The 117,546-nt window shown below is 33.9% G+C and overlaps 7 protein-coding genes and 1 non-coding gene across 9 annotated transcripts; 4 read left to right on the top strand and 4 right to left on the bottom strand.

Moving 5' to 3' along the window:
* Window positions 1-13,792: 13,792 nt before the first annotated feature.
* On the bottom strand, window positions 13,793-13,863 carry Trnag-gcc (transfer RNA glycine (anticodon GCC)). The gene has a single exon. It is a non-coding gene; the product is annotated as a tRNA-Gly (tRNA).
* A 69-nt stretch (window positions 13,864-13,932) lies between these two features.
* LOC128184956 (uncharacterized) lies at window positions 13,933-24,179 on the top strand. Its single transcript, XM_052854607.1, has 6 exons — window positions 13,933-14,139; window positions 14,472-14,769; window positions 15,652-15,831; window positions 18,246-18,400; window positions 21,384-21,607; window positions 23,148-24,179. The coding sequence occupies exons 2-6, from the start codon at window positions 14,480-14,482 to the stop codon at window positions 23,523-23,525; spliced, it is 1,227 nt and encodes a 408-aa protein (XP_052710567.1). The 5' UTR covers window positions 13,933-14,139; window positions 14,472-14,479; the 3' UTR covers window positions 23,526-24,179.
* A 4,036-nt stretch (window positions 24,180-28,215) lies between these two features.
* On the top strand, window positions 28,216-33,908 carry LOC128186358 (uncharacterized). Its single transcript, XM_052856159.1, has 3 exons — window positions 28,216-28,472; window positions 32,804-33,052; window positions 33,772-33,908. The coding sequence occupies exons 1-3, from the start codon at window positions 28,430-28,432 to the stop codon at window positions 33,867-33,869; spliced, it is 390 nt and encodes a 129-aa protein (XP_052712119.1). The 5' UTR covers window positions 28,216-28,429; the 3' UTR covers window positions 33,870-33,908.
* Window positions 33,909-33,961: 53 nt separating this feature from the next.
* LOC128186357 (fructose-2,6-bisphosphatase TIGAR-like) lies at window positions 33,962-38,529 on the bottom strand. Of its 2 annotated transcripts, none has more exons than XM_052856158.1 (6): window positions 38,419-38,529; window positions 38,106-38,143; window positions 37,479-37,672; window positions 37,180-37,293; window positions 34,878-34,960; window positions 33,962-34,701 (listed from the first exon to the last, which is right to left on the bottom strand). In XM_052856158.1, exons 1-6 carry the CDS (start codon window positions 38,448-38,450, stop codon window positions 34,104-34,106), a joined length of 1,059 nt encoding a protein of 352 aa, XP_052712118.1. In that variant the 5' UTR covers window positions 38,451-38,529; the 3' UTR covers window positions 33,962-34,103. The 2 variants fall into 2 exon arrangements, with proteins under 2 accessions (XP_052712118.1, XP_052712117.1); XM_052856157.1 differs by having other exon boundaries at window positions 33,965-34,716.
* Window positions 38,530-39,385: 856 nt separating this feature from the next.
* On the top strand, window positions 39,386-41,486 carry LOC128185909 (uncharacterized). The gene is made up of 2 exons (XM_052855618.1): window positions 39,386-40,353; window positions 40,891-41,486. The coding sequence occupies exons 1-2, from the start codon at window positions 39,572-39,574 to the stop codon at window positions 41,345-41,347; spliced, it is 1,239 nt and encodes a 412-aa protein (XP_052711578.1). The 5' UTR covers window positions 39,386-39,571; the 3' UTR covers window positions 41,348-41,486.
* Window positions 41,487-44,211: 2,725 nt separating this feature from the next.
* Window positions 44,212-54,550, bottom strand: LOC128184566 (calponin homology domain-containing protein DDB_G0272472-like). The gene is made up of 13 exons (XM_052854104.1): window positions 52,196-54,550; window positions 50,405-50,592; window positions 49,716-49,978; window positions 49,128-49,326; window positions 48,673-48,813; window positions 48,148-48,330; window positions 47,557-47,833; window positions 47,238-47,370; window positions 46,476-47,016; window positions 45,841-46,098; window positions 45,331-45,439; window positions 44,776-45,021; window positions 44,212-44,624 (listed from the first exon to the last, which is right to left on the bottom strand). The coding sequence occupies exons 1-13, from the start codon at window positions 54,339-54,341 to the stop codon at window positions 44,602-44,604; spliced, it is 4,707 nt and encodes a 1,568-aa protein (XP_052710064.1). The 5' UTR covers window positions 54,342-54,550; the 3' UTR covers window positions 44,212-44,601.
* A 5,230-nt stretch (window positions 54,551-59,780) lies between these two features.
* Window positions 59,781-61,577, top strand: LOC128184986 (uncharacterized). Its single transcript, XM_052854651.1, has 2 exons — window positions 59,781-59,874; window positions 60,354-61,577. Exon 2 carries the CDS (start codon window positions 60,354-60,356, stop codon window positions 61,365-61,367), a length of 1,014 nt encoding a protein of 337 aa, XP_052710611.1. The 5' UTR covers window positions 59,781-59,874; the 3' UTR covers window positions 61,368-61,577.
* Window positions 61,578-98,400: 36,823 nt separating this feature from the next.
* On the bottom strand, window positions 98,401-101,044 carry LOC128186084 (neuropeptide CCHamide-2 receptor-like). Its single transcript, XM_052855811.1, has 2 exons — window positions 100,837-101,044; window positions 98,401-100,265 (listed from the first exon to the last, which is right to left on the bottom strand). Exon 2 carries the CDS (start codon window positions 99,827-99,829, stop codon window positions 98,729-98,731), a length of 1,101 nt encoding a protein of 366 aa, XP_052711771.1. The 5' UTR covers window positions 99,830-100,265; window positions 100,837-101,044; the 3' UTR covers window positions 98,401-98,728.
* Between the last annotated feature and the right edge of the window lie 16,502 nt (window positions 101,045-117,546).

The following is a 117,546-nucleotide window of genomic DNA, read 5'->3' as shown; positions in this document are numbered from 1 at the left end:
CCACGCAAGTAAATTAATTGAACTCCTTAAAAAGGCCAGAAAAACGTCGGATATTTCGGACTAACTTAAATTACGTACCTGGCTTTTCGGCCTAAATACTACTATGATTTTATTAATTTTCAAAATTATCAAATGACTAATGATTGTAAAACCTTGGACGTTTTTATAAAGGTATTTGATTAAGCTTTCCACTCTGCCATCACATCGGAGATTTAAGTGTTTCATTTTCAAAAAAGACCTTGGAAATTGAAATTATATGATGCAACTCGTTTTTAAATTGAATAATGTATGTATGTTATAATGTTTGCGTTTCGTCCAAGGAAATCACAACAAAAAGAAATACAGAAACGAAACACTATAAAAAAAATATTATTTGGCATTTGTGCAATATATATTTAAATTACTTTTTTTATTACATTAACAAATTCTTATTCAAAATTCAACAAATATAGATACTATCATTACAAATGACATTTTTAAATATGAATAAACCCCCTCTCTCGATTATGTATGTACCTGTAATTGGTAAATGAAGAAATTGAAAATTGTAATTGTAGAATTAATGCAATTCTAACATGTACAGTAGGAAATTGTAAAAAGAAAATATTCAAAGTGTTCAATATTAATAATTGTTTATCCTTGCTACATCATTAAAAAAGAGTATAAATTGACAACATTCTCCCAAAAGAATATTGACACGAACGAGTGGCTCGATTGATAACTGTTGTCCGCTTTAGGTCATATACATTGTCCAGTCATATTGACATTACGGACAAAGCTTGGCTGATGCAAGTCCAGTACAGGGTTTCATCATACAACCCGCGCACTATAAGTAAACTCTTATGTCTTTGTCCGTACACACACTGTGAGTAAATCCATATGCGCTAAAATTACATCATAGGTAAACACAAATCGCCGTCGGCTAGGTAAGACAAGCCCTGATTGGCCGATTGTACGTTGGACTTTGGACTCTGCTATATGGCGGGAGCGTGATCGCGATGTTTTGCGGCAAAATAACGCACGTGGTAGCAGATGACCCGAGACGTGGTTTACGGTTCAGAGGGGAAAATTTGTACAAAACAAGAAGTAATGCCGACAAGGCTTGCACTTCGTGAATGTGCTGAAAGAGTCGGTAGATGTGTGCAGTGTTATTAATGCAGTAACCGGTGGATATAGCATAATTCGGAGTATACTCTTGTAAGTATTAACTAACTCTCGCTGTTACACCTTTTCTTATACCTGACTACTAGCTGTATTGTCATGAACATGTATTGAAAATTGGTTTTGGGTCTAATTGTAAACATGACATGTGGTGAAAAAACCTTTAAATAAGACCAGCCTACAATTATAAATATACAGATACTAAAAAGCGAACTGATTATAACTGTAATTTAACTATTATTGCAATTATTGTCGATTCATTAACTAGTCAACAAATATTTATATGAAATGTTAACTGATAGGATTTTTCAGTTATGGGGAGAATAATATATGTATATTGTTTATGGTACCCCCACCCCACCCTTTTTAATTCACCCCATATACTCTTTTCAATAGTTAATAGCATGTTTCTGTAATATTCTTGGATTTTTAATATTGTTAATAACTATAACGAATCTTTAAAGAAAGATGAAATTAAAATATGAATGAATTGTGATGGGTTAGGGTATATTTGAACAAACTCAATCCCGACCCCCCCTAATTTTTTTTTCAAGTCGATATTATGTGATTTCATACACGCACGTGTGTCATGATTGGTGTTAAAAAAAAGTAGGTCGGTTTAATGAATATTCATATTCTGCATGTATTTTACTTACCTGTATCACGCGTGTTTACACTGATCAGCTGTTTGGGACGTGAACGAGATTTTCCCGACATTATATTGTAAAAATGCCTAATCCTGGATTACTAACATTACATAACTAATTCTCTTTTACTCTAGTATATAATCTGATAGTCTTAAGATAAAAATGGAAGCTCTTAGATTATATTTAGACGATATGGTTTCATTACATATGACCTTGATCGATCATGCTACTTGCTCTATAAATAAATGTTCAAAGGGGGGGGGGGGAGGGGGGGTGACGTTTTTAAACAATTTAGCTAAATCTATTTAAATAAAATTTATAAATTATATGATTTCATTTACAAAGAATTCTCAATGCCTTTTTCAAAATTACAACTTTTTAAATCGAATATATGCACGGCAACCCGGGTAAAGGTAATTGGGAAACGTGTCTGACCTGCACATGCAATTTGCGCACCTGGATTTTGATCAGGTCAGCATGTTCGCTCTGAATGACGGGTCAAACTTCTAGCTAACTAACGCATTGGGTCTCTTGTCTCTGTAGGAGGAAGGCGGTGACGGATCTTATAGTGCCATGATGCAAGCCACGACCAAGCGGTACGAGGAGTCCCGAGAGTCCGGGGGAGAAGTGAAGGGGGTGGTGCTGATTCTGATCTGCTACTTCTATGGCATCCTCCTATTCCTGTTCTTTGGGACTGTAACGAAACTTGGACAGTTCGTCTTTAATAAAGGTAAGTTATGGTTTAGATGATCGTATCATCATAAATGTGATTTATCCTATAACAAACTCATTTTTAATATATGAGTAAGCGATATTTCGGAATCAATGGAAATTTTAATCTTAACAGTTGAAATGCGTGCGTGTGCGTGTGGGGGGTACATTTTTGTGTATCTTAAAGTCACAAATTAATTTGTCTAGTCTTATAGAAATGGAATATTATTTACATGACAAGTTATTTGTTAAGAAAATATATTACCCATAAATTAATGTCTTATAGTATGTAAATAAATTTTATGAAATTTCTTTTCAGTGAAAGAACAAATAAAGAAGATGCAGTTCTGGGACGTGAAGGAGGAATGTAGTAAATATGACATAAACCACAACGTCCGTCATACGACGAAACACGTATTTATTGGGCAGCGGTGAAATGTGACGTCATCAGTATAAAAAATCTCATGTGCCAAACACAATCAAAAATAGGGCTTCATTTTTAAAATTGGGGTCAAATGTGCAATAGTTCATTTTCCATTATCCCCAGAGCCGAGTCAAACTCGAGAGTCGTTAAAGAATGAATTTGTTACGAAGAAAAGCTTGGAAAAGTTGAATCTCAGTATTAATCTTCCCGCCATCAAGTGAAGGTCGCCTCTTATCGGTGACGTCATTGGTTGACCACAGAGAAGAAAGAATTCATGTTCACCCTCCATAATCCTGTGAGACCCCATTCGAAAAAGAAAGAGAGACTTCTTTTCATTCTGGTTGTGATATTCAGAAACTGACCATGTAGCGTTGTATCGGACGACAGCGAACTATGACGTGATGGAACTTAATAGCATGACGTAATGGAACTAAGCAGTGCTCCTTATTCCGTGATACAATCACCACTGACTGTCCATTGTCTGTAGATTTTATACCATGTTGTTTTTGTTATACTTCGTTATTAAACTTTTTACATATTAATATACTTCTTTTTTTTTATTTATGGTGTATGAAGATTTTTTGATTAACGGATGGTATGCTACATGTAAACGGAATATTTTTCTTAATAAAGCGATTCGCGAAAGAAATGGAAAATCGAAAAAGAGATATTCAAATTCTTTTTCCCTTTCAGTTACATATGACATTACTACGACAAGCATACTGAATATGGTTCTCAAAAAATTGTATAAGACGATCGATCTAAAATATATTGGATTTATTTATAAATTACAAAGATATTTATTTCAAAGAAAGGAGAAATATTGATATGATTTTTATTATTTGGTATACTCAGTGTTATTTCGTCTTATTTAAGAATGGCAAGGAGGATTCTTGTATAGAATTTTCCGGCGACTTACAAAGTGGAACACTTATTATATAATACTTTGTCTGTGGCATATTCTCGTTTGATACTAAAAACTGGTAGTGGCAACACAACTTGGGAAAATTCTCATTCTACCTGTCCTTAAGTTGTTCCCAAAAAGTTATAATGTTAAGATCTGTTATATAACGTTCTTGTTTCTTTATTAGAATTAGTGTCAAAACTAATTATGAATCAAAATCTATTGCATTTAGACTTTGATAAGTCTGAAAGATAAAACAGTCGATTTGTAAAATGACTGAACAACAAGAATTGTGTAAATAAAACCTTGGCATTAATAGCTAAACAAAGTTCAGTTACATTAGGTATAATGACAACAACCTCACTTAGATCGAGGCTAAATTTGATGTTTTGTACTTTAGCCTATAGTTGTCTGAAAAAAATCCCTGACATTGCAATATAGAAAATGCTTAGTCGGACATAAAGTTTTAACAGTAAACAGGCCTATGGTTGACAATGAAAATTTGACAACATTTTGTCATGTTTGATATACAATACAAAATTTCAAGACATGAAAGACATGCAAGAAAATATCACGGTCTTTATCTAACCTCTATCATTAAAAATTCACTTTTATGAAACATGTAGAATCAAAGGCGTTGGGAGGGGTGCACGATACTCTACCATATAGACGTATGTAGGGTTTTTTGACATTGAGTAATGATCTAACATTAAACATATACGCATTATAAAGAATCAAGGTCGAGAAGAAAGAATCAAAGTGAAGGCCGACTATTTTGAGTGATAACATTTATCAGATAGAGTAATTATGCTGGATCAAGGCCGACAGCGCAAAATAGAAAAAAACTAAGGACGGTCGGCAAAATCTTAAACAAGTACAAGTATACAACGCAAGGTTCTATTTAATGGGGATCAAACTTGAGTGATAATTTGTACTTTATATGTATTAGTGATAAATAGGTGGTGTACAAGATTTGTACATTGTGTAATATTTGTCCCCCAATAACTTCTCAAAATAAAGCCAGAGTCAGAAGTTGTGTGCATATACATACAATTACACAAATACTTTTTATAAGAGAGAGAGAGAGAGAGAGAGAGAGAGATTGAGATTTAGTCTTGTTATTGTTTACGTATGTGGTTTATTGGTATAAGTTTTCAAATAAATGTTGCTTTCTCCTTTTAATGATATACTTTATGAAAACATTAAATTAGTTTACCTTGTTTGATTAATTTTGACAAATGCTTACCATTACAAACATTAAATAAAGGGGGGAAAATGAAATTTAAAATTTTAAGCTCAAATCATGTCTAAGCCTCTTTCAAATCGATTGACAATAATCTACAAAACATCGATATCTCGAACAGAATGGGAGGCCGGTGGGGGGGGGGGGGGGGTGCAGATCGACTCGGTGAGACGGTAGAAGTTCACTAATCTATTTATACATACGTAATGTGAAGGACATTTACACTAGGAGTTTATCTTTATCAGACCCAAGGACAGCAAAACAAAATCGGTTCGGAATACATAATGAGAATAAGCAAGCAGAGCAGTGTGATTTATATAAAAAGATCATGAATTATATAATAATGAGCAGTTTATATATTCCACGCAGTCAACTTAATTGGTTTACCGAAGCTAATACCGTATATCTTTTGGTCCATTTCTTGCAAGCACAAGGTTAAAGCAATTGCATGGTACATGACAACACATTGTCAAATACATGTTGATGCTGCAAGTTTTTCATATCATATTAAAAATGTAATGATAATTTTAGATAACTGCCCCCTTTATTTATCAGCTCAATCTCGAATTACACCTGCAGGGAAAGTAAAAAAAAATGTTTCACATTGAATAAATAATAGCAAAAAGACAAAAACTGCACGCAGTTTCATTAACGGTGATGAACTTTATAATATGTATTGGCACACACGGACTATAAAACGCAAGTTATGCAATTGAGAATATTAAGAGCGCTTTCGAACACGTTCTGAACCTAATATATGCATGTATTTCCTTATCTTGATGTTGTATGAGGCATAGAACATTGGTCATACTATTTGCATCCCATCATATAAACATGCTCTGCAAAAAATATATTTTTGAATTATAAATTTAAAAAAAAGTTATGGACCGTACATGTACATTTAGGTCATTTTTATATATGTTATATTAATTTTAATACGTTATCCTCACGCAATCTTTTACTTTACTTTTTTGTGGAAGATAGCTACACGTATAGATGTATAATTTGAAAGCTGCTTCCCAACCGGATGAAGGAAGTCACTAAGGAATGACAATGATTGTGAACAAGATGTACTCTGTACAGATTCAACAGGTGTGTAGATGGCGTTATCTGTCGCAGACGCGTGGGACTATGGGTAAAGTCCAATCCACTTCCTGTTTAAACAACAGTGTCAGAATCCGGCGCATCGGACCATGCGACGTCTGTACTTTGTAATATCCGATATTAACTTGATCATAACGCAAATTATAAAATGACTAAATTTAACAAGTCTCACACGTGTAGTATGATATATAGCTTTAAATTTCTTCTCTTTTTTTATAGTCGTTGAATCATATAATAAACATCGGTTGATTTGTTGTGTGCTGATTATAACATTTGTTTAGTGTCTTGGTTCAGACAGATTGATATACATGTATTTTTTAATCATCGTCATTAAAACAGTTTAATTTTCGTAAACCACACCAAAGGACAATGTAGAAAGACACCCATTCTATATTCATTTATTAATATAGAATGAATAAATGAATATAGAATGGGTGTCTTTCTACATTCATTTATTAATTTAAATCTATCGATGCAATAAAAACTTTCATCTTTAAAAAGACAAACCAAACGTTGATTTTAAATGTTTTGAATTTTATCATATACATGTACAGGGTAACTGAACCATTTTAAGTCAGACTGTAATACAACAAATGTCAGACAATATATAAATAAACGTTATATATACACATACTATGTGTCACATAGATAAAATGAATCTTATCGATTGTTTTTGAAGAGCAAATTAAATTCCGAGCACAATACCACCCCCCCCCCCCCCCCACCACAAAAATCAAATAAGTTTTTGCTTTGGGCACTAGTTACTAAATGTATGATTATCTTACGGCGATGTCAATGCAAAGTTGATATTTCCAAAGTAATCGATTGTGTTTTTCTAATATAATTAATTGTATATATTGATTTTAATTCAAAGCTGCTTTTCAAAGAATGCATATTTATATACAATGTATAAGTTCCTTGTTATATAACCAGGATTTTACTTTGGGAAACACAGACAGACACTTGTTTCTGTAACATAATTTCACCTTATAGTACTTTACTATAAGATGGTCTTTAATTACAAAAACAAGTGCCCGATGTTGATGATGAAAAACAACACCAGGTGACGATTAGTAAATTGCTGTTTATAATGTCTTGAGTAACTGTGCTAGTTTATGTACACATGAAACTTGAAAAATCAAAGTACTGAGGTTGGACTTTGGACTTCATGACCATGTTTGTCTCACTGAAGTTAAGTAGATTACTAGTATTATTTTGCTTGAATTTTTATGCGGTAAGTTTACTTAAATTTCCATATTCCAGGTATTTTAAAAAATGACGCAATTGTGTGATAGCGAGAAAAATTTCTAGCCAAAAAAAAAAAAAAAAAAGGGAAAGGACAATTCTCTAAAATATCTTTTTAAAAAATGAAAAAAATGTCTTCTTTTGAATATATATAAATAATGATACTTTGATATTGGAATTAGTTTCAGCAAACATCGGTTTTTCATAACTTGAAATGTAATAGTCCAAAGTCCAAGACATGAAATGCGAGGAGTTTCCAGTTACACGTAATAGTTATATGTAGGTCTAGATTCCAACTTCTGTGAGCTACTAGTATACTAGTATATAAGAATGCACTTATAAAGCATATACCTTCATTTTCTACATATATTTATAGAATATTTTAGTTTCATATTTCTATAAATAAATCCAAATCCTTCTTTGCAGCACAGCTACATTATGTAACATAATCGACTTGAATAAAAATACCATTTGAAATTAGATAACATCATTATCCTATACAGACCTTTACCTATAGACTAATACAGCGAGGGCATCGGTGTCTCAGTCAGTGGTCAGAGGTCTCTCGTACGATCGGTGCCAAAGTCTTAAAACACTGTACATGTACATGTGTGTACTACAATGTACATGTACTACACTGTACACACGCACAGGGCAAGGTGGGTTAGAGCCTTGAACATGCACCAAACATGACTTCACAACTTGTACACTATGAAGTGTTTAAAATAGCACCTCTTTAAATTTATTCAATTTCCCTTTCAAGTGGCAAAAATTGTAACCTTTTATCAAAATTATAATTAATTTTGAGTTTAAATTTTAAAAAAGCATTCTATTTAAAAAAAGAATTATAAATGGATGAAACAGTAGACACTGACAATATACGTCTTCTCTGTACATTTTACAAATACATGTATATACTGTATATAGTACAAAATTATTATTCATTTATTTTTGTAAAGTTGTACTCAACACCACTCATGTGACACCTGAGGAGTGGAGGGGGAGGGCTCAACGGACAGGATGATTAATAAAAAAGTGTTGTAAAGTAAATTTACAATACTATCTGGGTAAGACCCCATGCATCTTAGTACGTAACGCTGTTTTCCTGTTATATCCCTGTCATATCGCACTTTTAAACCACAAACTTAAAAAGATTATTGGTCAAGCCAACAAGGTTCATAAAGGTGTGTTTATATGTCAGGTGGACTTGGTACAGAATTTATTAAATACCCACTCTACCCACCCACCTCCCTCCCCACCCTTAGAAATATTTATAAAAGACAATTATATCGAATACTTTCTATGAAACAATTATTGTAATCTTCGCTATTCTTTTTCTACATGCATAATTATACTTACGAAGTCGTGTATTTTTTTGGGGGGGGGGGTGAGTATATAAAGTATTCTGCATATATAATTCACATCTTACAATTGCATTAAATTAATGTAATTAAAATGCGAATATCAATGCGAAAGTTCGATTCTAATTTAATCACTCTATATCTATATCCTATTCATTGATAGGAACCAAACTATTTCATAAAAATGCATGAAAAAAAAATGACTGCGAGATCTCGATCAAATTTGTCAGTGATGACCTTGGCATTGATCTTTAACCGGAGCAGCCGACAGTTCAGTGAACTGTCAAGGCCGATTGAAAAGAGATTTGGTCCCTATAAAGTGTCCCGGCCAAAAACGGAACACCCATTAAACTAAGTTTTAAGGACATGTACGTAACAACCAATAAAAAGACATCGATATTTCACAAAAATAGCATTTTTATATTTTCTCTATTTCATTTTATGCATGGTTTGTTTTGTTTTGCAGGTTAAATTTTTTTTTTTTAAATAACAAAGCACTTTTGGGAATTCGGTAAGTGCATCGCTTTCGTTGCATGGAAGTGTGAAGACTGAGTGTAATATATATACATATATAACAATTGTATTTAGATCTGTTAAAAAAATATTGTAATTAGCATTTCTGTATCTTTTTATATATGCAATATGTATGAATATATATAGACATGTATTTGAAATTTGAAAAAAACCGCATACAAACTATCCAAGTATATATTTCATGAAAATACATGTATGTTCATTCAGTGCTTAACGTGCAAACTATCGTGAAAGTTGTATAATTTTCATGTCAGTTTATTAATGAGCACCTGAACGTGGAAATGGGTGTAAAGAAAAGATCTGTTCATCGGTATTACATATAATTAGACGGCCATATTAGAAATACAAGCAAGACTGTACATGTATAAACTGTACATATTATGCGAGTATGCCGGGGGGGGGGGGGGGTCCGAGGTATATTTTTGCTAATTTTATAATGTAATTTAAAAGAAATTTTCATTCCACATGGAGGATTCGGACCCCCCCCCCCTCGAGATCCGCGCATGCATATAATCCAATGTATAACTCGGTTGTCGAGGTTCAAGGCGACGCTGACTACACTCATAATGAAATGTTGGTGGCATGTAGCTTGCTATGACTCAATATTTTTTGGCCTTGGAGATACAAGAGGTCTACAAAACATGATAACGGCCCTAAGAGTGCAAACCGGTGGGCCAGGAAACGAACCCTGGGTTACACTTGTGGCAAACTGATTTCTCGAGAATTTTCTATTGTATTATTTTTTTTATTCACTGTTTTTTAAGATGTTAAAAATGTGATAAAAAGCATTTTAAAAGATCAATTTGTTTTTTCTTATTATTAAAAAAAAAAAATTATTCAAGTTTTGCTGTGGTTAAACTGTGGTTTGACCCAGAGAGAGAGAGAGAGAGAGAGAGAGAGAGAGAGAGAGAGAGAGAGAGAGAGTTGTAAATGAATGGACGCAATGATATACATGTGCAATGTACATGTATATGCGTATTCAAATTAGAGCGATGACTATTATTCGACTTTCTGCACAGTGTGCATAAACACGTCAATCAATGCGTCCCCTGTGTTGTGTACCTGTCAGGTCTACACGTAGACTATGCAGTGAGGACTAACAGAATCACGCACTAGCCACGGGCCGGTGGCACATAAATTTAATTCTAAAACATGCATCTTAATTAGTCCATTCATTCAGCGAAATCTTGTATGGTTTTTTTTTATCAATTACTGTATTTGATGAAATCATGGGCAATTAAAAAACATAACTGAATCCCAAATACATCTTAACCTTGATCCCCTTCATATATTGTACAATTTTCTAACCAGAGTTGGACTGTTCGTGTATCAGTTGATGACCACTAATCGATCGGCTCATCCCCCGGTACCATATTGTCCATTGTCTCGTACAAAATGGCTGTGGTTTGCGACAATGAGTACATCGAACTTAGGTATACCAATTCTAAATTTAATTTGATAAAAATAAAATTCAGCAAACGATAGTATCACTCATGGTGAACTCTGGGCTAGGAGCGGGCATATTATTATACAAAAGTAAAAATGGTTTTTGTTAGCAACATTTGACGCAATTGATTGAGAATATATCATACGAGCATTCATCAATGCCCTTCTGTCTTGTACATGTACCGTTATCTATAGCGTTATATTTCGTCATTTCAATCAATTCATCATTAAGTAAACAAAAAAAAAGGAAATAATTTGCACATAAGAGAGAGAAATGTGCCAACATAGAACACATAAAAAATATAAAGCTTAAATAAATGTTCATGGTCAAAATCTGTAAACTTTTAAATATCTTTCCAGTTGACACCTAAAGATTGAAGGTCAACAGATTTTAAGCTATAGGGCAGCGGATAAATAGCAATGTTTTAATGGCGTGCTCTCTTGAATCTAAACACGTAACATTGCATGATTTCCTGTCAAATTGCACGTTTCAAAAACCACGAAAACGCTCGAGACTCTTTGTCAAATTTTAACACAAATAACGGAATCGCTTTCAAAACAATGGGTACACGGCTTATTGATTATCAAATATTATATATTTTAAGCAAAAAGAGAAGGAAAATGATTTAATTTAATAATTCTCTGTTTTACACCAAAATTTCAAAATATAGAATAATGATTTATATAAAATATAAACTTTAAAAAAATGAATAAGGGTCTAATTCTATTATAATTCTCTCATATTTTGGTTTCTAAAGCTTCAGATTAAGATATTTTGGTTTAAAAATTAAATAAAAATGTCTTAGCTAATAAATCTTAAATCTGTCAATGACAACCGTGTAATTGATCTATTTCCGTTGAGTTTCAGAGCAGATGACAGTTCGCTGAACTGTCAAGGTCGTTTGAAGAGTGATTTGGAACCTGTAATGTGCCCTATTTATATATATCTCTAACCCCCCGAAATGGCCCACGCGTGCTTTTTAATTTGAAGTAAATGCTAAATTTGCAAACTTTTATCGGAAGCAATTTTTATATAAATGTATATTTTTATTTGATGACGTTGTATTTAACTCGATTGTAATACAAGTATGATATACGTTCTTAAAAAAAAGTAGTACGCATATATTCATATAGTATGTAATAAGTCGAAATTAAATTTAACCTATTGCTAAAAATGTCACAGACTTTTTACGCTTTCTGTCAATAATTATGTCTCTTGTACTACTGGCTATCTCGATATTACATATTATATGTTGTATTTATAACTAAAACTTGGTGTTTTCTATATTGCTTAATTTTAATGTCGGTCGTACAAGTTATGCATTACCGGTATCATCGTGTTATAATCATAATAAGATTCTTATAATACGACAAATTCATTTGTACGATAAAAGGGCAACTAGTTACAAGAATTAGGATTCATCATGTTGCAAATGCATTTTATTTGAATGAATATAGATACATGCACATCGTACCAATCACAAAACTAAATAATTTTAAATAATAATATTCTGGATTGTATTTAAGACACCTGTCTTTATTTTTCTTATAATAAAAAAGGTACTTACATAATAAGTGTGATTTACATGTATCTTAACTCGCAGACCAGTTTTATTTTTAAACCATAAGTGTAGGCGTTGTACAAGTGCCTACACAATGCTACATGTAGGTGATTTCATTGTGCATTTTCAATGAAATCTATTATATAAATTATTTTTATGTATGTGTAAATATGTTAAGATTGGCGGCCAATTGACCTTACATGTACATTGGATGTATATAGGTGAGAATCTGTGGCAGATTTGGGTTCATTCTAAGGCCAAGGTTTACGTAAAATAAAAAAAAAACCACCAAATAGGTTCACCTGGGGACACAAGGGGTTTCCCGCTTTCTTGTTTCCAAAAATAGCACACAAATTTGAATTTATTCTAGATTCATTTATAGAGGTCTTTTAGATATTATAAATATTTAACAAGTCAATACAGCTAACCCTGAACAATCGAGAATTCGGTTAATATTTTTTCATTGTCTACCATGCTAGCAGTTTGAATTTACGCAAACTCAGGCTGCTTATATGTGACGGCATGACATGTGTCATATTCACGTCAAAATTGATAAAATTATGACAAAAAGATCAAGATATGTTTTGAAATGAATTGTCAAAACGCAAATAAAAAACATGATATGATATGAACTGAGCATAAATTCCCAGTAACTTTTTCTAGCCAGTATATGCAACTCCAATGAAATAAGCAAAGTATTAAAATCTATAAAGTCATATTTAATAAAATAAAAACCTTATTTGATTTATCATTAAGAACACGCCTCATTTTGACATCCTTTATAATGGACTCGTCCACAATGTGTTGATCTTTTCTTTGTAACACAACAAAACGGAAAACAAGGCTGTTTTTCACAAACAAGTTTATTTTGCATCTGTTTTGACGATTGGGTTCAATTGAGGTCGTGTTTTTTTTCCTCTCTAGAAAACAATTTTTTTCCCTCCATAATGTCGGATCGATCGCTGTTCGGATCGATGCCTTGATGACCTTCATTCACCTAGGTATATGAATGTCATGTCCTCGTGTTCGAGTGAAGTTTTTTCACCTTTAGAACAGATCGACTTAGCAGTTTATATGAAACCCTTAGTCTGCATTTTCAAAAGTGCAAGATTGCAAGCTGGACCGGCGTTCTCTTATTTGCAATGCCTTGTACTGTTTTTTTGATACCATTTTAATAACATTTCTTATACACAACATCTGGGTTGTTGGATGAGGTGTTGGGTGGGTCACCTTTTATTTTTTTTATTGGGGTTGGGTTAAAAAAAAATTTCCTTTTTATTTATATTTTTTTTTACTTTTTATCCGTTAACAAAACTTTTTGAGATTATTATATGTAATCCATACCGTTTTCGCTATTAGATCTATGTCATGGCAAAATATCTAAATGCTTGTGAACAATTTTGCATTCAAATGTTGACCATATCCCCCTCAATTTGATGAAAAAAAAAATTGCATCGGCCGGGAATCGAACCCGGGCCGCCCGCGTGGCAGGCGAGCATTCTACCACTGAACCACCGATGCTTAAAATTACTAGAGAATAATATTAATTATAAGCAAAATTTCGTTTAGAATCTGACGAAAAACCATATGTTGGAATAACTTTGGCCTGTCAGATATTGGATGATGAATTTTTAAGCACTATATAACCCCGACGTAATTTCCTCTTTTGTTTAGTATAATTCTGTCGCTTTTTGGTGCTCCATTTTTTTTTATAGTGCAAAGGGATACAACTTGTCAGTTTTTAACCACCGGAATCGGACATAACAGCCGAGCAGTGTGATTCACTTGCCTCACTTGGTACATGTACCTCTTATTTGTATATCATGGATTAACATTACTGTTAATCCCTGTAACACAATTGTTGTGCTCGTGTATTTCATTTATATTGATGACTTGATCGACTTTTTACAATGTACTGTATCTAAATTAACACTTTCTAAAAGATATCGAAAACGAAAGTAGGAATTTTAACCGCATATAATAACTTTTTCAACTTATAATATACCGATCAAACACAGTTTATGGTATGAATGTCGTATGGTATGAGGTACGGTGTAGTATAGCACTCCCGATCTATCTTATATGAAATTGAATTCCCCTAAATTAATGTATGCACGTATTTCCTATAGGAACCAATATGCCTCCAGGGGGAGGAGATGATATAAACCTGTTGGAAATCCCCAGAAACGAGATGCAGAGTGAAGAAGAGTTAGAAAACGAGAGACAGAGAGAGGTCAGAGTGCTCCAAGAGAGAATAAACAAGGGAGGGAGACCTCTAAATGTGGCCCTTATAGGCCCGTCAGGCAGCGGGAAATCCTCCTTCTGTAATTCAATCATGGCAGCCTTTAGTGTTGGGGGTTGGAGAGAGCGGGCTACCACTGGGCACTATGGTGGGCACGGGGAGCAGGTTACACACCATCTACTCAGGTATTATGGTCGTGTTAATGAGAGGAAGATAAAGGATCTACAACAAGGGCTTGCTCCTTGCTGACACTTGAAACACAAAATGACAGGTCCAAAAAATGAGTCAGATGGTGTTTTATTATATAACACTTGAAAGATCTAATTGACTTTATTGTTAAGTTGAGTCTGCACTTTTGTTTAGGAATATGGTTGTGTTTGTAACATATATATCGTTTTCTAAATGCCTTATTTGAAAAATGAAAACTTGAGTTCTTACTTCAAACTAACTTTTAGTAGTGTTCCAAAAAATTTCATGAATTTAACAAGAACTTCATCACCAATTATAACTTGACACAAATCAATGTTAATTGCAATGCATGATGGAGCCAATGATTCCATTTTTTGGAGTCCCAAGTAGACTTTGAATACTAGTAGTATTGTTTTTTCATTGAAAAAAGGCTTGGTTGTAAAAATATGTGGCTAAGAAACACCTTTATCTATAAATTGTGAAATGAAATTGTCACTAGTAAAGATTGGTTTTAAGTAAGCCCAATAAAAGGGAAACATTCATTTGACACCTCCAGTAGGTACATTGGGGTCCCCCTTCCCCAAAAAGTTCAGGACAATTTAATGCTCTAGTAGACTTTCGCCATTTATATACTTTATACAGGGTTATTTTTGCCCCATGAAATTTTCGCCCTTCTTCACTTGCAAACACTTTCACCCCGTCTTGAGAAAGATAATTTGAGACATTGGAATTCACCCAGTCTTAAATTCGCCCACTGGTTACAAGGGCGAAAGGGGCCAAAATAAAACAGGGGTGATTATTTCCCTGTATACAGTACATCTAGAACAAAACACAAAATGTATTTAATACTTTAGCTATCCATTTCAATCTTTCAACAGCTTTCCAAAGATTGAGTACTTGGACTTTGATGCTCTCTACGACTACAACTACCCGACGCTGATTGACATGAACGGATTTGAGGACAGTTGTGATACGCTGGCACAGGAACTGCTACGGATCGTGTTTTTCGGACGATTGCCAAATGAAGAGAAACTCATGGATGCTGTGAAATTATACAAGTACAGCTAAACATATTTTGACAAATTATTAAGTTGTTATTTTTTATTTTGACCTTTCAGTAGTGAAGACAAAACCTTCTGTTTGATACATATATTGCCTTCATCCTTTACTAATGAATTTTCTAGTCAATGTAAAATCATACGGATAATTAAAAGATTTTTTGGTCTAAATTTTTAACAATATTGAATTGAATTTATATGTAGTTTTTTTTAATGAGCTCTGTTTTTGAATTGAAAACACCAAATCTGGAGTTTGGGGATAATAATAGCACATAGACAAACATATTTGTCATAAAAGTATAAGCCTTTTCCCTTAGTTTTTCAGGAAAATTAACTACACGTATGTTGGTTATTACATGTATGTGATACATGTACAGAGATTCTCTGTCTTGTGGCAAAATGTACGGGAAATGTGCATTATGACATCACAGTATATTACAAACCTCGAAAGTACATACTTATCTTTTAATTGAAAACAACAAATGCTATTACTTACAATTTTAATGTCCGTTATATCATACACACTGAAAAATAAGCGAGGTGTTGTTCTCGCTGTACTACAAAATATGACGTCTTATGCTTTAAAATAATGCATTAAGTTAAGTCATCGAAGGCTATCATGCAGTTTTTTAGCGAAGAAAAAAAATGTCATAGACTAATGGAAAATTATAAATGAATATTTTGTTTAACATTATTATCAGTAGAATGCTACATTTATAGTCTTATTTTCATCTTGTTATAAGTATGCATCGTATAAAGAGGCAACCTCAGTTTTGTATAAAATATCGTATATCTTAATAAAGCTGATACCTAAATAAATCACTTGATTGCAAGGGCATACACTTACCTGATCCTGACAAACTTTTACATGTGAATTTGAAATATGCTATGTAACTTAAAAACTTCTAAGATCTTTGTAAAATCTTACAAATTAATTTTTAAAAAAAATGAAATTAACCCTGTGACCATCATAATTATTCAACATATGCATTATAAATTACGGTTTCTACTAACAAATAATCTTATCTTAAAAAGTTCGCAACGTTTTTCAAAATCTACGACATAAAATCAAGTAATTTTATAATCTAGATGTGAATTTTGTAGGGATGTCAAATCGGTCAATTTTTAGTACTCGGTTACTCGGACGTTTTTCCGATCGAGTACCCTGGTACTCGGTAAAAGTGTAAATAAATATGAACAAGTACATTGATAACTGTAAAACCTTGGTCACTTGTGTAGAAATAAAACCACATGATATAATGGGAGGTTTCCCCGTAAGTGTGTTTCTGTTGTAAGAATTATGAGCAATTTATTTATCAGATAAATACAAGATAAACACATAAAATAAAATCATAAATTGTTCAAAGTGGGTTTTTTTATGTGATCAACACAAGATAGTCTACTGTGAAGCTTTGTTAATCCGAGTCCAGTTTCTCAGATAAACGCAGGATACACACAAGAAATAAAATCATAAATTGTTCTAGAGGATGTTTTTTATACGAATGTGATTTAACATGTTTGTCGTTCCCCCTGTATAGGATAAGTTTACTTTGCACAGCTGATATTTTACGTTTTTTTTAATCTTCAGTTCTTTTAAAATATTTTCAGACCTTTGAAGTCGGTGGTGGCATTTTAGGTCTGTTCATTTTCTCTACTGTGTGCTATCTAATTTATATAATAGAGTATATAAACGATGTTCAGTGAAAACAAATCATTAAAGTAAGTCAGAAATAAGGGTAGAAGACAGCCAAAGGTGATAAAAGCTAGGTAACAGGGGCTTGGTCACGATAATTACTATATAAACACTGCCACGGGCGATAACAGTCATTTAGCATATTTAGAGGCGTAGGAAATCCTAATTACTGTATGTACAAGTGCAATGGACATTTTAAGTTTTAAAACCGATGTTTTAATGCATTATCAAATAAACTTAGAAATATTAAAAAATATACATCCGAGTAACCGAGTACTGATTTTAGTATTCGATACTCGGACGTTCGATCGAGTACCCGGTTAACCGGGTACTCGTTGACATCCCTAGAATTTTGACATGATTATGCCCTTGCAATATTGAATTTTTTCAATTACCTCAAAACCACAAATACACCTGCTTGTACCATGTGACTGCCATATCACGTGACCCCTATGAACATGAAATATTGTACTGTTATACATATATTTTAGAAATATATTGCATTTGAGTGACTATTATTGATTTTAAAAAGGACAAGCCAGTTGAACTAAAGTATACATGTTTTCATCACAAAAATTTGTCGATATTTTTATTAGCTGCTTTAACTGTCCTGCATTGCACACTGTTTCTTTGAAAGCACTGAAAATTGGAAAGCATCAGGATTTTGTATGTATGAAGTGTCGTTATTTTTTGTTGACTGTACTTTTGTTCTGTTACTCAGTTCTAGAGGATTGGATGGTTTAAAGGAGAAATATTCCCAGAACAATGAAGACCTGAAGGTAGACAGAATAATATTTATAGCCTCAGCTAATAATTCTCCCCTCCCAACTCGCCTAATGGAGGCGGTAAGAAACACTGCTCGAAAAGAAAACAGGGGTAAATGATGGATTGCTTCCTTTGACTTCTTAATTCAAATTAATTAATTTATTAGCATTTTTATTTCATATCATTAGGAAAATTAACTGCAGTAGAAGATGGTTATAGCAAAACCCCAGAGAAAAATGAATTTGATTTGTTATAACTGTAATTAGCTCACCGAGACGAAGTCAAGATGAGCTTATGCTATACCCTCGGCGTCGGCGGTGGCGTCGGCGTCCGGACCTGGTTAAAGTTTTTGTTGCAGGTCCTGTATCTAAGCTATTACTTGTCCTGTCTTCACCAAACTTGCATGGATGATGCATCTGGACCTACTTATGGATTTGAAAGACTTGGATGCTGAATCTGGGTCCTAAATTTCAGATGCTGGAGGAGGTTAAGGTTGTTGGACCAGGTTAAAGTTTTTGTTGCAGGTGCCCTTTGATAGCAATATCTTAGTTACTACTGGTCCTAACTTCACCAAACTTGTATGGATGATGCGTCTTATGATACTGATGCACCTGACAAGCTTGAATGCTGAATATAAGCAATAGCTTTCGGATGCTGGAAGAGGTTAAGGTTTTTAGAGCTGGTTAAAGTTTTTGTTGCAGGTGCCCTCTGATGATTATATCTTAGTTACTACTGGTCCTAACTTCACCAAACTTGTATGGATGGTGCGTCTTATGATACTGATGCACCTGATAAGCTTGAATGCTGAATCTGAGCAATAGGATTCGGATGCTGGAGGAGGTTTAGGTTTTAAGAGCTGGTTAAATAAAGTTTTTGAAACAGGTGCCCTCTATCTTAGTTACTACTGGTCCTAACTTCACCAAACTTGTATGGATGGTGCGTCTTATGATACTGATGCACCTGATAAGCTTGAATGCTGAATCTGAGTAATAGGATTCGGATGCTGGAGGAGGTTAAGGTTTTAAGAGCTGGTTAAATAGTTTTTGAAACAGGTGCCCTCTGATGATGATATCTTAGTTATTACTTTTCCTTACTTCACCAGACTTCCATGGATGGTGTGTCTTATGATACTGATGCACCTGACAGGCTTGAATGCTGAGTGTGAGCCATAGGTTTTGGATGCTGGATAAAGTTAAGTTTTTTGGAACAGGTCACATGTTTTATAGATTATAGTACTATTTCAAACTTGCATAGTTGATTTAACTGTAATATGAATGAATCGCAGAGGTAGCTTCAGATGCAGAGCTTGATCTCCATTATCAAGGATGCTAAAAAATTAATCTTAGTTGTTACAGGTCCTAACTTCACCAAACTTGAATGGATGGTGTGTCTTATAATACAGATGCACCTGACAGGCATGGATGCTGAATCTGAGCCATAGGTTGCGGATGCTGGAGGAAGTAAAGGTTTTAATTGCTAATGCCCTCTGATGAAGATATCTTAGTTATTACTGGTCCAAACTTCAAACTTGCATGGATGATGCGTCTTATGATACCAATGCACCTGATGGGCTTGAATGCTGAATCTGAGTCATAGGTTTCGGATGCTGGATGAGGTTTAGTTTTTGGAACAGGTCACATGTTTTATAGATGAAAGCTTGCATAGTTGATTTAACTTTATTATAAATTAAACGCAGAGGTTGCTTCAGATGCAGAGCCTGATCTCCATTATCAAGGATGCTAAAGAAATCTCCTACCTCACTCAAACCAGATTGATAGATAGATGTGTTTGTTGATAAATGATAGAACATGATTCCTATGATATAGTATTGTATGATATGAAACAATATTGTTTGATATGATACAAAATGATATCATAAGTTATATTATAAAAAGTTATACGATACGATATGATATTGTATCAATTTTTTTGATATTTTATGATATGATATTGTATCATGATATTGTTATGTATAGTATTGTATATTATGATACAATATTGTATAATATTATATTGTATTTTTAATTTATTATTTTATCAAATGATACAATTACATAAGATATTGCAAAATATTACATTGTATCCTATGATACAATATTGTATATTCTATAATATTGTATCATACAATATTTATAATATGATATTGGTTTCAGTAATATAGAATTATATCACATGAAATTGTATTATATGATATGGTAATATTATATTATATTGTATCATACGATATTGTATGATATGATATTGGTTTATATGATATATTATCATATCACATGAAATTGTATTATATGATATTGTCATATATATTATTGTGTCATATGATACAATATGTATAATATAATAATGTATTTTAAAATATTTTACTTTATCACATAATATTGTATCATTTGATAAGATACAATGTTGTAATCAAATTATATTGTATTATATGATATAACATCATATAATGTATCAAATATGTTTCAGTGTCATTCAATACAATATCATACTATATTATACAATATAATATCATGTTTCAATGTTATGATGTATTATGTAATATGATATTGTAATATAATACTATATTGTATTATATTTTATGATATTGTATTATGTGATCAAATACAATAAGGTATAACACAATACAATGTCATATCATACGTTACAATATCATATCTCATTATTGTTTATTACGGTATTTTATTGTATTATATGATATATATTATAAATATGACATGATGCAATATTTAATTTTATATCATTGAATTGATTAACATATGAACATATGATTATCATAAAAAAAGTTATCAGATGATATACAATATTTTGTCAAAACAGAATCCATGAATATACAAGATCATAAAGTATGATTTTCATATAAAATGATAAAGGTGGTCTTATGAAGGTGATGTCTCATAAGGGTGATGCTCCGTCTCGGTGAGCTTAGTAATCTATGATTACCTATGTTTTGTTGTATCCGATAAATTTATTACATAAATTTAAGATCCTGAGAATAAAATTACTTCACTTAAATTGTGATGTCATTATAAGCATGTTAGCTGTAACTTTTTCCAATATGATGCACCTAAACAAATGTAAAATGAAATGTTATTTTCAGTTATTCCGATTTTTGGAGTCCTGACTCATAAGGATGAAATTAGCAGAGATGATTCAGATTACATAAGATTGGAACAGGAGTTCAGAGAAGGGCTGGGGATTCCTGAGAACCGCTTCCTGCTCTGTACGACATACTGTGATGCGTACGACAAGCATCATGGGAGAAGTCGCCTGGATCAGAGGCATCCAGCTCTGGACATTCCCATTCTAAAGTTCATGCGACAGGTCAGCACTTTCAGTACTTTGATTTCTAGTGATCAGATAGCAATTTTATGAAAGGTTTGTAATGCTCCATATTAAAATTTGAGATCAAGGGCAACTATAATTTTTTAAAGGAAAGATGATCTTTTATATGCACAAAAATAAAATTTCTTATTTCATTCTAATTAAGAAACTTTTGGTCTGAAGTCAATTAAGGTATCTGTTGAGCAACAGAGTTAGATTAAACACCTGTCTTTATAGATTATTAAATAAATGACATTAAATGCTTTGGGTCTCCATGATTTAAAAAAATGTAAGTCATGGATCGATGAGCACCTTAAATGGTAAATGTAATGTTGAATCTATATTTAATCTGATTTTAAGTAATCGGCATTACAATTTAAAACTGCATAATTATATAAAACATTGTTTCAAGCTGTTATGCCAATGGTTTAAGATCTAATAAGATAATACCGGTAAATAGTATTCTAAAAAAATGTTATAGAAATAAAAGCAAGTTTAAATAAATTGAAAACAATGATTTTTTAGATATGACATTTTTAAAACAGTTCATGATTGATCAAAACACAATGAGAAATCATTTGAAATGAAATATTGTTAACCAAATTTAATCTGCTTGCGAGAAATTTTCATCAGGTTCTCAAGTGCCTGGTTGTTGTGAAATTTGTCAGGTAACTTGATTTCTAGAAAAGCAGTTTCATGATTGTCAAAATCAGTCACACGAACCAGTTTATCTCTGGGTTCTTTCAACAACAAAAAATTTAAGTTGGTTTACAGCATTCTATTGAATATTTTATTATAATATTGCCTGGTAAACCTACTGTAAATTATGATCTGATGGTTGCTTGCTTGAATATACTGTGGAATCATTAGAATTCATGGTGGCTCAATTTTCGTGGTATTCATGGGTAGCCACCCCCCACAAATTACATCATCAACGAAATTTTTTTAAGAAAGAGTTATCTTTGTTATCCAAACAAAATCCGATGCATCCACGAAGAACCCACAATTCAGGAAAATTGGCCCTCACGAATTTTAGTGATTCTACAGTACTTGCACTCTCTTTTCATGAACTTAAATTAAATGAGGGGAATTAATATCCGTGTAAAACCGCAAGAAGCACCCCTCGCGAATTTTAAAATCTCGCTTTTATTTTCTGAGATTTGTAAGAGATTAAGATAAAAGTTCTGCATTAGCAATTTTATATTCTCGATTTTGATACAAACACTGGGATTGCGGAATTAAGTACTTGCGTTAAATAAGGGATCTACAGTATTGACATGAATGGTCCTTAATATATTTAGGATTGATAGGACATAGCATTGTTATAATTCTTCAAATTATTTATAGCAGAACTGCAGATCTCAATTTAGGGGTTAATATTAAACATGGATATGACCTTGGTAGTCTAGTGGTATGGCACCTGATAAAAATAGACAAGATCCTAGGTTCTATAATCAAACCTTACAACTACATCTGCCTTTATATTTTTACCGGTAATCCCATTCTTCCCTTCTTCACCATTAAAATTGGTTAATTATAGGTCTGTGACCCAGCCATTAGGGTCATCCAAGACAAACAAACCTACACTGGTGAAGAGCCACCCCAGGAGCCAGATACCACCACCCCAAAGAACCCAACCCCAGATCCAAACCCCCAGCCCGTCCCACCATTGCCGGACAACCAGAGACTTGGAAGGATGTGGGCCAAGGGAGCAATCATTGCCGTGATCTTCTTCCTCCTCCTCCCCCTGATTTCCTATGAGAGGGAGATACAGATTATCTGTGCCAGACATGGTACGGGGGTCAGCTCATACTGTGGGGACCAGTCCATGGTGGGGAAGATGTTTGCTAGTTTTGTGTTTGCTGCATTTCTTGTTGTGCTGGACATTGCATTTGATAGATATAATCAGTTTTTTTGAGAGGAGGAATTTTGAAATGGAAAATGGCAATAGGTGATTTTGGACTTTGTACAGTAATGTTTAGATATTAAGACTGCAAATAATCTTTTTATTAATTCTGGAATTAAAATTTTACCAATTACATATACCAGTATTTTTTTTTTAAAAAGAAGACAGTATTCAATCTATTATTCAATTAACAATTAAAGAGGAATAACTCTAGTTTGGTTTTGATGAAGTTTCTGTATCATGCGAAATGTGCCAAATTCATTATTAAGAATAATTGATTCACATTTTAACAAATATATTACATTGTATCAATTGTTACTTTTAATCTTAAATTTTCATTGATTCTTTTATGCTTTAGTAAGCAATGTCAATAATTAAAAAAAAAAATTATATTTAGAAAACTCAAGCTTTTGTGATGTGTTGAAATAATCGTGGTGCAATAAGGTTTCAATAAAAAAAAGTGCTTTTTTGTCTTCATATTTGAGCTTTGTAAATAAATGAAGGCCAACATTACAATTTTTTTTGTTTTAACTTAACACACAATTCAATTTTTAAGTTCCTTGGGTTTTTCCCTCGAATTTTTTTTACCCCAAAACCTGATTGCAAATCCTAATTACAGATGAAGCAAGTTTGAAGAAAAAAGCCATTAACCAAAGCCTGTTAAAAGAGAAAGCTGACTGTTGTAGTTTTCTCAGAGTACATGAAACAAAACTTTGTACTGTTGGCCTGATTAAACTAAAGTTGCTTTATTTTGAATAACAAGGAGAATGGTGGTACTGTTTATGTTGATCGCCATGGAGATGATGATTTTAAGGATGTTGCAATTTTAGTGCAATTTATGATATATGCTTTTTTTTATAATATAAACATTCATGGTTGATATTGTGGATTATTTTGATATGATGTTGATGATGAATTTGCAATTGATGATGATGATGATGATGAATAATTTATTGTTCATGATTGTGAAGATGATAGTAGTAAAGGGGATGGGTCTATTTTAGAATGATTTACTATTATTGTATAACTGTCAAGTTGTGGGGTTTTTTTGTCGTTAATTCATGCAAGGAATAGTTGTGACTTTTTTCAGCAAGCATTTGTTAGTTCGCTTTTTACAATATTATGATTGTTCACTTATATTTTTTCTAAAAAGAAATAAAAAGCTGTAAAATGTATATCTGATTTATGATTGATTGATTTGATTTAAGTCTAAAAATAAATTAACTTTTAATTTATGCTACTTACATGTCTAATTTTGAAAACATTTCCTAAATTAAAAAAAAATCTTGTTCATATAAGTGTTAAAAATGTGTGCATTACAAAAGACTGATGCACATAAAACAGAACTATAAATGCCCCCAAATAATAAATATAAAGAACTTAATATTAACAAAATTGCATTTTTTTTTTAAAATATGGAAGTTTATACAACTGCTACATGTAGTTCAAAATTTTTAATTTTTCAATTAAAACTAAAATTTGATGAAAATCTCATACACTTAAACAGGGTTCAACAGACCACTGCAAACTGGAGGAAATCTTGTCGAGTTTTTACTTTGTCAAGAAAAGGTACATATATCCATCAGAAAAACTTTAATATGATTGACATCTGTCAAGATACTTGACATTTAGTAAATTTATAGCCATGTATGTCAAGGTCATGCAAAAGTCTGAATTAATAAGGGGGCTGTTGTGCTTTTTAGCTCACCAGAAAAACTAGAACTTGTGTGGAAGCATCCCCAGGTTATGAAGATTCAAGGTTGTGAAAATCATGACCCCAGGGAGTAGGGTGGGGCCACAATGGGGGGGGGGGGTGTTGACGTTTTACGTAGGAATATATAAAGTAAATCTTTAAAAATCTAATCAGCCAGGAAAGCTGAAGCTTGTTTGGAAGCATCCTCAGGTAGTGTAGATTCAAATTTGTAAAATTTATGATTCCTGGGGGTAGAGTGGGGCCACAATGGATGTGGAATTTTTACATAGGAATATTAAGAGTAAATCTTTAAAAATTTTCTTCTCAGAAATTAATTAGCCAAATGATTATTTAATATTGTTTAGACTTTGGCTTCTGGATGATTCCTGGACGATTGAGTCTCACAAGGGGTTCAGAGTTTGATGTAGGCTTATATCCCATATATAAACAATTGTTTAGGATCTTTTTGAGAGCTGCAATGCTCAACATGTGACATTACTATAAAATCATCCCAATAGAAAAGGGACTAATGAAAATAAACATAAGAATATCCAGTGCAAAAACTGATTATTATTGTGATCGGCTTCGGCCGATCACTGTCGTGTCCATATGAGGCATCCGGCAAATGCTTCCACGTGCGCACACATTACGCTTGCATAATAGTCCTTATAAAAACTTAAAGTTTGGTTTAGTATTTATATAACATTTTCCTCAGTTTTATTTCAATTCATTTACCTTAAAAAATGCAAACATACATAAAATACAGTTCGACCTGTTAATACAAGAATGCACATTTTGTCTCACGCGTAAGAATTTCGATCGAAAGATTCATTCAGTAATGCAGTTGACCTCGATGAACTGACCTCAATCATAAGAAGATGCTCCATGAACTGACCTTGATCTATTGATGTTGCATAATAGTAGCTAGGAAAACGGCATGATTTATAAACAAGGTTACGTTATAATGCGACCTCAATAGCAAGTTTTGATGGCATTCAATGTTTTTCAGTCGCTTTAAATTATTTTAATACAACTCTTTCTTTGTATACGTGTTACTGCTCTTTGAAGAGCCCTACTCAGTATTCTGAAGAAGAAGAAGAAGAAGAAACATTTACATTTAATAATTACGTTAAAAATATAAAACTAGACAAGGAGTTTACGAACGGCTTTCCCCAAAATTATTTCAAAATTAGATTTGTTGACGGTTTATAATGATGAAATTATGGTGTGCAGATTCAAAATATTCTATATTTTGTAAAAATACAGTACTTTTTAAATTATTTTACATCAAACTGATCATGTTGATTGCTTCTAGTTATTAATATATCATTATTGCCGATCATTCCTTTAAAAGGAATACTTGTTTATATATGTATTATACTACATGGTCCAGATAGTTTGTATTATGACTCCATTAAGTTGATTATATCATACCTATTGTTCCTCAGGTGAGCGATGTGGCCCATTGGCCTCTTGTTCATTTTTATATTTGCCCGTTTTCAAAATTGATGAAAATAGTTTTATTTTATACAATTCCAATATAAAGCCTAGAAGCAATTTATGATGGAACACTTGTTAGAGCGGCTGTGACAAACAGTGACAATTTAAGGGGGTGCACCCAGCTTATGCACCGTAAACTTGTCGAAACTAAGAGAGAATAATCGATTGTTTAGAATTGCGAGTCTATTAACCACCTATGTATTAACAATTTTGATACATCATCAAAATCTCTGCGACTCCCTCAGTTTGAACTACATTCTTGACCGTTATCAAAGTATCTGCGTACAAAGCTGGCAAAGTAAATGTCAGTCTTGTTTTTATGTAGATTTTAGTTTCATTCACATTGCCTTTGAATTTTTTTTTATCGTTTTCTGTTATTTGCAATTAAATGATGTTGGGTAGGATAGCGATGATGACTGGGATCGATTTTGCGGTGGTGGAGAACCAATTTTCACTTAAAAGCGTAAACTTAAAAGATATTTATTGTTCCTGATTAATTAAATTACATTTTATAGATATTTTTTGCAGTGGTTTAAGTGAAGTAGTTATGTTGATTGAGTTTCTTTGAACTATATTTACATGTATGTTATACATGTACATTCATGTAATACTTCTAGCATTTTCATTTCAGTGAGAAGGATAAAAAAAAAATATATCAAATGTTGTGAATGGAAAGTCAAAAAGTGGAGAGAGAAAAATGCCAGGATGAAGCATATAAATTTTTACCCCTTTTTTCGGACAAAAGATGTTGTTACTTACGTTTTAGAGAGAAAGGACCTTCTGGTGCCGTTCTTAAACCCTACAACTTTTATAAAAAATTCTATAATTCATAAGTTTTCAAGGAAAATAATAAAATTAAATAAGGGACCACATTTTCGATTCAAATCAATTTTCTGCAGAATCCCTAATCAAAAAAAAAATTAAAAAAAATTATAGACCTAAACCCATATACATGTAATAATAAAACCCTACATTGTTTATTAAGGTTTAAGGTAGGAAAAATAACTGACTTCGATGAATTGAAAATTGTGAAAAAATTATTTAGAGCAGGATAATCAAACCCCGATTCCTTTGTGTAAACCAAATTGATGTATTTGGGACATTTTGATTTCTTTTAAAATACAATTTCTAAAACAAAAAAATGCTGTTCGCATTTTGTTTATTTTCGAAATTGTGCTACAAATGTAAACATTGCCAATTTTTTTGGTTAAAGCCAAAAACTTGCTTTCATAAGAGCCCGGCTAAAAATTAATTATGCTTCAACTGCCCATATGGAGAGAGAGAGAGAGAGAGAGAGAGAGAGAGAGAGAGAGAGAGAGAGAGAGAGAGAGAGAGAGAGAGAGAGAGAGAGAGAGAGAGAGAGAGAGAGAGAGAGAGAGAGAGAGAGAGAGAGAGAGAGAGAGAGAACGAGAGAGAGAGAGAGAGAGAGAGAGGAGAGAGAGAGAGAGAGAGAGAGAGAGAGAGAGAGAGAGCATGCATATGGATGATGTAGTTACAATAATCGTACATGTACTTGTAGGTGGACAGAGGAAAAACTTATTAACTCTCGTCCCACGTTTTCGATGTTGTGTCAGATAGCGATATGATTTTCAGAGATTTGCAAGACAGCAGAAGAAATCGAATATCTTTATTTAGTTCAATCAATTGATTGATCTTATCAGGTAAAATATAACCGCTAGCCGCTAGCTAATTCGTGACACCAGACCTCCTTAATTCTGTCGTCATGCTTGTGCTAGGAGTCGCTATAGCTTGTGTGTTCTTCTGCGGTAAGAATATGCTCTGTTGTTTATTTTTTTTCTCATTACAAAACCAGCTTAATTTTGGTCTGCTAGCTGCAATTATAGACGAAACCATTTTTTCTGAGTAAGACAAGCAGTAAATATTAGCAAGCTATTTAAGGCGAATAACAAATTTGTGTACATTAAACTAACTTTATTTCTTATTAGGCAACATTTTGAAAAAAAAAAACACCTTAAAATTCGAACTTAAATACTCAGTATATTATAGTTCGATGTTATTTCCTTGAATTGAGAATGTTAATTAATTTATGCTTGTTTTGTAAATCATTACTTTGAAAAGATTTATAACAGCATTTCGTACGATTTTAGCTCACCCGGCCGAATGTCCGGATGACTTTTTAAAATATGCAGTTGTCCATTTTCATTCATTCGTCCATTTTTACCCTGCTTGTTTTTTACCTTGGAAACTATTGGTTGGTAGATGTAGAATTGCACAAGGAAATCTATTTCTCCTTTTGAAATGTTGTCATAAAAGTGTTAAGAGGACGCTTGTGTGATGAAATTAAATTATTTGATGTAATTGCCTACTTACAACCACTTTAGAATTAAAGTATTATCTTCTTGAGGCTTTATTTTTTAATTTTTTAATTCATTTAAAAAAAAAATTTTGTAACTGACTTTTGCAACAGCCGTGTGAGCAATCCTGGCCACTGTCCTCATATTGATTTTAATCAGCAAAATCTTTGTCGTAGTTCTTCACTCGAGGCAACGTAAGCTAAACATGCATTTAACCATTGATACTGTCTGTCCTATAACACAGCAGGCGGTGCAGACAAATCACCATACCGCAGGTGAGTGTGGTATGATGAATTGTCTGAACAGCTTGCCGAATTATGGGAAGTCAGCTGCTTGAAAGTATGACGTCGGTCCGTGCAGTCCGTGCTTTTTATTGCGTCATAAGTTCGATCGATCCCGAAATAATTTATCCATGTACTAAACCTCAAAAATATGATATAAGAACGTTAAGATATTATTTAGCAACTTAATCATGATAAATTATAGGTATTTGATTAACCGCTGGTAAATAATGCGTTGAAGGCAGCTGCAGGTTTATTTAAAATATTTGTATTCAATTTTTTTTATAAACTATTTTTACTGCAATTTCGTAACAAAAATCTGTCATTGTAATATCTCCAACTTAAGCCATTGATATTTATAATCAAGGGGCTCAGTTAGAACCCTGGGGGTGGATGGAATATTGGACAGTTAATGTAAAGAGTGCATGATTACATGTATTGCTAAAACGTCATTGTTCACCCCTTCCCGCTTCTGTTTAATTATGAATGAATGATATACACAATAAAAGCAACTTATAGATATTACTATTGATTTTGTGTAAGTATATCTAATAACTCTTTTCATAAAAAATATTAATATAAGATATGTACGCGTGTAGCAGGAAAAGAATTATTGAATTTTGCTATGCTAAACACATAGATAAAATACAAAATGCTATGTTTCAAACTCCAACTAACAAAGACACCTGTATTCTGACATTCATTTCTGAACCTGTACATTTCAACTACATAACACCCGGAAGCAGGTTTTAAAAAGTTAAGCGTAAAGTCCGCACACTCCGCTAAATGTGACTTTTCGATGGTCGGAAAAAGGTACATGTACTATTATTATTATTATTATTAATTCCAATACAAGACAGCAAAGAAGGTAGAACAAGGCCAGAGAAACACAATCAGTTAAATCCTAGAACCAATTACTTAAGGATTATGCTCTGAAGATTTAAAAGGATTTTTTTTCGGTGTGAATGCTTTTTAAAACGCTAATATAATCAAGAATATTGGGAAACGGGAAAATCGAAATCTCATTATCAGAGTTATACCCATGTAATTAGTAAATCAAGAAAACTAAATCTGTGCATCATTGAAACCCAGGTATTGAGATCTGACATTCGTATGTATGTAGTGTTTCACCTGTATTTATTGTGGTTTTAAAACATCGTAAATATATTTAAAACATTTTTAAAAAATAAATCAATATTGTTCTCCATTAACTCGCCAAAAACACATTTGCTTTGTTGCAAACCTATTTTCTGCTTTTCAGAAAAAATTCATCTCAGTTGTATCAATTTTCAAAAATAAATATTAACATGTAATGTTAAACGAATATGAAGAAAAAAATACATCTCAGTTGTATTAATTTTCAAAAATAAATACGTAATGTTATATAAAAATTATAATGATAGACAAATGAAGTTTGTTAAAGTGACACCTAGCAAAGAATATCGGGTAAAATTATTGAGTCGCTCAAAGTTTTGTAAAGGGTTTTTAGTTTTTTGAAAATTTGAAATGAAGTATCAATAATTTACATTTTATATAATTATTTTGTTTTTACACTTCTAGTCCTAATTTTTTTCTAACTCGATTGATTGGTAAGGTACAATCTATTGATAAATGGCGCCGAAATTATGTAAATTACGCCACGTCACTCTTTTTAAGAAACCAGAAGATGGAAATTTTTTGCAATAAATTTGTATTTTTATGTTTTAATGAAATAGTGATGAACCACCATTAATAAAGATCAAAATGACTTATGCCTAACAAGAGAAACAATTGCCTTTGTAAATACACTATAGTCAGTTTTTTTTTTTTCAAATGAAGTACATTTAATTTAAAAGTAAGAACTTTACAGTTCGCTTTTAAAATTTTATACGTCCGTTGGTAATATCAACAGATAAAATCAGTACTGAAAGCCGGGCTCTTTTGGTGTGTCTTTATGCATATTGTGTAGTAAAGACTGAAAATCTCTCTCTCTCTCTCTCTCTCTCATGCTTTTAATGTCGGCAAAGCATCAGAGAGCGATCAAATTTTGTAAGCGGCTATAGACAAAAAATATGTCTGTATAGTAGAAGTTAAAAAGTTCAACAGTTGCTGTCTTGAATTTTGCAACACGCATTATATATTCAATCCCCGTTTCTTCATCGCGCAGCAAAGTAGTTATGGAAATTCATGCGCATTGTATGTGTCCAAAATGCATAGCAATGTTTTAAAAACACGTTATAAATAAGAAAACTAAAAAAGATAGACAATTCATTCGAAATTTAAAAAAAAGAAACAAAATGCCAACACTTTTGACAAAACGTGGCTCTTTGTGTAACTATTTGGTATAGCGGAAGCTTTACCTTGACGCTGTTTGGTTTTTTGTTTATTTGTGCTATTTATAGTAACATTGGCGATTTGCCTGCCTATAGCCAGGACTCTGCTTTCAGCAGAGCCCGGCTAAAAACTAGTAGATTCAAGAACAACGTGTTACATTTTTTTGGTTATAAATGCGAACATGTACATATGTTGGATATAATTTCCTAGGCTACGTTCCATAATGAATCTACGCCTTTGCTATTTAGATTCTAATAATAATTATTAATATATTATAAATAATTTAATAATGACAATATTTTGATAAAAAAATTTATGGTGGTTAAAGGTAGTTCAATTATACTATATGGACCCAGTAATCGAAAATATTTAAACGTTTTTAAATGATTTGATAGCTATACATTCTAACATTACATACACTGTGTATATATAAGAACGCATGCAATTGTATGTTTCTGTTAACGGAAGGATTATTTAAGCAATGAAGAACCATTCTTTGAATATTATGAGGCTATAATTTCGGACGGGTTGTAGAACACATGTAATACGCGCAGGCACAATGTTGTAATGCAAAATTGATTCTTTTATGAGTTGTAGATACATATTAATGCTACTTTCACTTACAATTTGTCCCCTGTGCAGTTTCCCAATATTTTATTTTTAGCCCAAATGGCAACGCTACCACGTGACAGATGTATTTAGTTTCTATATCAATCGGGAAAAATCATAATTATGATATAGGCCAAGTATCGTATAATATCAAATATCGTATAATATCAAAATATTATATGATCTGACTGGATATGGTATATTATCATACTTCGTTATCGGTTATAACGAGTTTTTAAAACATCAATTCTCTAGTATTAAATACTAAAAATTCACAGGTCACTTATTTTTTTTTTAAATTTCACAATTACATTATACCAATGATTACTTATCACTTCTTAAAAACAAGATAACACGAGGCATCTTAATATTGCGAAAACTGAAGTAATTCATTGAAATAAAATACTCTAAACAGCTGTATAGTGTGTCCGTATTTAAAATCTGTATTGATCAATTAGATTGGTATTAGAGCGACTTTTAAACGTTTATCTCGGAGCGGATCGGATCATAAACCCTTGACTCGAGAGGATGTTAGATTGGTATTGATTAAAGCAACCCCTGTTTAACTCTCCCATCCAGATTCCTCTGTGAGTGCCATCCAGACCTTTAAATTCGAGCTCGAGCCCGGCAGGCAGGGCAGCCTGTTGACGAGCCCGGACCTCCGCGCACCTGTCCAGGCGTTCAGTCTGCTTCACTGCAGCGCCGTGTGTGCCACCCACCACTGCAGGGTCTTCTTCTACAACCGTAGGTCCAGGTACTGTTACCTGTTACAACGACAGCTGAAGGAGTCGGATACCTTCACCGCCAGCGCTGGAACCAGAGTGTTCCGTAAGTGTTTACCTAGTATCAAGTCAACATCTATCATATATCTATTAACATGCGTTAGTACTCGTAACAAGAAGATTCTTTCATCAGTATTAGTACCAGAGTTTTCTTATAAAAATGTTCTCCTAGTGTCATCATCATATATATACCTATATGAAACAGGTTTGGGCACTCGGATACTTTCATTATTAGTATTGGTACAAGAATGTAGTGTAAATGCATTAAAGTGGCAGCAGCAGATATTTTGTAAGTGTTGACTGCTATACATCATATGTAGCACCAGTTCTCATCACCCTGAGAAATTTACTGGCACTCCGATAAAGTCTTGTGTTGGGAAGGGGATGTTTTCTTTTTTGTTACAGTAACATACAAAATTCATATCACTTGTAGATGTAAAATTGGCAGAACTGTGAAAGCCTATTATTTTAATAAAATGAATTAAAAACAATACATGCATTTGTATTGATAGTCTACTAGAAAACTGTTCAGTTATTACAAAATTATCTTTTTCTGAGAAAACCAACCAAATTAAAGTTTCAGCATTGACCACATTGGATTTAATGCAACTGGAAAGGGGATGGGGTTATCAAGACAACAAGAAAAAACATAACACAGTAACCAAACCCTTTGGTGCAGACACAAAAACAGCCGTGCCATTTTCAATAACTTTAAAAACTGTTCATCATTGACTCATTATCTTTCATTTTGTTTTTTTTCTTCAGGTGTGACCTCTGCTGGGTTCCTGACTTTACCATTAACTACCACTACCACTTCTACCACTACCACTACCACTGTCCGGTTTGGATCAGGAGATGACTAAATGGAGTGTGCAGGGCTGTACTCCCAAAATGTCCAAAGAACTCTTTATTTTTTACCCTTGTATATACATGTACATGTAATGAAAGAGTTTAAGTCAACTTTGAAAGTACTTCATATATTGTGAGGATTTATTTTATTAATTGATTTCCCACTCACTAAGAATAGCTGCCAGTATGTATAAAATTCATATTTCACAAATACAGTGACTAATCTGTACAAATGCTTGTGCAGTCAATCAGTACTTTCCCTCGGCAAACTTGATGCCCATTCCCTGTAGATGTTCCTTACTGTTAATAGACAAGCAAGTCACTTTAGGCTGCAGGGAGGGGCCATCCCCCCTTGGCACAGACACAACAAACTTGGAGACACTACAGTTATGGCAGATCCTCAGTCCGTTTCCCTTGCCCCCAGGGATTTCACAGTCCAGTTTCTCAACAAAAAACTTCACAAGTTCTTTGATTAAACCACCATGACTCACAACCAGAACATCAGAAATGGTGGACTCTCTCTCTACATCTTGACTAGCTGTCTCACTAGATATACATTGTACTGATGTCTCTTCTGTTGATTTTCTGGATGCTTCGTCATTTCTCTCAGCACACTGCCTAGATTTCCTGCTTATTTCAGAGACAGTATCAGCTTGGAAAATAATGAAGTCCTCCTCACTGCCCCGGGCAGAATTCTGTCTGTTGGAGACAGTCATAGAATCTAGGTCACTCCCACTCACTCCACCAGGCAGAATTATGTCTCCGATTTCTGTTTTCTTGTCCTGCATGAAGTTTTTGATGCAGCCTTTTGTTTCTCTGCTAGCGGAGGACATTGACCTATTGTCCCTGGAACCCATTTTTCTAAAATTAAGGAAATTTATATTATATTTCCTATTTTTCCCCCTGGCTTATGACAGAAAAGTATATCAGATTATATCCAGTAATACATATCAAATGGAAATTCAAACACCTGATTATATCTATAATTGATTATATTTTTAGCCTGTTATTTGTATACTCACTTTTTCTGATTAGCAGTTGCAGAATTGGCTTTGATTAATTCATTGCATAGGTCATGGAAAAAAGTGACAGCTCTTTCATGAACCTATAGGAATGATATAAGTAATCAAAGATTATAGAGCTAACCTCCAAAAAGGCATCACCTAATATTATTATAAACAAGGATAATCTTATCATATTTCATCAAAATCATAGTTTAAATATTCTACAATATGATTTGATGCTACAAGAAAATGCAATACCATTGCATTTTAAACAAATTGAATATGGAATCTTGAAAATGACTATCAAATGTTTTATCATATCTGTATCATAATGTTAAATGGCATATATAAAATAAAATGATTAAAAAAATGTTGCATAAAAATATGACACACTATTGTATCATATTACAAGTAAGATTCTGCTTTCTATAATATGATTTAACTTAACATATAGAATGCATTTATTAAGTAATAAACAGCAAGTTAAACAGTGTACCGGGATATGAACTTGGTTGGTCACATGATCAAATCCTGTGATGCCAGAACGCCTTCTTAGAAGATTTAATCAAGTATCAACAAAGTTTGAATCCTGTTACTGTTTATTACTAACATTTACGGTTGTGAAAAGGCAAATAATTCATAATTATTAACATATCCATGTTTTTTATTTAACAATAATGCAACCGTCAAATGATACGCATGTGCTCGCTGTTATCACTGCGACATTCACACAGAACTGAATGCTTTTGCTATTCTGTAGATTCATATATTAAGGAAACATACATGTATTTGCTAATGTTAATATTTGTACATGTATCATTTATAAATCATTTTAGGTCAACTGTTAACCATGTAACATGTGTCATAAGTATATGTGCATAAATATATGCAAGTTTGAATTGGTGAGGTTTAGTTGTAATACTCATACATGTATGTGATTGGTTCAAAAACTTTAATGATCTTTAATCTCCCATATCATTTTAAAACTTTGGCTTAAATTTTGATCTTAGTTCAAAGACTGTCAAGTGCATTAGTATCAAAATTTGCATCATTTGTCTAGATTTGGTGAAGACAAGACCAGAAATATGTTAGATATTGTCATCAAAGAGCATTTGCTTCAAAAATGTTACATCCTTCAGCATCTAGATTCTATAGTTAGAGACTGCACTAATTAAGCAAGTTTGGTGTTTTTAGGACCAGTAATAACTTAGGTTTGTGACCAAGGCCCAGGGTCATGAAAAATCTTAAGATTAAATCAAAATATTTAAGGTATAGTGGAATTATTTAGAAGAACAACAGTCACAAATAAAACTGCCATTTAACCTTGCTTAATAATTAAACTGCTATTGTCTGCAAATTAAGGATTTCAGTTTATAGGTAATAAATACTTTACACAAGATAAGAATTTTGCTTAAAATCTATTTTTAAAGTATGTTTTGTGATCCTAGGGCTTTCTCAAAACACTTAAACAGAATGTTGATGACAAAGGTACAGCATAAGCTACCCTGGCTTTGTTTTGGTGAGTTAAGAATGTGTATAAAACATGACAAGCTATAAAGAACGATTCCATCCTGAGAGAGAGAGAGAGAGAGAGAGAGAGAGAGAGAGAGAGTGTGTATATATATATATTGTGATGATTTTGTTGTGCATGTGCCTGAAAATTACTCTGTATATTTTATTGTTAGAACTTCAATATACCGTACATGTATATCATAAGGAAATATTGTGTTATGGAAAGTTTTCAACTTGGAGAAATATCACAACAGGTAATGCAATTGTATGATATGATGAGATTAATTGTAAATTCTACTATTAAATAGTTTTCAGTGCAGATCTAGATAAAGCAATTCTTTTAAAAACTTTTATTACTTATTAACACAATTGTATAACTACATGTATATACAAAACTCATATCTATTACACTTGATTTTCTATCTTAGTTCATGATGAATACATGCATGTAATTCAAGTTGACATTTTAAAATAAATTACCTTTAAATTGTGATTGAGTTAAGTAATCAATGAAAGACAACTCTTTCTGAAATCCAAATCAGGAAAATATAAAGATTTTACTGATACATTATACAATGTAGTTACCTTAATTTAGAAATATGTCATGCATAGTCTAGTTTTGACATATACATAAATTCCAATGAATTTAAATTGGATTCCTCAAAGGCCGTGATACATTGTAAAGAGCACAATTCAGAATAAAAGATAATTTCTTCTACCTTTGCAAAGAAACTCTATGAAATAGACACACCCCTGTGAAATCAGTATAATTTCTTTCTGAAGAGATGCATAAATTGATCGCAATTACCTCTTTCATGGTTTCTCCTCCAGGGGGACTGAACTCTGTCCAGGAACGATGGGAATTCTGTTTGGCAGCCTCCATAAACTCTCTGGATGGCTTTCCTTCATAAACTCCAAATCGCTGTTCAAATTGAAGAATTGACATATAAATAAATATACATGAAGCTCAACAGCTTTCAAAATTAAGTGCTGTATTAATAAAAAAATTCTGAAAAATGAAAATATCATCCATTGAAATTTGGTGGATTTTTTGGTACTAAGCCTTTTCTTATGTCTTATTGTTTGCCAATAAAAAATTATCCACACCCTTTCTCTGAGTCTTTCGTCGAAGTTCAGTGGGCATGAACTGGCTATGTTGGTCCGTACAATGGCCTCTGCGGTCTCTTTAGCTCTTGACAGATCGCTGGAGATAATGTGAGTGAAGCTCTCCTTTTGAAGTCTCTGAGCTACAAGTCTAGCTTGTTCAAGTCCCACGTCAGAGAGGGGAATATCAGTCTGCCCTGTAAGAATATGACATACAGGTTTAATGAGTATATGATTTTTTTTTGCATTAAGTATACCACCTTTTAATGCATGCATTCAGCTTATAACACAAAATATTCATAAACATGAACATCTTGCATGTCATTTAACTTTTTGTTAAGTGAGGCATATGATGCTAGTGTATATTTTTAAGGATAATATCTCCATCTTTAATGTCATTGCTACAGGACATCACAATAATATTCCTTAGCAACTACGGAATCAATAATTTGCATCTATCTAAGATTAACTAAGACAATGCAGATTCATCAGTTGAAGGATAATTATGAAGAAAATAACAATGATGCATGCAGCATGAATGGAAAAAAGTGTAATATAGCCACTTTGTAACAGCATTGGTATTTTAAGAGGATATCATAAACTTATGATGAAGAGCATTCTGAGCTGTACCTTGAATAATGCCATTCCTGTTATATGATGTTTCACCACTGTAAAAATCAAAATTAATAAACATGAAGAGTTTAAAGCAATTTTATACATTTTCTAACTACTAATACTGCATTTATACAATTTACAGATTTTGGCTTACATGTATCTAACGTTAGCACAAAAACATTCCGACACATTATCACTGTCAGCAGCTGAATTTAACTGCTGAACAGGACCTATTTTGTGAATATTTGCAAAAACTTTGTTTTTAAAATTTCACATCAATCATCACATCATTTTTGGTGGCTTAAATAAGAAACTGAATTCAACATACTGCCTGACTATTGTAAGTGTAAACAAATTCATCTCCAAGTTAAAGTTGAACTTTGTCAACTAAAAAAACTAAAAGTCATGTGCAAGTTTGTTGTCATTACGAAAATTTCTGAATGTCGAACCCGATTGAAATATGAGAGAGAGAGAGAGAGAGAGAGAGAGAGAGAGAGAGAGAGAGAGAGAGAGAGAGAGAGAGAGAGAGAGAGAGAGAGAGAGAGAGAGAGAGAGAGAGTATGGATCATAAATACACAAATAAATCCCGTACTTCACATATAAACAGATAACTATGCATGTTTTTAAAGGATAGAATCAATTTATGTACCATTCTTTAAATTGTAAATCTGAATTTTACCAAAATATTCAGTTTTCAATAATCTGTCAGTCAAATATCATTTTTGTTTTAAAAGAGTTAGCGGATAATGTGATAATGTTAAACTGATGATAAATTGACAAGACACGTGATTTATTTAAAATTGATTGATTGAAATATATTAAACATGCAATCTTCGCTGGTAGTTAGATTAAATAGTTAAAAACTAAAATGACTGTATGGATGAAATTACTGATACCAGATGACTCCAACTTCTTCTTATCAGTGGAAGCAAATTAATTTTTATGCCCTTGAAATCACCAGCAGCATGACTGGGATGAATTTAAACAACTGCTAGGATAAATATTTGTCTACGTGTTGTTGCTTTTCAATGACAGTTTAAAAATACATGTTATTATCTACTGCTTAGTACAAGAAAACTATATAAAATAATAGATTTTATCTACTAGTAAATCAGAATTACACATTGAAATAAAATTGCAAATGTAGACCTACATGTATCTACATATAGGCCTATACATGGCTTATAAATACCGGTAGTTTTGACAAAACTCTTCTCTATAATTATTATAACACATGCGAGCAAATATCACGTGTCCGTTGATGAACATCTAAATATTCTCCATGGCAACAGCAAGTGACATGTTTTATCGTCAAGATCTAACTTTCCAAAGGTTTACAATATTATGAAGCTCTTGGAGTATCCTAGGTTAGGAACAACAAAGTTATTGATACGAAGAAGGGATTGTTATAAGAACTACGTCATATACTCTAGCTGGCCAAACTGACGTCAAGGATTTGATTGTGACTTCAAACGGAAATAATGGACGACCGAGGAGACGTTGCAACGTTTTCCCATTGTGACGTCACAATGACTACGTATCATGATATTTCAACTATTCGCGCAGGACAACATTGCGATATCGAGATGCCTACATCCAGTCAAGCCATGATTCTGAAAAGTAGGCATTTGGACGAAAAATTTACCGATTTTCGCAAGCTATGCGAGAGTGAGCGAGCTAGTCCAGTTAGTAGCGTAGACTTGAACGATTTATTTAAAGAATCATGTCGCGCTGTTGGAGAAGAATTCCTCAAATGCTATCTCAAAGGTTCAAAAGAAAAGGTTCGCGCCAAACTGATAAAACTTCTCGAAAATAAAAAGTTGATCTCCAAACTTCAAGAAGCAGCGACTTCCTCTGGGAATCATTCTGGGAGAGCGGGGTCCGATGAACAAGTTGCTCACAGAGTGCGACCCAAGACCAGCGTCCCTGCAGCACATCGCTCCCCGCGAGAAGAGCGGAGTGAGGCGAGGAGCAAGTCAGCTACTGGCGCCAAAGTAGATGGACACATACCGTTGGGGGTGCACACTGGTCTCCCGGAAAATATTGTATCCCTGGGATTCCGACGGCCCGCCAAAAAGTCGATTCGACGAGGGGCAAAATCTGCGCCGGCTGTCACTGAAGCCGAAGCATGTCATATGCACAAAAATGAAGAGATAAAAAAAGATGTAAAACCCAACCATGATATTCGTGTAATCATCGCTAGAACTAAGAAAGAGGAAATTGTTTTGGCTGAAACCTTGTCAGACGAACCCACACCAGAAAGGTACGTTAAGTTTAATATTCCAGGCACGATTAATGCTCGCACACAATTTTCATTGCCACTATGCCGAAATTGTTTTTTTTCCTGTAGATTATATTTAAAAACATTAAATTGATTATATTATTCATAAAAATATCACATAATATTACTATTATATAACAGTAATATTAATATAATTATAATCTGTTATGTAGGTCTAATGATTTTTAAACTATCATTGAAAATAAATATAAAGGACAATACCAGTAATTATGAGATAAAATAGAAGCCCCAAATGCCCAAGCACTTCTAATTCTAGCAAAGTAACAATTAAATGTCTTTAACAGCTCGGAAGAGAAACAATTTTGAAAGAAGATATTTCACATATTTTTTTTGTAAAAATACTATTGTCCAAAACCAATGGATATAAAATTAAATAATTATTTTCATTTTTTTTTTATTTTTGTTTATTTTTAAAGAATAAGTCATAAAAGGCAGAACGAAAATATTATCAGTTGATGAAATAAGATTAAAATTGTTTTGTTTGAAATTTTGGCACAGCTTCACTCAAAAACAAGACGACGCATGCGCTCAGTACGAAGATCTCTGCCTTCCGGCGGTGTCCCTGAGGAAGAAACCCGCAGAGAAGCGACCGCTGACCGTGTGCTTTAGTCTTAGAGACAACGAGAGCGTCACCCATAAGGAGTTGAAAGATCACATAGAAGCAGGGTTAGGGGTCAAAATCATGCGACTGCAGTACGAACCCTTGTCCATCCGGTCAGGTGATCCCAGCGTTAATGGCCGCTGGCTCGCGACTCTGAGGAACCTCTTTGAAGTGGACACGGTGTTACGGAAAGGTTTCTACATGAATGGCGATCACATGATCGTAAAACGCTGGAACGATGTCGCCGAGAGGGAGTACCGGAATTACATGTATTATAAGGATGTTGCTAATGAACGAGAGAGGTGGAATCTAACGGCATCCAAGTCTGCCAAAAAGTTTCACAAATCACGTTAATAAGGTTCTAGATTTCTGTCTGCAATAATTAAATGCAAACTTCATGCTTTCATGACGATAAATGTCATATGTACAAAATGTCATGAATTTCATCTTCTATCATTTTTTCATGTGAAAATCTGAGAATTAAATAAATCAAAATCAGACAAAGTTGTGGTGCATCTTATTCATTACAATACCACTGTACACACCTAAAGTTACACTTACCTTGCCTACCTGTGAGGTACTTTGTATGGCACCCTTAACCGGTAATTGCTCAATAAAAAAAAACTCGCTCCATCGACTACAATAACTACTAAGTTTCAATATTTAACACTCAGTCTTGCCAAATTAACAATGTAGTAAAAATGTACTTCTGTATTTCGCAGCTGCGGTTGGGATCGTCTTGAATATATGAAAAATCAATTTTCTTCTATAGTCTGTCCCAAGTCCCAAGTTATTGCTTCCATCGCTTTTTGATGATTTTTGATAAAATTACCATACCTGTTGAAATCGTTAAAAGGAAATATATCCAAGATATCTTCATTGAACAATTATCCCTTTCCACTCAGAAAAATTTACAGGAACGAAAACAGATTCCTTACGGAGATTTATAATGGGGAATGTTTACATCTTTTCTCCATTCGGAATACACTCGGAATACATCGCGCAATTTGTTAACGTTATCATCCGGGCTTGTTAATGGCTGTTGCAATGCAAAAATCTCCGTAGACTTTCAATTTCAGGATGTGTATTGAAACCTGAAGTGATAGAGGGGGCGTTTCAAAACGGATAATCTGGACATTTTTTATATTAGTGGATGAACTTAGTTTGAGCACAAAGGTATTTACTATTATTGAAATATCAAGCAAAAAGTGGTGGACGCAAAAACTCGGGACAGAGTATAGATGTTTTTGATAATTTTGCGTATCAATTCGGCTCAATATTCTACGTACTATCTATACATAGGTGGTAAAAGACGTACATTTATCGATATACTATCACTCAAACTGTAATTAACGACCGCACGGCCTTTACACCCTCCTTCTGGGATCAGTGTTCACTCGATTTTTTGGCGACCAGCTCTTGATTATTCTATTTGGACCATGATCCATGCATCACACTGCTTGCAATATTATAGAAAAACAAAGTGCATGTAAAAGCGGACAAACATTGAAACAGGATAAATATATAGTAGTTCTAATTAGGTACCACCGATATATTATATACAATGTTAATGTAAATGGTAGAGTGGCTAATTACCACTGATGCATGTATACTGTGTTCATGTAAATGGTTGTATTGTTAATTGCGTAACATCGTATAGTTAATTACGGAGCTTTATTATTCATGACCTCATGATGAAGCCAGCATCAAGGAGGTGTCTTTGTGAATTATTGACGATCTGATAAAAAAAAGCACAAGATAATGGCCTCCAAAGGTGGCTCGACTAGATTCATAGAGGATCGTTTTTTATCACATCTTCAGATGATGTATGGATATGGATTCCACTAGAAATCATCAAGGTATCGTAGTTTTTCCCCGTCGGGAACAACACCTTCAGAATCTAAACAAACAAAATCAGAAAGACAATCGATTTCCTGATCAGGTTGTAAGAGGTTGAGATAGAGGAAATAATTAACCACACACACACACACAGGTAAGACATACTTGCTGTTTTTGTAATTAGAGAATAACTATAACTCAAAATTTGTTTAAAACCTTGAAGTATATAATATCACTTGTTTTATCCAAAGTTCAAAATTCTTATTTTCGATAAAGTTTACCACAAATCTAACCAATGTGTAGAAAAAGACAAACGTTCTTGAAGTTTACAAATATAAATATGTAAATGTCCACGCTTTTGAAATGTATACATACGTATGAAAAGCCTGAAATTTCTCCTGACAGTGGTATTTTACATGTACATACGGATTCTCATACATGTAACAGTACTGATAGTTAAAACGCAATCTATTTATTTGCGCTGTAGGAATTCCTTTTTTAGTTTCACAAAGTGGGAAATGACTTGCAGAGATTATGAAGAAATCTCAGACAGTTCGCCAACCTCCCTCCCCCGCACCGGAAGCCTTGTATTTTGAAACCGGAAACGGAAACGTGGAACACGTAACTGTCCTTTCCGAAATGAAGAAGCTGTTAAATATTTACAAAGGAACAAGTGTAGAGTCTGTTCAGTACATTCCAAATAACAAATGGAAAGTTGTCATGGATTCGCTGGAATCAAGAAACCGATTGGCTGGATCAAGTATTTTCCTAAATGGAAGCAGTGTTTGCTTGCGTCGCTATGATGACGTGGCTAATTTAGAATATAGAAAGTATCTTCGAACGCTCGGATACATTTCAATGGTCAACAACACAAACTAGAAGCTTACATCACTTCATTGAGTTGTCGTTCCTTGGCATGTATGTTTCAATATTCATGACATTTGGTTGCCAGAATGTGATTTTTTTAAACCTAAGCGACCCTTTTGCTTCATATGCCACAAGAATGAACATCAAATATCGCATTTTAAAGCGGACTTTACCGACTTAGCAACATATTTGTGAAAGAGGGTTTTTAAAATTCTTATTTCCCACATGCAGCATGTGTAATTTTCGTTGTGTCATGAACAAGTGATACTCTAGATACGATGTACATACAGGTACATGTAGATGGCTTTGTTTGAAAGAAAATTATCCTCTTGCTTAATTTTTTGTTTAAAATGTGCCCTCTTAAAAAAGGAAAAATAAACAAAAAATGTTACTATTTTCCTTTTGGATTAAATATTTATGTGTTTAAATTAAATCTTATTGCTTTAGCATGTCTAGTACACAACTATGCATGTTTTGTGTACAAGATACAGTATAAAAGGAACATCAGAGGGTTAAAGAAATAAAATTTATTACGAATTTATAAATATCACAGATCATAGCTCTGATAATCACAAAAATGTGCACCATTTTGTAAAAACGACATTGTTCAAAATAAATGTTTGTCAATAATATTTACGGAATTGAATAAAAAGCTATATTTATTTAATACATGTATCTAACTATTCTAACTTTTGAAACAGGATATAAAAAGACTACATGTAAACGTGTATAGAACCAAAAGCGGTAACGATAAAATTGTAATATCACACACTATCGGGGCTCAGCTATATAGTACCAACAGATATGCAAACCTTTTCTATATAAGCTAGATGAAGTTCGGAAAAATGAAAACTATGAATTAAACATTTAGGCTAATGAAGCAGCAGCAGCAGTCCTTTCTTTCATGCAATCGTTTCAATATCCCCTATGAAAAAGAAGAAAAAGAATTTTGTTAAAGTTTTTGTAAAAGAAACCAAATCCTTTCTGCACACACTTATTATTACATGTACGTGGCAAGCCATGTAAACTACTAGTAAGTAAATTCCAAATAAAGATAAGAGACACGGTACACTTACTGGCTAACTGTCTGTATCTACAGACTCTCAGTTTTTCTGACAGGATTGGTAAGGTAGCCTCCTCTCCAGCCGATCTCTGCCACCTCTGGAGGCTGGAAAAGCATTTCTGTTGTACCGATGGCGCGGATTGGTCGATTTCTGTTACGTCATCCTCTGATACGCCTAACCGTGTAGCCAATGTTTTCCAACCTTTCACTGCCTCTGGATTTTGGGCAATTTTGACGAAAGCCCGTCTGAGGTAACTGTCTGTTTACGTCAAATATAGAATTATATGATGTAGAACATAATTTTGTTAAGTTTCTGCATTGAAATAATTTAGAAAGTTTGAATTCGTAAAACTTCATCTCCTCATAGATTCAGAAATAATTCGTACTCGTACTCTTCAAATAAGCTTAACATATTGCTCATAAATGTGTTCATAAGAAACAATTTTAAAATCATAAGATTTTTGATTTAATGGAAAAGATAATGTATGTACAATAAAGAAGCATTTGATTGGCAATTATATAATTGTCTGTTCTCTAAAGAACTTGATATTCACAATACTGTACTGACCTCTAAAGGCCAGAGCTCGGCGCCTTCGGAACTCCTCGTCTCGCTCCCTCAGATCAATTGCAAGGTCCCCTCGTCCACAGGCTGACAGCGCCTGCGCCAAAATCTCCAACTGAAAAAACAAAATTAAAAGATATACATAGGACTGACGAGCAGAGCGTCGGACCCAAGATTTCAGAACCCCCCCCCCCCAAAAAAAAAAACCACCTCAATTCATTTAGAGACAAAAATGGATATACACATGTATCTATGACCAAAGTACTGCAAACATGCGCATATCATAACTATATGTCCCAATTTTCATTATTTAAACATTTGATATAATTAAGAATTTGGCAGAGTTGAGACAGCTTCACGATGTTGTTCATGCCACGAATAATTTAAGCCCTAAATAGTCTGTGGACGAAATAATTGAATATATGATATAAAAGACAATGAATAGGATTAGACAAAGCCTATTGGTAACAGCCATCTTGAAGCTTTTTGCTTTACGTTTGCTTTACAACATCTCACCTTATTGAGACAGCGAGGAACCCGTTTAGCCCAGGTCACTAACATGTCATATCGGATCTTCTTTGGCTCTGGGTTTTGGTTGTTCTGTCTCAAAATAGCTTGGATCCGGACCGACTTGAGGGACAGATACTGTGCCAGCTTTTTCCATTCATCTCCTAACTCACTCGCCACATACTGAAGTATGTCCTCTTTGTTTGGACCCTCTGCTGTGACTTTGATTGGGGCCGTTGCGAGAGGCTTGGGTGGCTCTGGTTCAGGCTAAAATAAAAGAAAAACAACATTTGGAACTCGAGCTGACATATACGCGGTAAATAGCACAATGGTTCTCAGGGGGTTGAGAGGTCAAAATGTCACGTCAAAACCACTCAATATTATTTTTTTGAGCAATAAGTATTATTATTCCTACAAGTAAAAACCAAATTTTCAGATTTAAATTTTAAGATATTTTCCTTGGGCTTGATACAAAGCTTTTTATTTTTTTTGTTTTGTCCTTATTACATTTATAAACTAGGATGACACGTGACATTATAAGTTATTTACTGATGGATTTATCAATAAAGGACAAAATTACACGGATTCCTTCCATCATATGGGTTGCCATCTTGCTGGACCGACGTGAAATTTAAATAATTTACCTTTGGAATACTTATAAGAAGTTCTGTCAGAAGTACATTTTCTTCCACAACCTCCATAGCACCTGGTTTCTGCGGGGCCTTTGTCTTATCCGTCCCCACCACCGGCCTTTGAACATGCACAGTCGTAAACACCTGAACGAAACCTCGATAAAACGAAAAACTCTTTTGAGCGAATTTATCTATTTCCTCAACATTAAACTCTGTTCTTCCACGAATGAATGTGTTAAAAACTATGCTGATCTTCTCCGCGTCATCACAACGAATATTTCCTCTGAACATGATGTCCAAGATTTGTCCCTCTTTAACAATGATGTCCTTGCTTGGTGGGGGTCCTTCATCGAATCCCTCCTCGCCTAGAATTTTAATGGTTTTGTCCGTTCTGCTGGCTGGACAACAGACAATGACGACCTCGTTAGGATCATCGCTCTTTTGTCGCAGAACGACTTGCATCGTCCTGTGATGTATTGCCCTCTCAACATGAGACGCCATTTTTTCAACAGATAACGGCGATATTCCTTGCTTTGTTCGTAAAATGATAAACCTATGACAACAAGGCTTTAGAATTAATACTAAAATATCATACTAACAAAACACAAACAGCATATCTTTACTTAGTATAGTAAAGGTTTAATACCCTAATAAGTTACATACTTTGTAAATCATGACTATTTTTGTAACTGAAATCAACTAGAATGGATGTTGTAAAAGTTTGAAATTCGAAGATTGCAATAGAAACTAGCCAGAAATATGTGAATTGAATACCTGTCATGGGGTTCCTTTATATCAAATGTAACAATATCCTTATTTTTGGGTTGGAACAGTTCCACGTTAGGCTGTATCGTCCATGGCCCCCTGTCTTCTCGTACAAGCAAATGCATTTCCTCTTCCGGTTCATCTAACATAAATTAAAACATTGCATAAAGTTTCACCACCCAAAAACTGCATGTTGCAGTAAAGATTAATACAACATGACGTGGTATTATTTAAGTTTCGACATTTTGAAAGAATCCATGACATGATATCATTAAAGAAGTTATGGTAAAAGGTTGACAATTAAAAATCAAAAAGGTGATTTTTCTACCTTCTTTTGTGGAGAATCCAATGCTGGACAATGGCCGCGCGGCCGCCTGCTCCCTTTGTTCGCCCTTGTCCTTGCTCAATGACCCCGGGGCGACACTTTGTGGTCTCTTCAGTTTGGTGGAATTGGGAGGTAGCGGAAGCGTGAAGGTTAAGGGTTTGGCAAATTTACGGTTGGGTATTTGGAATCGAACAATTGGACTAGAGGACAGGAGACTTCCACATTCAGTTGGGTAGCGTTTGTTTAGTTCTGTAACCGTGTTAACATCGAGCGCTTGAACCTACAGAAGAAGTTTGATATTGATATAATAATAAACATCTCTTATTGATAAAATAATGAGGAAATGAAATATACAAATCACTCTGAAAAAAATAATAAATATATTAGTTAATGTAATTTTACTGGTACGTCCATTCAGACACGATGTGCAAGACCTAATGCATAACATTTTAACTGTTATTTAGAATGCGTAATTACATTTTCCGAGGATTTCAATGCTATCAAAATATTAAACCTTTACACGAACCCACTGTGACAACACACTTTGAAACGAATATTCACTGTAATCTTCAAACTAAACTAATCCATACTAACCTCACTAGTAAAGCAGACGTTGTTTTTGACCATCCCTGGTTTACATGTGAAGGAGATACGGGCGTCAACTGAGGAGTTAACTTTGTTTCCTCTCCGTAAAAATGTCAGCGTGTCCTTCTTAATCCTCAGCACAACGGCGAACACACCGAAACGCTTGACTCTTATTTCGACAAACTTCATCTCCTGCAATAGAAATCAGTAACTATTTTTAACGGCAATTTAGTTCTATTATATGTTTGATTGTTCACGTAATTAATAAACCATGCTGTTGTTAAAAAATTGTTTTATGATGATTTAGTATCAATGTTTTTTATGTGATTTACTATCTAAATAAATCACCGGAATTCGTGGTGACTCAATTTTTGTGGATAAAGTGGGTTCCCCTCACCAACGACATAATATCCTCAGCGAATTATCATTCATAAAAAGTTTATTCCATTCTGTGAAAAATCAGGCAATCCATGAAAATGGTTACACCAATTTTAAGAATGTTTTAAGAATGACGAAATATGTTGGAGACAGTACCCTCATGTCCTCGATGACAATATCGTTGGTGGGTAGCTCCGCCCACTTTCCTGTGGGTTGGAGTTGTTTGATGACTGGTTCACGGCCCGGGATGTTCCTCTGTAGACAGTGGGGGATAGCCACCGATACCGGCTCTTCAAACTGACCAAAACAGGAAACATTCAGGTCAATTAAATAAAGCAGCTTAGAGATTTAATCACAAATTAACAATCGAAGAAGTCAATTTTTCTCCAGAAATGATTATCTGTCCTTAACAGGTTAAAGCATCATAAATTTCATATTGAATTTCTAAACAAATTTTGATTATATTTCATTTCAAAAGTGAATTTCTTGAGATAATTTCGAAATAAGATAATCACTTTTTTTGCAATGGAATAAATGAAATTTGTGACATTTTCATAAAATAAAATAAGTGTGGTACAATTGCCGGTGTCCAATATAACACAAATACTGACCTGGAACTTTCTCTCTGGGTCGCTGGGGGTGATGGACACGATGTTACTGACCAGTTCTTCGTTCTCCACTAACGTCAGAACGCCGGTCAGCTGATCCACCGCCTTAACTGTGACGTCATCACGCTTCATACTGCCCTCGATCGCTCGAATGACGCAACCTGGTACCCCTGCCTCGATAGTCGAAGAATCCACGCTGTAACTGTAGAAAAAATATCAAAACTTGCAACCCAAAAGTAAACTGGATACATCTGATATGAGAGGAAATGCTCAATACTTTCATAATTGAGCTTAAAATCTATTATAAATATATAATATATGAACATATCTTACTTGCGAGAACTTTATTTTTTAAAGTAGTAATTGGAATACAAATACTTTAAAAAAAATTAAATCAATTTGTATTCGTATCTTTCAATTCATAGCCAATTAATTCCATCTGTCTCACAACCTAATATAAATGATCGCAAGAAATGGAAATGGCACTGAATTATCCGACATTTACGTTTACTGTATCTGGCTTATACCGCTTTAATCTACTAAAGTAGAGTGTTTTAACGTGGAAAATGAATTGTATGTACTGTTTCTTACATATATCGAGGCCAGTTTTTCGGATTTTTTCTCTCCGCCTCTTTTCTGGCCTTCTCTTCCTGAAATCGTCGCTTTTCGTCTTCAAACGATGTTCCCTTCTTATCTGCTTCCTCCTTGAGTCTCTCGTTTTCCTCGGCCTGGCGAAGCCTCTCTTCCTCCGCCTTCTTCTGTGCTCGTTCCTCGGCACGCTTTCTCGCCTCTTCCTCGGCTTTACGTTTTTCTACCGCCGCCTTCTCTGCCTCTTCGACGTCTCTTTTTGCGTTCTGTTGATTATAGGAGTAAATTCTCCATTCACTTAAGTATTTCAATTAGTTTTACAAGTTAAATGGTTAGTTTACTTTAAATGCATTTTTATTTCTGTCAGAGTTTGTAAAACGATCTCATGGACAGGGATTTCAAAATAAACGATTATTTAGGAATTAGATCAATTTTTCAGTCAGATTTTTCAAAAATAGGTAAATTTAACCCCCCCCCCTCCAAAAAAAAAAATAAAAAAAAAAAAATCCCACAAAACAAAACAACAACACATCTTTTGTTAAATTTTGCTACGCATTGATAGAAACTATACATGTACACTCTGGTAATGTCCAAAATATCTGCATTTTCAGTTTAAAATTCAATATCAGTTATGCAAAATTTTGTAAATGCATACAGAGGAATGTTATAATTATTTGGAAAACTGGAAATACCTGCGCTGTTTCCCAGGCTCTCCTGGAGACAGCTTCCGCTTCCGCTGCCTCAGCCTCTATTTCGGCGGCAAACAAACTCGACTCCGTCACACTTACGGCCGCACGTGCGATTGCAGCACGTGCATCAGCTGCTTTTGCCATGGCAGATTTCTCAACGGATATTCGCTCTTCCATCAATGCGTCTTTCTCTATAATTTTTATTAAAACAGATCTATAAGATAAAGTTATTAGAACCCTTCTATTGTATGATCAATGCATATCAATTTGAGGGAAATATGTTTTTTGATTACTTTTTAATTATGACATTTTTAAATTGAACTAAACATGCTCAAACTTTGCAAACTGGTTGCTCGTGTATAAAACATTCTCAACACCAAATTGATTTTTTTCATTCTAAAGCATACGTTTTGAACTTTAACCTAATATACATCAATCAATTAAGGATAGCTTAACTTAGAAAAAAATTGGTAGACATAATAATTATAAGCTGTATCTGACTTCTCTATATGACTAAATTAACCCGAATGGTTTTCAGTTGTTTTTGTAATCGCCGAATTCATCCAGATTGTTTATAATCTATTAATTACTACTCGAAGAGCAATGGTTGTGAAGCCAAGGGCTCATAAATGTTACAGTATGTCATTTTTAAATTGTCTTTTGACCTGTGTATAGACGGCTGATTAGTTTGTACAAACATTAAATGGAAATTTATTGCAGAAAGGTCGAAAAGTTACGTAACTTTGTTGATAGTATGTAAAGCTGTTTCTAAGCAGGAAATCTCACACACACTGTCAACATTAGCAGTATATACCTAAATAAACAGAACTTACAGGCAATGAACAAATTTTAAAACGAAATGAAAAAATATTTATGACACGTCACAATATTCCTCTGCTTATTGACTAGTAACTAAGTGACACAAGAATGCTCCGCAAATATCGTTGCATTATTTCAAGTCGTTAGCACTTTTGTTTGAAAACAGAGTTCTTTTAGAAATGTATTAAAATATAGGTGGGGATGGCTCTTGAGAATAATGGTTAGCAAATATTGAGCACCTTGCATAATGCAAGAGTTACGTGATTTTTATGTTGTTTGCCAAAATTTATGGATATGAATCAGCTCATACAAAAATTCTCCAAGTTGGCTATTTTTTAAAAACATTTTGTCGCACCGACAGATAACTATAAAATCAATTTAAAATCACATCAAAGTGAAATCTGAGACCCGAGTGTGACTCCGTTTAAGGAAACCATAGTGCATGTCAACATAATTATTTAATATTCTTAAAACCTAAAATTAGCAATTAAATGATATTTAACCACGCACGAATAATTATGCTTTTCTTAAATTTGTGCATAGTAACCTGAAATTATCGTGATTGCTAAAATTTCTTCAGGTTGATAAGGCAAGTCATATATATACGTATATTTAAAGAATTCAACATGAATGATCAATGAACCGTTAGTTTGCTTTATTTGTATGTGGCCCGGTTGAATAAAGCTCCACTAAATACCTAGTGTGTCTCAACAATAGCCACCGCGCCACAAGTTTCATTTGTCAAAACAAACATTCTTAAGAAGATTTGGACACAATAGAATCTATCAACACTTTGTGATTATCACTGACAAAATCTCTCATAGGGACATCCTGAGGTTCATTTATGTTTTATATAGCCTAACCAAGCGAGTTTAATTGGTGGTAATCTTGATGTGAATTTAATTTTATCTTGTTAAGGAACTGTATTCATTTCCATGCTTATATATATTTTTACTGTGTAAAGTTTATACCGACCTTCCATTCTAGCTTCCGGAGATTCGAGCCAAACAGTCAGATCTTCCATTCGGAACTTTTTCTGAATCAGCGAATTCAAGTTATCACCTAACATTCTAATCTCTTTCAAGTTCTTGTTGAAATAATGAAACAGTTCTTCACTATAATGAAATGCATCCTTCAACGATGCGAAGTCCCCTCTGAATTTATCCAAATCTTTGGTAAAGTCGGATAGCATTTCTGAATTTAGCTTGTCTTGATAGTTTGTCAAGAGCTCCTTCATGTCACTTAACAGATTCTTGAGAGGTCCTTCTGTGTCTTGGATGGTTGTTACTGCATTGTCTATGTCAATATTACGAAAGACCTTGACTGGCTCAGGTTCAGGCTCCGGCTCCGGCGTCGGTTCTCTTACTACATGATTTTCTTCCGGTTCCTTTGGACTTTCATGTGTGATCGGCTGTTCAGCATTTTCATTGGTAACCGATTCCTCCACATCATCAGGTGTTTTATCTTCCTTCTCGGGGTCCTTTTCTTCGTTTTCTTCTTTATCGTCTCCATCTTTCCTCTGGACGGCTTCAACCTCGTTAATTTCTCCCTGTTCAGTGTTCTTGTTGATATTTGTGCTGTCTGAAACTTCTTTTGGGGATCCATCGTCATCATTATCAGTTTGTTTACTGTCATCTTTAGGTTCGTTTTGGGTTTCAGAAGATTCTCTCTGAACTATTTCTTCCATGTTGTTATTACTTTCCTTCGTCTGTGTGACTTCTTCCGATTTCAGGTCATCAGCCTCGTTGTCTGTATCATCGTTGATTACACGTTTTGATACGTCATCAGCACGAGCATTGTCGTCTGCTGATCTTTCTACCTCTGACTTCGTCATTTCTGACTCTATACCTTCTTTATCTGCTTTAACGGGTGTCTCGGCGAGAGTTTCTAATGGATCAACATCAGCCAGTGTGTCATCCTGTTTTGTACTAGAACTGGAGGAAGACTGATCACCTTCAGCGTACGACTCACTGGACACTTTAGACGCCTGCTTCGTTTCTTCTTTAGTTTCAGCTTTTGGTTCTTCACTAAGATTTGCCTCTTCCTTATTCACTGACTTTAACGAACTCTTATCTGATTTTTCTTGTTCACGTTCAGAAATTTTCGTTTCTTCCTTGTCTTTTTCAGATTTCTCTTGTTCACGGTCAGAAACACACGCTTCTTCTTGAACACCCTCCTTTTGTTCCCTTGGATCTGATACCGTATTGGTTTTCAATACGTCTTCGGTGTTTCCATCGGTCACGTCGGTTGGATTCTGCTGACCAGTCGTCAAATACTCCGCACGATCGCCACCTCCCTCTTTACCTCCTGTATTTGATTCGTGAATTAATTCTTTGTCTTTTGTTTCTGAATTCTCACTCGGAACAGATTTCTGTGGCGATTCGTCATAGAAATCGTCTTGTTGTGTTATATTTTCTGTTTGTGTGTTGTTTTGCTCACTGTTTTCGGGTTGCCCTTGTGGTTCTCTCTCGTCGTTATCTAAAGCTTTATCCTTATTTCCAAATTCCTCTGTGGTATTGTCCGCGTACTCGTCAGCGGGAAGGTTGGTTATAAAGGTATTGGATTCCTCTTTTTCTACTGATTTATCATGTTCGTCTACGTTTGTTTGTGATTTTTCCGTATTCACTTTATCACCTATCTCACTTTCTACTTCTCTTTTGTTCGCAATATCTACACTGTCTTCAGTCTCGTTGAGTAATTTTTCGTCACCCTTACTACCACCGTTACCTAATTCCCGTGGACTACCGTCCTTTTCAGAAATATCCTCTTTAAATGCACTGTTGTCACCGTTTTCCAGACCGTTATTATTACTTTGCGGTGCAATAATTTCCTCGGCATTTAACTTCTGTGAATCGGGAGACTCTGATAATTCTTGACCTGACACTTCGATAGAAGACCTTTTTCCAGTGGATAATTCTTCCGAATGACTTTTCTGATCTTCACTCTCATTTGTTAGCGTATTCCCGCCCTGGCTGTCGCCATTAGATCCGCTTTGGTAGCTATTTATTGCTTTCAATGACTTATCAATATTATCATTTTGTATTTGGTTCATATCTACCGTAGTGTTTGGCTCCTTAGTGTCCGTTGAAAGGGGCTTTTCTTGATCCTGCTCGCTCGACATTTCCAAAGACTCTTAAATACACTTTTCTGAATTATTTCCACCATCCAAACTTTGGTATATTCTCTTTGAAACCTTACTGCATTGTTTGCATGCTCAATCTTCAATTTCCTGCCTAACAATACCGTGAAACAATATTTTTACTGGACTGAATCTAACGAACATTTAAATCCTTTTTACAGTGTAAGCCATGAATTTTAATTTCGTAGCATACAGATTTAATGTGTATATATCAACCAGACTTTATCGAAAGAACAATGGTAAAGGAGATTAGGCATAATTTCTTTTCTGAATAACGAGATCTAAGGGGCGGCTTAAAAACCAGCATGGCATGATATACACGTTGATTTGTGAAGATTGATAAAAAGGTAAAGGCAGAGGACGTCATATGCAGATTTAACCTTCGAGATATGACAGAAAGCGACAAATCTTGGCTTTTAAAATCGATACAAAGTTGATATTTGTTTAGATAAGACAAACGCAAACTTTAAGAATGGGAAGTCACCAATTACACCGTATCACTCCCTCCTTTTTTTTAAAGCCCCGAAGTTAACTTTTTTTCATTGAACACTTTTTCTATGATTGATTGCATTTGATAGATTTTACAAAATCGACAAAAAGTAAGATTTAAAAGTAACCGTTAGGTAGACCTAGGACACACGTAACGGAAAGTGAAGCAGTTAAATATTTGTCAATTAATCCCCACTTGAGACTTCCTAACCTAGCTAATCATGGCCACATTTAAGTGCTTCTTAAATGTCCGCAAATTTTGACCCTTTAATTGCTGATACTTAATTGCATGACTTTCGCGAACCGCCCACCTTTACAATTATTACAGAAACCCCCTTTCCATTAAAAAAATGAATTAATATAGAGATAATGGAATTATGAAGTGAAATAAAAGATATAAAGGATCAGAGAGTGGGTGTACTTTTCTATGCTGTTAAACATATCCAATCCATTATAATATTTTTCACAAAACTGTCAATTACAGAAGAAAACACGAGTTGATCAATCATGTCATTTAGCTGTGGGCCATTTAAAGTATTGACTACCCCATACACGAAGGCAGTGAAGATCAAATTAAGCTTGAAATTTCGTAAGGTTGTACAACACAATTGATTTCATTAAATACGCGTTCGGATTTAGTCGGTCTTTAAATTGAGAAGGTCTCTATCTAAATGTCTTATTGTACCTGATATATATTCATTCCGCCGTCTCTCTATATATTTATTTTGCAAGGTGGTAATGTATATGTAGTCACTGATTCGTCGTTTCTCTGTGGTTTAAAAAGAGAAACCAATCTGTTCATTGCATGATTAAAAATAAAACTTTGTTTCTGTTTTTAATACACCCTTTTACTTTTAGCAATTTGGTAAGCAGACATAGTATTCCAACGGTTGTAACATCAGTGTTGCAACTGAAGCGATAACCACTTGTATTTTGACACCGAATCGGTCACTTCTAACGAAATCTTTTACTCAGTTTGAGTATATATTCAGACAGACAGCCTCAAAGAAAAAACCCTTTAAATAGCTTTTCTTACTAAACATGACATTTTTTCATCATGATTTACGACTTAACATTTAGACTCATGCAAGTGCTAAAATGCTTTCTTTGGATGACTTATGCTGGATATGAAAGTAGCGACATTGCAGAAAAAAACAAATAAATCGCGTTTGCGGGTTGTGTAAGTTTTTTTCTTGCAATGATCGTTAACTCCATAGTCCGCATGAATCATCTAAGATAGGTTTTTACTATAAATGATATTTACAATTTTCATGTAATAAATTTTTGAATCAATCATAAATAGTACGTAAAATGAAGTAAATTATTATTACTGAACAAAGAAGTAATCAAGTCTTCATAATATATGGGAAGTTGAGTCGGCTATCATCATAACCATTTTGTGCAGTCCGTGATTTTCTTAGGTTGCTGAAGGTTTCGACCAACCAATAAACTGAACTGCGATCGGTCTGCTTAAATTAAGAAATACAGGACATACACAGTGAATGTAGGTATATTCTATTGTTGTGGTTCTTTAATATATTTCAAGAGATATCTAATTGTTTTTTTTTTAATCAACCGATTGAACATTAAAATTTATATACATTGATGTATTTTTTAAATGATGTTTCTGTACAAATTAAAACTGAATATCAAATACCATAAAGCAGAGTTTTAAGCATAAAAGAAGCAATCTAGAAGGTATTTAAAATCTATTTTGGTTTTGTTAGTCTAACATTTTGTTAGTTGTAGTTGTATATATAACTCATCTTCGCTAGCCAAGAGTTTCTGATCCGCACCGCTTCTCAAGATCAGAAACCCTCAGCTAGCAAAGATGGATATAACTGTATTGGTGTATTTCATTAAAGTTTATATTTAACATCGTTCAGCGAAATTTGCCCGTATTTGACTGGTACTAGCCTGTTTTAATCAGCTTATCGGGTTTTTTTTGGATATGCATGCTACATGTAGTAAAAATTGATATTGGCCTTAGTAAACCAGGTCGTCCTTTTTTTCTCGTGCCAAATAAGATTGTTATTGGAGGCTGAATCCAGTTGTCACTCCTAAATAACAGTAATGTTAAGATACCGAACAAGGACATTCAAAGTAGTGAAATGTGCCTGACCTATGGCCTTATTTACCTTGTGGCTTGAACCGTAGAGTTCATTTAGACGACAAAGAGCATCCACTTACATTGTCTTACATTCTTAATCTACATACGGGAACCTAGGTTCTTTTTATATACACATATGATCCTGAGTTGACTCATTAACAAAGCTGAAGTGAATCCCACTGATAAATGGGTGGTGAACAGGTGTGAATTGCTTTTTGATAAGAACTGAAGTATTTTTACCTCAGTCTGATTTTACACCTGCATTTCACCTGTTCTTCTCCAATGCAATTCCAGTTAAAATTGATGCACTAGATAAGCCAACGCTACCTGACCATTTTTTGGTTGTTTTTTAAATTAAACAATTTACATAATTGTATGCTTAGGGCACCGTTTTCTTTTCTTATCTAACCACTGGTTTCCAATAAGCATTTTATTATGAACTTCTTAACATTTGGTTTAATCTAAAACCCGCGGGTTAAACAACATTAATATAGTTTATTACAAATAAAATATATTTCCTAACAACTCAATCATTAGTATTTTGTTTTTGATATATTGATTTGAAAATTGATTCGTTTTTCTTAAAGTCATGATACATAATTAAATTATTCTGTTAGTCAAAGGCTTCAGAAGAATTTTAACATAAGACTTTTGAACCTTTATAAATATCAAAATGAAAAGTGTATTTTGGGTATTTGGGATTATTTAATTTAAATATTAATGTATCTCTTGTAATGTTTAAAGTTTGAATAGGAATGAAATGTATTATTCTTAGCCAATCAGATTTTGTTTTACCAATCAGCAATCAAAATCTTACCAAAAGAAATCTAGCATGATGAGACAAATCAGATGAAACTAGGTAATATATTTTTGCCAGTCTGATATTCTTTTCCGTCCTGCCCGAGTTTGTAACAATGAATATTGATTACCTATTCTAGCAATGGACAGTAAACATATGATAATATCTATTACATCCATTACCATTTTTTTTGGAAGAAGTGGTGTTTGGAAAAAATGGCATAGCTTGATACATTTTATAACTGTTGGTAAATGTTATCCCAATCTGTATACTACTTGGATTGAGTATTAGTAACTCAATCCAAATATTACACTAAAAAAGTGAAAAGTGGCATGTAATTTCAAAGGTGGTCAGATTTTAATCTCCTAGTTAGATTGGGTCCCTTACCCTATAGACCACTATTTGAAAGACAAGATGCCATCAATGAAGCTTCTTAAATTTACAACACTACACGCGCGCATGCACAAACGCACGTGTATCTAAATTTGTGCTTGTACTCCATTATGTTTATGTCAAGGTAAGATACATTGTACTACAAATTAGAGAAATCGATGGCTATTTCCCCCACCTTTATTTATCTTGGTACATACCCGACGTCATGTGCCTATTGAGGAGCTTGTGACAGGCCGTACATATGTAATCATTGCAGGTTATGTTTATACTCTCCTCGACCAAGAAACATTATCTTCCCGCAAAACAGGTCATTGCATTGCCATTATACGCTGCTTGTCACAACACCACATGGAATTTATTTATTTGTATTTCATACTCATGTCACTGCATATGATCTACTAAGCAAACATAATTATTGTACAAAAATACACTAAACAATTATTTTAATATATGCTATATTTATACAAGTTTGTTTTTGTAAAATCAGATTAAGAAAAAACATCTTTTTCTTAATGAAAAAAAGAAAAATAAAATTCAAAATGAAACCTACTAACTTTGCAAACTTTTTACAAGGATATTTTGTGTATGCGATATGAATTATGAAAGCTAAACTTTGTTATTAGAAGATTAACGTTTCATCTATGTTTATCAGTACTTTTTAAACTATATTTAGGACACATATGTTATTCTCAAAAACATTATAATTACATATTTTGTATGATCAATATTGTTTATTTTTTGGACTCACCCTGATATTCCATAAAGAATCCATCTCCCTTTTCGCTGCGTACAAGGATTCACAAAAGATCTACTTAAGGTCGACCGAAAGAAGCTTCAGAACTTTGGCAATGCCGATGTTAAGAATTTAGTTAAAAAAAGGATTAAAATTTTGTGCAAACGTGAGAAATTTAAAAACAACCCAGAACACACAATTGTGTGTAATAAAGCCCAGCCCGACATATTTTACATTTTACTGTTACTCCAAAGTTTCAACAATGTGTACTGGAAAGTCAAAGTTCATGAGCACATTGAGACTATCCTTCTTGGTCACGCAAGTATGTTTTTCAACTTTCTTTGTAGACGTACATTTATTTTAATCACGACTCAAAATTTTCAGCTTTTAATAAGATTCAGGAATTCAAACTTTGGCTTTATCACAGAATTTTCTTAAAAAAAACCAAATTAAGGACCAAAGACATAGGAGAACTTAAAGTGAGAGGGAATGGAAAAGGAAGAGAAAAATTAACGTTGATACATATGAGGAGGGATGATATCTGTTCAAAGTCTCCCTTTCGAAACCAGACAGTTCAGGAAAGATATCCCTCGTTCTAGTTGATAAAGTTGAAGTAGAAAACGCGGCCTTGCCTGATAACGCTTGGAGGAGATGACGACGAGATTCGGCGAAAATTCTGGACCATAATCTTGGCTACCAAATGAGGGGATACCTGAAGGATATACCTGCCATCAAATGGGAGATCTTTTTAATGGAAAAGGTGAGGTGGTAGAAATAATTTTTTCTCTTTTATTGAATCTTCTTTTCATGAATGGATCTATGATTAAGATTGTTGTACGCATTGCATTGTGATGATACCCTTAGTTTGTACCTCTGCCATGTAAATTTGCATACCGATGTCAACTATATAAGGCACCAACTATAGAAGGGACATTCATCTACTGGTCTTGGTTCACCACTATTGGTTTCATCGACTGGAGGACATAAAAAGGCAAGGGCGTTTTTTGTACATCAAAAGAAAAATTTTTGCAGAAAATTTTTAGTTAAGAAATAATCTACCATTTAAACCAAAAAATGCAGAATGATATTATTTTCTTAAGGAAGATAATATAAACATATAAATATAATAATATACACATTGTGCTCAAAATAAATTTGATTGCACACTTTAATTTCTAATTAAATCTACATCTTAATTTAATAGATAAACGTTGTATTTTTGCCTACTGTCTTATATTCATTTATTAAAACATTATAAAATCAGTAATAAATTAATCATTTTAGTTTTATTTTATTGTTTTGTACTTTTCTTACTGCATATATTTAATTTACTTAAACTTCCTATATTGTATGATTTTCGTAATTTACTCACTTCGAGAAAATATGACTCTATGCATCTTTTATGGTATATACAGCTTCAAAATATAAATATATCTTTGTCGCAATAATAAATTACTCATCAATTTACAGATGCCTGAAGGAAAACAATCGTCTGTAAGAGAAATTAACTTACCGGTACCTGAGCAGAAAACATTTGATGGAACGTCATTTCCATTAATTCTTTCTCCGAACCACGGCGTCGAAGAAATCCAACCAACATTTAATTCAACATTAGCCGTCGTCGAATGGATACAGAGCGAGAAGTCTAACATTGAAAACCAGCTTTTAAAACATGGCGCGATCCTCTTTCGAGATTTCCCAGTTAATTGCCCGTTAGATTTCGATAATTTTGTAAAAGCCTTCGGTTATGAGCCACTTCCTTACGTAGGGGGAGCTGCACCAAGAACGCTGGTTGTAGGCAACGTATTTACCTCAAACGAAGCTCCGCCAGACACGCTCATCCCATTTCATCATGAGATGGCACAGGTTCCAAACTATCCGTCAGTGTTGTTCTTCTATTGTGATAATGCTCCTAAAGAAGGCGGACAGACTCCTTTAGTTTTGTCAAACTTAGTTTACCAAAAGATGCTGGAATTGAACAGCGGCTTTGTCAACACGTTAAAAGAAAAGGGGGTGAAATATACACGAGTTCTTCCAAACGGTGATGATCCCACATCGCCAATTGGCCGAGGGTGGCAATCTACTTACGGCACACCCGATAAAGACGAAGCTGAAAAGAAGGCGTTGGAACTTGTGGAATCCATTGAATGGCTGGAAGATGGATGCTTGAAAACTGTAACCAGGGTATTACCAGCAATCAGAGAGGACCCACGTACCGGAAAGGAAATGTGGTTCAACTCTGTCATCGCTGTGTACCGTGGATGGAAGGACTCTCGAAACTCGCCAGAAACATCCATTACTTTTGGAGACGGATCACCGATGGACCCGAAGGTCATGGATGTTTTGGAGAATGTGCTGAACGAACTGGCTGTGGACTTCATCTGGAAGAAAGGGGATGTGGTGATGGTAGACAACAGGCAAGCTCTCCACGGACGACGGTCGTTTGTCCCACCTAGACGCATTTTAGCAGCACTTTGTAAATAATATCAAGAAGATTTTATTGTATTGGGTCTATAATACTCAAAATCACCTATTGTTTTCATGATTTAAAATTCGTATCATGTAGTTTCAAAAGAAAAAAATATCTACGTTTTTATTTTATTGTATTCTAATAATTTTTTGTACAAAATGACTTTTCGATATCTATATATTTGTACTACATGTTCATCTATTATACAACCTCATTAGAACTACCAAATTCTATTTAGATTTGGGGATTGTTTTTGTTATAATCACTCATATACTGTAATATTTTCAAATAAATATACGAATTTTTTTCTTTCTTTTTCGGTGTTTAAGAAAAGCCTTTAGAAACACTCATAGATAATTTGTCATAACAAATCTAAATGATTTCCACAGTAAGTTTTATCAATAAATAAATAATATTTTATTTCCTATCTTCATACACATAATATTAATAGCATTATTACAAACTCCTTTAAAACAAATGAAAGATAAATTGTGATGATGGCTATCATCACAAAGAGATAAAGACATGTCTATGTGTACACAGCTAATCTGACACACTTATAATTTATTTTTAAACAATTAACATTTCATTTTCATAAAGCGAACAGCGTTTTATTTGATTATTAAATCTAAAGAAATTTATGAAATTTTAATTCTAAATATGCAAAAAGGATCTGCCTAAAATCGTTAAAATTCATATTTTGGCCATTAACTATCATTTATTGAAGAAAAACTAAATATTCAACTTTAAATTATGAACTTTTTTCTATATCTTTATTCATCTATTGATTTAAAGTAAGTATAAATAGCCTAAAATTATCACGACCATCAACTAGCCCTCTTTAGTAATGAATAGCAATCTCTAAACCAATGCGACAAATTATTATGTGGAAAATAAAACTAAGAACATGTAACGTATATGTCTCAAAACAGTTGATAGAATCCTGACGAACTGAAAGCATAAGTTTGATACTTTCAATTTTCCGCGATTTATCGGTTCAAAATTTAGCTGAGATAATAAAATCTAAGTTTTTTTTTTCTTTTTAAAAATTCTATTTACTTGAAATTATTTTTAGCTTTCATTTTTAGTACAGAACTGTGAAAAGTATCAATTTAATTTATTGATGTATACTGAGAAATATAAAACACCAATGCTCACATAGAACTTTAACACAAAAGTTATCATACGATTGATTATATATAATTATATATCTGACCTTCATGGAAATAGTCGCCTGCGTTTCTTATTGTGATCTCATCGAGATGGTTCTATATGGAACATCTTGAACAGTAAAGCTAATTTACTCTGTATTTTGTTATATAAAAACAAATTTATTTTTTAATTTAGATAAGCTATTTTGATGATATGATATATCACAGTGTTTGCTTTAAAGACACCCCAAAACAAAGTCACACTCCAAAATAGAACACCTACAAAATTGCTGTCAATGTTTTCCATATACAGGATACAGGCATCTAAGGGTACATCCTATCTCTGTGTCACCTGACTCACATTGTGTAAATATATTTGACAGCAGGTTCTTTCTAAAATAAGTGAAAATTCTTTCTAAAGTGAATAAAGAATGTATTAAGTATTGCATATGACAAACCTACACAAACCCTTCTAACAGCGTCCCATGTGTATCCATCACAACAACTGTGTATGTTCTTTGGATTTCTACAAACGAAGTAACATAAATTCAAGCCTGTGATTTTTGTTTTCTATTTTCTATTTTTACACCATTTCAAGTGATGATATCAGGACATTATAATTAGTACATCTACGCTGTTAATAATAATAATAATAATAATTATATTTTCTAGAAACTTATTGTAATTTTTTCACCACTACATGTCTTACGTGAATTTGATGTATTATGTTTGTTATAAAAACGCCAGTTATATGAAATTTGCTAAGTTATGTTATTATAACAATATCAGTTACTCTAAATAATCATTTAATGGTACTGAATGCGTATGTGAGTATGACAGGTGTCAATAAGTGTTTCTCTACTGCTAGAATGGTCAAGATTGAGAAAAAAGGTATGGCTAGTTGCTTCCCAATCGAGGCATTTAGATTGCACGGACTTCTGAGTATTTCTGACTTTATTTTATAACGAAGACAATATTTTACAGGTTAATGCAGGAATTTTCTTGGTGTTTTTAAATAATTAAAAAAAAAATGAAAAAAATAAAAACCCAAAACATAAACAAATACACACACAGGACGAAACATGTAAACTACTGAAAAATACCTTCACAAAACTGCCCTTTCTTACCTTCAATATCAGTTATTAATGACTAAAAAAGAAAATAATGTTAATTCATGTTCTTGAAAAAAAATTTTATTCAATGAACGCGATTTTTCCAATTGAAAGTATTTCTTTGAAAGAAAATGGAAATTGGAATCTTATTTCTGTTTTGTTATTAAATATTTGATAAATGCAGAACGATGAAAACGACGGAACCATGTACAAGCATTAATTTTAATATTTATCTAAATAATAATTTTATAAATAAAAGAAGAATATAGTACTTACTGGTTCGTACCCAAGCCAGTCACTAGAGACGTCCATGTTGGTCAGCTTTTGTAACTGTATATAGAAGAAAATCAGTCAAAAACGAAAGTTGAATGAGGGGCACATGCACTTTCAAATAAGTAGTCGTCTATACTCTGTCCCGAGTTTTTGCTTCCACCACTATTTGCTTGATATTTCAATAATCGTAAATACCTTTGTGCTCAAACTACGTTCACCCACTAATATAAAAAATGTCCAGATTATCTGTTTTGAAACGCCCCTTCTACCGCTTCAGGTTTCAATACACATCCCGACATTGAAAGTCTATGGAGATTTTACATTGCAACAACCATTAATAAACCCGGATGATAGCGTTAAAAAATTGTGCGATGTATTCCGAGTGTATTCCGAATGGAGAAAAGATGTAAACATTCTCCATTATAAATCTCCGTAAGGAATCTGTTTTCGTTCCTGTGAATTTTTCTAAGTGGAAAGGAATAATTGATCAATGAAGATATCTTGGATATATTCCCTTTTAACGATTTCAACTGTATTTCTTTCACAGGTATGTGTAATTTTATTAAAATTCATCAAAAAGCGATGGAAGCATTAACTTGGGACAGACTATAGCTAGTGGGCGCTGTCGCCATATTTTTTACGGAAAAGTTAATCCAATCGTGGAAGAAATGTAGGTTTACCGTCTTTAGAGCAACATCTTAACAGCAAGGTATTATCAAATCAAATTCTATTTCAAATGTGCTTTTAAAGCATGCGTGCCCAAAGTTGAAAATATTATATAAATAGTGCCTGTTTGGGAGGGTTACAGTTGAAATTGACACCCCAAGAAAACCATTGTCAACCGACGCGGAGCGGAGGTTGACAATGGTTTTCGAGGGGTGTCAATTTCAACTGTTATTCTCCCAAACTGACACTATTTATTTTGTTATACTGAATGTCTTAATTTTTAAGAAAATTTTACTGCTTTTATATAGGAATAACGTGAATTCTACAGCGAACCGTACGCGCATAATTTTCGCGCATGTAACATTTTTTTAATGTTACCCGTTGCTTAGTGCGTTGCTAACGCTGAGGGTAATAGAAAATATTATTAACTGCGTTTTAACCAATCAGATTTCAGTATTTAACATGAAAGTATAACAAAATAATATGAATACCACTCATCCCAAATACATGAGATCAAGCATAAAAGGGAATTTACTATCTTACACAGGGATGTGTTATTTTTATAAAACGATTCATCAAAGTTACATGTAACCCGCTGTAATCTGCAGCTTTTGTTTTACTACTAGGCTTACCGTATCAAATTACATTAATAGTATTTGCATAAAACAAAAGGAAAAGAACATATCTTTTCCATGAAATGCAATCGGTAAGCGTTCCTTGTAAATACATGTATATCGTAAAGCTATTCTTTTGTCGACATACTTCTACAGGGTTATCTCGCTTTAACCAATAGATAAGAGCAAATAAAACTGTGAAAGTTCATAGCTATTATCACGAAAGCCCAGAAGGCTTGCTCATTCGAAATTTAATATTTCATCGCTGGGCATTCGTATATATGACTTTATTTTATTAAAAAAAAACTAGATTTTGACACGGGTTGACTTATCATATGATATCGGACATTTACGAAATAAAAGTATACATCGCCACATCGTACATGTATATTGTTGACATTGCATAACCAAGTTTTCAGTCTACAATAATGCAGTTAATTTCACTACACTCTGCTGAGTTTGAATAATCTAACTTGGTCTGGGGAAAGGCCTTCACCACAGTTAAAACGCCTCCCATTAACCCGTAATGTAGCAAAAAATTCAGTGCAGAATCGCCCCAAAACGATTTTGGAGAAAATTAATAAAGTTGCATTGAGAATAACTGTACAGTTAAATTGTTCAGAACAAATCCTTTTGAAGCTGTAAATACCTTTCTTCGAAAAGTTTAATTCTACAATTGCAGAATACAACATTTCTTCAACAACGTTTTTTACACATCATGTTGACATCCTAGACTCTCGGGATTTTTTTTGTGTAAATGCAATGTGTTAGAGTTATCTTCCGTATTTTTGATGAACAGAAAAAAATTCAATTGTTTTATCGTCTCTTAGTTTATATATGCAAAAAGAGCCTCCTATGATTTAGCGTGAATGTAATGCGCTTGCGCAAGATTGTAAAATCCCAAAATATTCAGATGATTTCCGGAATTTTTTGAGACATTTTCGTTGATTATAAATTAGCGAAGCTTGATTGAGAAAAAATAAAAACAAATTGGTAATCTTCAAGTATCAATTATGTTTAGAATATATAAAACAAAAGACAGTACTCACCCGATTTATCGGTATTAAAGGTAAAACATTCGAGTCTATTATTTCAATATAGTAGTATAGATACCAAAACCCCCAAGGTTTTTAAAAATACCGTTTGTTGAGTAATAAATTCTGCTTGAAGAAGGCAAAAACTTTTGATTTGAACATATTTTATTATGCAAATATACATTTACATAAATGGATTAGGCAGCAGGCAATGCCTATGTAAGCGTTCTCTGTAAAGTATATTCATTTCATTTTGAGTCTATAGATTCTTAATATAATAATAGAAAGGAAGGAATTTTTTCACTGTTTTCTATAGCTATGTTTACACGGCTGTCGATGCATCATTGTGAATGCTTTTTTTTACTCCCAACCAGTAAATTAAAATTCACAAAATACATTTTTACCTCAACTATAAGATAATCCGTTTTTGGCCTACTGATGAACACGGTTTTGATATCATTGACCTGTTCTTGCAGTCTGACAGTACGATATAATACCGAGTTATACATCATTTTATAACAGACTGTTGCAGAACTTGTGTGTTTTAAATAGAAGTTGTCTCAGGTAAAACCATATAACCTAATGATGTTCATTGGCATGCTGAATACAATTCTGTTTAAACCCATGATGGCCGAAAACCCGAAAACAGATAAAAGAAGTATATTACCGGGTAAGCATTACGACCTAAAACATTGCCTTTAAGTCTCTGTTGTTTTTTTTTCTTGAGATATTCCAATTTAATTTAAAGGGTATTATGATTACTGCAACAGTCAAGCATTTTTGTCTCAGGTTGATGTTAAGGACATAGTAGATTGCATAAGGTATGTTTTTAGGCTGCATCAACAAATGGCATCACAATTGTGGTTTAAGTTTTAACCATGCAAATTGAATACATGATCTTGGTAAGTAAACATATTATGCAAAACGACTTCAGGCAAGTAGCAACGAGGGCGGACGGCGGGAAGAGAGGGTGGGGGCACCCCCACATTTTCTCGCAGCAAACATTTTTCTTAAATTTCAAAATAAAAAATTAATGATCGTGGAGTTGCCCCCTCCACTTTTTTGAGCGTACATGTAATATGTAAAAAAAATAAGGAAATTAAGAGTGAAATTGAAGTTATAGGTATACTACCCCCCCCCCTTCCCTCCATAGAAAACCAGTTTTACTAGAATCTTTGAATAAGATGCTTGGAGCCTTGAAACCAATTACTTGAGTATCGAATACTGAAGAAAGAACTCGAGTACTCAATAAATAAATTAATTCATTCAATACACTGAAGTTCATTATTTGACTTGCACCCATCAATTACCTGTCATGTTTTCAAAACATTAATTATTTCTAGATGATAACCTATATTTCTGTTTATAGGGTCACACATCTATTAAAAATCTAACAAATAGTTTGTTTTAAATTATGTCGTGAACAGCACAAAAACTATATCCTTAAATGTATGTCAATATGTTATGCGGACCAGTTGCGATAAGAAGTTAGCCAGTGAAATGTTAACGGCAGTATATATCGAATTGAACAACTATGATAAGGTGGCAGGGGACAGTTTTTTTGATCCAATTCATTGTAGCCAAGGGATGCATGTCTTCGGAACTCTGTAACTAGAATTTCCTCAGTTTTCATTCAGCATAAATACCTTTAATTCACTCTTTATAAGGCCAATCACCAATTTCTGAAGAAAATTACTAATCAAAACCTGTAAAATTCTCTACATACTGTTTTTTATGAGATTTTGACCCTTTCATATTTTGCTAATTTTTCATGATTTTTCAGCTTTTTAGATCTCCCCCAGCTAATTCCCTGCAGAGGGTTGACCTTCCGCATCGTGTGCATGCTGCACTATCACATGTCAGAAACTTACCGGTGTATAGTTTACAATGTCCCATCCACCTACTTTTCGTGTTATTTTACCTCCCGTCTGTAACTTGCAATTTTACTGTGTAAAGTTAGCACAACAGTCAAAGCCGCAGGTTTCGCATTTTACTTCTGATTCTCATGTACCTAACATAAGGGGCCTACATATTGCATATCAATTTCAACAAGAGACACCCCTCTAAAAAATGATAATCATTAAAAATCATTTCATGAATTTTAGCAACACTCATAAGCCTTCAAGTACAGCAACTCTCAATTTTACAAAAATATTGACGGGTACTTATTCGAAACTGTCCCTTGCTACCTAAAGCTTGCGCATATCAAGTATAAGTACGGACATCGAAGACCGATGAATAAACAAAGTATGTACTGAACTTTCCAGTTTTTCTGTGAATTATTAAGTATTCATTAGATTCGTTAAATTGTAAAATATCATAATGAAAAGATCTTCACAAACTCGATGTACGTGTAAACTAGTTTTGTACCTGTTCTTTCGTAAGAACCAAAAATAAATCGCTATTTTTAAATGTTAAGTAAAGGTAAAAACAATGAAAAAATAAAATAATACATATGATTTAACTAAAGTAAAAAGGCACATTTAACTATTTGTACATAGGACGGATTGCAATGGAGATTGTTTATTTATCGCATTCTTTTTTCTTATAAACAGCGAGCCTGATTCAAATCTCGTCAAACTGGCATTATCATCCGGGAACCGATCAGTCAGCTGACGTAAAGAAATCATATTACAGCGGGCATCTGACTTTAAAACGACATAAACCTATGGGGAACAGGACAACTTTTACATAAACTAGACATTTCTTAGGATCAAGCCAATCCCAGATCTCCGTTCTTTTTTTCCGAAATAAGTATTAATTACACATCGGAAATAGGTCTTTCAAAGAAAAAGTCATTAAAGACAACCGTATCTCCAGGGTTAAAGCAGGAGCTTCTAATAGTAACACAATATGACTAAAGACGTCAAAAACAGTCAGCATTATTCCCCAGCATCCCGGGAAATGACGTGTCTGTCGGCGACGGGAAATATTGAATTATGATGAACTTGTACACGCTTATTAATTGTCATCAGTTATCGTGACACGACTAATTGCGTGGTATTTAAGTTCGACGTTGGACGTTCGTCACCTGCGCTCAATTTATTTGATGCCACAATGAATAAAAAGAAGAAGAAAAAAATACCTCAATCCCCCAAAACAACAGTAAAAGTCCAAAATTCTGTAGCAAGGAAATAATTTTTGGTAATTATCTTTCTCATCTGTACACGTATATGTATGTGAATTAAGTAATCAACCAAAGTATGAGCATGAAACGTCAAACTGTCTTTTTTCTTTGTGAATTCTCTTAACCAAAATTAAGGAATATATATTTTTAAACCCAGATTTGATTTAAGTAACACGAAGAGGTACAGGAACGATAGCCATCGCAAAATATGAAATCCAAAAAGAAAATAGATTAAAAAATCACTTAACTAAATAGTAAATGATCAAAAAGGAGAATAAAATGATGCCCAATTTAAATTTTGTCCCCCCAAAATAACTTCGCAAATAACTGCATACCCGATTTATAAATACTTTTAAATGTTGATCATTGAATTGTGTAATGTTCTACCTTTTCTGATGTCCAACTTTACTGTATTTGTACATGCTACCACTTCCTCCAATTCAAGCATCCGAGGCTGTAACATTACACTAAAACTCCAATGAAAACTAAGATTTTGGATAATGAGAAAATATACACTCTTGACTAAAAGGATGAAAAAAAAATTAATTCTCGTGTAGTTTAACCAACAAAGAGAATAATTGTAGTGTTTTGTTACTGAAATATTCTTTCTATGACTCGAATAGATCTCGGTGACAACAACCTTGTCAGAAAATATAATCTTCCGCTAAGCTGAATGCTGACTGACGTTTTTCCTACTTATTGTTAGGCCGTTATTATTTACCGAATTGACTACGGATTTTTTTTCGTTTTCCCCAGAGGATGTTCACTCCGCAATGGCACCTGATGCCACCTCTAGCTCTATTTAGAGGTTCGTGTTTGCTCTGCTTCTGATTTTTGTTTTGATTTAAAACTTTGTGTCTTATTGTTTCTCAAAGGTTTGATGGATCCTCATTACATGTAATTTTACAGACAGTTTGAAAGTTTGGAACAAATTTTTAAAGGGACATGGTCAAGATTTAGCTTAAACTTTAAACTTTTTATTTCTCCATTTTTGATATTTGTGATGTTTTATTAATAAAGCATTTCCAACGGTCAACCAAACTTTTAAAGGGGCATGGTCACGATTTTGGTCAAAAATTATTTTTTCGATTTTAATGTTTACAATGCTTCAGTAAGGCATTTTAAATAGGCAACTAAAATTTGAGTGTAATTTGATGCGTTACAGAGCTTACAAGTCTTCGCTATGTAAACAATACGTTTGTTTACATTTTGAATATTGAAGTGAAAATTCCAGTTTTAGACCTAAAATGAATGTGTTGATCGTTAGGAACTGTTTATTTATGCTTAAAATGAATAGTTAGATAGGCAAACCAGCTTTAAAAAGATTTTTTACTGGTATATTGAACCTATGTAAACAAAAACAGGGCATGAGCCTTGTTTACATGCTGAAGAATTGTAAGCCCTGTATTTTGCTTAAATCTCAACGACTGGCACCCATATTTCATTGATCATAAGATATGCTTTCCTAAAGCATTACAAATAGTAAAAACAGAAAAATAAAATTTGACCAAAATCGTGACTATGTCCCTTTAATGACAGTCGTTGAGTTTTATTAAGGAAGACAGAGAGCTCAAAACTGTTCGTTAAGTAAACAAAGCTATTGCCATGATTTCGTTTACAGACGGAGTGCTAAAAAAACTTTGGTTAAAAACAAAATCGAATGAACACTAGAAACCGTATACATGTATTTGTATTCATAGCGAACTAGCAAATAAAATAATCTGCTTGAAAATGAACTTCTTCCAAAATGTTTGACGCTTGTATCTCGACAACTGATACTCAAAATTTTGGTTTGCATTAGATATACTCTATTGAAGCAATATAAACATCTAAATTGGGAAAATTAAATTTTGATAACTATTTTTCTAAATGGTGACCATGCCCTGTATTACATATATATTTTTTAAGAAGTTCTGGACTTGTTAATTTATATGCCGGATGCTTTATTAATTTGGATCCTGGTTGACACCAAAGGCGTATGAATTAAATAGGTTTCACTGTATGTGTTTCAGGCAGCCAGAAGAGAGTTTTGTTACTTTGAACGTTTGATATATACACGGATTTCAACTTAAGATGGCAAGAAGTATTATTTCAATGAATAGTTTGAGTCTTTTGTGTATATATTGATTGTTTTTTTTATCTATTGGTTATCTATATCTGTAATTACAACTTGACGCCTCTGTTCATAGACCTAAACGGGAAATATTATACAAAAATTAATGAAAACTGTAAGTTATATATCATATGTTTATACTTTATTTATAATAAACTTTTCATCTAGAACCGTTCTTCAGGAACTACAGAAAAAACCAGCATCTGCTTTGATACTTTACATCGCTTCTACAGTTATGGTCCACATAAGAACTTTGGAATCAGGGAAATGAGTTTGAAGAGTATTCGTGTTTCATCTCTTTCAAATGTCGACTTATGAATACGGTGGTGAAAGCCTGCAACTAGACCAATCAAAGAAATAAAGTAACACCACTGCATGCATAAATACAAATACTTATCTGATATGATGCCAGCGAGTATGTCAGCGAGTAGTATCATCTGAATTCTTACAAAGTGTTCGAGGACTTACTGGTGAGAAGGACCAGAATTTGCTATACAATAAGCAGAAAACTATTACTATAACTTCTGATTGTTACTTTTAATCGCCGTGTTAAAGTGGTGTACTTTCATAATGTTCTTATCCGTTTCACTCAAACAAACATAAAATATTTATGAAATAAACTAGGATATGAAGCGCTCTGAAAGTGCAGTTTTAATTAATTCAATATAACAATAATTTCTTCCCTTCAAAACCCCATCTTCCACATCTACAAAATAAAATTACATATTTTAGACAGTGCGTACATCTATATATTTTACGAAGCAATAGGTGGGAAAGTGGGACTTTAATGACTGCACGAAAAAGAACCTTCGAATGGTTTTACTAGTACACAATAACTTTTACGGTCATTCATAGCCCGTGCCATGAATATCTATGTCACCTGACTTGGTGACAATAATAACAACCAATAGATGTAAAGAATAAACAAGCACTACCACGTGTTTAAGTAATATTAATATATACATTTTTAGCTCACCTGAGCTGAAAGCTCAAGTGAGCTATTCTGATCACATTTTGTCTGTCGTCCGTCTGTCCGTCTGTCCGTCTGTAAACTTTTCACATTTTCAACATCTTCTCAAGAACCACTGGGCCAATTTCAACCAAACCTGGTACAAAGCATCCTTAGCCTAAAGGGATTCAAAGTTGTGAAAATTAAGGTCCACGCCCTTTTGCAAAGGGAGATAATTAGGAATTTATGAAAAATTTCGAGAAATTTTCAAAAATCTTCTTCTCATGAACCATAAGACCAGGAAAGCTGAAACTTGTGTGGAAGCATTCTCAGGTAGTGTAGGTACTAAATTGTGAAAATCATGACCCCCAGGTGTAGGGTGGGGCTACAATGGGGGTCGAATTTTAACATATGAATATATAGAGTAAATCTTTAAAAATCTTCTTCTCAGAAACTTATCGGCCAGGAAAGCTGAAACTTGTGTGGAAGCATTCTCAGGTAGTGTAGATTCAAAATTGTGAAAATCATGATCCCCGGGGGTAGGGTGGGGCCACAATGGGGGGTCGAAGTTTTACAAAGGAATATATAGAGTAAATCTTTAAAAATTTTCTTTTCAGAAACTAATCAGCCAGGAAAGCTGAAACTTGTGTAAAAGGATCATCAGGTAGTGTAGATTCATACTTGTGAAAGTCACGACCCCGGGGTGTAGGGTGGGGCCACAATGGGGGGGGGGTGTTAAAGTTTTACATAGGAATATATAGAGTAAATCTTTAAAAATCTTCTTCTCAGAAACTAATCAGCCAGGAAAGCTGAAACTTGTGTGGAAGCATTCTCAGGTAGTGTAGATTCAAAATTGTGAAAATCATGATCCCCGGGGGTAGGGTGGGGCCACAATGGGGGGTCGAAGTATTACAAAGGAATATATAGAGTAAATCTTTAAAAATTTTCTTTTCAGAAACTAATCAGCCAGGAAAGCTGAAACTTGTGTAAAAGGATCATCAGGTAGTGTAGATTCAAAGTTGTGAAAGTCACGACCCCCGGGTGTAGGGTGGGGCCACAATGGGGGGGGGGTGTTAAAGTTTTACATAGGAATATATAGAGTAAATCTTTAAAAATCTTCTTCTCAGAAACTTATCAGCCAGGAAAGCTGAAACTTGTGTGGAAGCATCCTCAGGCAGTGTAGATTCAAAGTTGTGAAAATCATTATCCCTGGGGGTAGGGTGGGGCACTTGGGGGTCGAAGTTTTACATAGGAATATATAGGGTAAATATTTAAAAATCTTCTCCTCAGAAACTAATCAGCCAAAAAAGCTGAAACTTGTGTGGAAGTATCCTCAGGTAGTGTAGATTCAAAGTTGTGAAAATCATGATCCCTGGGGGTAGGGTGAGGCCACATGGGGGGGGGGGTGTTAAAGTTTTACATAGGAATATATAGAGTAAATCTTTAAGATTCTTCTTCTCAGAAACTAATCAGCAAGATGATTCTTCGTAATTGTTAAGACTTTGGCTCCAGGACAATTCTTTGGCCTCACAAGAAGGTTCAAAGTTTGATGTAGCTAAATATCCCATATATAAACAATTGTAAAGGATCTTTTTGAGAACTGCAATACTCAACATGTGATATGACTATAAAATTGAGGCAGGCAGCTATTTTTTCATTAGAATCTTTTTGTAGTATTGTATTGAGTTATTTCCCTTGATTTATTGATTCTTGATTTTTTTAATTAATGCATCCACTGTTATCCAATTATTGTGATGATTATTTTTATTCAATGTATATAAGTTGTTCTGCAAAAGTATTTTTGGGTTAGGACGGATTAGTTTGTTCATTTTTGATTTCCAATTTTTAGATACTATGAATTATTTTAGGCCGGCACATATATAGGGACAGTGTCTATTGAGTTACATTGAGAGACTGTTTGGGGTTAAACTTGAACAGGTTGGGATAGAATGAGTGTGTGGACATCCCTGCTCTATCTCTTTTCGTGTTTTCTAACCTACGATACAGAGTATGTTGTCACCCCTGCCCTGTATCGCATTAATACAAGAGTGCGGTCATCCCTGCTTGTAATGGCAGTGGTTGCGGCGGAGCACTAGTGTGTGGTCATCCCTGCTGGTGTTCTGGCCTTTCTAGCGCAGTGTGCGGCACTCCCTGCTTGCCTTAACGTTGGTACCTGTTGAGTTGCGTAGGTATGCGGTCATCCCTGCCTGCATAACGTTGAGTCCCTATATATGTGCAGGAGCGGTGATTAAAGTCTGCTCTTGTAAATATTGGCAGCAATCAGGGCTATCCCAGTCTATCTCCGGTACGGGCCCGCGGGGATCACAGGCAGTGACCCCATTGCACGTTACAAAATCATCCTGTTAGAAAAGGGACTAATGATTATAAACATAAGAATATCCAGGGGGAAAAATGGATTTTATTTATACAGGATCTACATGTATTATTGTACATTGTCCAGATTGTTTGTATTATGACTCCATTAAGCTGACTTTATCATACCTATTGTTCCTCAGGTGAGCGATGTGGCCCATGGGCCTCTTGTTTATGATAAAGGTAGTGTATAAACATCTCAAGGAAATATTCACAACAACAGTTGAAATACATGTAACATAAAGATTGGTAGTATTTCATTAAACAAAATGATGATACTTTAAACACATGTGCACTTACATACACATTAATTTACCGTTCATTGTGACCCAATCGACTTTGATTAAAATGGTTTGAATGTAGCAACTGATTACTAACAGTAAAGATTCAGTTGCGTATTTCAAACCTGTTCAACCCAAACCGATGAAAGAAAACAGCTTGTTTGTTGGTGGTGTTTATTATGTTTGATGCCTAATAACAAAGAAATGAAAGATGAGCCAAGTTTTTGTTTTGAGAGAGTATTTGAGATCATCATAAATTTTGAAAATTAACAAGAAATTCCACTCCGTTCCAAGTATTTACTCCTGAAACATTTCAATTACTGACAGCGCCCAGCCGCTAATTGTTATTAGGCAGTTAATTGCTATATATTTGTTGAATCGTTTCGCCGCGCATGCTGTTCAGAAATCTAAATACTATACATTTCCAGACTCGTTTAATAACGACAATAGACTAAATAGATCACACTAACAGCTCCGCGAAATTTCGCTTCATTTTCACTAATGTGATTTTGTTGCAAAAACATTTTAATCATATATACAAAAAGTAATTGTCAATTTTCTAAATCACGGTCAAATGAGTAAAAACTCTCCGCTGCACACCCCTGCATTGTTTAAGGTTCATTTGCCGTGATGCTAGATCGACAGGGATCTTTTCTACGTTGCGTAAACATTGCACAATTTGGTAAAACAATTGACGCTCGCAAAGCAAACACAGCTATGCTGAAGTGAAAACATTTGCACGCCTAGGGGGGTTCTCGGGAAATAGAAAACAGCCTGTTTCAATACTGGCATACATATGTTAAATTGCTTTTTCTAATAACCCTAAACATTTTCAAGTTTTTATATATGTGCGTTTTGCGCGGATGCCAAATTTCTAACAGGATTATCTATTTCATTTTCAATTACCCCGTTGCCTGTGGTAAAAGCTAATTCATTCCGAGATTCATCCTATTTTAAAAGCTTTGTTTTGCACGTGTTTTATGGTCCGTATTTAACACATTATTTTTTATTATCACCGACACACTTTTGGGTGGAAATTTGTTAGAAAACAAACCACGTATAATTTTACGTTTCCCATTTTTCATCCAACACTCAATCATAAAAAAGTCAGTTTTATGGTTAACTTATTTTAAAGCAGACGTGAATGTCGCTTCATAAAACAGGTTGTCTAATATATCATAACTTGTGAAAAATGTTTATTTATTTAAGTAAGTGTATCAATAAGAATTTTCTTTTTCACATTTTAATATACGATGACTAACTTTGACTGTAATTAGAATACTTCTGATTTGTTTACAATATGATCAACTTTTAAAAAAAAAATTTCTAGGTTCTATTCAGCAACCCTACCTAATAGTCCGTTAAATGCTATTGATAGCTTTGCGCTTCAATCTATGTGTTAGTTTTTTTCGTTTGATTTGTCTATAGAATAGTTGCATTTTGAAACACATCAAAATATTAAGGCAATTGTATATCATAAATGCTGTACAATGTTTGTTCTAAATATGGTTGGTTATAAGTAGGAATAATAAACCAAAAATGATCAGCTGATTTACACAAATTACTTTGGTTTTCTATACAAACATACGCCAATTTAAGGAAAAATGCTACAACCAATAACTTTTGATTTATTCGAGAAATAATTCAAGTAAAGAAATTACCACTTTGGTACTGTTTTTTATACTAATCTATAAAAGTTCATATTCAGAACTTTTTAGTGTCAAATTGGAGATATTAAATTACTTGTGCATACTTGTGCATATAAACATCAATCTATTAGTTTTTGTTCAACCGATTTCTGTAAAAAAAAAAAAAAACTATTATAAAACTTTTCGCACCTTCTGAATAAGTAAAAAAAAGAAGTAATTTAATTACAGGGCCACAGATATTAGTTTTCATACAATGTAACATCATTATCTCTTTACCTGCGGTTCAGGACGTTTATGTGATACTAATTTTTTTATCAGGATTATATTTTTAAAAGGTGTAAACGCTTACGGTTGAGTGTATTCTGTTTCCTACATGCATCTATAGGCAGATCACTCATTGCATAACTAAAAGCAAAAGTGAGCTCGTCTCAGTTTTATGGCCCCGAGGCAGTGGGCAATTAATTTAAAACTAAGACCAGCTTACTTTTGATCTCAGTCTCACTTTTATATTTGGAAAACATTATGGTAAAGCGGGATCGAGATCAAAATGATTTCATGCTTTAATGTCTAAATGCCCCACCCCTGGTCTGACCTTCCTTCGTTTCCTCTTTCTACTGTGCACACGCTCGTGTTGTCCGCCCCCCCCCCTTTCCGACCCAGAGCAGCGAAGTTTGATTTCACCCTAATAATTGCATGTGCCCAATTAGATATGTCTCACGAGGTTCTAAATCTATTGTCTGCCAAAGTCATTCCCTAATAAAAACATCCCCTCTATATCGTGCGCTGTCAGGTCTTGCTTTTTTTAAAATGCCGAGTATGAGAACCAAATATCATATTTTTTCTCCAACATGCACGTGCAAGATTTCGTTAATTGCTTCTGTTATCTATTTTGGACAAATTTACTGTTTTATAGCTCCTTGTAGTCCTAAACTAATTAGTAATTTTGACATATATATACGATCTACACTTAATAAATGAGGTTTTCAGTATCAGAAAATCAGGTAATTTTTCTGTATATCAAAGTAAAGCCAGTTTGAATTTTATCAACAACAGGTTAATACTTTTTATTACATTTGAAAAAGATAAACTTGCCAACTTTAACTTCATTACGTCAATTTGAATTATTTCTCTTTTTGTTAAAAGCCTCAAAATATCGTTTTTCATTTTTACGTTAAAGCTGCTTTTGTCTCAATGAATTGTAGATGGCTAGAATGAAATCACATATAGCTCACGCTTTACGTTAGTTGTTTCCATAGACATTTTACGTTCTATGCATGATGAACCATCAAATGAATTATGAAAGACGAATAATTGTTTAAACAGAGGAACTATTAGTCAACTTTTATACACATCTACTGTCCGGTTTTTATTGAGAACAAAATCAATGTAGAAGCGATGTTACTTCGAAATCGTCCATTTTGTCAGACTGTCGGCTGCGTGAAGCGTGATTAAGTTTCATCACGGCAGCCAAATGATGTTCCATATACTGACAAGCTTGATATAATATACATAAATGGAGATTAACAGATCGACTTTAATTTGTCCTGGTGGACGGCACCAAATCACATTCATCTAGAGACGTGGCCCGTTCTACCGAATTAATAGAACGGTCTTTCCTCTCAACAGACACACCATATTGGAAACTGTTGAGCGACGACCTCGGTTTTTGACACCTTTTGGTGAAGTCAATTTTGTTTCCTTGCTATGTCGATATCAAGTACGGTTCACAATGGCTACGGACACGCACCGAACGGATAACAAAGCTATAAACAGGGAGAAAGGTTATAAATGATATTTTATTCTCTTTTACGGAATATAGACCATCTTTTTTTTTAATTTTTATAGATAGCTATACACGGTTGTTGTATCCGTGTAATAAACAAAATCAAATTTAGGGAAACTGGAACGCCTGGGGAAGTCTGCGTGTGGTTAGTGCATGTTTGATATTGACCAACCCGTGCAATAGGTTTCAGATTGTTCACATTGTATCTCAGTATACTACAATCTATGGCAATAAACTATTTTGCAAATTGGCAAGCTTGGGTAAATAATGTTATGAAATAAATGCTATCGTTCACATTTTCTGATAAGAACATACCTTATTTTATTGATTTCATAATTGTACATTCTGTACATTTTTTCCTTTTTGTTTCATGTCTTAGTATCATCTATAAAATCACTTAAATGAAATGAATAAAAACAGTCAAGATACAATTACAATATGCGCTTGATTCCTCATCTTTTTAAAGAGGCTGGGTAGTCAACATATCAACCAAGATCTTCAAATCAAACAACAATCAAATAAACAACAAACAAGATATTCAAATCAAACAACAATCAAATAAACAACAAACAACCTATTCAAATCAAACAACAATCAAATAAACAACAAATCAACCAAGATATTCAAATCAAACAACAATCAAATAAACAACAAATCAACCAAGATATTCAAATCAAACAACAATCAAATAAACAACAAATCAACCAAGATATTCAAATCAAACAACAATCAAATAAACAACAAATCAAACGACAAACAAATAAACAACAAACAACCTATTTAAATCAAACAACAATCAAATAAACATCAAACATCATATTCAAAACAAACAAATTAACAACAAACAACCTATTAAAATCAAACAACAAACAAATAAACAACAAACAACCTACTAAAATCAAACAACAATCAAATAAACATCAAACAACATATTCAAAACAAACAAATAAACAACAAACAACCTATTCAAATCAAACAACAATCAAATAAACAACAAATCAACCAAGATATTCAAATCAAACAACAATCAAATAAACAACAAATCAACCAAGATATTCAAATCAAACAACAATCAAATAAACAACAAATCAACCAAGATATTCAAATCAAACAACAATCAAATAAACAACAAATCAAACGACAAACAAATAAACAACAAACAACCTATTTAAATCAAACAACAATCAAATAAACATCAAACATCATATTCAAAACAAACAAATTAACAACAAACAACCTATTAAAATCAAACAACAAACAAATAAACAACAAACAACCTACTAAAATCAAACAACAATCAAATAAACATCAAACAACATATTCAAAACAAACAAATAAACAACAAACAACCTATTCAAATCAAACAACAAACATATAAACAACCTATGCAAATCAAAAAACAAATCAAACGACAAACAAATAAACAACAAACAACCTATTTAAATCAAACAACAATCAAATAAACATCAAACATCATATTCAAAACAAACAAATTAACAACAAACAACCTATTAAAATCAAACAACAAACAAATAAACAACAAACAACCTACTAAAATCAAACAACAATCAAATAAACATCAAACAACATATTCAAAACAAACAAATAAACAACAAACAACCTATTCAAATCAAACAACAAACATATAAACAACCTATGCAAATCAAAGAAAAATCAATTTTTTAGACTATCTTAATTTTGTGTCTTGATCATTTGTTTAACCATTTACTATTATTAAGTAAAGAAAAAAAATCTAGATATTTTAGCTTTTAATTTGGATGTTTTCCCTATATCTTATCATAGAGCTCTTCTTGGGAAGATTTATATTTTCAAAAAATAGTCGCAACCATCATTCATCCCTAATAAAGGATTAAATCTTTCGTCTTGTAAAAACAATATAATTGTTATTATATAATAACTTAGTCACAGACCCAAATATATGCGTAATAAATTGTCTTTCTTATTTGATTGCGTTTCTACAAAATAACAATATTTGTTGTGGCCAATTTTCATGTCAAAAAGATAAATGAAATGTTTACTTATCATGTTTACACATATTAAATGTTGAATGATGCCAACGACATTTGGCGCCAAACCTCTATCTGCGAAGAATATTTTATAGATCACTGTTCATAGCATAAATCGGAACGCGTTTTCTTTTAACCGTTGCAATTCTGAGAATTGTAACGTCATCTTAATTTTCTTTTACTACGGATTTACGAGAGATTTAAAAGCTATACAGACTATTTGTCTTTGTCATTCTTTATTTCACACAAAGCGTGCATTTACTTTGATTCAAGCAAGAGTAGGGGGAGGGTTAATTTAGTTTATCTCCTTCTATATACTGTACAAAAATATGTTTAGCTATTCAAGGTCTTAGTATTTCCTTCGACGCCGATTCCTAAAAGGTTTAACACCACTACAAATGTCTTATAATTTTACGCTACACATATTTCGATAAATTTATCCAAATTACATGTGAATTCCTTTCAAATGCGAATAAAGTTCAAGATTTGTGGTTAGAGGACATACATGTTCGAGTAAATGAAATACAACTTGGGAACGATTTCCTTTTATCAACCAAGAACCTTTATCTTAATATGACCTTTTCTATATCTATAAAGTTAAAAATGTATAAACTAGTATAAAGCAAAGCGCATCACATTCAATATCACGTTTGTACAGCATACAATATTTTTTTTACGAATAGCGCAAGAACTATCTGAGAAAACAGTCACGGACACAAACGCACAAACCCTCAACAAACAAGACTAACAAAATAAGATGCACCACAAAGAAAAAAACAAACGCCTAGATTTACAGTACTAAGTTGCACCCAGAATGTCTTCTATTTTGCCATATCCATCAAGATTTTTTTTTTGGTCAGTAATAAAAACGCTTTTATATTTTTGCACTGGCTCCACGTAGGACACTTTCTTGAGTTACTCCGATGGATTTATTCTTCTGTATGATTATGACAAGAGTCAAGTTTCCTCCGTGTTTCTCGGCAAATAGAAGAGAATTAGTGTTCAGGAAATTGGATTGTCCATCAATCGACAAAGATTACTTCTGATCCCCCGGATGTTAGTGTTTTATTGTTGTTCTTCACACAAATGGATCACAGACATATCGCAATTTGATCTTAAGCTAAGTCTTTAAGATCGCAAGACTTTGTTCTCCTGCAATTAAAGGATTCTACAGGATCAACGTTTAAGAATATGTGTATAATTTAATGTACTAAGAGATCGAGTATATCTGCTTGGCTTGACCAATTAGAGGAAATTTTTAAAAATGTATGTTGTTTGAAGGAAAGTCCATTCGGTTCAATTACAACTAAAATAGATTGGTTATCCTTACATTTTGACTGTCTAACGGGTTATCCACAATTGTTATATATAAGTATGTTTGTTCTGCAATGCTAGATTATTTACTGAAGGCATGACCTTTCCCAACATTGATGAAAGTGTCCGATGGGCCAGACTAAATACTCGCAATTTTTCTTGTTTCAGATCGAAGGTTGGTATCCGATATTCAGGAAAGAAAGAAGTCATTTTTTTCTTTTTGGTTTTGTCAGCTGTTTAAGCAAGATCAATATAGATGTATAAGTTGTAAACATACGCTAAATTTAAAACAAAGTGAATAAAAATATTTACATTTCACACTATGAATCAGAATGTATAATGTAATGTATAAACATTAAAAATCTGGATACTACATTCCAAAATCGTCGTTCCAAATATGCAAGAAACAAATCAATCGTGCTTTTAATTTTTTACTCGAAATCATTTGAATTTAGCTTGTTTATTTGTATTTTTAAGTGAAGAAGTCGATTAGAATATTTATTAAAAAGCAAAGGTTAATGATTCAATTTTCTCATAAAAATAGAAATAAAGTGACTGCCGTCCAAACCGCCAATTTACTAAAGATAGAATTTCTTTCTACACAATTCCAAGATGATTTTTTTTTTACACATTCCCTCATAAATATAACTTCTAGCAAATTGAAAACTCGTCTTCGTGATAGATCAGACGTATGCCCACTATCCAGTTGACATTTCCTAGACAAACAAAGTTATACCCTGTCAAATACATACTGTCTGTACTTGCTGACGTTGGCAGTCATATACAGAATCCTGGACAAATTAAACAGACATGTCTTTGTGAGTAATATAGGCAAGTTCAAGATGGCATCTTACTGGAAGTGACATGCCATGAGGTAAGACAAAGCTTATACGATTAAGAACCAAAAGTTAGCGGGTGGTATCTTCAATAGAGCAGACGACCGGAAGTCCGTTGTCAGCCATTGTTACTATGTCGAGAGATCTGAAAACTGGGCGATAAACATGAGATGAGATTAATGATTATTTTTTATGCAAAATGAAAACTAATCTTCAGAGTGTATTAGATCAAAATGCTTTATTTACTCAATGTTATTACACATTGCTATCGTCTATTCAATATGTCTACCAAAATCTACCTAAATAACACTTTCACTATAAACAAAACCAATGGTCGAATGAGACATTCGTACTTGTATGAAACGTTTGAATTATTTTTTTTTTTGAAGGATCATAAACAAAAGTGCCCCATCGTTAAAACTGAAAGGGAATCTGTTTAACTTCTACCAACCGATTGATAAAAACACACAACTACTTAATACAATTCTAACACTGAAAGATAATATTCCACTTGACTCACTTCTTTCAGTCTTCGTCTGACGACGGGGTCTATACACAAAATAAGCAGTTCCCCGGGTAATCAAATATTCTATCAAGTGTCATTAATAACACTGATAAAGTGCAAATTGAAATAGCAATTGTAACAGAAATTAACTATTAGTTATAAATATAAAAATTGCATAATCTTTCAATTGATTTGCACGTTACGATAAGTAAAATGCAACTGTAGAGAAAGATGGCAGTTCATTGGCATGTGTCTTGAACTTTTATGATATTAAGAGAACTTATAACAAAGATAAAACTAATTTCATACAAAACATAAAAACACACTTAGCAAACATAACAGAGAAATTGTACTAAACTAAGTAAATAGATTTATAGTATCATTTGGAGGTACAAGAAAACGACGTGTACATTATCTAATCACGCATGGACACTTTCACAAACTCTGTATTAAACTTGAGAAACATTGACAAACATCAGCGTAAATTAAAAGCATTGCCACATCCAGATGTGATCAAAATAAAATATGTGCAGTCAGATTAAAAGAGATCTCTGATAAAATCAATTTCTGAGTCACTTCAAAGAAAAAAAATGGCGGACAACATGGACCCGCCGATTGTGTTTGGTGTGTTTTCTTTCAATCTGATGAAAGCTCACTCCAGAAGATGTACTTTGTAAATAATATTTTGAAGATATTCATGTCAAGAAATTAATCGCAAATGTTTACGTTTCGGATTCCAGACCGACAGAAAAATCCCCGCTGCCTGATTGGCTGTGAGCGATTTACGACTGGGGGAGAGGGTGCTACACAACGTGGGTAGTCATTGAACCTGACATGGCCTGAATTACACTCTCCTCGCGTAAATAAAATAAAACGGCTGGATCAGTTCCTAGCATGATTAGAGGTCCTCTTGTCTGATTAATTAGTTCAATTACGTTTTAAAGATCAAGTATAGATGGCAGATTAATCTAGAAAAAAGAAGAGAGGGTCAGTCTGCTTTTTCAAGACAAATTATTACTACTTTTCCCTGCTCATCTCTTGTAGTATGAGCATTAATGAGCATTGATAATTCAGTAATAATCCATAGATGCAAATAGAATATTTAGTTTCTTAATTTTTCATGTCCAGTGTGTCTTTCAAATCCTTTTTTGATGTTAGATATTTCCTTTAAACACTGTTACTCTGCGTACTTGGATGAACGCTCAATTCATTTTTCATGGAATATATATGATCTGATTGTTTGATCTCCATAGTTGAATAAAATAAAGCTTCATCATAAAATCTGTTTTATAATGCATGAGGAAACTTTTTGTAGAATTCCTTAAATTACAGTTTATTTTTTCGAGCATTTGGTTAAAAACACAAACAAGATGTTAATATTAGATTTTGTTATTACCGGTAGTGCTTCGGGACTTTTCCGGGACTTTTCCGTTTTCACATCATTTGTTTCAACAATCCGAAAAAACAAATAATTTTGAAGGAAATTGATTATTTTTAAGATGTAATAACAATTCTTAATATCTGTCTGTATTCAGAAAAAAAGACTTTGTCTGTGCAATAAATAAGAAAAACAATTAATAAAAATTGCATTCACCTTCTTGAAATAGAATCAAAATCGTTTGCGTCCTTCGTGCAAAATACACCGATATAATTACAATCATATTAAAGTCAATAAAGTTCCTCATATTTCTTTTTCTATAAACATTTTTTCCAATTGGATGTGGATTTTTCAGTAACAGAGTTTGTCTAGAACATACAAAGTCAATTAAATAGTAATTCTACGTGAAATTTTTATTGTTGCAAAAATAACGTGTATAGTTTCTAAAACTTTAAGGGCGCTTCAAAACGGCAGCGAAACAAATGCCAATTTTAGATAGAACTAAAGACTTTTAACTTTAAATTGCAGTAGTTATAAGTATTTAAACATTGATATATTTTTTTTACACAAGCATGTGCATGGCTGAACACTACGATAGTTTTTAAGGAATAAGGAATAATTCTTTGAATATTATGAGATGATCAAATACGTAAATGGTCGGGATAATGAAATCCAATAGAGATCTATCATAAAGGGCTTCATGATAAATAAAGAAAAAAGTCGTTGATGAAATGTATTCGACTATACGCTACAAAATCGATTCTAGTGTTATCACAGACAGGCACTTGATTGGTAAATATTCTGCATTGTGGTCTCTCTTTTACGTGCAGATGGTTGTTTCAAATTGGAGTTTGTTATACCATAAAAAAGACATTTCCTGGTTAGTTCTTGCCTTTAATAGTTTAGGGTAAACATTCTTAGAATTTAAAATAAAAATTCTATAATAAAAAAACCTACTTGGCTAGTTTTAAGGATATATTACAATTTTAAACTTATGGTGTATTTTAACTCCAAAATTTAAGGTGAACGTTATCTGTAACGTCAATGTTTTATACTACCCTTAAAAATAAGAACTCTTGAAATCGATATCGGGTCGGTGGATAGATCAGTTACGTACATGTCTATATGCCTCTGCAGGCATTTACACCCTCTCTCTCTCTTCACGTGCGATGATATAGACACTCTTGCACTCGTCTTACATGCAGTAGCATAAACACGTACGTATATATATATATATATATATATATATATATATATATATATATATATATATATATATATATATATATATCTATCTATCTATCTATCTATCTATCTATCTATCTATCTATATCAAAAATACACCATTGACACTGACTTTTATATTTATCCTTCACAGTGTTATGTGCCATATAAACAAGAGAAAAAATGATTCTGTTCCCACTCGATTCTGTATAATACATGTATATTGCTATATTATATCATCAAAATGACAAAAATAGGGAGTGGAATAACTTTACGCAAGTTATGACAAGAAACTATTAGATTCAATTAATAAAAGTAGAGGATCACTGGATTTGCTTCACCATTTTGATTTCTCGTCTTGTCTTCCGACACCTAAAGCTGCAATGATATTCTACCATTATCCAATGCTGACAAAAGCACAACTGGGATTAGTCCTGACTTCACACAGAGCTGCGAACCTGTAGTAATTGGGTATACATAGACAGCAGAAAATAAAAGCATAACTAATTACTCTGCTGTGCATATCAATACGCTGTTTTCCGCCGTCGGCAATATAAATCAATCCTGTATAATTAGTCCTTACATAATAAAACAATCGCCATTACTTATCAAGGCAATCCGTTGTGTTTTAGGTGCAGGTCTTGGATCTGTATTTCCGATTTCTGACACGAAAATGTCATCACTCAGTCTGTTAGGATGATTTTACACGGAAAACAATATCGCCCGCGTTAATGGAAGTAAATAAATTGGGTTTATTAACTTTGAATGATACTTCTGTAAAATATATAATTTAATTTTCATATCAAGGTCAATAAAAGCTGAATGCGGATTTTGTTACTTTACCTTCCCTGATTATCCGCACACTGACGCATTTTACAGAGATAAACTAAATTTGCCTCGTTATTTGACATGCTTTTAACCAAAATTAATTTATTTTTATTGAGTACAAACTAATGAATTGCATTTATTGTAACACTGTTGTATGAAATACAGAAAAATAAGAAAGCTCCCACGAGTACACTGAAATAAATTCTTAAGCTGACAATAAAATTAATCTGAAAACGAATTACACCTTTGAATCTAGTATGACAAAATCTGTTTTCAGGCATTTTTTTTTAATGTTTTCGTGTATTTAAAAACACACATTAGGTGCGATGATTTGAGATTTTCCTTGTGGTGGTTCTTTTTCTTCTCTCTCTTTCTCTCTCTCTCTCTCTGTTAATTGAAGGATAGCGAGCCCATCGGTATGTACTTGATATCCATATGTTAACTGTGTTGTCGAAAAACAATTTTGTACTTGCATGATATCTCTGCTGTCTTTGCAAACAATTTTACAGAAGTCAAAATAAATCATACTATTTTGACAACTTCAAGATCAACCAATATATATACAACCTACCTAAAAATATGTTTTAAGAAAAACACAAAAATATTCTTTATTAGAATCAGCTGCTAGAAAAAAAAGAGTAATCAGGTGGTTGAAACAAGAATCTATTATAGCCAAAGCAAGTCTCTAATTTGGATTCTCTTTAACCTGTACTGAAAGAAGAAATAATTTCAGGAACGAAACCGTCTCGATGTATTCTCTCTGTTCAGAAAACTTGGAATTGACATAGAACAAAGCCAACTCCTTATCGCAAATTACAGAGAACGTTTTAACATCAACGAAGATGTTTTCCCGTCATATACTTCTGTGTTAATATATCCCTCTATCTCCGGTGCCTGACAAAGATCCAGACTTAACAGAGCTCTTATATTCTTCTCAATATCAGGCATTGCGAGATGTCTCTTGGCTTGGAAAGCACACGCTATGCCAGAACTTAAAATGCCAAATATACAAAGGACTTTTGAAAACCAATTAACTACTAAATGTTTTTTCTTCAAAAGAATAAATCTTCTATTTATAAGCGACTCGTGTTTACAGTTTAAAATGAATTGATCGAGTGGTTCTGTGATTACACCCGTACATCTGATTACAAGATACCAATTAGAAAAGACCGCCAGAAATTCCAGGAATGAATTCGAATATGGTGAAAAGAAAAAAAAGGCTTACCACAACAATTTACGAAGTCAAAAATATATTTGAAGTCGCCAAAATGTAAAACACTCAGACGACCTATTGTAATCTGTGTTTTTAGTTGGATTTTGATAAAATTTGGTGTGCATCATAAGTAAAAGAAAGGAGACATTGTAACCATCCTCACCCCTCCTCCTCTAGCTTGGACTCTGGGCATCAATCAGACAAACTGGGTATATAGTAATAAAAAGCAAACAAATCTCAATTTTAACCCCAGAGTCATAACCACTCGATTTTGTTCTAGGGTGGAGCTCCAGTGGTCATTTACGTGGAATTTCAACAACTTTTTTCTCTACTACACTGAACGTCTAGGAGGGAAACTGGGTGCATGGGTAGTTTACAAAATGTTGGGTTTACGGAAATTTTGAAATACATGACCAAACTCGGGAATTTTGGTTTAAGGGTGGGACTCATTGCTCGGGAGCTTTATTATAAGGAGGGGCTCATTTGTAAATAATTATAAATGAATCAATTTATTTGATGAATATAAACATTCTCTCCACAAAGAAGCATTTGAAAAAAGCAGACAAACTGAGTACAAGGCTTGAAAGAACAGGGTCGCCTCTCTCAAAATTGTGAAATTTATGACCTTTTTTAAAAGGGTTTAGATATTAAGGCGAGGCACCATGAAGTATAGAGAGAAAATTATTTATATTTCTGTCATCGCAATCCAGAAAGGATTACTAAATTTTTAAATATAATTTGTAATATCAACGATACTCCGACCCCCTCTATACATGCACAGACCGCATATCAGAACGAACAAAAAAGTCAAGTCGGACATTTAACTGATTTTTGGTTTCTGGTATTACATTAATAACCTACAATACAAGACATGAAGTTCTTTATATAATGATAAATGTGAATTAGATATAAATATCATATCCTTCTTATAGTAAACCTTAAATGAATACCTGTGATTTAGGAAAATCTAATAAGCAGACAAAAGACATTGATTAGAGCCATGTGTAGAGTTAGAGAACTAAAGATGGAATTGTATTAACATTGAAATGTACTCTTTACTTGATTATAAACTTTATCAAATTGTAATATAAAGTGGGATGGGTTATACAAATGATAAGATTTTGTAAAATGTTTTAACAGAAAAGGTGACAATGTATTGTACCTTCCTTTCCGCTTCTGCCATATTTTTAGAAGTTGCCCTTCATTATGTCTTATTGCCTAATTGGCGTAGTATTGCAATATATATGAATTGGCTACTGGCAAGGTACTAGTGTTAGTGTTACAATAGCAGCGGAAGGTGTAAGTTGTAAGAACTTGTTTCCAATCCTTTTTTTGTAATTTACACAATAAAATATGTTCAGGTTTTTGTATTTAAACTAAAACAAGTTTCCAGGAAACACAAAACCACATCTGAGTGCAGTTTCGTGGTTTTTAAATCCGTTCAAGATGGCGGTAAGAGAGGTGTTCGAAAGAGAGTTGTTGATACCCAAGTGTGGCACATGTGTAAAAGAATTAACTCAGCGAAGCATATGGGCATCGCCCTAACGTTAAACATATGTGTCTCAAAGTATCTATGATAGTACATAAAACTGACCAAAATAATAATGTGGAAGAGAGCGATTCAATTAACACTAATAGTTACCCTTTGCAATTTACAACTGGAAAACGAAAAAAACGTTCGAACTGGTTGAAGAAGGAAAAGAGAATTCATTGAAAGATCTGCTCATAAAATTTTATTGTAGTATACATTGTAATGCATGTAATGAATTCGCCTATCTAGTTCATTGCTGGCCACTTAAAGGGGCATGGTCACGATTTTGGTCAAAAATTATTTTTCCAATTTTAATGTCTACAATGCTTCAGTAAGGCATTTTTAAAAGTCAACAAAAATTTGAGTGTCATTTGTTGAGTTATAAGGGAGTTACAGAGCTTACAATTCTTTGCTATGTAAACAAAGCCTTTGTTTACAATTTAAATGTTGAAGTGAAAATTTCAGTTTTAAACCTAAAATGAATGTGTTATATGTTGAGAACTGTTTATTCATACTAAAATGAATAAGAGGATTGATAAATTGGCTAGAAAAAGATTTTTTACTGGTATATTGAACCTATATAAACAAAAACAGGGCATAAGCCTTGTTAACATGACAAAGAATTGTGAGCCTTGTATCTTGCTTATAACTCTATGACTGACTCTCAAATTTCATCTGATCATTAGAAATGCCTTCTTAAAGCATTGTAAATGATAAAAACAGAAAAATAGAATTTGACAAAAATCGTGACCATGCCCCTTAACCACGGCTCTTTGAACTTAATAAGATTTGTCTGGCTTTTGAGCTAAGACTACGTAATCGGTATTTCACTTGAAACCATTGTCATTTTTAACTTGCTTTGACGCAAAAATGATAGTTACATTCTACCAAAAGTTTAATGTTTAGTTAAAATGGCTTAGAGTCTATAATTTCTTCCATATCAATAAATTTCAAACGCCTGAATTTCCCTTGAGTGAACCAAATGATCTCTATTGATATACGTGTAGAAAAACGAATATTAATGTGTTTTTTTAATAGCAGCATTCACTTTTCCATAATATTTATATGGTGTTAAAAGCCAGTCTTGCAGAATACCCTAATATGTGGGTATTGCCAGGGAAAAATGAGTTAAATAACTATCTTCTCCAGATTCTAAGAACAAATCTAGTAGGTAAGCGAGTGCAATAACAACCATTTTTCTAAACTAACTTTCCATTTAGTGCTAAACCTTGAAAAATGATCCAACTGGTTTCAAATAGAAATGAAACTATTATCAAACCATAAACCTAAACTCGAACTAGTGTTTGATCAATAGATCTGCCCAACATAAAACTCAAATTCAAAATACACAATGCTGAATGATATAGAGACATATAGATATAATTACGTACTAGAAACTTATATAGGAATAAAAAAGAAAATGCTTAAGGTTTAAATTCACGCAAAATCCATGAATTGTATGTTATTTTTTGATGATTGTTTTCAATAATTACTCAATGATATCAATTTTCATTGAATTAAGCTTTCATGTATATCACTAAATATCGAAATATTAACAAACAATATTTCGTAGAATATGGACGTACTTCAAAAGTACTGGTATGATATATCTAATTTCAATTAATAGCGTCGATTTGCCTCTAATATGTTATCACAGACGTGAAAGACATTCTAGATGTTTTTATTAGGAGATAACAGTTGCCGAAACAAAAGGAAAGCGTTTACATGTATTTAGAAGAATAAAGAATATAATGAATGTCTGTCTTGAAAGTGATCTACACAAAGGTAACCGGTGTTTGTTCTTTAAATGTTTTTACAAACAACAGAACCTGTTGTTTGTAATACAGGGAAATGGAATAATTTGCTGAGTGGTTTCAATTGCAACAGTTGTTTAGAGTACACCTACAAAAGTCAAAAAGTTTAGTTTTCTTTGTGTAAATCTTTCTATCGACACAGTAAATAGAATTTGTTCTCTACAAAGGTTAGATATCGTAGCGACGGGAAATATACACTTTTATAAGTGCTTTACCTGTAATTCAATTGTTTTTTTTCTTCCACAGTTTAGTGAATTAGGTATATTTGTTTCCTACACACATATCAGATCCATCTGTCTACATTTTAAGAAAACAAAAATAAAAAATGAAACTACCCCCTCCCCCCAACCCCCAATAAACAAAACGGCACATACATAAAAAACCATTTATTTATCTTTTGAAAACATTCATTTTAATACACTTCCTATTATTTTGATTTGAAATCACCAGAGCAAAACCCACGTTAACGTTATGGACGTTAACCATGAACGTCATCCTATAATCTCTGTGAAATTGCCAAATGTTTGTTTGACGGATGGAGTACAAATTGAGAACGACCATTGCTGGTTTGTATACACTGGTTTTACATTAAGGACTGCAAGGTACAAAACACTGTTAACATGGATATGCGGTTTAGGCTCATTTCCCCAGGGTAAGGCCTGGGAAATTGACGCGGTCCTTCATGAAATCTATTCTGACAACTCATTTGCTAAGTCACCATAATGGTCTTATAGACCACTGTGATTATATTATCGAAAATACAAAATAATGCAGATGTTCGCCGTAATATCTTATTCTTGTTTATTGAGTATAAATATTTTTAGTAATCAACAATTTTTCTAATAGATTCTTGACATTGTAGATTGATTGTACAAATGACAGGTTTTCAATTGAGTAAAAAATATTGTCATAGAATGTATGCACAAAATTTATAACATTAGAAAATGGTACAAAAAAGTATGTTTGAACATCAATTTAAGATCATATTTGTGCCCAAGAGGACACAAAAGGCTATAATATAAAAAATTAATCTAGACCTTAAAAAATCATTATGAATCTAAAAACAAATCTTCAAAATTCAAATTCAATTTCTTTTTAATTAGTAGCGCTCTTTAAAGGATTGTGTCCAATATCGAAGCATTTCGTTAACAACTTAAATAGAATTTTGCTAAAAAATTGTCCCTAACGACAACCGAAGTTCATTTCCTTGTTCGTTGGAATTTTCCCTATTCTAACAATCATATGTTTGATCATGTTTTTCTCTCAAAAATTAAACTAAAATGATCCAAAGAGACCGATGCAAAAGAATAGTAGCTCCCAAGATATCGAAACAAACAATCTACAATGGAAACTTTTTATAAAAAAGAAAAATTCGCACGATTGCAATTCAGACGGGAAAACCATCTTCATGCAACCGCAAAGAGATCGCATGGAGATCAAAATATTTGAGTTTGGAGAAAAACCTGGATGATCGGTTTCGAAAGCTTATATTGATGGGTTGGCTTTGAAAAATATTTCGGTGGAATTTTTTTTCTGAAAAAAGGAAGATTTCCTTTGTCTTCCGTTTCATTATTAGAGTTTATAATTATTTTGATATGTACTGTCAACGGAACTTAATGTTATATGTAATTATGTCATCTTTTTAGAAATTAAAATTGAAAACAGCCCTTTTTTTTTACAATCGATTTTCTACCCAGTTCAATATACATATTATATAATGTTAAATGGCAATTTTGTAAGTGAAGTGTATTTACCACATGCATTTGTATCAATACAGATACAACTGTCCTTCGTCCTGATAGCAAGACATATAACATTCGTTAGCATCATATTCGATATTTGGAAAGGAATTTTAATATTGATAGTGAAGAAGCCATAAAAAGGGGGCTTCGTATCTGCATGACTCAAATAGGGACCAGCCTTACGGCTACAGTCATAACATATGATTTGTTAATGCTAACACGGTAGCTTTAACTTTATCGTTCCTCGTTACTAAAAAACATACAGATATGATTATTTTATCTTTGCTATAAAATGCCAAATATACAAGTAAAAGTAAAAAGCACGAAAATTCTTGCAATGGTGCTCTTTATCTATGAATTATTGCCCAGAAAATCGATGGACAGTGAACTTTTCCGTTGCTTTTTATGTAAGTTGTGCAGACCATACAGGAGAACACACATATAAATCTAAACGGAATCTTTGTCAGTTTTAGCTTGGTGGTAGATCTCCAAGGAATCTAGCCATTACTCAAAAAAATGGCATATGTCCGAAGAAGAACTTTCTCTATCTCACGTATTTAGGCTTTTATGCAATTTAACACGCAAATTTTACACCTACGAAATGTCTTAAATTGCACTTGTTATAAATTGAATTATGATTTACCGAGAAGTAATGATGAGTTCTCTATTTTCGCTTTTGGGATCATTTCACAAGAGAAGTAGAAACTTTATGTGCTTAGGTTTTGTTCATTTTCCTTTTTAGACTTTGTAATCGATCATAAAATTACTCAATCGAAAACAAATTATAGTTAAACAAAATGTGTCTTGTTGGTTACCATTATAAAACTTTTTATATCCATCTTACATGTATATATTAAAACTTTTTATGTTATATAATTTACGTTGAATGTACTCAAACTCAAACTGAAACAGAAACTCACGATATAAGGCGAGAAGGCTTTTAAAAAAAAAACTTTTGTCTCAAAAAAGGAAGGAAAAAAAGAGAAAAGGAAAAGAAAAAATACAAATGTACAAACATTGAGCTAGGCCAGTTGATATACTAGCCGTGAATTTCAACTCGCAACAAGAAAGCCTATTATTATACTGATTAATATCAGTGTCTTCAATTTATATAGTGTTCGATCTTATTTCCTCTTGCAACTTCATTTAAACAGATACTCAGAGGAAGCGATCAATAGGCCCCCTCTTTGGGCGTGCGTTGTGAAGGGTTCAGACATTTTGGAAAAGTAATATTTCATGTAAAAGAAATTATCAAAATTGCTTAGACTGGGACTTCTTATGACGGAAACTATCAAACTGTCTCCGGGGTGATGTATTTTTTTTGTCTGGGCAAATTTTACTCATATTACAAGATTTACGCAATTTGTTTCGTTTTGATTGATTTATAAGTGTCATGTCTCCAAAGATTGCATGTCATATTCATTAAAGGATTAATGAAAAATCGAAATTGAAATTAAATAAAAATTCCCCATCCCCATACTCGAGAGCAAATTTTTTTTTCTGTGATTATGATATGATTTTATTAATTAAGAAATTTAATACAGATATACTTTATTTAACATATATGGTGTTTATATAAAAAGCCTTAAACACTATTCAGATTGTTCAATTGAATACTAGTCTGAATCCATCAGTCGATAACAGGAGAATCTGAAGTGATATGCTCGACATACAAAAAGAAAAGAAAAGAATAAAACCGATATCTGTAGGCAAACAATAACAAATAGTTTCAACCAAATAAGCTTAGATACTTCATCAGAGGTTCAGCTTAAAGTATGTAACAGTTAATGAATTGTCTACAGAAATCTTCGCACTATTCATTCCTCGACAAGACATTTCTCATTGTTTTACCCTGCTGGGACTGCGAAATGCTTAATTTGAGAGACTCTTCATCTTATTAAATTTTTTTTATCGAAACAGCTGATTACTTAAATGAACACTCGCAAGAAATTTCACCAATGAATATTTAACTGGAAACTAACAGAGTTTCTGATATCTCAGTTTTCGAATGGCATTACATAGTTATATTGTCCTTTACAAAAATTTAGATTATTGATAATCAAAATTTGCACATTACAACTATGTACAAATTTTGATTATCAATAATCTAAATTTTTGTAAAGGACAATATACATAAAAAATGTAGATCGCAAACGATAGCCATGTTGCATTCTAAAAATCTAAATGTTCAATGAAAAAACATAAAAACACATTAGCCTGCTTTTAAACATAGTGCATTCGATTCCAATAATTACATTAGAAGGTTTTTATGCCAGCACCGAAAGAGATTAGTGCAAAACCATAAGGTGTTATGTGGAAATTAAATTTTCGTTCTGATGACGATGGGGAAGGACAACCTCGTTGATATATCTGGAAATTCTGTGTAAAGTGCCATTAATCTTTTGTTTCATCAAATGCTTATTTAATTAAAAAGCAACATATCGGCAGAATTGCTTTCAGCGGTCCAAGAATCTTTTTTTTTATAAGTGAATGCATTCTGAAGAAGTGATTCTGTGTGGAACTGTATTCCGCGAGCAAGGGATGTCAAAAAATCAACACAGAAGTGAAGGAGCCGACCAGCGAATGCTTCGTTAATACTTTTTGTTAACCTGGAGAGAGCTAATTATCAATGCATGGGTGAAAGTCAGGAAAAGAGAGAATCTGCCTCCGTAATGATTGATAGTGAGACTAAAGTCTCTCGCCAAAAGCATTGTTTAACAGGCGGCTCCACAGTGCGAGTCCACAAGAAAGTCCTGTAGATGACAATGGCGAATACAGAAGTCTATTTTATTTGGTCAGGCTTTGACAGGGGAAAGTGTTGATGACATAAAAACAAACTCGTCATGCAATAACTTCATACGCACGATACCAACTGCCATATATACATCGTAAAAAATATTTATCAGAGTTGTTTACTTTTAACAAGATAATTTGTACTCTCCTGCGAATTAAAAGCATGTTTGTTTATTAGGAGTTAAAATTAGGTTTTTACCGACTCCTCAGCTGTACTGGAAAAATATTTAAAAAAAAAAATCATGCTTCCGTAAATCATTTCAAACTCGCTCAGACGAAAGGAACATATTTTCTGCCTTAGCCTAAAAACTGACTGACGTATGCTGCGTTCTTAGGTATATGTTTTTCCCCTTTTCTAATTTAAGGTTGTCAAGAAATTTGAAGAGAATTCGTTGAACATCAACTGTTTGTAACTGCCTTTCATTTAGTTATATCTTTAAACTTGACTGGCACGTGTATACAGGCCACATTTGTCATATATCTGAAACATGTTCAGTAAAACACAGTTACCTTTGAATTAATCTAAACATATTCAGTAATACGCGGTCTTTATTGAATAATATTTTTTCTATATCAAATCGAAGCTCACATTTCTGATACGAAATGCTGCTTTACGACGTACGAGGCCTTGCAAATTCCCCACTGTACCAGTTCTATCGGAGGGACCATTTGGTTGTCGTACAATGCACATGTCGTAAAACCAAGATTCGCCTGCTCTGCATTACTAATAGTCAGTGAATCGCTTCATACTCAACAAATGCATTTGATACCGGATTAAAGGCATTAGTAAGTAGTGGTAATTATGACATATCTTTGGATTTTTTTATCATATTACTGGGACATAACGCTTGTCATAATTGTTATCACTTTGGGCGTTGCAACCTAGTCTCCTTTAATAGTTTTTATGGTATTGATCCCTTATGGTTAGTATTACAGAGTCGAGCGGTGTACGGAAAATATTAAATGCATATCAATGAAAGATCGCACATCATTTATGCATGTGTTTGCTTTATTCGTCAATGTATATGGTATTATCGCCATTGGCTTTTTTGAAGCCAAAATAATCATCTATATGTCAAATTAATTAATATAGCCGACTTTACATGACGTTAGTATTTTACTTGCTCTCTCCGATTTCACCAAATTTGAGGTATCGTAATCGTATCAAACGTTTTGAATGTAACATATATTTAAATGGGTGTTCAAATGTTATTACATTATACCCAATCAAAGAATTATTAAAGTATCTAACTTTTGCAATTGCTGACCTGAATAAATGTAAACTACCAAAAAAAATTGTTCGATAAAACTAGAGAGTAATGTGTAGCCAGTATTTACTAGAAGTGTTGCCTTTTAATATATTTCAGAGAGAGAGAGAGAGAGAGAGAGAGAGAGAGAGAGAGATCTGGCTTTTTTTGTACACTCTACATATGCATGCGTTCCATGTTACCTCATTATTAACAAAAGAGTTGGCACAAATCCTTAATCCCACCAAAACAAATGAGTAACATATAATAACAAAACGCTTGCAGGTAAAAATGCAAAAGTATGGTTATCAATTTGCACAACACGACTGATCAATTACTACAATTCTACAACGCAGGTAGAAGGGTTTTGTTTGTGCTCACTATACACTCGTACACAAAACAAGAACTCTGTTGTTATTATGATTTTTAAAACGTTTTTTATATCACGATAAAATATAACAGTTCTAATGGAACAAATAATATAACAGTTAATATATATATAAAGCACACAATGTACATTTACATTTAATCTATTGGTCAAACTCCGTACAAAAATACTCATCCTATATTGGAGTTATACTAGTCAGTTGTTCGCATCAGTAATCTTACAATACATTTGCGCGATATAAGTTCGCGATTTAAAATGAGAATCTTTCACTCGGTTCGCATTTCTGTATGGCCTCCCAGACATTTAATACACACTTTTTATATATAATTTTGTAAAAAAAATTATCATTAAAACATTAAAGTTGAATGACTCATTCTACTTTATGTAGCATTACAGTATTAACGAAGCGAGGGAGAAAAAGAGTATGAGAAATGTTTCAATGGTTTTTTTGTTCTTCTTCAAAATTTGACACATATAATTGAAAAGCCATTAACTAGTATGGGACTTTTCCCCCCTTCCGTTAGAACTTGTTTTATTAATTCAAAAATATATACAGATGATATTTTTTTCTCAAAGAAAAAACCATCTTTTTATGTCTGGTCCAGTCACCTCTTATATCTTATTCAGGAATGTCTTTAAAATCGTGTGTTTTTAAATAAGTCCCAAAAATACATTGTAATTTCCATTGTTAAGGTGGAATGCAACACCAAAACTTTAATCTATGGATCTTAAAAGTATCATTTCTGAAACACGATTCCGTTGTTCGAAGAAAGATATATGCCATAATTATTTTATGCGATTTAAAAAAAAAAGAAAGTGGAAAATGTGATATAAAAAATAATGTAATTCACCCAATTAATTTTATTTTTAATATCGATTTGAGACACGACACAAAAATGTTCAGGAAGCAAGCGGGGACAAAGAATCCTTATTGTTTTGGTACATGTAGTTTAAACAGAGTTGGATGGTCGATTAAGACTATTATGATCTCTGTGAACCAAATGTATACTGATCTTCGTGTGAAGATGAGCTATATATATATATATATATATATATATATATATATATATATATATATATATATATATATATATATATATGAAAACGTCCAAATTTCATATTTATGATAAATGGATTTATTTTATCAAATAATTTACCTTTTCACGGTAACTGCAGTACTGCTTTTTTGCATGGCAAAATGACATAGTTTGGTAAAATATGACGTAACATTGTTTCAATTACTTCATTTAATCATCTACCTATCATATCTTCGGAAAAGTATATCAATTTGCCCTGCAAGAGAGCAGTACTGCAGTTATCGCGAAAGGGTCTAGAAAATCATGAAAATCATATCTTAAAATTATAGTTTTATCTGTTGTCTGAATTGTTGACCACCAAGCTTCTCTATTATTAGACCTCTGAGTGAGCTTTGATCAGTGTCATGGAAGTACTCCCCCGTCTAATCGTCCCATTGTAAATCATTGCTGAGGCTGACTCGGGTTGGATCGGTCGGTACGACTTTGGGCAGCACCGAAATAAATACTTATTGTAGTACCTCCTAAACTGACTGCTGAGAAAGTAGAGGGCGTACGGGTTAATACTGGAATATATGTACATCAGACAGAACGCCACCACTTTCAGGATCATCCACCCCGGATTCATTTCACCCTCGTCAGCCCAGTGGAACCACAGCAGATATACGTATCTAGGTAACCAACATAAAATAAACAATAGCACAAAGGACAGAACAACTTTTGCAACCTTGACCCTAGCCTCGATTTGCCTCTGTTGTTGGCGGGAGACCACTGAGCCGGTTGTTGTTTCGCATGGAATGCGCCGACTGCTCGTCACAAGAATCGCCGCCATCATGCAGTAGAAAAATCCAATGATCAACAGTGGCACGATAAACAGAACGATGAATTTCACCATTGTGAATATTTTGGCAAAGTTGTTATCGTCGATATAACAATACTGGTTACCTTTTGCTTCAAATATCTTCATATTAATAGCCTCGGGTATAGCCAGTAAAGCGGATATAATCCATATCGAGGCTACAGTTATTGCTATTTTCAGTTTAGGTTTTCCCTTGTGTTTGCTCATTGGAAAAACGATGGCAAAGAACCGGTCACCGCTGAGGGCAGTCAGGGTGAACACCGACACACCCACGGACAGTGTTTGGAAGTATTCGTTACTTCTGCACACAACCTCCCCGAAAGGGTATTCTTCATGCGAAAAATGAATGGAAGAGAATGGAGCTGACATTAATAACAACACCATGTCTCCAATAGATAGGCTAACAATCAAAACGTTTGGAGTGTTCCTCATGCACTTGTTGGCGAAAACGGTATATATCAGAATTCCATTCCCGACAACTCCCACCACCAAAAGAATGGCAAATATTATCGGAACAACAACATTAATGACGGCTTGCATCTGTGCATAATCCTCGTAGTTTGGGTCCATGGAAGGCGTCATGTTATAAACCATGGACACATTGGTGTTATTCTCCATTGTTTTAAGGTTCTTGTGTTTTACTCTTTCGTACCTTTAGGCCTTCAGCTTCTTTCGTTTTTTTTTTTAATTTTTTTTTATATCTTAAAAGTATGATCGAGAGGTTTTTAATCGAAGCGTTGCGTCAGCTTGCGATCATCATTAAACATGCAGAGTCTTTAGTGAAGATTTATATGGACGCGTCACTCATGGATCTATTAATCAAGAACAAATGACCAGATCAGATGGCTATTATTCCTCCGTCGATTTTCTTTGCAACTGGATATCTCAATGAACCAAGTCTGTTGCTACATCTGTTACTCCGTTTAAATTTGATTTTCTCTGACATGAATTAGTCAGATTATGGACACCTTTTTTGCTGTTTTTTTGCAATCAATTATGTCTCCGTCAATCACCGCTGATGTATTTTCTTGCGTCAAGAAAATGTTTTGGTAACCTGGAGAAAAATGACGACAGTTTGAAATGAGTGATGGAACGTCTTTTGCAATATGGCCTCCGCCGTACAATTTTAGAAATTAAAAATGCATAAATAATTTTATTTAATAGAAACACAAGTATAAAGATGTTGCAGTCTTTATCGTGCAAATATATAATTATTATGCATTTCAACTTACACTTTTTATTTTGATTACAGAAATAACTTTACGGGCAATATCTTAAAATCGCTTCGCGAAGTCTTTAATAGCTTTTAAAATTATTTTACTTTTAATATTATTTCAAGGCATCGAATTTATTTGCTAATATGTGACATCAAACATAGTTTATCTATTTCTCTTATTAATCAATTTTCACCTTTTTCATCGAAATTCTCCTATTTATCATTTTTGTCAATTCTTATATCCAGTTAAAATCGTACCTACAAAAATGCATTCTAAATTTACGAAGCGAATTCATGGGCTCCAACTTTCATCAAAAATAAATACTATTAAATACATGTTCATCGTATTCGAAACGGATATTTAATAAAATCAATTATCGAAAGATTAATTAGAGGAAACTAGAATTACCTGCAGCAACTTAATCCGGGTAATTAAATCCTCATCTATCTCAGTATTCCGTTATCCCAATAACGTCTTCTTGGAAGATAACGCGATATTAGCAATTGCAACGAACGCACCTACATGTAGCACAGAAGAGCGTCAGTTCAATACCGTCTCCTAAACATCACTACCAATGGTTTTTCTAAGAGGTTGGCCACCTCGTCTCTCTCTTCTGAAATCTCATTGGTAGAGCCCAATGGAATCTGGATTTTATAGCAGATTTGTGATTATTGACTATAAGTGTATTGAACCAGCGGTATACAGGGTCTCTGAAATAACTTCTGTTATAAATAAGAATGACAGCAATTTACATTTCTTTTAAAAGATGCATATTGATTAGAGTTTCATTCTATAGCCCCGAAATTGACATATCTTTTTTAAAGCTTAAAAAAAACATAGAGCCAAACTGAAAATAGGCGAAAATGTTAGAAATAAAACACCACGTACGGATAAATGTATCAGAGACGTTCTTTTTTTATTTTATTTTTTTTTGGGGGGGGGGGGGTGGTGGGGGCGGGTGAAGAAAAGTATTAATAATGTAGTTTAATACAAACAATATATAGACCAGCACCAAAAATAGTTTTGTTACGTATTTTATCGTCTGCAATAACTTGTACTCGATCGGAATAATGTCTTACGTTATTTGTCAATTCAAGGCGCATTAAAAACCCCAACTTTTTGGTTTGAATGGAAATCATTCACTGATGTTTTGTTTTGATTCGTAAACAAACTTGAAAACGTTTTGTACGGTACACGAATGAATTTTAGTGACCAACAGAATATGCTTTATTATTTCTTTGCTTTGATCAATATTACTTAAGTGCAAACTTGCGAAGAAATGGCAAAGGTAATAAGCTATACGCTTGAATATTTGCTTACTTAATAGAAAAATACTTTGAATATGAATGCAACCAGTGCACGTTTCACATATTGCCAATTTTAGTTTTGTTTCTCTAAGACTAAAAAATGTCTACAGTCTAGCACAAAGGGCTAGAGTTACATGTAATTTAACAAGCATGATCGTATAGTTACTAACTAAATGTACAATCTTATAATGAAACCCAAGACAATGGATATATATTGAACCAGAGTATGCCTTCTTAGTTTTTATTTATCCGACCAAAAATAACATAATCATATGTCTATCTTTAAATTAGATATTTCATTATTTTCTTTTTTCTTAATACGATAAAAAGATTTTTTTCTTTAAATAAGCATGCACTAGAGAAAAGTATTTTTCGGTCGATATTGGATGAGTGGAAAGACTGTAACACGTGTAAACAGAGGCACAGATGCTGGGGAGGGTGTGATCAATCTTATAGCCGGCATTCATTTAATGGATGAATTAGAAAACATGATGAATTAGTATATTGTGTACACAAATATCAGATTGTTCTTATTATCCGGAATTGCCGAACGATTTGTAATTTTAAACACGTTTTTGGTTTCTAATTTTTTTTTCTAAAATATTGTTGTCGGATAATTAAAAATTAGCAGACTTTGAAAAAAAAATTCTCCTTGTTTGATGTTCTGCATAAAAAGTGAAACATAAAAAGAAATGATCATCTTTTTTTTTTTTTATAACGGTTGGCTATTTTGCCTATATCATAGTATTGTTTACACCCACGTTACACTCAAATACATGTATTGTGGCCACGTAAAAACGACGAGTTCGCTGTACTTATTGTTTTTTTAACACATTATTTTACCTAATTATTCTAAATGGTAAACATGTCTGAATCATTTAGAAATGTTAGCATGGGTATTATATTAAACATTTTTTTTTTACTTCAAGAACCCACCGTAACCACAATCGAAAGTAAAAAAAAAAAATGAATTCAAGTTATGCTATCGATTACCAAGAATTGGGTTTTAAACCCACGAAATCTTGAAAATATGAAAATTTCGTTTTAAAATGACGGAATGTTCTAGAAGAAATAAAGAAATTGCATGTTGTTTTCCATATACAACAGCGATATAAATAATGTAGACAATTCTCAGACTCTGATTCCAAAGATGGCCAGCTCACCAATCGTGTTTTTATATAGTGCTTTTCGTCCATCATTTCTATAGATACGATATTTCAAATGGAAATATCGTGTCTGGCATGAATGCTTAAGCATGCAAAGTCAGAATAAAAAACTACACAACGTTTGACAGGCGGAACATTGCAATTATTATTGACAGTTCAAAATGATATCGAATTGTTGTGCCTAACCATTTGTCTGCTAGTATTATAGAACGATAAGACAATATTCATTATTGTTCAGTCCGGGGTTTTTTGCATTATTTTGTATTGTTTCAATGACCCATTTATAAGCAATTCCATTACCACATACTTGCAATTGGTTTTATATAACCTTTGCTGTAGAAGCTAAGCTTTTATTTATGTTCGTCATTCCTTTTTATTCTATTACCCGAATTTACGGAAAGTTATTTTTGATCAAAATGCTGTAATTTTTTAATGTGCGATGACCAACTTGTCTTAGATTGTAACATTGCAGATTGCAGTAGAAGTTCTTTAAATGAAATATTGACTGATTTCATTTGGCGAGGTCTTGAAATGAACTAATAATATAGTAAGTTCCGGACTTTGATCCTCACCTTTCTTAATTGTAAGCGTTTTACACTCTTGACCTTTCGTTGACCAGAGAGCTGGTTCGTTACTGGCCAATGAAATGGAGAATGAGTCGAAATTGCCAGCTACTATCCAGCAAGCGGGTCTGTTTCTTGTGCTTAACAATCCTAATGACGATTTTCGGCGTTTCATTAAATGGCCATTAAGTTTGGTTATTTAACATCCTTAACACTGCCTTTTTTTATGTCTGGTGGTCCTGGGAACAAGATTTAGCCATGATGGCGTGGCAGTCTAGAGCTTTGGTCTTGCCTATATATTTTATATATTCAGCACAAATAATCATGATGTCACACTGTAGACTTTGGATCCTATCTATATTCTTATTGTCTTTAATCTGCAAGTACAGTCAAACTTCTTTATCTGGAACTACATAGTACTGTTTTAAAACTTCGAGATATCAAAGTATTCGAGATATCGAGGATAAATACTTAAAAAATAAGTGTTTGGGACTTACAAATCATTTCAAAATAAATGTCAATTCTATTCGAGATATCAATGTTTAATTGATCAAATTTATAAACTGTATTTATTCAAACGTCTTGTATTAATATAAGCATGGCTGAAGGTTGGGGATCCGTTGTCCACTTCTGAAAAAATGCAAAATTCTCAAAATCACACAGTAAGTGACAAAAATTACCCCACCCGGCAAACAAAATCATCCCTCTGGCCTTCTAATGAGATTCACGCATGAATGAATACAAGGGACATATTTCATTTAAATGCACGTGAATTAAGGTGAAACATCACACAGCTTACTTTTGAATGAAAGCACCCTTTTTCCATACTGAATGCTTTGAATACATATCGATTATAGTTGAAAAACAAAACATGTCAAATGGAGACAAAAGAAGTGCAATAATCTTCAAATCTTTTCTCGGCGTCTGCAAAATTGAATTGTTCAAACAGCATATATATAGGTGAAATAATCCATGCTCTATAGAGATTTCTAAATGGCGTGGGACTTTCATGAAGTATTAATGCTTATTCTGAGCATCAAACAAAATTCCATCACCAAATCTCTTTTGTTTTCGTTTCTGCCAAAATACTTAAAAAGACTTCAAGCATTTTTTCAAAGCTACAGATTTTTAACCTACATGTACAAACCTCCGTAAAAGAAACAACCTACATTGAAACCTTGCGTGCAAAAAACTAATATGGTGCAATTCTGTTCAATCAAGCATGACATACACTTCCTGGCAGCTCTGGCAATTTCTAGCTACCTCACACGCAGCACGTGCAAAAACGCGCCTTCACTCATCAAGAGAAGTTGTTTACAGTTGTCCAAACTACAACAGCTCATGTTAATTCCCCTTTGTATGGTGTAATGCTTGTTGAAAGGTTCCCCATTCCCTAGTAATGGGGAGTCAAACGTCTGGGGGATAGCTTATAGTACTCGCTTTCCCCTGCTGTATCGCTGTACTTTGTGTGTAAGCAACACGGCAAATTATTATAGTGGGTTCGTTCATGAAACATAATAAAGGATCCTTAATATATTCCTCTGTTGCAATCCGGTTATTAAAATGTTCATCTGATAAATATCCAGTTCTGCCTTAAAAATTATTTAAGGCAGGCACGTAGCATCGGGGGGGGGGGGGGGGGGGGGGCTCCCCACTTTTTTACGCCGCAAAGATTTTTCTTAAAATTACATACAACAAATTCAATAAACATGGAGTTGCCCCCCCCCCCCCACTTTTCTGCTACCATGTAAAAATTGAATAGAAAATAAGGAAATAAACAGTGGCATGGAATTGAAAAATATCCCCCCCCCCCCTACACCTTCAAAAACGATGCTACGTGCCTGTAAGGAAAATGATAATTGTCCATGGAAGCTGTACTGTATATAAACAGTGAAGAGTGCTGGATAGTCGCGGCCATTTTTAGACTGATTTGATCTCCTTTAGAAGAAGAGATCTGTATGAAGATGAAGGAAAACATGCAAATTTAAAAGCTAAAATGTACGGAATTTTTCTTCATTAATTTACATATATTCTAAAGAATAACAAATCATGTTTAAAAATTTCTGGTTGATCTGATTGGTAATTTGTTGACCATTCATCCTCCTTAATACACGTGCATATTAACAACGACTATAAGTCTAATAAGCTTTATTTTGACATTGATCATTTAGCATCGCAATTCAAATTCGTTAAATTGTTACGTCTACCGAGTGTCTTCACGGATACCTAAGAATGGACCCTGGTCAAACCTATAGTCAGTTTGAATTGTAGAGGTGGGACGGTTCTCATTGTTTTATCACAGCAAATTCGCTGTAATTAGAAACTGGTGTGAATTACTAGATTCCAACAACTGTAACTGTATTATATCAAATTGTAATGACAAATTGTTTAATGATGTTGAGTGTTATAAGAAAGCCAACTGGATGTAAGATGATAAAAACTGCTTAAGAGATTTAGGTTTTTTTTTTTACTAAGCACCCCCCCCCCCAAAAAAAAAAACAAAAAAAAAAAAAAAACAAATTAGCATGTATTGAAAATTTTAAGTAAATGTTCATTTGTCGATACTAGTACCTTATTTCACAATCTTGGTTACATTACTACCTTACAAAAGCCATACCTACCAAGTTTCATTAATTATTATTATAAATTATTTATAGAATTAGATTGTCTTCTCATACCCTTGCCATGTCGATTCAATAGAACCACCAGGAATCTGAGAAAAAGTATATATTGTAACAATATTGTTTGGAAGATGAAATTCATTTTATTTTGATGTGTTCTTTGAATAATATTTTTTGGTAGATAATATATTAAACCTAACTTTTGGAGGAGACCTTCCATGGTCAAACTTGTGCAACTTTTACTCTCAGAAAGTTTTAAAAAATATATGAAAAATCCTGGAAAATATATAAATGGTAATTTTAAAATTTTGAAATGATTTCTACCTTAATTTAAATATTTGGTCAATTCTTGATCCTCTTCCATTTGCTTAATATATGTATGGAATTTGTATTGTATTGTAACAGGCTGGCCTCATTGTCCTCCTTTCTGCTGTTTATGCTTCAGACATAGCTCATATTCTTTGTAACAGTTTATTAATGTCATCACAAATAAGTTTCTATAACAATTCAACAGCTTGTACACAAAACTGTGTTGGTCCAAATCACACAATATCATGCAGGGTCTCGTGAGTGGTGGGAGATAGCTAATTAAGCCCTAGGTCACCATGGCAAAAAAAAAAATAATAAAGGGAATTAAAGGGGAATAACTTTCCTAATATAGAGAGCTAGCCTACTATGGGAGTAGACTTATAAACTAAATACATGTTTACAAGGGGGTTGTCAGCAATTACTTTGTCAGGAATTACATTGTCAGGAACTCAGCTGTCAGTAATTCAAAGTGTCAGGAATTACATTGTCAGGAACTATAATTGTCAGGATTTTTATAAGATGGTAATAGAACACCAGGTTGCCAAGTTATGTTAACATTCTAAAGCAAATTACTTGTGATAACTAAAACTCTTTATAAAAATTATGATCTTGGTTTGTAGAACTCATCATACCTATTAGGTCTGAGATAATTGGTGGAGCTACCAATGGAGCTATCTGACTAAACTGAACAGCTGCCTCCCTTATATAACTTTTGCAGCTAGTCACTAACCAATCAAAATGCTCTATTCTCCTGACAATTCCTGACAGGAATAACTCATTATAAATAAATCAATTAAGAATATTTAAAGTGTTCAATTCTACCTAATAACTGTTCTTGTACTAATTCTATATCTAAAGCTGATGAATTACTTACTTAATACATCAAGTAATCACTATCTTGGAATAGGGACTATATCCTTGGGTGGAACTACATAAAGCTAACAACACTGACTGTATTACTCCTATTATGGGGCAGAGTTAAATAGTACCAATTAAAAGATCTAATAGAATTAGAAAACATGTCTACAGGTAGTGCATTAAGGATTAGTTAATAACAATATTATTTTAACAGTATCTACTTATACTTGCTATTCATAAATGCAAATGTTCAAATTATTGCGCCAAGTGAACTACTTGATGATGTCACACAATGGCAGCCTACATGCACTAAGTGTAGAAGCCATGATATTTATAGTGAGGATTAACTTATATCATCACTGAAACTACTGTAAGTACATTTTAATGCTGATCATCAATAGGTTCCTTTATCCATAACATGAAGAGTTCTTCATGAAACCTCGTCAAATAAAAATGCTTTAGGAAATAAGTATGTGCATGGATAAAAATTAAAAAACATGGGACCAACACAGTGTAATATAAACAATAAACAATGACAAACGTTGACATCAATGACCATGATTAATGGTAAATTCTTGAAATAGTAAAATCCACCCCCTATATAAAATCACTTAAATGGCTATTACAATCCCCCCACCTTAATTTCACAATTCTCCTGAATTAAAGTCAAAAGTTTCTCAATTTGCAAGTTTCGGAAGTCTCAAATTTACGTTGTGTCTTTCAATTATCTCAATAATCCAGTCCAAGGAGATATCGCGTAGTTGCCCACAACCTTCCAGCATGTCAAGGAACTTCTCCTGCTGGATGCTTTTGGTTCCAAACAACGCAATGTCACAGACAGCTCTATAGTTGCAAAGTCTCATATTAACATCATTTGTCTGCTCCTTTGGAAGAATTGGCATGGATGATCCGGGAAGGGAAAGAAAATTGAAGCGTGACAGCATGTAATTTCGGTCCATGGAAAAATCCAGTCCATCCCTTGATGCAATGTACATGGCTGCCATTTCCCAGGCGTGCAGCTTCTGTTCTGATGAGAAAGTTTTCCAATTAGCTGGGGGCCACTGCAAAGGGACCGGTCCATCTAAGATTGTGATTGTCTGGACTCCATCCCATTCTCTTTTTGCTGGCGGAAAAAGTGGCATTATTCCTTTGGCCAATAGCTTCATTGCTCTCAATTTCTGGTCATGCACACCGGACAGGATACTGGCATCTGCCACCGGGATTGCCAAAATGATATCAGAGTTGCAATTTCCAGGGCATTCCTCCGCGATTGTTGGGCTTCTGGCATAGGGCGTCAAGGGCGTCACTAAGGAAAAGGAGGCTTGATTGATGCACAGATCTTGGATAGAGTAATCTGGCTGGGCTGACATCCCTTCGTGGTCTACACTTACAATGGTGTTGTCTCCATCTTGTTCCTTCATTGGTTCACTGGCTTCTTCTGTCATTTCTTGTTGTTTCTCTTTCATTGTTTCTCTACAATATCCCTTTTTATCCTTCTCTATGTTCTTCTCATCACTTTTCCCATCTTTTCTGCTTTCCTCCTTCTGGTCACTTTTCCCTTCTTTTCTGCTTTCCTCCTTCTGATCACTTTTCCCTTCTTTCCTGCTTTCCTCCTTCTGGACACTTTTCCCTTCTTTTCTGCTTTCCATTTGGGGCTCTGTCAAATTCTTCTGGTGGACATAGGTGAATATAGGTTGCGTCCCCTTCATTACTTTGAGTATATCATCTTCTTTTATCCCAACTGTCTCTGCCAGGTGCTTCGTAAGCTGTCTCCCAGGATGTTTTAGTTCATTGAAGCTGGGCGGGTCAGTGGAGCAACCCTGAACTCTTCTGAGAACACTGGCCATCATCTTAGGTTCCTTATTCAATGGCCGCAGAGTAATTCTGTACCACAGTGTGTGGTCCTGTGAGTGCAGTGTCAGGGCAGGATTGAAGTCGAATTCAACTGCACACAGTTGCAGAGATTCTCTGATGGCTGGATCCTCCGGGGAATACTTAGGTTTCTTTGTTGATGGCTCCGGGTCCTCGTCATAGTCAGGGACAAAGGCCTCTTCACCAGGTTCTTCATTAATCTGTGACTTCCACCCATTCTCCCACTCTTCTCTCCGGTGTCTCGATACCTTAGCTTTCTCAAACCAAGTTCTTATCAACTCCCTGGCTTGGATTGATGAGGGTGCCTGGTACAGACTGGGTGTAACCAGTCTTTTGTAGTCTTTCGGGTGGATTGCCATCCAAAATCCATTCCTTTCTGCAAAGAATTCTTTATCTGTAAGGTTGTTTAAATCTGTCGGGTGATGACTGGTCACATGTTCCTTTAGCTCTGGCGTAGATCTTTTGAAAAATTTCTCCTTCGGGCAGAAGGGGCACACGACTCTCAAGCATCCATGTTCCCTACTTGACATGTGGTTTTTCCGACTTCTCAGGGATGCAAATTCCATGTTACACTTCCAACAGGATACTCTAAGTTGAGATGCCATTCTGAAATTTAATAGTCGGTATATTGAACTGCATGGATTGAAGTCACACAACTTGGCAACCAGGGATCTTTGTCTGTCATGTAAATGTCTCAAGTCAAAAGATAGGGAACACCTATGAAGGGGGGGGGAACAACTATGGATATGGACAGGAGTTTAAAACAGCAGGGGCAGCGCAACAGGAATTAGGCAACAACACAACAACAACAAAACTCCAACGATGTACAACATATTCAACTTGTCCTTCTTCTTCTAAAACTGGAACATCTTCTGATTTTATAATGAAACAAAAAAAATCAACAAGGACTTCTCATTGAGGTCACTGGGTGATCAGTCCAGCCTGCTCAACTACATTATATCCACCACTAAGTACTTAGATTTCTCCTATTCTATGGTTACACTAGGTTTGTGTTTCTGTTGCCTCTCTAGAACATCCCTGCTGCCTTCGGAACTGCCCGATCCACCCTGGAATATTTCTGCCATGATACAAGGCCAACCGATCAATATGATACACCTTAGGACTCTGTGACCGACTTCTTTTAACCTTGTATGTAACATCATCAATACATTTGGTCACGACAAATGGACCTTTCCAAGGTGAAGTCAGTTTGCTACAAACTCCTTTGGTTCTGGTTGGCTCATGGATCCACACTGCCTGTCCTATCCCAAGCTTCCGCCTCCTAGCATAAAGGTCATATCTTCTTTTCTGGTACTGAGATCTCTCTTTTAAGAACTTCCTTGCCAGCTCATGGATGGATTGTAATTTACTCTTAAGGCTCTGTACGTAGTCTTCTTCATCTTCCCAACATTCTTCTTTATCTGGTTGTCCAATGACCGCCTGCAACGGCATCACCGTTTCCCTGCCCAGCATCATTTTATTAGGAGTGTGCTTGGTGCTTGCATGGACTGAGGACCGATAAGCCATCATAACTATAGGCAAATAATCATCCCATCTTCTTTGGTCTTTTTCACAGTACATAGTTAACATAGGTGCAAGCGTTCTGTGGAATCTTTCAATGTTCCCATTGGATTGAGGTCGAAGGGCTGTTGTTCTTGTCTTGTCTATTTGAAAAAGCTTGCATATCTCTTGGAATATTTCAGATTCAAAATTACTTCCTCTATCTGAGTGTATTTGGAGAGGACATCCAAAGTGACAAATGAAATTGTTGACAAAAGCTTTGGCGATAGTAGCTGCAGTCTGGTCTGGGACTGGGATGGCTTCCGTCCACTTGGTGAAACAATCACACAGGGTCAATACGTATCGATTACCAGAGTTTGTGATTGGTAGGGGTCCAAAAATGTCAATTTCTATTCGCTCAAAAGGTTCTCCGACAATATAATTTCCCATAGGTGCTTTGTTTTGCTTTCTGGATGGTTTTCTGGCTGAGCAATGATGACAGGACTTGCAGTAATTCTTAACATATTCTTTCATCCCTGGCCAGTAGAATCCATTCTTTAATCTTTCAAAGGTCTTGTCAACACCTAAGTGTGCTGATGATGGAAGGTCATGCATGTACTTCAAAAGTTCTATTCTCTTAGCCGCTGGAACTATAAGTTGGATACATTGATCGTCAACATCCTCTTTTTCCCATGTCCTATACAATACTCCACCAAGTACATGGAGGCGATTCCACTGAGTCCATAGGGTCTTCAGATGAGAGCTACCTGGAGATACTTCCTCCCAAGCTGGGCGTGGGCTGTTTTCTTCCAATTTTGACAGTAAAAGGCATATATCAGGATCTGCTAACTGCTGAACTCGTATTTCCTCTAAGGACCACCCAAGCAATGTCAGCTGGTTTTCTTTGAATCCTCTAGATTGGAGATGTTGTCTTGTGATTGCTCTCGATACTTCGATTTCTGGGAAATTGCAAACAGGACTTGCATCATCGTCTGAATCAGTAGGATGCATTCTTTCATCATTGGAGTCATCACTTGTCTGATTAATTTCTTCTTGTCTCTTACATGGTTTGCATGGGTTTCTGCTTAGAGCGTCTGCATTCCTATGCTGATAACCTGGGCGATGAGTAACCTTCAGATTGTATGTTTCTAGGAACTGCAACCATCTCGCAACCTGGCCTGTTGGGTTTTTCAAGCTCTTCATCCAACTCACAGCTGCATTATCAGTCCTTAGGATCACTTCTTGCCCATAAAGATAGGAATGGAAATTTTTTAATCCCCTCACCACAGCTAGCAACTCCTTTCTGGTCACACAGTAAGACATTTCATGTTTGTTCAAGGCTTTGCTCATGTAGGCTATTACATGCTCTTTGTCATTGATTTTCTGGGACAGGACAGCTCCTACAGCATAATGGCTGGCATCTGTGTCCAAAATAAATGGATGATTGGCTCGAGGGAATGCAAGAATTGGGGATGACATGAGTGCTTCCTTCAGAGTTTGGAAGGCTTCTTCCTGTTCGGTAGACCAGCTGAATTTTGCTCCCTTGTCACAGATACGGTGTAGAGGCCTGGCGATGTTTGCAAACCCCTGAACAAACCGTCTGTAATACGATGCAAGACCTAAGAAACTCTTTACCTCCCTTGGCTTTGTTGGTGTGCGCCAGTTCTTGATAGCTGAAATTTTGTCAGGATCGGTCTGTATTCCATTCTCAGATACAATGTGTCCTAGAAACTTAGCACTGGTCTGGAATAAAATGCATTTACTGGGTTTCAATTTTAAATTTGCCTCCCTAAGTCGTATGAAAACATGCTTAAGTCTCTCAAGGGTTTGATCGAATGTTGATCCAGGTACAATTATATCATCCAAATACAGAAGGCATTCTTCCCACTGCAATCCTCGAAGAACATCCTCCATCAATCTCTCAAAAGTGGAGGGGGAGTTGGTGAGTCCAAAAGGCATCACCGTGAATTGATACAAGCCAAGACTTGTCGCAAATGCTGTCTTTTCTTTATCCTCTGGAGCCATGCCGATCTGCCAAAATCCAGAATTAAGGTCGAGGCAGCTAAACCACTTCATTCCACTGAGACTGTCCAGACACTCATCAATCCTAGGAAGGGGGTACGCATCTCGTACAGTGACTTCATTCAGTGATCTATAATCTACACAAAATCTGTATGTGTTGTCTTTCTTTCTTACGAGTACAACATTGGAACACCATGGACTGCAAGATGGTTCTATTACTCCACGCTTTAACATCTTCTCTACCTCTTCGCGTTCTGCCTCCCTCTTCCCAATTGGTAAGCGCCTACATGGTTGTCTGATGGGATGAGCTGTCCCGGTATTAATCTTGTGAAGAACTTGATTGGTCCTACCTAAATCATCTGATGATTTTGAAAATATGTCTTGAAATTGGATAAGTAGCTCTGCTAATTTTGATTTTTCATCTGAGGACAGGTTTACTGAGCTTTTGGTGTAAAGTTCTTGGAGATATGATGGTAGCAGATCCGGTTCTTCCTTTGTTGTCACAGCATAGCATTGTGATGTCTGATATGAGTTCAGGTAAACAGATTCACAGGTGGTTAACCTAAGGTTTGGCTGTATCTTGACTTCCTCACTGGAGATATTCAGTATCTGGATCACTGGATTTTTCTTGCATACATCTATAAGCCCAGGAGTCACCATAATCTGGCTACAAAGAATCCTGTTTCTGTCTATCAGTCCGATAGGACTTAGATGGTCTGAATTAGGTATAGACACTTGTACAAGCTTCCCGGTCAGAGGAGGTATAGTCGTGAATTCTGTTACATGAACTGCGCACACAGCTTCAGCTTCTCCTTTAACCCAGCAGGGGAGTGAATTGTTCCCAACCTTTATCTCCATTTTTCTGTAATCAATTCTATCTACATTTCTTATCAGAAAATCTTGTCCAAGAATTGCAGGCTGTTCTATATCGCAGATTATTGCTGTCTGTTGATCTTTATGGTCTTTAAAGGTAATTTCAAATGTGGCCATGCCTAAGGTCTGCAGTTGAACTCCATTTACTCCCTTCAGCACCAGGTCTGATCTTGCTAATTCAGGTTTCGAGTCATCTGGTAAAAGCTCATAAGTTTTTGATGAAATTATGGTAGACGTAGAACCACTGTCAATCAAGAAATCTATTGGAAGGCCATTCAGAAATCCGGATATATAAAAACCATTGTCCCATTTCCCCAGTGTCTCCCCACACACACCATATCTGTCTGCTATGTCAATTGGCCCTCTATCTCCCGTCACCCCCTGGCCTAGTGAGATGGCGGGCAGAAGTTTCCCGACCTCTGGCCTGCCGGTCCACTTGCACCTCCCTGTTTTGCTGGTCTATTTCTAGCTACAGGACACTGCTTAATAAAATGTGTTGAGCTGCCACAACCAAAACATTGGTTGTTCTCTTGTCCATTTCGTCTTGATTGGTTGTACCTCGGACTTGGTCTTCGTTCTAACTGCTCCAGACGAGTCATTATATTATGCAAGGTTTTCGAGATGTCATCTTCCTGCTCTTTGGAATCTGCGCCTACCATTCTTACTGCTCTCTTCCTCTCAGCCCCATCTCCCAGTATCGACTCGTATCTCTCTATAATGTCTACAGCTTGGGCTATGGTGGAACAATTCCGGTCAATGCAGCGGCACTTCATCTCCAGAGAAATAGACTTGTATAACTGGTTTAAGGCCAATGCTTCTTGTGCTCTAGCATCTAAGTTAGGGTGGGCTCTTTGGGACATCTGTCTGAGGTCATCTCCTAATGATGCAATCGATTCGTCTTGTTTGCGTTTCCTGCCCTCCAGCCTAGACAGCCACCTGCTTTGTTGACGGGAACTGCCGAACCGCTGGCTTAACTCTTTCACCAATGTTGTATAGTTGTACTTTTCTTCTTTGGAAAGGCTGATATAAAAGGTCCTTGCTGGTCCCCTCAAACTTGCAGCTAAAGCCAACACTCTCTCTTGTTCTGACCATTTCCCCAACTCGGAACAAAGAGTAAAATGACTTATATACTCCTCCCAGTCCTCAGATCCACTGTATGGTTCAGGCTTCACTGGTAATCCAGCCTTTTTAGGAAAGGAAGTCTCTCTATAATTTCCCATTGACATAGGATGTACCTCGGGTCCACAGTCTTCATGAGATCTCATTAAATAGGGTTCCTGGTTGTCTTTCTGTTGGCCATATATATCCCCCTGTCCCAGCTCATCAGCAAGGTCTCTTTCAGATCCCTCATCGTGTTGATTAATGACCACTTCAGTGTCAGAATCATCCGCCATTTTGATTATCAACGTATATCAAATCTAAAACATATTTACAAGTTTTTTATATACAAATGTTTTTTCCACCACTCACAAAAGCCTCTAAGGTAGGTTCATATCCTGGATGCCACTTTGGACTGTGACATCCCACTTCTGACACCATTTTTGTAACAGGCTGGCCTCATTGTCCTCCTTTCTGCTGTTTATGCTTCAGACATAGCTCATATTCTTTGTAACAGTTTATTAATGTCATCACAAATAAGTTTCTATAACAATTCAACAGCTTGTACACAAAACTGTGTTGGTCCAAATCACACAATATCATGCAGGGTCTCGTGAGTGGTGGGAGATAGCTAATTAAGCCCTAGGTCACCATGGCAAAAAAAAAAATAATAAACGGAATTAAAGGGGAATAACTTTCCTAATATAGAGAGCTAGCCTACTATGGGAGTAGACTTATAAACTAAATACATGTTTACAAGGGGGTTGTCAGCAATTACTTTGTCAGGAATTACATTGTCAGGAACTCAGCTGTCAGTAATTCAAAGTGTCAGGAATTACATTGTCAGGAACTATAATTGTCAGGATTTTTATAAGATGGTAATAGAACACCAGGTTGCCAAGTTATGTTAACATTCTAAAGCAAATTACTTGTGATAACTAAAACTCTTTATAAAAATTATGATCTTGGTTTGTAGAACTCATCATACCTATTAGGTCTGAGATAATTGGTGGAGCTACCAATGGAGCTATCTGACTAAACTGAACAGCTGCCTCCCTTATATAACTTTTGCAGCTAGTCACTAACCAATCAAAATGCTCTATTCTCCTGACAATTCCTGACAGGAATAACTCATTATAAATAAATCAATTAAGAATATTTAAAGTGTTCAATTCTACCTAATAACTGTTCTTGTACTAATTCTATATCTAAAGCTGATGAATTACTTACTTAATACATCAAGTAATCACTATCTTGGAATAGGGACTATATCCTTGGGTGGAACTACATAAAGCTAACAACACTGACTGTATTACTCCTATTATGGGGCAGAGTTAAATAGTACCAATTAAAAGATCTAATAGAATTAGAAAACATGTCTACAGGTAGTGCATTAAGGATTAGTTAATAACAATATTATTTTAACAGTATCTACTTATACTTGCTATTCATAAATGCAAATGTTCAAATTATTGCGCCAAGTGAACTACTTGATGATGTCACACAATGGCAGCCTACATGCACTAAGTGTAGAAGCCATGATATTTATAGTGAGGATTAACTTATATCATCACTGAAACTACTGTAAGTACATTTTAATGCTGATCATCAATAGGTTCCTTTATCCATAACATGAAGAGTTCTTCATGAAACCTCGTCAAATAAAAATGCTTTAGGAAATAAGTATGTGCATGGATAAAAATTAAAAAACATGGGACCAACACAGTGTAATATAAACAATAAACAATGACAAACGTTGACATCAATGACCATGATTAATGGTAAATTCTTGAAATAGTAAAATCCACCCCCTATATAAAATCACTTAAATGGCTATTACAGTATTTACATGAAATCTGATGGGCTATAAAAACTAAAGTTAAAAAATAAAATGAATCATTATGAATGAATGAATAATATTACATTCATCAATATGAAAAAAAAGAAAAGAACGGAGTATAGTTTTACTGAAATGTCAAAAAACTAACTAGAATAACAGGTAGATTCACATTACCTTGTATATTTAACTATTAATTAATAAAACATCTAAAACAGGATTAATACACGCGAATGGGACAATCTGAATACATCTACCAATGATATCATTATAAAGGCAGTACAGTACTAAAAAAGCTAGTGGAATGGTCAGGTGGGACAAATGAGATATTTCAAGATTGTTTACCATCCCCCCCATCCCCCTTGAAACATTATTGAACAATCTTTCGAGATGCACTTATAATAACAAGTGAAGACGTAGAGCGCGTATATGTAAACAATTTCTTGTTAAAGTTTGTTTTTTCGTTTTCTTCTTAATTGTTGTCGATCACGCAAGCAAGGGTCGGTCAGGGCAAAGATCGGTATTGTATTTTAAATTGTACAGATATTTTTTCGCCACTTCAGGGCAACTTTAAGGGTAAATTACTCCAATTGTTAAGTGTATATTGCTGCATATCTTTCACTTCATCTAATGCAATAAGATTCAACACTTAACATGTGATGATTTTTCAGCGAGAAACAGTAAATAGTGAAATTAATCTAAAGTAGAAAGTTCTTATCATTCTGATTTTTATCTCAAAAATTGATTGATGGTATTGACTTCTTTGTCAAGCCCGCTCGGATATTTCTTCTTTTTACAAATACAAATATCACGGATATATTTGTAAGTTTTAAAAGAATTTAATTAAAAAAGTAATCTCAAGTTCCTCTAATTAAAAAAAAACCTATTTGAAATAAATCCATTTTCCTTCGGGCGAAGATTGTACAAACTCTCAAATTCTCATCTCTTACAGATTCGAACATTGACGATCGTTTATTTCTAAAAGCAATCCTATCGGAGTTTGCCCTCCAGATTTTTCAATTTAACAGGATGCTCTGCTTTTAATTAGGGCCAAGATGCTCTCGTGTGTTTATTTTTCATTTCAAGGCGAAT

The sequence above is a fragment of the Crassostrea angulata genome, chromosome 5, assembly GCF_025612915.1.
Source record: "Crassostrea angulata isolate pt1a10 chromosome 5, ASM2561291v2, whole genome shotgun sequence".
Taxonomy (NCBI): Eukaryota; Metazoa; Mollusca; class Bivalvia; order Ostreida; family Ostreidae; genus Magallana; species Magallana angulata.
The sequence above is the reverse complement of the archived record's forward strand: the minus strand, read 5'-3'. Positions and strand labels throughout refer to the sequence as shown.

Coding starts and splice junctions, on each gene's coding strand:
- LOC128184956 (XM_052854607.1), top strand. CDS start 14,480: ATGCCTCCAGGGGGAGGAGATGATATAAACCTGTTGGAAATCCCCAGA. Junction 15,832..18,245: donor GATGCTGTGAAATTATACAA/GTACAGCTAAAC, acceptor TCTGTTACTCAG/TTCTAGAGGATTGGATGGTT. Junction 18,401..21,383: donor TGCTCGAAAAGAAAACAGGG/GTAAATGATGGA, acceptor TGTTATTTTCAG/TTATTCCGATTTTTGGAGTC.
- LOC128186358 (XM_052856159.1), top strand. CDS start 28,430: ATGCTTGTGCTAGGAGTCGCTATAGCTTGTGTGTTCTTCTGCG. Junction 28,473..32,803: donor AGCTTGTGTGTTCTTCTGCG/GTAAGAATATGC, acceptor TCTCCCATCCAG/ATTCCTCTGTGAGTGCCATC. Junction 33,053..33,771: donor CGCTGGAACCAGAGTGTTCC/GTAAGTGTTTAC, acceptor TTTTTTCTTCAG/GTGTGACCTCTGCTGGGTTC.
- LOC128186357 (XM_052856157.1), bottom strand. CDS start 38,450: ATGAATTTGTTTACACTTACAATAGTCAGGCA. Junction 37,673..38,105: donor CAGGAATGGCATTATTCAAG/GTACAGCTCAGA, acceptor ATATTCTTACAG/GGCAGACTGATATTCCCCTC. Junction 34,717..34,877: donor GCAACTGCTAATCAGAAAAA/GTGAGTATACAA, acceptor CCTTAATTTTAG/AAAAATGGGTTCCAGGGACA.
- LOC128185909 (XM_052855618.1), top strand. CDS start 39,572: ATGGACGACCGAGGAGACGTTGCAACGTTTTCCCATTGTGACGTCACA. Junction 40,354..40,890: donor GACGAACCCACACCAGAAAG/GTACGTTAAGTT, acceptor ATTTTGGCACAG/CTTCACTCAAAAACAAGACG.
- LOC128184566 (XM_052854104.1), bottom strand. CDS start 54,341: ATGTCGAGCGAGCAGGATCAAGAAAAGCCCCTTTCAACGGACACTAAG. Junction 48,331..48,672: donor TTGTCATCGAGGACATGAGG/GTACTGTCTCCA, acceptor TTTCTATTGCAG/GAGATGAAGTTTGTCGAAAT. Junction 47,834..48,147: donor ACGTCTGCTTTACTAGTGAG/GTTAGTATGGAT, acceptor CTTCTTCTGTAG/GTTCAAGCGCTCGATGTTAA.
- LOC128184986 (XM_052854651.1), top strand. CDS start 60,354: ATGCCTGAAGGAAAACAATCGTCTGTAAGAGAAATTAACTTACCGGTA.
- LOC128186084 (XM_052855811.1), bottom strand. CDS start 99,829: ATGGAGAATAACACCAATGTGTCCATGGTTTATAACATGACGCCTTCC.